At 39.7% G+C, this 144,179-nt stretch overlaps 3 protein-coding genes and 1 pseudogene across 6 annotated transcripts; 2 read left to right on the forward strand and 2 right to left on the reverse strand.

Moving 5' to 3' along the window:
• The first annotated feature begins 1,200 nt into the window (after window positions 1-1,200).
• Window positions 1,201-38,829, forward strand: PBK (PDZ binding kinase). Its single transcript, XM_036854333.1, has 8 exons — window positions 1,201-1,346; window positions 6,389-6,466; window positions 11,178-11,271; window positions 15,705-15,847; window positions 16,528-16,697; window positions 26,522-26,651; window positions 36,887-37,063; window positions 37,699-38,829. The coding sequence occupies exons 2-8, from the start codon at window positions 6,409-6,411 to the stop codon at window positions 37,896-37,898; spliced, it is 972 nt and encodes a 323-aa protein (XP_036710228.1). The 5' UTR covers window positions 1,201-1,346; window positions 6,389-6,408; the 3' UTR covers window positions 37,899-38,829.
• LOC118896900 lies at window positions 10,193-10,836 on the reverse strand (annotated as a pseudogene).
• Window positions 38,830-50,451: 11,622 nt separating the features above from the next.
• Window positions 50,452-77,276, reverse strand: ESCO2 (establishment of sister chromatid cohesion N-acetyltransferase 2). Its single transcript, XM_036854354.1, has 11 exons — window positions 77,201-77,276; window positions 75,998-76,066; window positions 74,388-75,219; window positions 71,135-71,228; window positions 65,529-65,586; window positions 62,657-62,783; window positions 61,424-61,555; window positions 60,327-60,416; window positions 59,486-59,629; window positions 55,001-55,176; window positions 50,452-51,894 (listed from the first exon to the last, which is right to left on the reverse strand). Exons 2-11 carry the CDS (start codon window positions 76,048-76,050, stop codon window positions 51,762-51,764), a joined length of 1,839 nt encoding a protein of 612 aa, XP_036710249.1. The 5' UTR covers window positions 76,051-76,066; window positions 77,201-77,276; the 3' UTR covers window positions 50,452-51,761.
• Window positions 77,277-78,734: 1,458 nt separating this feature from the next.
• On the forward strand, window positions 78,735-117,736 carry CCDC25 (coiled-coil domain containing 25). Of its 4 annotated transcripts, none has more exons than XM_036855214.1 (9): window positions 78,735-78,841; window positions 81,806-81,853; window positions 87,345-87,384; window positions 92,091-92,142; window positions 97,968-98,043; window positions 102,361-102,464; window positions 102,662-102,864; window positions 111,807-111,852; window positions 116,357-117,736. In XM_036855214.1, the coding sequence occupies exons 1-9, from the start codon at window positions 78,814-78,816 to the stop codon at window positions 116,384-116,386; spliced, it is 627 nt and encodes a 208-aa protein (XP_036711109.1). In that variant the 5' UTR covers window positions 78,735-78,813; the 3' UTR covers window positions 116,387-117,736. The 4 variants fall into 4 exon arrangements, with proteins under 4 accessions (XP_036711109.1, XP_036711108.1, XP_036711111.1 ...); XM_036855213.1 differs by lacking the exon at window positions 116,357-117,736 and adding an exon at window positions 115,340-115,865 and having other exon boundaries at window positions 78,743-78,841; XM_036855216.1 differs by lacking the exon at window positions 92,091-92,142 and having other exon boundaries at window positions 78,768-78,841.
• Window positions 117,737-144,179: the final 26,443 nt, after the last annotated feature.

The following is a 144,179-nucleotide window of genomic DNA, read 5'->3' on the forward strand; positions in this document are numbered from 1 at the left end:
TGCCTCATCTTACACCTGTGTCAATATCCTCATCTCCCTAGAGTTACTTTGCACAGGCAGCAGTTAATTAAGAAGCTCTAAGCCTCTGGCTTTAGGCAGGACTTTATTAGCCATAAGAATAGAAAACAGAGGGCTTGTAAAAATGTAGAGCTTAATAAAAGGCATAAAAAATTATAGGTATTTTTTAAAAAAAGACGATGAGGTCTATACTATGCCTCTGCAAAAAAAAATTAGAATGAGAATAGAGGGAAGGTGCAATGAGACCATCTCTGCTTAGGAGAGGGGGCCAAAAATGGGAAGGCCCTGGAGGTGGAGGGGTGTGTATGTGCGTGTAAGACGGAAGACATTTTGAACACATTTGTTAAAGAGGAAGTCCAAGTTTAACATGGGTTCAAGTCCTGGCTCAACCATTCATTAGCTATGTGACTTTAGGCAAATTACTTAACCTCTCTGCGCCATAGTTTCCTCATTTGAAATAAAAATGTGGTTTACGATCATAGTAACCTACATCATAGTCTGTTTTGTATTGTGTTGTGTGTGTGTTTCTTTCTTAGGGTACTTACCCACCCTTCCCCCATTCCCCCACCGCATAGATTCTAAGCTCCTCCTGAGCAGGAGGGGTTTCTGTGACTTAATCGTCTTGTGTGTCTCTTTTAGTGACTACTATAGTATATCCTCTACAGTGGGCATTCAATACACACCTGGCATATAGTAGGTGCTCTCTAAATATTTGTTGTGAAATGAATGTGATTATAAGAGTTAGCAAAATTTCTGAATATCTATTTTTCGTCTCAGCCAAAAATGATTGCTACTCGAGGCTAATCAGTTTTTAGGTACAGTGTTTAGAGGCCAAATAAATCTGTAATAAAAATGCATGTAATAACCATTACACATTCTGGGCGCAGTGTTCGTAACTGGGGAAGAAGTTCAGCCTAAATACAGGCATATGTTTTCTTTTTAACTAGAGTTGTCCGTCTGAAGGGCTGACAGTGACTGTAAAAATCAGTTTGTCCTTTGCTGCGCTTCTCTTCCTTTAATTTGGCTTCAGATCATCCCAATTAGGTAGTAAAAGGGATCGCTAAGCAAAATGCAAAGAGCAAAAAAAAAAGCAACGGCGAATGCGGCTTGGTGTGTCCTTCGCGCCACCCCGTAGTTCTCGGCAGACGTAAGGGCGGTGCGCGCGCTTTTGAAAGCCGGGCGGGTTCCCATCGCAACGACAGTTGCTGACTGTTTGTGTTGGCAGGTGGGACGTGCAGGCGGTCGCGGCTTGTTGTCGGGGGCCACTCGGGACCAATTTTCAAGACAGCCTTGGCTTGGACATCTCGTCGTCCCACCGCGCGGCTCCGGTAAGGGGAGCTTTTGCGGGTCCTTTCCGCGCGTGGGCCTGGCCGGGGGTCGCCCCACCCCGAGCCGAGGCCTCTGCGTTTGCTTTCCTGACAGCTGGGGGCCTGGAAGGCAGGTGGAAGACGTTGGGAATATGGCGTTGAACTGGGAATTATCTTAGGAATCATTTTGGCGACCCGAGTGCGCATCTGCATCATGGGGTTAGGTGGGGATTTCAAGAAAGAAATTGCCCTTTTCTCGAATCAGAGCTTGACAGTTGTACTTCGTATGGAAACTCCGTAGGAGAAGACGGTGGTTAGACAGATATGGGAAGCCCTGCTCTAGCAAGCTGCCATTGTTTTACAAAGGGATACCGTGAGCCCCGGAGCGGGTGGAAGAAGGATTTTAACAGCCTGCGTCTGTAAGCTCCTGGGTCCGGTGATTAACAGTGGGTGTCTTTACATCCGGGAATCCTGCTGAGGGTGTCAGGTGTAAAGGACCTTAGAAATAATGTGATCAGAACTTCCCCGTTCTTTTTCATTCTACTTTTTTCGTCTATTTTGTTTCTCTTTTCTCAGTTATCTTTACTTTTTCTCCCGTTCTTTATTTTCCCCCCTCCTTTTTCTGCTGCCTAGCTACACTTTAGCTTTGCCAGTAGTATCCAGTATTTGTTTAGTCCTAGGTCCAAAAGTTACTGACATCTGATCCAGTAGACCTGTTGATTAGCTTGCTGTCCACTTTTTTTTAAATTATATATTTATTTATGTATTTATTTATGGCTGCATTGGGTCGTCGTTGCTGCACGTGGGCTTTCTCTAGTTGCGGCGAGCGGGGGCTACTCTTTGTTGTGGTGCGGGGGCTTCTCATTGCGGTGGCTTCTCTTGTTGTGGATCACCGGCTCTAGGTGCGCGGGCTTCAGTAGTTGTGGCACGTGGGCTCAGTGGTTGTGGCTCGCGGGCTCTAGAGCCCAGGCTCACTAGTTGTGGTGCACAGGCTTAATTGCTCAGCAGCATGTGGGATCTTCCTGGACCAGGGCTCGAACCCATGTCCCCTGCATTGGCAGGCGGATTCTTAACCACTGCGCCACCAGGGAAGTCCCAGCTTGCTGTCCACTTTTTAGTATTGCTTCTCAAACAGTACTTGACTTTTTAAAAATACCGTAGGTGTTCGACAAACTATGAAATTCTGCTAACAGTTGTATTACTCTCATTTCTAATGTATCATCTAAAATGTTTATAATTTTATGCTTCCTAAGAACTTTTTGATTTAGATTAGTATGGTAATTTAGCAGTTAATGTATATATATATATATAATGTGTACATACAATATACACAGAATCTGAAACAGAGTTAGGGCCAGTAGCCAGAAGCCATTTATCAGTAGAGTAAGGCCTAAACTGTGTAGTAGTGAAAAAAGTTGCCTCAGACATCTGTGGAATGGATAGGATATATTTAGGTGCAAGTAGGTTGGAGTGGAAGGTGGGACTGAGTCCTAGAGTGTCCTAGAATGTAATGAAATGTTAAAAGGCTTCTGTTTAAACTTAGGTTTTAAAAATTTTTTTAAATTATTTATTTATTTTATTTTTGGCTGCGTTGGGTCTTCATTCCAGCGTGCAGGCTCTCTCTAGTTGCGGCGAGCGGGGACTACTCATTGCGGTGGCTTCTCTTGTTGTGGAGCATGGGCTCTAGGCGCACAGGCTTCAGTAGTTGCGGCACGCGGGCTTCAGTAGTTGTGTCTCGCGGGCTCTAGAGCGCAGGCTCAGTAGTTGTGGCTCACGAGCTTAGTTGCCCTGCAGCATGTGGGATCTCCCCAGACCGGGGCTCGAACCTGTGTCCCCTGCATTGGCAGGCGGATTCTTAACCACTGCACCACCAGGGAAGTCCAACTTAGGTGTTTTTAATTGAAGGGAGGTTTTATTTTTAACACTCATGCTGCTTCTAACTATTGTTACCAACTCGGGTCCTTGAACTCTTTTATCAATAGAAATTGATAAGAGGCCAGATAAGGAATTCAGACAAGGCTTTATTGGGACTCATGGTGTAGCATGAGGGAGCAAAAACAAGTAACAGGTGCCCTTGCTTGCTCCCTGAGGAGGGTGGGCTGGGTCCTTAAATAGGGTGAGGGAAGGGGTGGGTTGGTGGGTCAAGCCCGAGTAGTGGCTTAGGTGGTCTGCCCACCCCCTTGGCGGTGCTGTGTGCAGGGATCATGCACAGTACCCCGCTTCTGCTCTTGGCACCTCAGAAGTGGCCGTTGGTTTGTGGCCTTTTGGTATCTTATTGGTCATAATTGCCCCAGGTGCAAGTGCAAGCACTCCGGTAAAAGATCCGAGGTCCCAGTCTATCTCAATATCAAATCTGCCTTATGCTGAGGGGGGAAAGGCAATGAGACATAGAAGGCAGTAAGATTTCCAGGATACCATTCTTGCCGGCCTTATTTGCATCCTGCTTTTCTGGCCCCTTCTCAGGCTACTTTGTTTGTTTTTCATTTCTCAAGTTGAGATTCCTCAGAGCTCTCAGTTTTCTATCTATACGTACTTCCCAGGTGATTTTATCCAGTCTCTTGGCTTTAATACCATATACATGCTGATATCCCACAAATACACATCTTCAGCTTGGATTCCAGACCGATATCCAGCTGTGTGTTTCACATTTCTACTTGGACGTCAGACTCAGGCATTCAGAATTGGTTTTCTGATCTCAGTAGTGGCACCTCTGTTCTTTCAGTTGCTCAGTCTGAAAACCTGGAGCTGTCTTTGACTTTTCTCTCATTCCTAACAACAAACCAAACATTAGGAAATCCTACTGGTTCCAGATTCAGAACAGCCAGAACCCAACCGTTTCTCACCATCTCTACTGCTAACTATCATGATCCAAGACACCATTATCTCTCCTGATTATTGAAATAGCCATCTTATTGGTCCGATTGCCTCTGCCCTTGTTCTCTTCAGTTAATAAACACAAGCCATAGTGATCCTGGTGAAACATAAGATGGAGTATATCACTTCACCTCCTCTGCTCAAAACCCTCTAATAGCTTCCCGTTTCTCCCTAAAAGCTGAAATCCTTATTGTGACTAAAGCTCTCCAAATAAAAGCCAGAGATGTTATGGCCACGATGCTGTACTTGATCTGCCGTCCTCCATCCCCAAACTTTGACTTCGTTTCCTTCTCCCTCTTGCCAGCTCTGCCCACTTGGCTTTTCCTTGAACATTTCTGCCTCAGGACCTTTGGGTTCATTACTTCCTCTGTCCGGCAGACTTCCCCTAGGTATTTGCTTGGGCTAGCTCCCTCACTTCCTTCAAATGACACCTCCTCAAAGAGACCTCCCTTGACTACCCTAACACAGATTTCAAGCCCTTTTGTCTTCCTTCACTTGGTGTATGTTTCCCCTGACTATATATCATCATCTTATATATTTATCTTACTGTTTGTTTGGGTCATGTTCTCTGCTGTGTCTCCAGTATCTAGAACAGTACCTGGTGCATGGTACATGCTACATAAGTATAAGTTGACTGAATGAATGAAGATTAGCTTCCCACAGGTAGAGAGAAGTCTTAGAAACTCATTGAGATGCTCCCTCACAACTTCCTGTGAGGAAAGATGGAGATGCAAAAAGGGGAATCAGAATCTCACGGGGGAAATTATTTCCAAGGTAGAAATACCTCCTGAACCCACTCTGTTAAAAATAGTTTATCCTTTCCCAAAGATGTGAAACTTGTTCCAGAAAAACTTGTTCCTTCCTTTTAGTTGGACGTCACTTGATTAAATTAGTATATTTGGCATGAAAAGGGGATTGTTGGTGTTCTAAATTCAGGCAAATCTGAAGACAGTGGTGATTGTAGCTACATTTTAAAAAATGAATAGGCTTCATATTAATAGACAAAGCAGGGCCTTTGTGCGATTTTTTTTTTTTATTAGCACAGAGTTTTTAAAGATGCTATCTATTAAGGGATATTAAGGGCTCTGTGCAACATTTAAGCAAATGTTCTCTCTGCCTCCCAGTTTTTTACAGACAATCCAAACAAGCTTATAGACATGTAGGAACAGTTTGCTTTATAGTAAATCTAATATGGAACCTAACTTTTTTTAAAAAGAAAAATGAATTTAAATTTTTTAATAAAAAAGATTTTTTTAAGAAATATGTTACAGAAGAAATAAAAAGCTTGGATTAACTTGCTTGTGTATGCAGTATGTACACTTTATTTTCAAAAACAATTTTAAAATAATAGCTTATTAAGATACAATTCACATATCATAAAATTCACTCTTTGAAAGTATACAGTTCAGTGGTTTTTGGAATAGAATTGAATATATTAAACCACTACCTAATTTTAGAACATTTTCGTCACCCCAAAAAAGAAAGCACACATCTACTAGCAGTCACTCCACATTCTCTCTTCCCCTCAGCCCATAGCAACTACTAATTTATCTTCTGTCTATGGAGTTGCCTTTTCTGGACATTTTGTATAACAGCAATCATATATGTGGCCTCTTGTGTCTGGCTTCTTTCACTTAGCATAATGTTTTCAAGTTTCTTTCATGTTGTAGTGTATATTAGTACTACATTCCTTTTTATGACTGAATAATATTCCATATTAGACTATGTACTCTGTTGAATAATATTCTGTTGTGTGTATTGTATACCACATTTTGTTTATCCATTCATCATCTGATAGCTATTTCTGTCTCCTCTTTTTGGCTATTATGAATAATGCTGCTTACATAGACAATCTCTTAAAAGGATATAAAAGACCTGTTAATAACTACCCCCGGGAAGTGTGGGAGGGTACTAGGTGATTTTTTTTTTTTAACCGTGTGCATATATTATTTTTTAACTAAAACAAAAAACTCACTATCAGTAATAGCATGACCTTGGGTATGTAATTGTACTTCTCTGGGTTTCAGTTTTCTCATTGTAAATAAAATCAGACTAAATATTTGTCATGGTCTTTTTCAGTTCTCAAATTTTATGTAAATGAGTGATAGTATTACAGGAATTTTTTCTTCATGAATGAAAGATGTATTCTTTATAACTGCAGTGTAACTTTCTCTTTATTTTCATCATAGGACCTTGAGTGATTATTACAATGGAAGAAACCAGTAATTTCAAGACACCAAGCAGATTATCTGAAAAAAAGAAATCTGGTAAGATATAAACCTTTCTTCTTTGTTATTGCTATCAGAAATGTCTTTGTATTATTATAGTTTGATCCTTTAATTATTATCTATCACACATGAACAATTTTAGCATAAGTCGTCTTTATAATGTTTATCTTAAGAAATAAGACTTCTTTTATAGGCCAGAGTTTGGTCATCTATGAGTTAATTTTATTGACATTCTAACAGATTTGTAGGTTCTCCCTGGTGAAGAACCAACTTAACTTGGACCATTAAGGAACTGCTTTACCTTTCTGCCTCTCATACATGGAAAGGTATTTTCCAAGGCAATTCAATGGACAAAGGGTAAATCTTTTCAATAAATAAAAACAATTGGATATCCATATGCAAATCAACCCTTAGCTCACATCATATGCAAAAATGGCCAAAATTATAAAATTTCTAGAAGATAACATAGGAGAAAATGTTTTGTGCTCTAAGTATATAGATTTTTGTATATTGACTTTGTGCCCTGCAACCATACTAAACTCACTTATTCTATTAGCTTTTTTGTAGATTGCTTAGGATATTGTACATAGTTGTTAATGTAGATGAATAAAGGCAGTTTTACTTTTTTTTCCTGGTCTGTGTTACTTTATTTCTCTTTTCTTTCCTTATGGCACTGGCTCCAGTATATTTTTGAATAAAGAGGTATGAGAAGACATACTTGCCTTGTTCCTAATGAAGTATCATGTTAGATGTAGGTTTCTCCCAGATGCCCTTAATCAGGTTGAGGAATTTTCCTTTTATTCCTGGTTATTATCACGAATGGGTATTGAACTTTGTCAAGTGCTTTTTCAGTATCTGTTAAGATAAAGTTTTCCTTTTTAAACTGTTCATGTGGTAAATTATGTTAATTTTTAAATCTCAAACCAACCTTTCATTCCTGAGGTAAAGCCAATTTGGCCATAATGTATTTTATGTATTGCTTGATTCAATTTGCTAATATTTTCTATGTTCATGAGAGATATTGACTGTATGGAGTGTCTGTCTAGTTTTGGTATCAGGGTATTTTATATTCATAAAGAAAGATGGGAAGTGTTTCCTTCTTTTTCTTGAAGAGTATTTGTAGAAATGACAGTATTTCTTAACTGGTAGAATTTACCAGGAAAACCATGTGGGCCTGGAGTTTTCTTAGTTGAAAGATTTTAACTGTGACTTCACAGTTAATAGATGTAGGGCTATACAGGTTATCTATTTCTTCCTATGTAAGCTTTGTTAGTATTTTTTCAAGGAGTTTGTCTATTCTAAGTTGTCAAAGTTATTGGCATAAAGTTATTTGTGATATACTCTTATTACCCTTCTAATGTTGGTAGGATTTGTAGTGCTATCTCTTTTTTCATTTCTGGTACTGGTGTTTTACATTTTCTTTCTTGATCAGTCTGACTAGAGGTTTATCTATCTTGGTGAATGTTTCATGCCCTTGAAAAGATATTTTCTGCTGTTGTTGGGTGCAGTGTTCCATAAGTGTCAATTAGGTCAAGCCGGTTGACTTGTTTATGTTGTTTTGTTCAAATCTTCTGTACCCTTACTGATTTTTCTGTTTACTTATTCTATTACTGAGAGAGGAGTGTCTCCAACTACAATTGTGGATTTGTCTTTTTTTCAATCCTATCAGTTGTTGCTTTACGTATTTTGAAACTTGTTATTAGGTACCATATACATTTAGGATGGTTATTGTTGTACTCTCTGTTCATAGTCCACTTTATGTGGTATCAATAGAGCCACCCAGTTTTATTTTGATTAGTGTTTTGATGGTACATGTTTTCCAACCTTTTACTTTTAACATATTTATATCTTTATATTTAAAGTGAGTTTATTATAGACAGCATGTAGTTATGTGTTGTTTTGTTTTTATCCATTCTGACAACTTCTGTCTTTAATTGGAATGTTTAGGCACTAGCAACATGTGGCAATTTAAATTTAGGTTCAAATGAAATAAAATTAAATTACAAATTTAGTTCCTCAGTTTTACTAGCCACATTTCAAGTGCTCAGTAACCACATGTGACTAGTGGCTCCCTTCCTGGGCAACACAGATATAGAACATTTTCATCAAGACAGAAAGTTCTATTGGACAACACTGTTCGGACCATTTACATTTAATGTAATTCTGTATGGTTGGATTTAAACCTACTATTTTGCTCTTGTCCCATAGCTCACAGATGATTTTTAAATTTTTTTCCTAATCTTTTTCTCAGTGCTTCATTTTTGGTAGTTTCTGTTGCTTCGTCTTAAAATTTAGTTACTTTTTCTAATGCTTCTCTAAGGTGGTGTTCTTATTCATTGTATTTTTCATTCCTTGAAGTTCCATTTGGATCTTTTTTTACATCTTTTTCTTTCCTTGTTATGCTCACATTTTCCTTTACATTATTGAGCATATTTTGGAGATTATATCTTAAGGTTCTTATCTGCTAATTCTACATCACTGCCATTTTGTGGTATGTTTCTATTGGTTTATTTTTCTCCTGGGATGGGCCATATTTTCTTGCTTCTTTCATGCCTGGTAATTTTTTATGGCTGCCGGACGTTTAATATTGTTGAGTGCTGGATTTTGTTATTCCTTTGAGGGGTGTGTGGTTTTGTTATGGTCCAGTTAGGTTACCTGCACATTAGCTTGTTTCTTTTGAGGCTTGCTTGTAAGCTTTGTTCTAAACTTTTTCCATGGGCTAAAATGTAGCTGTACCAGTAAGTGTGACTCTTTAGAGGACTTTACTCAATACTCTGTGAGAGTTACCATGCTCTGGCTGATGGTAATTGAACTATTCCTAGACCTGTATAATCTCTGGTAATTGTTTAACCTATTATTTGCGTTTGGTGCTTTCCTCAGCTTTTGGGGGTTCTGTCCATTGTATGTGCAGGTAAGTACTTAGCCAAACGCTCAAAGAGAGACCTCTTTTCAGATCTCTGGAGCTTTTTCTCCCACTTTTTGGCTCCCTCTTTAGTTCTCTATTCCACAAATTCTAGCTACTTAAATCTTGTTGACCTCTAATCTCCATCTCCTCAATTTTACAAGGCCTCCGCTGTGTTTCTTTGCACTGCAGCCTGGAAACTGCCTTTAAGCAGTAAGTTAGGTCAATGATAGGACTCACCTCATTTGTTTCTCTTCTCTCAGAGTTTATAGTCCTGCTCTGCCAATTGTCAAGTATCTGAAAACCATTATATCTTGTCAAACTTTCTAGTTGTTCATGGCAAGATGGCAATTCCAGGAGCAGTTAATTGTTCATTAGCAAAAGTAGGACTCCTCTATCTCATCTTTTTTAATGACTGTATAATACTCTGTAATATAGATATACTATAATTATGACTCTAATGATGAATACTTAGGCTTTTTTGTCTTTTTGCAACCACAAAAGCACATCCCGATATTCACTTGTATATGCATGCATATATGATAGTAAATAGTTTAGGCTTTGTGGGCCACATAGGAACCCTGTTGTTATATTCTTCTTTTTTTTATGATTTTTGCCTGAATCAATCATTACTATGATGGCTGAAAATGATATTAAAAAGTTTATTTTATTGTCCTCGAAATCTGCTAAACTCTGGATCCAGGCTAAGTCAGTAGGGCTGCGTGGTGCCTTATATCTGTCGCTGCTTCCTCAAGTCCTGTTTACCGTCTCCGAAAGGCTCAGCTCCTGGAGAAGCTGGAGGTGTGTTTAGAAGGGTATGTTCCCAGGAAGAGAGAGAGATTTGGAGTCCAGACTGATGACAATCAAGTACACTGAATCTGTCTCTGTTTCCCCTGTTCTGGCTTCAGAAAAATAAGACAGTCACTAGTGAGATTGGTGCCATTCTGTGTAGTTACTTTCTATACTTTGAATTTTCTCAACTCAGAGATCTTGTCCCTGGTTTTGTCTTTGTTCTAAGGCCTCCTCAATTTCTCTTTTTTTCTGGACATGGAATCTAGATCTTCGATTTTGAAACCAGAATTGAACTCTTGACTCTAGAACCCTGGTTTCTTTAGCAAGTTGCTCTCTGGAATCAATCCCACGATAACGGTTGTCCATAAATGCCTTGATGAGGGTGTGTAATTGAGAGGAGTGTAGCTGATATGACACTGTCTGTCTTTTCTACTTTGCATCTTCTTTCAGGGTGATCTTGGTCTTGGCTTGATTCTAAGTCCTACTCAGGTTCTGATCTTTTCTGGAATCAGTTCCTAGCTCTTCGATTCTGAAACCAAATCTGTATTCTAGACTCTTCAGTGTTATTAAAGGCAAGTCTTCGTTTGGTAGCATAACCTGGATAAGTTTTTTGGTTGAAAGCATTGATGAGGATTTTCAGTTGATCTGTGAATTTGGTGCAGCTGTGTCTACACTTCGTTGCCATGGTGTTGTTTGGAGAGTTGTCTTGGGCCATGTTGGAAGAGAGTCATGAAGTCTAAGGATTTGGCCAAGAGACCTTCTTTATCTATTTTTAAACAACGCTTTTAAAATGTAAAAATCGATTCTTAGCTTGTGGGCCATACAAAATCAGGCCGTTTACTGACCGCTGCTTTAGTGTTACTGTCAGTTCAAGCTCTAAAAGTAGACTTGGTCAAAGGGTATCCATTTAAAATTAGGATAGATAGTGTCAAATTGCTTTCCAAGACTTTGCCAGTTAATACTCTTTAAGAATAATATATTGAGAATGTTAGGATGCATTTGTAGAGGTCTTTTCAAATACTAATTTTATCTTTTATTTCTCTTTCTGACGTTTAGCATCGTGTTTAACTCCATGCATAAATATTCCTGCCTCTCCGTTTATGCAGAAGCTTGGCTTTGGTACTGGGGTAAATGTCTACCTCATGAAAAGGTGAGTATAAGATTTCAGATGAATGTTTTTACATGGAACCATAGTTCCACTGTACTTGGAGACAAAAAGGAATATGAAAATTCAAATATTTAGATTTGGGGTATGTTCATAACTTTGTCAGAGCTCTGCCTGGTATACTTTTCTCCTAGCTTCCTCCTGATGGATTATTAAAGGAGAAGTAATTTACTTTGTAATTTTTCCTTGGCTTGTTTAAGAAGGGAAGAGGACAGAGGAGAGGGGTTCCTGTGTGATACCAGTGTTGGGGGATATCAGTGATTATTAATCCCTTCTATCTGGAGAGTTGCCTTCTCAAGATATTCTCTTCTAAAGAAGTAAAAGTTTTTTTATTTCTTATGTCATCATTGTTAAGTAAGAAGGACAGATACGTGATTTGGAAGTAGGAAAATCGTATTAAAAGAAAAATGAAATAGAATAAGGGCTAATAGCTAATAATATTACACATGACAACAAACACATTTTATTAAAAGTTGTTTGTTTTATTCATTACTCTGTTTACTAGTTTCATGTTTAAGTGGCAAACAATTAAGCTATTATGTATTGCTTAATGTGTTCTCGGAATCAGCCTGACTAGTCCAACCCAGCACGTCATTAGCTTCTCTAGGTTTATATTGTTTCCGAATAGAAATACTGTAATAAAAAGCTAATGAATTGAGAATAGCATGGCAGTTATATATTAGTGGGTATTCTTGAAGCATTTTTGCAGTTTAAACGCCCCCTTTGTGTGTTTGTATGCTATAAGTTTTGTGAACTTTCATTTTTTAATGTCTAAAACTCTTGTCTAAGTTATTTTGAAAGAAAAAATTTCTCACAGGTTCATGGCTAGTCTCATTTTTCTCCCTTTTAAAAAATATTTTAAAAAAGTGAAGTGTGTTGTTAACAAAGTTATACTGTATGTGACTTAATTAGGAAGCTTCAGGTGACTGAAAATAGCAGTTCCTGCCTGAGCCTCCGAGTCTTCAGGGTGGCCCTGTTAGCTTGGGATTTTCCTTTACCGGTAGCCTAGAGACTTCCTTTGCTTCTCTGGTGAACTGAATCCTCTGTTTTTCTGTATCTCATGTCTTAGTATTTCTTGGTTTACATCTCATTTTGGTTGAGGACATTTGGTAGCACCCATGAAAAGATGCACAGAAGATACATTTTTGAGAATTTGCATTTCTAAAAGCATTCTCATTTTACCCTCATACTTGAATGGCCTTTTTTGATTTTCTGGGTTATAATTCTCATTCAGAAGTACTTTTCCTCCAGAATTTTGAGGACATTGTTCAAGTGTTGCTGTTGAGAATTCTGAAGCCCTTCTGACTGATTCTTTTTATGTACCTGTTCTATGTTATCTGTTCCTCCCACTGTAATTTCACAATGACATGCATGGGTGTGGGCCTCTTGGAAACTGAAAATTCCTGTTCTTAAATTTTTTAGAAATTATTTTTTTAAATTACTTTGCTGATCATTTTACCCGTTTTTCTTTTTTTTTAAAATTAATTAATTAATTAATGGCTGCGTTGGGTCTTCATTGCTGCGTGCAGGCTTTCTCTAGTTGCGGCGAGCGGGGGCTACTCTTCGTTGCGGTGCACGGGCTTCTCATTGCGATGGTTTCTCGTTGTGGAGCATGGGCTCTAGGCACGCGGGCTTCAGTAGTTGTGGCATGTGGGCTCAGTATGTGGTGCGCAGGCTCAGTAGTTGTGGCTCACAGGCTCTAAAGTGCAGGCTCAGTAGTTGTGGCCACGGGCTCAGTTGCTCCACAGCATGTGGGGTCTTCCCAGACCAGGGCTCGAACCTGCATCCCCTGCACCGGCAGGCGGATTCTTAACCACTGCACCACTAGGGAAGTCCCATCACCCCTGTTTTTCTGTTCTCTGTCTTGGAACTCCTATTATTTGGATGTTGGATTTACTGGACTGATCTCTGATCTACCTTTATTTTATTTATTTTTTTGGTCTGTTTTTCTATTTTCTCTTTCTCTTTTTGTTCTATTTTCTGGGAGATTTCCCCAACTTCATCTTCTGATACTTCCATTGAGTTTTTCATTTTTGTCTATCTTGTTTTTAACTAATTATCTGAAAATTTTCCTTTTTAAGATGGCATCCTTAGTCTTGTGGGGATGCTAGACATGTTGTATATCTTGATCTGGATGTTGATAACACAGGTATATACACGTGTGAAAACTCACTGAGCATTTAGGGTGCATGTGGTCGTGAATTACTCTGTTCCTGTATGGTTCACAGATTCTCAACTATGTCAGTCAACCTTAGGCTAAAGACCCTCTGCTTTTTCCCCCTTTCAAAGCCAGTCTTCCATCTTCAGAAGCTGGGGGATAGAGGATGGGCAACTGCCTGCTGATACAGAATCGAGGATCGTATCTAGGAATGCACCTGCTTTTAAAACAACTTTCAAGAAGTTCATTGGGCCTGTTAAGTCAGTAACTTTCAACTGCTTTTCAAGCTTCCGAGACTTTGTTGCTGTTGTCTCCTCTTCATTATTTCCATCCATGTCAGTCGGTGTATGTCTTAAAATATTCTTTTGTTTTTATTTTAGAGGTGCCTGAGAGGGATCAAAATTATATGTTTATGTTCAGGCTATCATTTTAATTCAGAAGTCTACATTTTTTACTGTCAAATTTGCATTGCTAGATAAAACCCAACATAGTTGTGATGTATTATTATCTTTTAATAAATGGATGGATTCATTTTAGTATTTGTTTAGAATATTTGCATCTCTGATACAAGTGAAATTAGCTTGTGATTTTTCCTTTTCCTTTCCTTTTTCCTTGTGATTTTCCTTGTCCCTGTTTGATTTTTTTATTAAGGTTATATTCGACTCATAGTCCCTTTTCATTCTATTCCCTGGAACAGTTTGTATGGGATTGAATAATGTGTTCCTTTAAAATTTAGTAAACTCACCTATAAAATTATCTAGGTTTTGTGTTTCTTGAGGGAAAATTTTAAACTCTTGATTACATGTCTTCTTTTATCAATTTTCTTAGATTTTTTAAACAAATTTGTCCATTTTGTCTTTTAAATATATTGGCCTTAAAAGTTTTAGTATTTATTCACTTATATATTTTTAAATCTCTGCTGAATATGTCCCCATTTTTGTTTGCAATATTATTTGTGTCTCCTTTTGTTGTTTTCCTTGTGCAGTCTCAACAGAAATTTGCTTGTTTTATTAGTATTTTAGTGAACCAACTTTTAACTTGGCTAAGTTGTATTCAGATTTTGTAAATACATTCTTGTCATTCTGTAGGTTAGGATATGTTATGGAAAAGGTGAAGATGGACTTGCTCACTGAATTCGAAATAATCGAGAGCTATGGGGTACCCCCTGAAACTTGAAAAATATATTTTTCATATTAAAATGAGATGGAAGAGGTATCCCGAAATGCTATTGTTATCTAAAACTGGAGGTTTAAGAATAATTTAGATAAACTTATGCATGATAGATATATATGAATTAAGAAATCTAGTGATCCTTTGAATACACGTTTTTTGATTCTAAACAGAGGTCCTGCAATCATAGAGCTGTGCTCATGAGGTAGTACAGAGCTAAATGGGCTCTTGGTTCAATCTATTGTTTTACCTTCTTATGGTTGAACTTTTAATCTTTAACTTTTGAGGCTCTTTGACTAGCTTTTGTGCCCATATGCTGCATACACTTTGTCCTTTGTAATTTGCCATACTCATAAACGCCTACCTTACCAGGTGAACAAACCTTTCCCTGACTTCGTTTTACCTGTTTGTTTATTTAGGCCTCAAAACATTTATACCTTAAATATTCTTAAAACAGCTGAATCTTCCTAGAAAATAGAAATTTACATTTTTTTCTTATTTTTATGTTTATTATTATCTCCCTAAACACATGTATATGGTGAGAGGTATATAAGATGAACTGCTAAGTCTGTTAGAGGCACAATATTTGTTGGTGAAGAACAGTCTGTTATTCTTTGCACGGTTATATATGAGCCAAATGTATATCTTCTTTAGATTGTTTCTTAGACATTAGTGTTTATTACTTTAACATTCTGTAACTCATATTTAGTACATATAGTTAAATGCTTTTTGAGTAGTTGGTAGTTTGACATGCTTGAATGAAAAAATTAGAAAATACTATAGTAATTTTGAAGTTTAAAATTTATAACATTTCATCTTTTTCCTTTTAGTTTTCTCTTTTTAACCCTTCCCTTCCAGTAATAGATATTAGACTTCTCTTGTAATCAATAGATTTATCAGATATAAGTACCCAATTAAAGAGGATGTATAACAGAAGTGTTGATAGTCTAAAATATTTTAACTATTTTTTTTAAAAAAAACAACAAATTATTATTAAGTCCTTTTCAAAATTTGGAAGTTCTTATTAGTCATTTGAAATGTATTATGGTTATTAATCTTTCTGTACATTTTTGATTAATTATTTTTTAAGATCTCCAAGAGGTTTGTCTCATTCTCCTTGGGCTGTGAAAAAGATTAATCCTAGATGTAATGATGATTATCAGAGTGTGTATCAAAAGAGACTAACTGATGAAGCTAAGATTTTGAAAAGCCTTAATCATCCAAACATTATAGGTAAGTTTAGATTTATTTGGTAACAGTATCTGGTATAGTATTCTGTTTATCCAGAAATGGTTTATATAATATCTTAACTGGTTTCACTAATAAAAATGAAGAGGGTAGTGATGGAGTTTGGCAAGAATCAAATTAATGTGAACATTCTAAAATAAAATTTAGTGGGAATTCCCTGGTGGTCCAGTGGTTAGGACCCTGTGCTTCCACTGCAAGGGGCACTGGTTCAATCCCTGGTCGGGGAACTAAAATCCTGCAAGCCGCGCAGCTTGGCCAAAAAAAAAAAAATTGGTATGTATTTTTAGATGCTTAAGTATATATTTAAAACTTCATGGGAGTACATATAGTCATTTATGGTGCTGGTACTATGGAGAATTCGGGAATGTAATATGATATTCATTTACATAATTTCCTTATTTTCATTTTTAATGTAAGTAGGGCTGGTGAAACCATTATATTTAGGAAGGCATTGAGTATTAAAAAATACCTCAATTTGCGATACTACTGGCAAACACTGAAGACATTTTAAATTAGATCTACTGAATGAGTTTTGTAAATAATAGCTATTTCATTTTATATTTGACAGTGTTAATGCAGATCTGTATTCGGTCACATTACTGTAAAAAACTTAAATACTGTTGTTCTTCCCTATTCCAGTAAGAAAATGTCATGTTTTCTTTAAGGTTACCGTGCTTTCACTAAAGCTAGCGATGGTAGTCTCTGTCTTGCTATGGAATACGGAGGTGAAAAGTCTCTGAATGACTTAATAGAAGAACGAAATAGAGATAGCCGAGATCCTTTTCCAGCAGCCATAATTTTAAAAGTTGCTTTGAATATGGCAAGAGGGTTAAAGGTAACTATGCTATTATATCTATATATATATTTTTTTAAGATTTATTTATTATCTATTTATTTATTTTTGGCTGCGTCGGGTCTTAGTTGTGGCACACGAGATCTTTGTTGAGGCATGTGGGATCTTTCATTGCAGCGGGTGGCCTTCTCTCTAGTTGTGGCATGCGGGTTTTCTCTTCTCTAGTTGTGGCATGTGGGCTCCGGGGCACGTGGGCTCTGTAGGTTGCGGCACGCGGGCTCTCTAGTTGAGGCGTGAGCTCAGTAGTTGTGGTGTGCTGACCTAGTTTCCCTGCAGCATGTGAGATCTTAGTTCCCTGACCAGGGATTGAACCTGCGTCCCCTGCATTGTAAGGCGGATTCTTCACCACTGGACGACCAGGGGAATCCCATGCTATTATATTTTAAATGACTTTTGTGGGACCTGAAGAAACGAAATACTTTATTTATTTATTATTTAAAATGTTGTGTTTAATTTCTGCTGTACATCAAAGTGACTCAGTTATACTTATATATTCTTTTTCATATTCTTTTTCATTATGGTTTATCATAGGATATTGAATATAGTTCCCTGTGCTATACAGTAGAACCTTGTTATTTATCCATCCTATGTATAATAGTTTGCAGCTGCTAATCCCAAACTCCCAATCCTTCCCTCCCCTACCCAGCCTCCCCCTTGGCAACCACAAGTCTGCTCTCTATATTTGTGAGTCTGTGTCTACTTTGTAAATAAGTTCATTTGTGTAATATTTTAGATTCCACATATAAGGGATAATTGTATGGTATTTGTCTTTCTCTTTCTGACTTACCTAGTATGATAATCTCTAGGTCCATCCATGTTGCTACAAATGGCATTATTTCATTCTTTTTAATGGCTGAGTAATATTCCACTGTGTGTGTGTGTGTGTGTGTGTGTGTGTGTGTGTGTGTGAGTGTGTGTGTGTGTGTGTATACACATCTTCTTTATCCATTCATCTGTTGATGAACAGATACTAATATACCTAATTACAAGGTGGAATTTTTTTCCCAAAGAGGGAGTTGCTTTAAGTAAAGTCTTTTTTTTTTTTTTTTTTTTTTTTGTTTTTTTTTTTTTGTTGTTGTTTTTTTTTGTTTTTTTTTTTGTTTTTTTATTCACACACACACACACTGTATTTTATTTTTACAAGACATAAATAGACTGACACCAAGCATTGTACATGGATGACCACAACAAAAGCAACAATGATTGCAATTACCAAACATGAAACACACTCATACTATGTCATAATATTGACATTCAGTCCAGTAATCCTCCACTGTAACAGCTCCTTTACTTTGCAGTGAAAATTGATTTGTATATTCTTTGCCTCTGAGTCCTTGTGGGATTTTTTTTTTTTTAAATTCAGACAGAAAGTCACAAAAATTATACTCATCCTCATCAGTTCACTCAGTCCCATGTAATTAATTTGTTTTTCATCTTGATCTTTTGTTAGCACTTTTATGAGTTCATCAGTTTTTCATTAGAGTTCTGAAAATGCTTATTCATTCAGTTTAGCAGTACAGTCAGTTACCAGAAACCTGTACTTGTCAGAGTCTTTTCCATGAATTTCTTGAAGATGAAACCCTTTTATAGGAACATATTTGCAAAATCATCAGAGTACACCCAGAACTGTCTGTAAATGACAAAAGACTTAAAAATGACCACGGTTAAAGATTTGATGAAAGTTCATAATAATGCAGTTGACAAGAAAATTAGTTATTTCTGAGATATACATTTTAAAGTAATAACTAGGATTATTACTTATAACATTATACCAGAACATATAAGATTTTTAGAAATTTCATGTAATGTCTGAAACATTTATATTAACATATTTCCATACATATTTCCATACAAATACAAATATAAGATTTTTAGAAATTTCATGTAATGTCTGAAACATTTATATTAACATATTTCCATACATATTTCCATACAAATACAAATATAAGATTTTTAGAAATTTCATGTAATGTCTGAAACATTTATATTAACATATTTCCATACAAATAACCCAATGAAAGTTTAGTATTAGTTGTTTTGTTTGTTTTTTTATACTGCAGGTTCTTATTAGGCATCAGTTTCATACACATCAGTGTATACATGTCAATCCCAATTGCCCAATCCAGCACACCACCATCCCCACCTCACCGCAGTTTTCCCCCCTTGGTGTCCATATGACCATTCTCTACATTTGTGTCTCAACTTCTGCCCTGCAAACTGGCTCATCTGTACCATTTTTCTAGGTTCCGCATACATGCATTAATATACGATATTTGTTTTTCTCTTTCTGACTTACTTCACTCTGTATGACAGTCTCTAGATCCATCCATGTCTCAACAAATGACTCAATTTCGTTCCTTTTTATGGCTGAGTAATATTCCATTGTATATATGTACCACAACTTCTTTATCCATTCGTCTGTTGATGGGCATTTAGGTTGCTTCCATGACCTGGCTATTGTAAATAGTGCTGCAATGAACATTCGGGTGCATGTGTCTTTTTGAATTACGGTTTTCTCTGGGTATATGCCCAGTAGTGGGATTGCTGGGTCATATGGTAATTCTATTTTTAGTTTTTTAAGGAACCTCCATACTGCTCTCCATAGTGGCTGTATCAATTTACATTCCCACCAACAGTGCAAGAGGGTTCCCTTTTCTCCACACCCTCTCCAGCATTTGTTGTTTGTAGATTTTCTGATGATGCCCATTCTAACAGGAGTGAGGTGATACCTCATTGTAGTTTTGATTTGCATTTCTCTAATAATTAGTGATGTTGAGCATCTTTTCATGTGCTTCGTGGCCATCTGTATGTCTTCTTTGGAGAAATGTCTATTTAGGTCTTCTGCCCATTTTTGGATTGGGGTGTTTGTTTCTTTGATATTGAGCTGAATGAGCTGTTTATATATTTTGGAGATTAATCCTTTGTCCGTTGATTCATTTGCAAATATTTTCTCCCATTCTGAGGGTTGTCTTTTCGTCTTGTTTATGGTTTCCTTTGCTGTGCAAAAGCTTTGAAGTTTCATTAGGTCCCATTTGTTTATTTTTGTTTTTATTTCCATTACTCTAGGAGGTGGATCAAAAAAGATCTTGCTGTGATTTATGTCAAAGAGTGTTCTTCCTATGTTTTCCTCTAAGAGTTTTATAGTGTCCAGTCTTATATTTAGGTCTCTAATCCATTTTGAGTTTATTTTTGTGTATGGTGTTAGGGAGTATTCTAATTTCATTCTTTTACATGTAGCTGTCCAGTTTTCCCAGCACCACTTATTGAAGAGACTGTCTTTTCTCCATTGTATATCTTTGCCTCCTTTGTCATAGATTAGTTGACCATAGGTGCGTGGGTTAATCTCTGGGCTTTCTATCTTGTTCCATTGATCTATGTTTCTGTTTTTGTGCCAGTACCATACTGTCTTGATTACTGTAGCTTTGTAGTATAGTCTGAAGTCTGGGAGTCTGATTCCTCCAGCTCCATTTTTTTCCCTCAAGACTGCTTTGGCTATTCGGGGTCTTTTGTGTCTCCATACAAATTTTAAGATGATTTGTTCTAGCTCCGTAAAAAATGCCATTGGTAATTTGATAGGGATTGCATTGAATCTGTAGATTGCTTTGGGTAGTATACTCATTTTCACAATGTTGATTCTTCCAATCCAAGAACATGGTATATTTCTCCATCTGTTGGTATCATCTTTAATTTCTTTCATCAGTGTCTTATAGTTTTCTGCATACAGGTCTTTCGTCTCCCTAGGTAGGTTTATTCCTAGGTATTTTATTCTTTTTGTTGCAATGGTAAATGGGAGTGTTTCCATAATTTCTCTTTCAGATTTTTCATCATTAGTGTATAGGAATGCAAGAGATTTCTGTGCATTAATTTTGTATCCTGCAACTTTACCATATTCATTAATCAGCTCTAGCAGTTTTCTGGTGGCAGTTTTAGGATTCTCTATGTATAGTATCATGTCATCCGCAAACAGTGACAGTTTTACTTCTTCTTTTCCAATTTGTATTCCTTTTATTTCTTTTTCTTCTCTGATTGCCGTGGCTAGGACTTCCAGAACTATGTTGAATAATAGTGGTGAGAGTGGACATCCTTGTCTCGTTCCTGATCTTAGAGGAAATGCTTTCAGTTTTTCACCATTGAGAATGATGTTTGCTGTGGGTTTGTCATATATGGCCTTTATTATGTTGAGGTAGGTTCCCTCTATGCCCACTTTCTGGAGAGTTTTTATCAGAAATGGGTGTTGAATTTTGTCAAAAGCTTTTTCTGCATCTATTGAGATGATCATATGGTTTTTATTCTTCAATTTGTTAATATGGTGTATCACATTGATTGATTTGCGTATATTGAAGAATCCTTGCATCCCTGGGATAAATCCCACTTGATCGTGGTGTATGATCCTTTTAATGTGTTGCTGGATTCTGTTTGCTAGTATTTTGTTGAGGATTTTTGCATCTATATTCATCAGTGATATTGGTCTGTAATTTTCTTTTTTTGTAGTGTCTTTGTCTGGTTTTGGTATCAGGGTGATGGTGGCCTCATAGAATGAGTTTGGGAGTGTTCCTTCCTCTGCAATTTTTTGGAAGAGTTTGAGAAGGATGGGTGTTAGCTCTTCTCTAAATGTTTGATAGAATTCACCTGTGAAGCCATCTGGTCCTGGACTTTTGTTTGTTGGAAGATTTTTAATCACAGTTTCAATTTCATTACTTGTGATTGGTCTGTTCATATTTTCTGTTTCTTCCTGATTCAGTCTGGGAAGGTTATACCTTTCTAAGAATTTGTCCATTTCTTCCAGGTTGTCCATTTTATTGGCATAAAGTTGCTTGTAGTAGTCTCTTAGGATGCTTTGTATTTCTGTGGTGTCTGTTGTAACTTCTCCTTTTTCATTTCTGATTTTATTGATTTGAGTCCTCTCCCTCTTTTTCTTGATGAGTCTGGCTAATGGCTTATCAATTTTGTTTATCTTCTCAAAGAACCAACTTTTAGTTTTATTGATCTTTGCTATTGTTTTCTTTGTTTCTATTTCATTTATTTCTGCTCTGATCTTTATGATTTCTTTCCTTCTGCTAACTTTGGGTTTTGTTTGTTCTTCTTTCTCTAGTTTCTTTAGGTGTAAGGTTAGATTGTTTACTTGAGATTTTTCTTGTTTCTTTAGGTAGGCTTGTATAGCTATAAACTTCCCTCTTAGAACCGCTTTTGCTGCATCCCATAGGTTTTGGGTCGTCGTGTTTTCATTGTCATTTGTCTCTAGGTATTTTTTGATTTCCTCTTTGATTTCTTCAGTGATCTCTTGGTTATTTAGTAACGTATTGTTTAGCCTCCATGTGTTTGTCCTTTTTACGTTTTTTTCCCTGTAATTCATTTCTAATCTCATAGCGTTGTGGTCAGAAAAGATGCTTGATATGATTTCAATTTTCTTAAATTTACTGAGGCTTGATTTGTGACCCAAGATGTGATCTATCCTGGAGAATGTTCCGTGCGCACTTGAGAAGAACGTGTAATCTGCTGTTTTTGGATGGAATGTCCTATATATATCAATTAAATCTATCTGGTCTATTGTGTCATTTAAAGCTTCTGTTTCCTTATTTATTTTCATTTTGGATGATCTGTCCATTGGTGTAAGTGAGGTGTTAAAGTCCCCCACTATTATTGTGTTACTGTCGATTTCCTCTTTTATAGCTGTTAGCAGTTGCCTTATGTATTGAGGTGCTCCTATGTTGGGTGCATATATATTTATAATTGTTATATCTTCTTCTTGGATTGATCCCTGGATCATTATGTAGTGTCCTTCCTTGTCTCTTGTAACATTCTTTATTTTAAAGTCTATTTTATCTGATATGAGTATAGCTACTCCAGCTTTCTTTTGATTTCCATTTGCATGGAATATCTTTTTCCATCCCCTCACTTTCAGTCTGTATGTGTCCCTAGGTCTAAAGTGGGTCTCTTGTAGACAGCATATATATGGGTCTTGTTTTTGAATCCATTCAGCCAGTCTATGTCTTTTGGTTGGGGCATTTAATCCATTCACGTTTAAGGTAATTACCGATATGTATGTTCCTATGACCATTTTCTTAATTGTTTTGGATTTGTCTTTGTAGGTCCTTTTCTTCTCTTGTGTTTCCCACTTAGAGAAGTTCCTTTAGCATTTGTTGTAGAGCTGGTTTGGTGGTGCTGAATTCTCTTAGCTTTTGCTTGTCTGCAAAGCTTTTGATTTCTCCATCAAATCTAAATGAGATCCTTGCCGGGTAGAGTAATCTTGGTTGTAGGTTCTTCCCTTTCATCACTTTAAGTATATCATGCCACTCCCTTCTGGCTTGCAGAGTTTCTGCTGAGAAATCAGCTGTTAACCTTATGGGAGTTCCCTTGTATGTTATTTGTCGTTTTTCCCTTGCTGCTTTCAATAATTTTTCTTTGTCTTTAATTTTTGCCACTTTGATTACTATGTGTCTCGGCGTGTTTCTCCTTGGGTTTATTCTGTATGGGACTCTCTGCGCTTCCTGGACTTGGGTGGCTATTTCCTTTCCCATGTTAGGGAAGTTTTCGACTATAATCTCTTCAAATATTTTCTCTGGTCCTTTCTCTCTCTCTTCTCCTTCTGGGACCCCTATAATGCGAATGTTGTTGCGTTTAATGTTGTCCCAGAGGTCTCTTAGGCTGTCTTCATTTCTTTTCATTCTTTTTTCTTTAGTCTGTTCTGCAACAGTGAATTCCACCATTCTGTCTTCCAGGTCACTTATCCGTTCTTCTGCCTCAGTTATTCTGCTATTGATTCCTTCTAGTGTAGTTTTCATTTCAGTTATTGTATTGGTGATCTCTGTTTGTTTGTTCTTTAATTCTTCTAGGTCTTTGTTAATCATTTCTTGCATCTTCTCAATCTTTGCCTCCATTCTTATTCCGAGGTCCTGGATCATCTTCACTATCATTATTCTGAATTCTTTTTCTGGAAGGTTGCCTATCTCCACTTCATTTAGTTGTTTTTCTGGGGTTTTTTCTTGTTCCTTCATCTGGTGCATAGCCCTCTGCCTTTTCATCTTCTCTATCTTTCTGTAACTGTGGTTTTTGGTCCACAGGCTGCAGGATCGTAGTTTTTCTTGCTTCTGTTGTCTGCCCTCTGGTGGTTGAGGCTATCTAAGAGGCTTGATGGGAGGCTCTGGTGGTGGGTAGAGCTGACTGTTGCTGTGGCGGTCAGAGCTCAGTAAAACCTTAATCCACTTGACTGTTGATGGGTGGGGCTGGGTTCCCTCCCTGTTGCTGTGGCGGTCAGAGCTCAGTAAAACCTTAATCCACTTGACTGTTGATGGGTGGGGCTGGGTTCCCTCCCTGTTGGTTGTTTTGCCTGAGGCAACCCAACACTGGAGCCTACCGGTGCTCTTTGGTGGGGTCAATGGCAGACTCTGGGAGGGCTCACGCCAAGGAGAACTTCCCAGAGCCTCTGCTGCCAGTGTCCTTATCCCCACGGTGAAACAGAGCCACCACTCGCCTCTGCAGGAGACCCCCCAACACCAGCAGGTAGGTCCGGTTCAGTCTCCCCCAGGGTCACTGCTCCTTCCCCTGGGTCCCGATGCACACATTACTTTGTGTGTGCCCTCCAAGAGTGGGGTCTCTGTTTCCCCCAGTCCTGTCAAAGTCCTGCAATCAATTCCCTCTAGGCTTCAAAGTCTGATTCTCTAGGAATTCCTCCTCCCGTTGCCGGACCCCCAGGTTGGGAAGCCTGACGTGGGGCTCAGAACCTTCACTCCAGTGGGTGGAATTCTGTGGTATAAGTGTTCGCCAGTCTGTGAGTCACCCACCCAGCAGTTATGGGATTTGATTTTACTCTGATTGCGCCCCTCCTACCGTCTCACTGTGGCTTCTCCTCTGTCCTTGGACGCGGGGTATCCTCCTTGGTGAAGTCCAGGGTCTTCCTGTCAATGATTGTCCAGCAGCCAGTGGTGGTTCTGGTGCTCTCGCAAGAGGGAGTGAGAGCACGTCCTTCTACTCCGCCATCTTGGTTAATCTCTTAGCCTTTTTTTTTAAATTCCCACGGATAGATTCACATAAAGCACTGCCCCCCCCATAAATGAGATCATTGATTTGCAATTTGCCTTTTTTTCCCTAGCAAATGTAAATTGTGAGCATTTTCCCAGCTATACATTTATAACTTTTTTTCAGTAAAGTCTTTATAGAATCTCTCACATTGAAGAGTGCACTGTTTATTTATTTTGATCAGCAAAGTATTGTTAGAGGCCTTCACACCTTCACATAGCCTTAAATAACCCAAGTCAGGAAGTTTTGCTTATAGAGATTGCGTGTTAGATTTAGTTAAATGGACTAATATATTTAAAACAAATTTAGTCATTATTCCTGGGGGTGTACTCTAACCCTCTGTTGCTATAAACAAGCCTTTCAAAGATTTTTTTGTGGGATACTAAGTTTTGGACATGGTGAATATACATCTATAGGTCAAGTGAAAAAAGTGCTCTCGGGCTTCCCTGGTGGCGCAGTGGTTGAGAATCTGCCTGCCAATGCAGGGGACACGGGTTCGAGCCCTGGTCTGGGAAGATCCCACATGCCGCGGAGCGACTAAGCCCGTGAGCCACAATTGCTGAGCCTGCGCGTCTGGAGCCTGTGCTCCGCAACGGGAGAGGCCACGATAGTGAGAGGCCCGCGCACCGCGATGAAGAGTGGCCCCCACTTGCCGCAACTAGAGAAAGCCCTCACACAGAAACGAAGACCCAACACAGCCATAAATAAATAAATAAATAAATAAAATTAAAAAAAAAAAAAAAAAAAGTGCTCTCAATGTTATGCAAACAAATTATTGTGCCTTTGAGTAGACATACTGTAAGAAATAAGTAAGAGATAAAAAGAATTCTGTATCCTAAATAACTTAAGTAATTGTGGCTCCAGAAAATTGTTGGGTGACTCAAAAAACAGATTATGTAATGATACTGATGTCAGAGTTTCATGTTAAGAATTCAAATAAAGTTGTTTCATGAAATGTGAAACTGGAAAAAGGCAATATTTCTAAATATATATTTTAATATGTGTATAGAAAAACTGATTTTAAATAGGTAGGATGAACTAAATTAATAATTTGAATTATTTAATAAATAATTATTTTAAATGTGCATAATGGAATTAATAAATTACATTATAAATATATTTGAGCATATTCAATTTATGGTCAGCAACATTTAAATTAAGCACAGTAAGTGTTCCAAGTTAAATACCAAGAATTGTTTCTGCGTCATTTTCAGGCCCAGCTCACAGTAGATGCCCAAATGCTGATGAATGAAAAAATAAGTTTTGCAGGACGTTTTTGATTATGGATGAATATCATCACTTGTCAATTCTAAGAAAGAGTTAATGTGTAAAACAAAATATAGTCTTAGATTACATTACTCCTTCATCTTCTGCTTGTGAATTATTTGTAGCATTATCTCAACAATTTGTTTGAGGAAACCCTGTGTCATTGTGAAGATTACAAAATTATTTCTAAAAATTACTAACCTCAAGTAAAATTGTAGTATATTTTGAAATCTGCAGTAGCATCTTTGATGTAAAAGTATGTGAGGTGGGTTTGAAAATTAAAAGTTAGCTTATCTATAAATAGACATCAGTTTCCAAAGAATCGTTCAGATTTCTGGTCAGTATAGCAGACCAAGATAGCTTGGGATGGTCCCTTCTCTAGCTTCGAATAATTTGAAATGATGGACAGATATAAGCCTGTAGGTTAGGAAGGGCATTCAAGTTGTTATTTTTGTTTGAGAGTTATATTTTTTTAATTAGTTTGTATTTTTTGCTCAGATGTGTTAAATTTTCCACTATTTTAGTATTTGCACCAAGACAAGAAACTGCTTCATGGAGATATAAAGTCTTCAAATGTTGTTATTAAAGGTGATTTTGAAACAATTAAAATTTGTGATGTAGGAGTCTCTCTACCATTGGATGAAAATATGACCGGTAAGTAGAATTCTAATTTTTTTTTAAAATAAATTTATTTATTTATTTATTTATTATTTTTTTTAAACATCTTTATTGGAGTATAATTGCTTTACAATGGTGTGTTAGTTTCTGCTTTATAACAAAGTGAATCAGTTATACAAATACATATGTTCCCATATCTCTTCCCTCTTGCATCTCCCTCCCTCCCACCCACCCACCCACCCTCCCTCCCTATCTCACCCCTCTAGGTGGTCACAAAGCACCGAGCTGATCTCCCTGTGCTATGAGGCTGCTTCCCACTAGCTATCTATTTTATTTTGGCTGTGTTCGGTCTTTGTTGCTGCATGTGGGCTTTCTCTAGTTGTGGCGAGCAGGGGCTACTCTTCGTTGCTGTGTGCAGGCTTCTCATTGCGATGGCTTCTCTTGTTGCGGAGCACAGGCTCTAGGCGCGGGGGCTTCAGTAGTTGTGGCACAGGGGCTCAGTTGCTCTGCGGCATGTGGGATCTTCCCGGAGCAGGGTTTGAACCCATGTCCCCTGCGTTGGCAGGCGGATTCCTAACCACTGCGCCACCAGGGAAGTCCCAAGAATTCTAATTTTTAAAATTGCTTTTATACAGTATTTAAATTTCTAATTTTTACATATTTAAAAAGGTAATAAGTTCACATTCTTCAAAAATCAAAAACTATGAATAAAAAGTGTACAGTAAAAAAAAAATCCCTTCTTTTATGTCTCTCTTCTACTCAGCCTCTAGCCCCCTTTCTTGCCACACACACAATATAAATTATTGGTTTCTCATTAGTATATATTTTAATTGAAGAAATGTGGGGAACTATTTCTAACCTTGATTGGGATTTTTAAGTGGTAAAAGATCTGGGAATAGAAAACAAAATTTTTATAAGGTTTTGTAAAGGAATTCATTTAGCATCAGCATAGTGACAAGATTTGGGAAACTGCTAGAAGAAACTGGAGTGGGAGTAGGAAAGAAGGGTGCTAATTAATGCCTGTCTTCTGCTTTTTGCCCCTTGGCCCACCGCACCTCATTCTTCTCTCTTTATTGTGAATACTGACCATTATCTTCTCAGGGAATTTAAGATATGTTCTTTCTTTTTTTTTTTTTTTAAATACCTTCTTTGAATATTGTTTTCCATTATGGTTTATCATAGGATATTGAATATAGTTCCCTGTGCTATACAGCAGGACCTTGTTGTTTATCCATCCTCTATATAAAAGCTTACATCTGCTAACCCCAACCTCCCACTCCATCCCTCCCCCAAGCCCCTCCCCCTTGGCAACCACCAGTCTGTTCTCTATGTCCGTGATTCTGTTTCATAGATAGGTTCATTTGTCTCATTTTAGATTCCACATATAAGTGATATCATATGGTATTTGTCTTTCTCTTTCTGACTTACTTAGTATGATAATCTCTAGTTGCATCCATGTTGCTGCAAATGACATTATTTCATTCTTTTTCATGGCTGAGTAGTATTCCACTGTATATATGTACCATGTCTTCTTTTTCCATTCATCTGTTGATGGACATTTAGGTTGTTTCCATGTCTTGGCTATTGTGAATAGTGCTGCTCTGAACATAGGGATGCATGTATCTTTTTGAATTATAGTTTTGTCTGGATATATGCCCAGAAGTGGGATTGCTGGATCTTAATGGTAATTCTATTTTTAGTTTCCTGAGGAACCACCATACTGTTTTCCACAGTGGCTGCACCAACTTACATTCCCACCAACAGTGTAGGAGGATTCCATTTTCTCCACACCCTCTCCAGCATTTATTTGTACACTTTTTAATGATGGCCATTCTGACCAGCGTGAGGTGGTACCTCATTGCAGTTTTGATTTGCACTTCTCTAATAATTACCAATGTTGAGCATCTTTTCATGTACCTATTGGCCATCTGTATTTCTTCTTTGGAGTAATGTCTATTTAGGTCCTCTGCCCATTTTTCTATTGAGTTGTTTGTTTTATTGTTGTTGAGTTGTATGAGCTGTTTGTATATTTTGGAATCCCTTGTCATTCACATCGTTTGCAAATATTTTCTCCCATTCTGTAGGTTGTCTTTTTGTTTTGTTTATGGTTTCCTTTGCTGTACAAAAGCTTGTACATTTGATTAGGTCCCATTTATTTTTGTTTTTATTTCTGTTGCCTTGGGAGACTGACCTAAGAAAACATTGCTACGATTTATGTCATAGAATGTCTTGCCTATGATGTCTTTTAGGAGTTTTATAGTGTCTTGTCTTATGTTTAAGTCTTTAAGCCATTTTGAGTTTATTTTTGTGAATGGTGAGTGGGTGTGACAAGGTGCAGCTGTACAGCTTCCCCAGTACCACTTGCTGAAGAGACTGTAGGGAATTTAAGATATGTTCTTGATGAGAAACAAAAACAAAAAGGCAAAAGCCTTAAAGAGAAAGCCTCTGCTTTCAACATTTATTTAATAAGTAATATTTAAATTTACCTCTTTATATAAATATAAGGTAGAGGGAAGGCTAATGATACTGTTTCGAACTTATGTACATCTTAATTTCTAGTTAAAGTCTACAAGTTGAATTGAAGGAAAAAGCCAAGATAAATAGATTGACTTTATAATGATGTCTGTAATCATTAATAAAGACAGAACTGGCATGAACCCTTAGGCTAAATAACTGGTACAAGGTTGAAACTTCAGCAAATAAAAGGAGAAATTGTCAAAAAGAATAAAAATAAGATTTTTTAGCATAATTTTCTCAATCCTTAATAGATCTAATAGACAAAACTAAGATGTAGAAGATCTGAGTAAATAATACATTCAATCTCTATGCATTAGAATATTTATCAAAATTGACCATATACTAGTTAGGTTACAAAAGAAAATCTCAGATTACAAAAAGTAGAAATAGACTAAAGGTTAACATTCATTATCCTCAGTGCTGTAAATATAGAAATTGGTAGTACAGTTGGAAACAAAAATTCAGGAATTTAATATAATTGTATATAGTTCTTGGCCAAAAGAAGTGAAATTCCAGTTACACGCTATTTAGAAAATAATGAGAATGTAAGAACGAATCAAAACCTATTTGATATGGTCAAAAGTACTCAAAGGAAAACATTTTCATTATTTAACCTTTATGAAATTGAGTATTCAACTGAAATCAGAAAAAAAAATGAAGCCCTAAAAGAACGGAGAAATTAATGAATGAGAAAATCTATAAATTCTATAATATCCCAATAAGATCTATGTTATTTTAGAACATTTCAAAGAGATGTAAAGTTTATCCTTGAGGATACGTGTTCAAACACAGCCAGGAAAATTCTGTGAAAGAGTGTTGAGTAGGAATTTTCCTGACCAGATGTTAAGTATTATAAAGCTATAGTAATTAAAGCCGTGATACTCATGCCAAACTAGGCAGAAAATTTTAACATGAGAGTCAAGAGATAGTTCCCAAATATATAAAATTTGTTACATGATAAAGGTGACATTTTTGTATTAGTGAGAAAGAGGTAGTTGAGTCAGTAAATGATGGTGTCTGGTCATTTTAGAGAAAGTTGTTTTCTATCCTCACACTCTAATCCCTGTAGATCAAAGATAAAAAAAAAAAAGTAGCAGAAAAAAATTGTTGGTAAATATTTCCTTAACGTTGGGCTTAAGAAGGACACCAGAGGTAGAAACCATTTTTAAAAAAAAAGTCATGACTACTGAAAATTCTTTGAAAAATTTCTGTATGTTAGTATGAGCAACAGTATAGGTTAATATACTCTCATACACTACGTGGAAGTTGCAATTGGTGTATCATTCAGGTTAAGATAAGTTTTGCTGTGGCAACATAGACCCTCAAAAACCTCAGTGCCTTAAACCAAGGCTTATTATTCAAGCTACATGTCCATTAGGGCTGTGTTCCATGTCATTCTCACGTTAGGACCTAAGCTGCTAGGACATCCACTATATGGAATACTGCCATCATTGTGTGGAAGGCAAAAATAACTCTAGAGCTGCACTGTCCACTACAGTAGCCACTAGCTATGTATGGCTGTTTAAATTAATTAATATTTAAAATTTTTAAAAATTCATTTTCTCAGCCACTTTAGGCACATTTCAAGTACTCAGTAGCTACGTGTGGTTAGTGGCTACCATATTGGATGATGCAGATAACAGAACATTTTTATCATCACAGAAAGTTCTGTTGGACAGTGCCACCCTAGAAAGTCTTACACTAACAATGAAGTGCTCCAGCTTAGAAATGACACAGGTCACTTCTTTCACACGTCACTGACTAGAGCTAGTCGAACGGCTTCACCCAGCCATGACAGGCCAGAAAGTGTGGTCCTTCTGTGTGTGTAGAAAGTGGAGAGAAGAACTGCTTGATGTACAGCACTAGTAACTATCACAGTGGTGTAGCCTTTTCAGAGGGCAGCTGGAAATACGTATTTTTCTAAAAAACAAAATCCTTAAAAATGTTTATGCCCTTCGATCCTGTAATTTCATTTCCAAGAACACATTCCAAAGAAATAATTGGGCAGTGCAAGTATTTTTTTACAATAACCTGGTATATTAATTCCTGGAAAAGTCAAAAACTAGAACTAGGCTTATAGAAGAAATAGAGTTGAAACAGAAGAATCAAAACCCATGCAACCTTGAAAACAAAGCAATACCCAAAACAGTAACAATCCTAGTAAAAATACTAACACCTTATATCTTCACTGGCACCCAGTATCATTCAGTGTTGTGTAGCCACGAACCCTGGGTTTGTGCTTCCTTGAAGGTAAATATGAGGGTGTTTATTTTCAATAGATACTTTTCATTAAAATTAAAAATTTGATCTGGCTTTTTCAATAAAAAAGTATCATATCACTTGCATGTGGAATCTAAACAATAAACTAGTGAATATCACAAAAAAAGAAACAGACTCACAGATATAGAGAACAAACTAGTGGTTACCAGTGGTGAGAAGGAAGGGAGGAGAGGCAAGATAAGGGTAGGGAATTAAGAGGTACAGACTACTGTGTATAAAATAAATAAGCTACAAGGATATGTTGTACACACAGGAAGTATAGCCAATATTTTATAGTAACTATAAATGGAATATAACCTTTAAATATTGTGAATCACTATGTTGTGTACCTGAAATTTATATAATATTGTACATCAACTATACCTCAATAAAAAATTATAATAATAACAAAAAAGTATTTTTAAGCTTGGGGGAAATGTCTTGGCAGCTCTTTTACCTGCACTCTCAGCTTCACCAGATAGTTTAGTGTTATAGTCAGCACAGCAGTTCTTAAAGCAGTGCTCTGAGGGAAGGCGTTTCTGCGGGCTAAGGCTTTTTCTTTGTGAGGAAGTTTACTCCTAATCACTTAAAAGATAACATTAACATACTGGGAAAAAAAAATCACATAATTAATCTTTTTTACTAGTTGTGTATGAGCTAATTTGTGTTAGAAAAGTACACATTGTACCAGAACAGATTTTGCAAGAATGTCCATCAATAAGGAAGGGATGGTGTTATTTATTGTACCAGCACACAATAGAATACCATATATCCATTAAAATTATATAGGTTTACATTTGTTGGCATGGAAATATATCTAAATATGTTAAGCGAGATGAACGGATGATAAAATAGCACCTAAAATATGTATTTACATACACATTAAGAGAAGTTTAAAAAATACTAAATTTTTTTAAAGTTTTGTGTTTTAATAGGTAACATAGTCACATATTTCACAACTATAATATACACAGGGTGTTTTGTAAAAAGCCCAAATCTTAACAGTGGTAAATTCCAGGTTGATTATTTATTTAGCAAATATTTTTAATACTAAGTACAGTCAGGCATTGTGCTAGGAACCATAAATATAGAGGAAAAAAGGATAGACACAGTCCTTACCCTTTTAGGGCTCATAATCTAGATGGAAAGCAGTTCTTGAATAACTAATACTAAAGTATAATGACTGTTATGATGTAAGGAATTTTGTAAACATGACAGTGCCACTTAACTCAGCCTAGATGTTGAGAAAGGCCTCCCTAAATAATTAATGTTTAAGCTGAGAGTTGAAGGATGAGTAGAACCTCCAGTTTCATCAGTTTTCAATTTGGGTCCATGAGAACTGAAAAAGGTAATGTCCGCTTAAACTCTTTGAAAGTAATAAAGGGCAATAAAATATTTAAGTTGTTTCTGTGTTGACAAGAAGGAATGACTGAACCATTGACTTATGATCTCATCAAACTTTTGTCAGAAAAATTTATCTTCACAGAGAAGTAAACTTAATTAGTAACATGTGGGGGAACCACTTCTATTATGTTTAAAGTCTAAGCACAGACTTGGAGAAATGTAGTAAGTGGACATATAGGAAGTACACTTGTGGTTGGCTAGAGTCTCCAATTGGAACTGATATATTAGACCCAGCCTTCTAGAAAGCTACTCTTCAGCATGGCGGATCCCTGTAGGAATTTGACCTGTTTAGAATGGGGTATGAATCCTTCCTTATTGCCACAGAGTCACCGCCCATGGGGACCATGTCTGTAGACTCTTTACCCGGTCATGCATTCCATTAGGGCCTCTTAGATGTGAGGTGATACGGGGGAAAACTTCAAGCAGCTTATACTGGACATGACTGCCTTCCAAACTTTATCTCCTAAAGCTGGGTTAAGTAAAAAGGCTGTCACATATTTTGTTCTGGCCACCCAATGCTGGGTACTGTTCTAGTCTGGCATCGTTGTTTTCACTTCATCTTCAGATAGAGCCCGCTTACTTCTTAGGCAGATTTCCTCAAAATGCTGAATGAATGCATGAGTGCTTGTTGACTGGAATCTTCAGTTTCCTGACTTCTGTATCTTCATTTTTTCCTTCTTGGTCTGCCCCTTTAGTTCTCTAAATGTTAGTTTCCTTCTTTCTCCCCTTTCTTTGTAAATTTCTTGAGACCCTCAAGGCAGACTTTCCTTTAGTTCTGAAGAGAAGCTTCTTTCATTAAACAGGCTTCCTGTGTTTTTTTTTCTACTTCCTGTCTGAAAGTGAATTATATTAATTCAGTTTGTTTTCACTCTAACCTTATTTGTGAGGAAATGGAGATTATAGCAATCAAGTACTGAAAAATTCCATTTTTAGTACCATATACTCTGAAGTGAATGTTCTGTTTGTAAGTGTTTGAGTTTATCCTAGTCATAGCAGAAGTAAAGATTTTTAAATATGAAAAGGAACATGTATAAAATTATGGAAGAAATTATAGAGTATCTTTGTTGACTACAATGGAATTAAGTTAGAAACCAGTAACAATAAGATGTCTAGGAAAACCCCAAGTATTTGGAAATTCAAATAACCTATGTGTCAAAGAAAATGACAAGGGAAATTAGAAAATATTTTGAATTGAATAAAAAGGAAAGCAGTACATATCAAAATGTCTGAGATATAGCTAAAGCAGGGCTTAGAGGGAAATTTGTAGCTGTGTACGTGATTATAGTAGAAAAAAGAAGGGATCTGAATGAATAATTTATGTGCCATCTTAAGCTAGAAAAAGAAGAACAAAACAGGTCCAAAGTAAGTCAAAGGAAAGAAATAATAAATATATGAGCAGAAATCAATGAAATAAAAAATAAACATGAGAAAATATTAATAAAGCCAAAAGCTGGTTCTCTGAAAGATAATAAAATTGACAGATCCTTAGCTGGATTGATCAAGAAAAAATACAAATCTCCAACATCAGGAATGAAAGAAAGGTTATCACTATAGATCCTGCGCACATTTAAAGATTAATAGGCCATTACAGACAACTTTATGCCAACAAATTTGACAACTTAAATGAAGAGAACAATTTCCTTGAGAAATACAATTTACCAAAATTGGTATAGGAAGTAATAGGAAGTCCAAGTAGCCCTATATCTATTAAACATTCCCCCAGAGAAAGCCCAACACCCAGATGTTTTCACTGCTGATTTCTATCAAACATTCAAGGAAGAAATGACACCGATTTTACATAAATTTTTCAGAAAATAGAGGAGTAGGACCACTGACCAATTTGTTCTGAGGCCAGCATAACTCTGATATCAAAACCTGACATAATACTCATGAAAAAAGAAAATCAGCGACTCACAAACATAGGTGCAAAAATCCTTGACAAAATATTAGCAAATTGAATCTAACAGTATATAAAAAGGATAGTACATCTGACCAACAAGAGTTTATCCCAGGAAAGAAAAGTTATTTTAATATTCAGAGGTTTATGCTAGCCACCATATTAACAAATTTGAAAACTGTTTTGAGATTTGAAAACATCTCAATTGAAGCAGAAAAAGCATTTAACAAAATCCAACTTCCGTTCATGATAAAAATTGCTAACTAGACATAGAAGGGAACTTAGCCTCAGAAAGGGTACCTAACAAAAAAACCAACGGGCAGCATCGTACTTACAGAACAAGGCTTATGTGCCTGCTCTCACCAGGGTTAAACACTGTCTTATAGTCCTACCGTTAAAATAAGGCAAGAAAAAAGTAAAAGGCATCAAGATTGAGGAGGAAATGAAATTGTTCATATTTTGTTTAGGTAGAAAAACTCAAGGAATCTACAGAATAACTACTACAACCAATAAATGCAGTTAGCTATTATATTTCTATATATTCAAAATAAATAATGAAAAAAAAGAAAAATTTAAGATTTCTATTTACAAATATAGCTGTCCTCCAGTATCCACAGGTTTGCTTTCCAGTTTCAGTTACCTGCAGTTCAAAAATATTAAATAGAAAATTCCAGAAATAAATAATTCATAAGTTTTAAATTGCTCGCTGTTCTGAGTAACATGATGAAATCCTGCCATCCCACCTGGGAAGTGAATCATCTCTTTGTCCAGCATATCCTGCCCGTTAGTCACTCTGTAGCCATCTCGGTTATCAGATGACTGTTGCCAGTGTGGCAGTGCTCGAGTTCAAGTGAACCTTATTTTACTTAATAATGGCCCCAAAGTGAGAGAGTAGTGGTGCTGGGAATTCAGATGCGCCGAAGAGAGGCCATAAAGCGCTTCTTTTAAGTGAAAAGGTGAACGTTCTCCACTTAATAAAGAAAGAAAAAAAATCATATGCCGAGGTTGCTGAGATCTACAGTAAGGACGAATCTTCTGTCCATGTAATTGTGAAGAAGGAAAAAGAAGTTTATCCTAGTTTTGCTGTTACGCCTCAGACTGCAAAAGTTATGGCCATAGTGTGTGATAAGTGCATAGTTAAGAAGAAAAAGGCATCAAATTTGTACAATAAGATAATTTTGAGACAGGAGAGACCACATTCACATAACTTTTATGACAGTTCATTGTTATAATTGTTCTATTTTATTATGTTGTTGTTAATCTCTTGTAGTGCCTAATTTATGAATTAAGCTTTATCATAGGTGTGTATGTATAGGAAAAAAAATAGTATAGATATGGTTCGGTACTATCCATAGTTTTCAGGCATCCACTGGGGATCTTGGAATGTATCCCCCAGGTATAAGGGGAGACTGCTATACCAAAAAGCATAAAATATTCAAGAATAAATTTAGCAAAAAGTCCAATACCTCTTTATTGAACACCATAAAGCTTCACTGAGAGAATTAAATAAGATGTTAAGTAAATGGAGAGATCATGATTGTGGATTGACAGACACAATACTGTTTAGATGTTAATTCTTCCCAAACTGATCTAGAGATTCAGTCCAATCCCAATCAAAATTCTAGTTGGCCTTTTCATTGAAATTGACAAGTTGACTCTTAACATTTAAATGGAAATGTGAGTGGACCTATGTCATTCCTGGGCAGAGAAGCTTTAAGAGCCACTATGTGATTCCACTCTCCCTTTTCCCTGATTTAGCAATCATAAAAGCAAAGAAGTGGTAATTCTCTCAGCTGAAAGACAGCATAGTTTGAAAAATAAAGAAACTGAGGCACAGAGATTGTGATCTGCTCAAGGTCACACAGCTTGCACATGTCTTTGAACCCGGGCAAGGCAATCTGGCTCCAGAGTCTGTACTCCAGACATCCACAATCTATGTTCCTACCCCTTTCTAAGAGAATTGCTGTTTCTCTACACCCTTGCCAACTGACTAGCTTTTTGAATATTTAGCAATCTGAGAGGGAAAGACTCTTTTTACAAGGTTAAGTGTATTTTTCATGTTTACTGGCTGTATTTATTAACCTTTAAAAACCTGTTAACTAACTTGCTCATTGTTCTTTGGGTTGTTTGCCTTTCTTAGTGGTTTCTGGTGCTTGCCCTTATGACCATCTTGCCTGTATTTTACTTGTTTCAGTGACTGACCCTGAGGCCTGTTATATTGGCACCGAGCCCTGGAAACCTAAGGAAGCTCTGGAGGAGAATGGTATTATTACTGACAAGGCAGACATATTTGCCTTTGGCCTTACTCTGTGGGAAATGATGACTTTATCTATTCCACACATTAGTCTTCCAGATGATGATGATGATGAAGGTATAACTGCATATTTTTAACATAAATCCCAATCTCTTCAGTTTGAACTAAAGAATAGCTTATAAAATTATATTTTCTTTATTAAGTTAAAATTTAAAAGAGCAATTAGTTTGATTTAGTGGCACAAGATGTAGGTTATATTAATACTGATGATTAATTTGGTACCATCCTGGTTTAATCTCATACAAATGAGACGTAGAGTAAATGAGAATAGGGAGGTAAATTGAGAAAATCCAGAGGAGCAAAAAGTTACCTTAAAAACTCCTCTTGCCTGAGAAAATGATTGGAAAGTTACAACAGTAAGAGGGTTGGGGTCAATAACCTTTAAATCCTTGACAGGGACCTCCCTGGAGGTCCAGTGGTTAAGACTCCGTGCTTCCACTGCAGGGGGCACAGGTTAGATTCCTGGTCGGGGAACTAAGATCCCACATGCCACGTGTGCGGCCAAAAAAAAAAAAATTCCCTGACAGTAGCTAATCTACACCATGGCAGGACAATTGAAGAGACTGCCTGTGTACAATGAAAAGCATATTGGATGATGAATTCTTATTTCAGGAGAGTGAATTTGAGCAGTCGCTAAGCTTTTCCATGATTTAAAGTGATTTTGTTTCAATCTCCAACTCCTTCACGAGCAGATAAAACTTTTGATGAAAGTGACTTTGATGATGAAGCATACTATGCAGCCTTGGGAACGAGGCCTCCTGTTAATATGGAAGAACTGGACGAATCGTACCAGAAAGTAATCGAGCTCTTCTCTGTATGCACTCATGAAGACCCGAAAGATCGCCCTTCTGCTGCGCACGTCGTTGACGCTTTGGAAATGGATGTCCTGTGATCACCTCATGCTCATGACTGCCGGAGCCTCAAGTATAGCTTGTGTGTATAGCTGTTCTGTTTACCATAATACATTTATATAGTTATTATGATGGCCCATAATTATTAGACTTTTCAGAAGTGGCCATTTTAGGACCATAGATAGCACCTTTTTAACATTTGAACGACTATTTCTATTATAAAGGTATTTCGTGTATGCTTATGCTAATAAGCATTTGAGATTGTAGAAGGTTTTCTATAAAGTTTAAGAAACTAGCTACTCAAGTATTTGAACTTGTTTATACAGATTTAAAATAAATTGCTGTAAACTCTAACATTAATTTGGATTGAGTGACTGTTACTTTTCTTAATGATCTTTTTCAGATATTCTCTATTTTAATGGATCTATTAAAATTAGCACTTTGTGTATTACAAAATAGGTCTACATTTGCTTATCTTTTAAAACATTAAACCTTTTGCTGGCCTTTCTTGGCTGATGTGCTTATTAAATAAGGTCACTGAGACCAGAGACCTGGGATATGGCTCAAAAGAGTAGCTCCTTGGATATTTCTAAACATTTTTGGTTGAGGCTTTTCTTGCTCTCTTGGCTCCAGCCATATCTTTGGGTTTTGCTTTAATTTATTAAATGTATTTTCTGTACTGATATCTTTAAAATTTTTTTAATTTACTAGTCTGTACTTAAGCATATCACAGTATTGGTGTAAAAATAATAAAACTCTAATAGAACAATACAGAGTAAAGGACACTTTAGTTACCAGAAGGTTTATTATCTTATTTGGTACTCCATTGATTTGAATGTTGTCATTAAACTTACTGAGTGAAAGTGAGTAGGCTTCTTTCTCTTTCTTGGCCTTATTTTGTTAATCTGTAAAATGAGGGTGATTTGAATCATTAGTTTCTATCTGTGAGCCACAGGTCCCTGAGATTTTTCAGTTATTGAATTGTGCTTGTGAATCTAGGTGGTATGCGTAGACTAAAAATTACTGTCACATGGGGGATCTTAGATTAAGAACCACTGCTCTCTGAGATTTAAACAATTCTGGAATTCAATGGAGGGTTCCTTTTAGCATGAGACTGTACCAAGCAGTACTATACAGATCATTAATGGCTTATCTTCTATCAAAATAACATTAAAGTGCCAAGAAAGTAAATGGAAAACCGACTGATTTATGGAAAAATTTTACTTATGTACACTTTTGCATCCTGACATCAGTTATCCTGACTAACTTATATGTTGTGTTGCTTCTCACTAGGTCTGCCAAGCTGACAAAGGAGTTGCTCTCTCTTAGCCTGTTCTCATGAACTGCAACGTTCTTTTTAATACATAAACAAATACTTTTCCTTGAATAATTGTTTCCGGTTCCTATAGTTGGAATATCTAAATGGAAACAAACTAACATCCAAGGACTGGGGGTGCAAATCCATAGCACTTGTCTGTGGCAGACGTTACCAAGTGATCCCAGCCTGCTTTTCCCTCTGAGTCTGGATAGGGCCTTGAGACCCTCAGCACAAGGTTGCAGAGATTTTACTACCAATGGCAAGAAAACTTTTACAATTCTTGTTCTGGAACTTGCTCTTGAAGTCTCTTCTTAAGTTACCTTCTTTTTTTGGTCATTTGCTTCATTCTCAGGAAAAATTTACGTGTGACTGGGCTGAGGATATAGCAGTACTAATCTTTTTGCTGAATTAATTATAATTGGCAAATCAAAACAGACTTCTCTGAAGTACCTTTCTCACCTCCCAGACAGAGGCCTCCAGGAACCTGTTTGTACCTCTATAAAACGGAGATAATAAGCACTTGCTTAAGAAATGTAGAGGACTGTTCTTTCATGCCTCATGGTACCTACTTAATCTACAATTTGTTGATTAAAATAAAATTAGAGCTGACTTTTAAATAACAAAAATACTATATATAAAAACTTGTGGCATGCAGCTGAAGTTGTCCTTAGAGAGATTTATAGTCTTAAATGCTATATTAGGAAAGAAAGGCTGAAAAATCAGCTAAGAATCTAGGAAAAACAAAGTAAGGCTCCCTTCCAATGGAAAGAAATGAGCAAAAATTTTAAAACAAAACCTATCATAGAAAATAGAAAACAAACATATAGTAGGATCAACAATGCCAAAAGTTGGGTCTTTGAAAATATAAATAAAATTGATAAGCCCTAGCAAGACTTATACAGAGAGCAAAAAAGACATGTCATAAATTAAAAAGGAAACATCACTGCAGATCCTGTAGATATCCAGCCTCATTCATGAACACATGAAAATTCGCAAACAAAATATTAGTAAACCAAAACCAGTAACATAAAAAGGAAAAACTTCATCAAGACCAAGTTGGGTCTATTTCAGGAAGGCTAGGTTGATTTAACATTTAAAGAACAATGTAATCCCCATATTAGCACAAGAAAAATCAAAAGATGGAATAAAAATGTTGATAGAATCCAACATCTCTTCAAGATGTTTAAAAGCATCTTAGAAAACTGGGACTAGAGAGGAACTTCCTTAATGTAAGAAAGGGTGTCCATATCTAGCAAGGAAGCTATAGTAAACATCATTTTATAGTAGCTATGGATTGAAAGTTTGTGTTCCACTGAAAGTCATATATTGAAGCCTAATCCCCACTGTGATGGTATCTGGAAGTGGGGCCTTTGGAAGGTGATTAGGCCATGAGGGTGACCCTCATGAATGGGAATCGTGCCCTTAGAGATGTGAAATAAAATTCATATTTTATGGCAAGACAAAAATTTAAACATAAAAAAAATGTCCTCTGCCCTTTGGCCTCCTCTGTCCCCTCCACTGTGCACTGTGTACCTGCATTATGCATCGACCAAACCTCCCCCATCAGCAGAAATACCTGCTCAACCATAAAGAGCAATATTCTCCCAGCATCAACAAGACAACTCCTTAAAAGATAACATTCCTTCCTGATGTTGTAAGGGGCCACGAGGACACTTAGATCTGGATTTTGTAAACTGTCAATAATATTTAATGTAGAGACCTCTGTCTGAAAAAACTTTTATAACTGTGTTTTGACTTGTAACAGATGGTACAGTTCTTGGAGCTTTCTGAGATGCTGTTCCCGGGGTTATAATCCTCAATTTGGGTCCAGTAAAGTTTTCCATTTCTTTCTTAGATCGGCTGATTAACTTTGTCTTCATGCCTGGCATAGCTGGCAGGATATCAGAGATACCCATCAGAGGGCACCTGGAGTCTACCCAGTACCAGCGTTCGGTACCAGCATGGGCCCATTGAGCCCCACAGACTTCTCGGTACTCCTCAGGTGTTCCAGTGAGTTCTCCTGATATCTGGATTTTATTGTTTGAGTGAGGATCCTGAAAATTTTATTTGAACTGTTTCACTTAAGCCTTGGGCCTTACGGGGCACCAGTGCATTTCCTAGGCAGGACACAGAGGCTCTGGGCAAGAGGCCCAGGGAAACATAGGTGGCTGGGTTTTTGTTAAATTTGACTTAAATCGAAAAAAATGAGTTGATATATGGTCTGAACAAAACTTTTGCTAGTGAAATGAGAGACTGAATTAGTCAAATCTGAAGAATAAGGAAGACCCACTACAACCATTAAATAAATACTGCTCATCCGGGGGACGTGACAGGATGACAATCTAGTGCTCTGAGCACACATGGCAGTTTTAGACTGTCACAGGGAGAAACCAAGCCACATAAAAGAAGTCAAACTGACCCAAGGGTAACTCCCTGGGGTGCTAGACTCAGAAGCACAGTGTCCTCAGAAAGTTGTTCAAATTATATCTCATATCTCATATCTGAATTAGGCTACCAAATTTATAGTGGGAATTGTGCCTCAATGGCCAAACAGGTCCCATGCAAACAGCCACCTATGGGAATACCAGCTGGGTTTATGTATGCTTGCAAGTGCTCAAATGGGAGCTAAAGGAAATTGGGCCCTGAAATGGCCAAGTTGGGGTTCTGCTGGCACTCCAAAACAATTTTGAGTGCACAGTTAAAGCCAGCAGTCTTCTGGATCTGTGCCTGCAGGGTCTACTGGAAACAACAGTGGTAAGTGTTTTTCTCTTTTCTAAAATTAGATTAGCAGGGAAATATTTGTTAGGCTAGCTCCTTGGATCTTTTGAATTGGAGAAACTTCTAAATTGTTAAAATTTTAGAGAGCTCTCATCTTAAACGATTTCAGTTATTTTAAACTATTTTAATTGGTATGTGGAAGTCCCCAAAGGCTTCAAAATTCCAAAATGTCCTCATTGAAAGATTCGTTGTATAAAGCTGATGAAAGATTAATGATATAAAAGGTACCTAAGGGACTTCCCTGGTGGCTCAGTGGTTAAGAATCCACCTGCCAATGCAGGGGACACGGGTTTGAGCCCTGGTCCGGGAAGATCCCACATGCTGCGGAGCAACTAAGCCCGTGTGCCACAACTACTGAGCCTGCTCTCTAGAGCCCGTGAGACAACTACTGAGGCCCGTGTGCCACAACTCCTGAAGCCCACACGCCTAGAGCCCATGCTCTGCAACAAGAGAAGCCACCGCAATGAGAAGTCTGCGCACCACAACGAAGAGTAGCCCCTATTCACTGCAACTAGAGAAAGCCTGTGTGCAGCAATGAAGACCCAACGCAGCCAAAAATAAATAATAAATTTATTTTTAAAAAAAGACTCCATGCTTCCACTGCAGGGGCACAGGTTCGATTCCTGGTCTGAGAACTAAGATCCCACATGCTGCGCAGTGCGGTCGGGGGGCGGGGGGGAAAAAAGGTACGTAAAACTTTATTGCTCCTCTTTATCCTTCTTTGAGTACTCATTCTAGAAATCTGTCTGAATTGCCTTTCCACTCTGAAGACAGTATTAAATGGTTATCTTTAGAAATGGGACCACCTGGTAAACCCTAATGGAAAAGAATAGGAAAAAGAATGTATATGTAAAAAAAAAAAAAATCGGACCACCTGAGGCTGTAGGCAGTCTCTTCAGATAGAAAGCTGAACTGAGGGCCATAGTTAAAGAATTTCTTAAACCCAGGGAGGATCCTCAACTGTTTGTAAATGGATTACCAAAATAGGAGGCCACAGGTCTGACTAAACTGACCATAGCTGATGTTCAGAGCCTGACAGGAATTTTATTTTGGGGGGTGCAGGTGCTTCTCCCCTAAGCTAAATGAGGGAAAGTAAAACATCCCAACATAGGTGAATGGGTATGTCAGTCCTTTGCTATCACTGAGGTGGCCACTCAGTTCTTTGAGGAATTAAAAGCAACTGTACTTGTTTTACAAATCTAGTCTTTACAGGACCAGAGGTGTGGCTCCAGAAATAATCTAAAAGTGGTAAATCTTTTTACCACTCCCCAAATCTCCCCTATTTATCTTAAGAGGCTTGTAAGTATTGAAAATAAAATTTTTTTTTCTGGCCTTAAGGGAACAAAGTCATCCAAGGAGGAACTTGCCTTTCTCCTCCTATATCTTTGAGATGCAAATATTCTACCTGGTTTTCTCCAGGAACCCTTATGTCCGCCATCTTTTCAAAATGCAAAGTTCAGGAAAGAGGGATAGGTAACTTGGGACTTGAATAGTCAAGGACAAATAGAAATCTTGTATCGTCTCCATAAATATTAGTAAAAGTGTTTAGCCATCTAGACAGGTGACCTTGGTTTGTTCCATCAGCCAGAAACCCACCAATTTGAAACCTACCTCTTTTGTAACTGATGGGTTTTATATTGTTGCACCTGACTCCTGGCTGAAATTTTGGAATGGCAACTATGAGGTCTGTGTGTTTGTGCATATCTGTATATGTGTGTTGTAGATGTGTGGTATTGCCAAAATTAATTTGTAAAAGAACTCTATTTAATTGGCTTAAAGGAAATTAAGCACTTATATACTCAGAAATATAAAAGAAACTGGCCAGAATGAATTTCAGGGTCACGTGATCTGGGAAATAGTACTGAATCGATATCTGGTATTGAAGCTAGCTTAAGCTTGTTGGTTTTGTTGCCCAACTCAGTTTGGCTGTTTGCGCTCAAAAACCAATACTCGAGAGACAAGGGTTGGTTGGAAAAGAAAGGTTGCTTTATTCAGGAGGCAGCAACCTGGGGAGAAGGTGGACTCCTGTCCAAAAACCAACTTCTAAGACTGCTCCACCATGAAAGTTTTTAAAGGGGGAATCATTTGGGGAAGGGGTCAGAATCTTCATTATCATCCACTGTGTGCAGACTCTTCTGATTGGTTGGTGGTGAGGTAACAGGGCAGTGTTCCAGGAATCTTGTGTTCAGCCTGAAGTTACCATCCTCTACCTGGGTGGTGCCTTAGTTCTTACAGAAGAACTCAAAGGTATATTATTACGTATATTCCTTGAGTAGAAGCCAGGACCCTGCACTATTGTTTCTTGACTGCTCCTCCTTTGTTTCTGCATTTCCTCCCTTTTCTCATAAGCAACTATTTGAATCTGCCCTTTGGAACTCAAGGAAGGTCACAGAGGCTGAATGAAGCCTATTTCCTACAAACAAGAAACAGGGGTCATGGAAAGGATTTGTACCTGGGAAGGCTCCACAGGATCCTGCTGGGTTTCAGTTTCATTAATATAGACATGTCTTTCAAGTCATCAACATTAAGTATAACACTTTTATTTGTACCTAGGTTGACTAGAAATCAAGACCGTATTCCTGTTACAAAGTTTGTCAACAAGAAAAATAACAATATGATGAATTTTTTTTAAACGTATTTATTTTATTTATTTATGTTTGGCTGCATTGGGTCTTCGCCACTGCATGTGGGCTTTCTCTAGTTGCGGCAAGCAGGGACCACTCTTCACTGCGGTGTGCGAGCTTCTCATTCTGGTGGCTTTATCTTGTTGCGGAGCACGGGCTCTAGGCATGTGGGCTCAGTAGTTGTGGCTCGTGGGCTCTAGAGCGCAGGCTCAGTAATTGTGGCTCAAGGGTCCAGTTGCTCCATGGCATGTGGGATCCTCCCGGACCAGGGCTCGAACTCGTGTCCCCTGCATTGGCAGGCGGATTCTTAACCACTGCGGCCACCAGGGAAATCCCAATGATGAAATTTTTAAGTAAATAAAATAAGGTAAATGAGATAAGAGCTTTTAGGTAAACTCTTTAGGAATAATTGTGTTTTGGGAATATCTCCTTTAAGGATAGTATATCCAGATTTTGGTTATTTGAAACTAAACTAAGTTAAACTATGAGAATTCATTCACTCTCTGGGTCATTTCAAATAGGATAAAATACTGGAACATTAACTGCTGGGCAGGTCTAAGATTACCTACTTTTGTCTTCTTATGAGAGGGAAACTAAAGATGTTTGGGTTTGTTTAACACATATCTTGCATAAGTTTTCCAATCAGGAAGTGCTGGTATGACAAAGAGTTCACAATTACTTACTTCTTGGTTTTCGCTATAGATTAAGGTTTTAAGGTTACGATTTATAAGGGAAATATTTCAGTATGCAAGGAAGATGGGAAGCATGTTTTCAGTAAAAGAAGGTATGAGGAATGGAGATGCATTTTGTTAAAGGAAAAAAGGATGGTTTTGGTCCTAGAGCTGGCTGTTTCTGAATGAAAAAGAAAGTGAAGGACAGAGTAATATGGATGCAGAAAGTTATGGAAGTGAAACAGGAGGGAAGAGGGCAGGGCACAACCTTTAAAAGAATGACATAGCTTGAGGACACAACATAAACTGATTAGAACCACATAGGTCCAAGATGGCAGAGTCAACTTCCACTAGACCTTGAGCCTCAGTATATGCTCATTGTAACACATCAGCAAGCTAAATGACACACCCACAGGCACCATGACAGTTCCACGGCTGACCATAAAGGTCAAGAAGTGGGCCGTGGTCCAACTCCTGGAAATTCCCACCCCTTCCCCCAAATAGCTGAAATACTCCTCCCACTCATTAGCCTATGAAATTACCCACCCCTATAAAAACTGACAACCCCATACCCTGGGGTTGCTCTCGCCTTCTGAGATGGCCCACACTCTGTGGAGTGTTTCTCTCTAAATAAATCCACTTCTTACCTATCACTGTGTCTCTCACTGAATTCTTTCTGCGATGAGACATCAAGAACCTGAGCTTCATTAAGTCCTGAGACCAGGTGTGTGATCTCAGTTAAAAGACCGTGGGTTCAAATCCCAATCTGGGTTTTGGCTGTGAATGGGTATTGTTTCACAGTGATGTATGATCCTATTTGGCCAGGTGTTTTGAAGCTTTTTGGTATTTTTGACAAAATTCCCAAAGATAAATTCTAAACGAAGTTCGTTTGAACTCTAGCTAATTTTGAGGTTTTCCAAAGGGTCCCTGGAACACCTAAAAGTATTTTTCTCTCCATCTCAGGGAGAGGAATAAACAAATTAGGCTTATTTGGTATGTTACATTAAGTGTTGTCAAATGAGTGGTGATAAAACTTCTTAGGTTGTATTGTATGGGTAAATGTTATTAATACAGATATTCTAGAAATTAATATGGTACTCCTAAACTTCTGGTATGTCCTGGTAAGTGATATCAGTCATAATTCTAGTTATTATCTTAAATTGTTGTATGTCACAGAGGTACCCCAGTTTATTTGTCAGCTGCATTGTAATCAGGTCTTTAACCTTGACTTTTCAATGAAAGTTTTTTGTCATTTATAGACAGTTATTTTACTCCAGTGTTTTTGCAAAAATGCTTCATCTTCAAGAAGATTCATAGAAAGGACTTTTTGACAAGTACAGGTTTCTGATAACTTTCAGATCATACTGCTGAACTGGGTAAGAAATTAAAGAATTCTACTGGAAAACCTGATGGCTTCATAAAACTGTTAACAGAAGATTAAGATCAAGGAAGTCACATAGGACTGAGTGAACTTATGATGAGTATGGTTATAATTTTTGGTTTTTATCTGAAATATTACTGGTTTTTAATCTGTGTTTTCCAGATATACGGAAGCCTTTAAATTACACTTCTGTTGGTAGATTTGGAATTTTTACCTTTTCTCTCTACCTGATCCCTTCAGAATTTGGAAACTGTTAGGTTTCCAGCAGCTTTATCTGGTAAATAAGGAAGACCACCTCCTAATGGATGCAGGAATCTCGAGAAATTTGGGGGGATCTCGAGAAGAGAGAAATTTGCCCAAATCTCTATCGCCCAAATCTATAGATCTCACAGACAGAATCTATGACACACCCTTGGTGTGGCGTTGTTGGCCTTGAGAACTTTTTAAAAAAGTTCAATCTGAGATTCCTTGTGAAAAATTTCTTATCTGGGTAGTAGTTATGAAGGTGTTTGTGATAACTCATTGAACTGTACATTTTTAAAAATAAACTTTTAAAGAAGTCTTAGGTTTACAGAAAAGTTGCAAAGACAATTCCTATAAACCCCACACCTAGTTTCCCCTATTGTCAAAATCTTAACATTGGTATATTTATCACAATTACTAAACAATATTGATACATTACTATTAACAAGTCCATACTTTATTCAGATTTATTTTTTACAAATATTGATTATAGTTCCCTGTGCTATACAGTAGGTCCTTGGTTATCTATTCTATATATAGTAGTGTGTATATGCTAATCCCAACGCCTCATTTATCCCCATCCCCACCCCTTTCCCCTTTGGTAACCGTAAGTTTGTTTTCTATGTCTGTGAGTCTATTTCTGTTTTGTAAATAAGTTCATTTGTATTGTATTTTAGATTCCACATGTAAGTGACATCATATGGTACTTGTCTTCCTCTGTCTGACTTACTTGTTTTCCTCTGACTTACTTCACTTAGTACGATAATCACTAGGTCCATCCATGTTGCTGAAAATGACATTATTTCTTTTATGGCTGAGTAGTATTCCATTGTATATATACACACCACATCTTTATCCATTCATCTGTCGATGGACATTAAGTTGCTTCCATCTCTTGGCTATTGTAGAGAGTGCTGCAATGAATATTGGGGTGCATGTGTCTTTTTGAATTAGTTTTCTCCGGATATATGCCCAGGAATGGGATTGCAGGATTATTTGGTACCTCTGTTTTTAGTTTTTTAAGGAACCTCCATACAGCTTTCCAGAGTGGCTGTACTAACTTACATTCCCGCCAGCAGTGTAGGAGGGTTCCCTTTTCTCCACACCCTCTCCAGCATTTATTGTTTGTACTCTGATGATGGCCACAGACCAGTTGGTGAGGCTTACCTAGCGGCTTGTACAGGCTTCCTGGTGGGAGGGGCCGGTGCCTGCCCGCCGGTGGCTGAAGCTGGGTGTTGTTCCCCTGGTGAGCTGGGACCTGTCTCGGGGGGAGCTGCCTGCAGGAGGCTGTGTGCTCATTAGTCCTCAGGCAGCCTGTGCGCCGACGCTGGGGCTGTGTGTCGGGGGGGAGCCGTCCGCGGGAGGCTGTGTGCTCGTTAGTCCTCAGGCAGCCTGTGTGCCGACGCTGGGGCTGTGTGTCGGGGGGGAGCCGTCCGCGGGAGGCTGTGAGCTCGTTAGTCCTCAGGCAGCCTGTGTGCCGACGCTGGGGCTGTGACTCCCCCCAGTTAGTTTGGCCTGAGGCTCCCAGCACTGGAGCCTGCAGGCCGTTGTGCGGGGTCAGGTCTTGTTGCTAGTGAGTCAATATGGCAGCCACCACGTGTGTCCCCAAGGTTGGCTGTTCCCCCATATGTCTGCCACCAGTGTCTATGTCCCCAGCATGAGCTGCAGCCGCCTCCGCCCCCACCCAGGAGACTCTCCGAGACCAGCAGGTAGGTCTGGCCCAGGCTCCTATCAAATTACTGCTTTTACCCCGGTCCTGGTGTGCCTGAGATTTTGTTTGCACCCTTTAAACGTGAAGCCTCTATTTCCCCCAGTCCCATAGGGCTCCTGCAGTTAAGCCCTCCTGGCCTTCAAAGCCACCTGCTCTGGAGGCTTGTCTTCCCAGTGCCGGATCCCTGGGCTGGGTAGCTTGACGTGGGGCTCAAAACTGCCACGTCTGTGGGAACACCTTGCTATATTATTCTTCTCCATCTTGTGCGTCGCCCACCCACGGGGTATGCGGTTTGATTGTACTGTGAGTCTGCCCCTCCTACCCAACTTGTTGTGGTTCCTTCTTTATGTCTTTAGTTTTAGATCTTTTCTGGTAGGTTCCAGTTTTTTTCATTGATGGTTTCTTCACTGATGGCCAACAGGCACGTGAAAAGATGCTCAACATTGCTGATTATCAGAGAAATGCAAATCAGAACTACAATGAGATATCACCTCACCGTTCAGAGCGGCCATCATCAAAAAGTCTACGAATAATAAATGCTGGAGAGGGTGTGGAGGAAAGGGAACCCTCCTGCACTGCAGGTGGGGATGTAAATTGGCGCAGCCACTGTGGAGAACAGTGTGGAGCATCCTTAAAAAACTGAAAGTAGATTTACCACATGATCCAGCAGTCGCATGCCTGGGCATATATCCGGAAAAGACAAAAACTCTAATTCAAAAAGATGCATGCACCCTAATGTTCATTGCAGTACTACTTACAATAGCCAAGACATGGAAGCAACCTAAATGTCCATCAGCAGATGAATGGATAAAGAAGATGTGGTACATCTCAGCCATAAAAAAAAGAATGAAGTAATCCCATTTGCAGCAACATGGATGGACCTAGAGATTATCATACTAAGTGAAGTAAGTCAGACAATGACAAATATCATATCATTTATATGTGGAATCTAAAAAATGATACAAATGAACAAATGTTACAAAACAGAAACAGACTTACATAGAATACAAATTTATAGTTACCAAAGGGGAAAGGTGGGGGGATAAATTAGAAATGTGGGATTAACATATACATATTCCTATATATAAAATAAACAACAAGGACCTAATGTATAGCGCAGGGAACTATATTCAATATCTTGTAATAGTCTATAATGGAAAAAAACCTGAAAAAGAATATGTGACTGAATATATATATATATGTATAAACTGAATCACTTTGCTATATACCTGAAACACTGTAAATCAACTATACTTAAGTAAAATAAATAAAATGGAAAAAAAAAGGTTTAAGAAAAAGTAATGAGAAATGGTCAACATGTAGATTATTTTAGAATTTTTTTCATATTGCAGAGACCAGTGATACTTTTGTGTGGCAAAAATAAATAGAAATTATATTTTAGAAACAGACCTCTAATCAAAATAAAATTATAAAAAAATAAAGTTGGGAGGCCAGAAGGGGGAGCTCTTGCTCTATGAAGATAGCAGAGCACAAGAGGAAGCCGACCTTTTCTTGCCTGGCTAGAGCTCAGCCAATGATAAGTGCTGGACTCTTGGTTTACTATTGCCCTCTCCACTTCCTCTTCCTCTCTGTAAAAGAGTTCCCTCCATTTTTTGCTGAGGACTTGAACATGGTCAACGTGGTTACAGACCCTGAATTGTAATTCTTTGCTAATCTCGAATAAACCCATTTTTGATGGAGAAATAACTGGCAGTCTATTTGTTTTATGTCAACAGCTGCTATAAATATCCGTGTGCAGGTTTTTGTGTGGATATAGTTTTCAATGATTGTTTTTCATAAAGAGCATGTACTATTTTTATAACCACAAACTGTAATTTAAAATGAAAATCAGTACATTCAACTGAATAAGAGAATATTGAAAAGAACTTTAATTGATTCATCATAAAGGCATTGAGCAAAATAATGTTAATAAAATTTTTTAAAATAAAATATTTAAGACAATTTTTAAACACAGCAGTGCAGAAAATAGCATTAAAATGTTTGTAAAATTACACACATTTTAACACTTCCACAGTCTTTGTGGAACCCAGGCTTTTAAATTTTTGAACCATTAAAGGCAAATAAAAGAATGTAGAGGAACAGATTCTACATAGAGTTACAACCTGGACACTACTTCCCTAGAGTCTTATTGCCAGAGAGAAGTTATGACATGAGTTTTTTAGAATAAAAAAAAAAAAACCTGAATAATTCTTTGCTTTTCAAAGTAAGTATCCAAGAATTATACCAGAAAAATGTGTGCCTATTTAGGTGTATTTACATAATGTCATCATGTTCTGTGGCCCATCAGCCTAGATATATTTATTTACTAACCTTGGTTCTGTTAGTATACATTTAAAATGTAATCATATGAATCATCTAATCCAACTGGGTATCCATTTTGTTAGACATCAATCACCAGCAGTAAGTTCACTAAAGAAAAGTAACACAATTAGCATTTTCAAACACCAAAAATTAATGAAATGACAATAGTGCAATTACTAAGTTTAATTAAATCTGATGACAAGTGTGTTTTGATTAATGATTTTTAAAAAGATAAAAATATTAAGCTCTAGAATTCTGTTCTATACAAAAGGATATGGAAATCTTATGCTTTATCATGTTTCCCTGGTACAAATTAGAAACTCAAAATACTTTAAATATACTCAAACTGAGTTGCTACAGCCAAATGCCTATAAAGTGAGAATTTTGTGTACGAATTCAGGAATTACCTTTTAAAAAATGGGGATGGAAATTATTTGCTTGTCTTTAAATTTTCCTCTTTGCTTCTGATCAGGCACAAGATAATTCTGGCCCCAAAGTGTGCTTTATAAATGATAAGTGGTCACATTTCTGTGGAAAACCACCTTGCTTTGTCAATGTTCTTACATAGAAGGCAAGTATTTTCCAGCTATAGCTACTAAGTTTCATAATTAAGGATTCAGAGTGCTAGTCAGTATACATCATCCAAAGACTTTTCCTTTCTTTGTATCCCTAGATAATTTTCAATGAATTTACCCCTGACTTTTCAATTCATAAGGAACAAAACTGAGGCAGGTTTCTGTATATGTGTGTGTGTCTTAGTATTTTTATTTTGATATTTGTTAAATAGTTTGTATTTTATGATAATGGGCTGTCTGAACTCATCCATATAGTAACTGTTCTATAGTTGAAATTGGCTTTAAGTATTAAAATTGTATACAAGGAAATTAGGGGTGTTGCAGTACTTGGTTGCAAATAACTTGCCATCTGGTGTTGGGTCAGAAAATGCTATTTCATTCGTGCTGAGAAAACAGCCAAACATGAAGCAATTTCTAAAAAAGAGAAAAAGATAATTTAACAATGGAAACAACTTAAAATTTTGATTAAACGTAAGCACAATTATATCAATATTTTAAAGCAATCCAATTAAAAAATTTCAATCTCTTTACGTATTCTTGATTAAAACCAACATTATTTTATTAAGTGGTAAAATGACTCCATGCCTTGTATTTTACAGGTGGAAGTCTAATGATATCATTTCACAGATGAGAACACTAAGGCCCAGAAAAAGTTCTGCTGAGGCAAAGGGAGACACACAATCCATCCGGTTGACTCTAGGTGATCCGTGATAGTAAGCAACGAATATGAGATACTATTGCTAATTAAAAGCCACAGATAGTTATAACAACAAAAAAATAATTATTTTAACCAATAACTATATTCTTTTCAACTACATCACACACTCAGAGCTTTAAGAAGACAAAAACTAATCTGCATTTTGACTACAACTCTCCTTGATCCAGCTCAACTATGATTAAAAGAAAATGAAATAGCTGAAAGAATTCAACAAAACTGAGGGATAGTCTATGAAATAACTGGCCTGTACTCTTCAAATTCTTCAGTCATGAAATACAAAGAAAGGCTAAGAAACTGTTCCAGGTTAAGGAAGATGAATACTAAAGAGATATTATGACTAAATGCAATATGTAATCCCAAACAGGAAAAAAAATGCTATGAAGGGCATTTGAGACCAATGACAAAATTGAAATATCGACTATACATTAGATAGCATAGCATTATATTGGGATATTAAATACCCCAAATTTGATATCTGATCTGTCCTTATATAAGAGAATATCCTTGTTATTAAGAAATATATACCAGGTTATATACTGGTATTCTCCATACCAAATTTATGTATCTCAACATAAAATATAGAAAATAGAGGCATTTCACAATTAACTATGAAATAAAATCTTTACAGACACCAACTTCTCTCACTGCTCCCCTTTGTAAGGTATGCTGGGGGACTAGGATTGAGGCCTAGGGCTGCAGCCCTGCTGTGGTCTTGGTGTTCTTTCTTAAAAAGTGTATGGAACCCAAAGGCTAGAATAGTGCTACTCAAAGTGTGGTCCTTGGTTTTGTCAAAGTGGAGTCATTGGTTTGTAATCTGTTATCTTAAAGACAGAGGTTGAGAGAGTAAGTGTTGTGAAACTCATCTATCTAACCTAGATTAGGTAATTAACAAGCAAGAAAGAAGCAAACTCATTTGTCCCATTATTAACTGAGTACCAACATACAGTGTTAGTACAGAGTGTGCATACTGTAGTTTTAAAATGGAGAATTCATATACCAAAGACTCACCATTTAGAAATACACAGTTCAGTGGTTTTAGTATATTCAAAAATGGCACAAAATTCAAGAACATTTCATCACCCAAAGAAACCCTGTAGCCATTAGCAGTCACTCTCCATTCACCCTTCCCTCAGTCCCTGGAAACTGCTAGTCTACTTTCTATCTGTGGATCTGCCTATTCTGGATGTTTTCTATAAACAGAATCATATAATAATATGGGGTATTTTGTGGGTGGCTTTTTTTAGTTAGCATAATATTTTCAAGGTTCATCCATGTTGTAGCGTGTATCAGAACTTCATTCCTTTTTGTGGCTGAATATCCTATTGTAGTATTGTATGGATATACCACATTGTGTTTATCCATTAATCATGAATTTGGTTGTTTACATTTTTTTTGGCTATCATGAATAATGCTGCTATGAACCTTCATGTATAAGTTTTTGTGTGGACAGATGCTTCCATTTCTCTTGAGTATACTTGTAGGAGCAGAATTGCTGGGTCATATGGTAACAGTTTAATTTCTTGACAAACTGCCAGACTAGATTCCACAGCAGCTGTAGCATTTTACATTCCTACCAGCAGCATACAAGGATTAGTTTCCTCCACATCCTCACCAACACTTGTTATTTTCCCTTTGTTTTCGTTTAGTCATCCAAGTGGCTGTGAAGTGGTATCTCATGATGGTTTTGATTTGTGATTTCCTTTATAGCTAAGGATGTTGAGCATAGCTTCACATGCTTATCAGCCATTTGTATTTCTGCTTTGGAAGAAAATAGAATACATTGAAATCCTTTGCCTGTTTTTAAATTGGGTTGTCTTTTTGTGTGTTGTAAGGGTTCTTTTATATATGTTGGATATACTAGACTCTTATTAGATACATGATTTGCAAATATTTTCTCTCATTCTGTGGGCTGTCTTGCTAATTTACTTTTACATTTAGTTACACTTGTGAGTTACAGCAAGTCTTTATTAATCACCTAGTCACACACGGTCAATAAACATGTACAATTTCTAAAATTCTTTTTTTAAAAAATATTTATTTTTTATGTACAATTTCTAAAATTCTTTTTTTAAAAATATTTATTTATTTATTTATTTAGGCTGCCATTGGGTCTTAGTTGCAGCATGTGGGCTCTTCATTGAGGTGCGTGGGTTTTCTCTCTCTAGTTGTAGTGTGCAGGTTTTCTCTCTCTAGTTGTGGCACGCGGGCTCCAGAGCACATGGGCTCTGTAGTTTGCAGCACGCGGGCTCTCTAGTTGAGGCGCGTGAGCTCAATAGTTGTGGTGCACAGGCTTAGTTGCCCCATGGCATGTGGGATCTTAGTTCCCTGACCAGGGATCAAACCCACGTCCCCTGCATTGGAAGGCAGATTCTTTACCACTGGACCACCAGGGAAGTCCCTAAAATTCTTTTTTTTAAACTTATATTTTGTTTTTATAGATTTATTTAAATGTAATTTTACATCTGTTGAATCTAATAAAAATTTGGGCTTCCATTTTTCCATTTGTTTGTTTCCTAGCAATTTATCTTTATTTTGTTAATGTGTTGGTCTGTAACAAAATCCAGTCTTTGACCACAGGTAGTTTGAAAAGCACTGGGCTAGAATGTTTCAGACTTGGAATGTTGTGCCCGAAACTGAGTATATCTAGTTCTTTTTTTTTTTTCAGTGCCAGCATTGCCTTAGCCTGACTTTGGTAGTATTTATATAGGAGCGTCTTACCAACATCATTCCCTTTGGCTCATGAGCCGGGAAAGGTTCTGGGAAAGCTAATCTGGGTCTAATCCATTTTATTTGATTTCTTACCTGAGAGTATCTACCAGTCGTCTTGCAATGCGCTTTCTTCTCTTCAGTCTGAAGACCCAGATTCTACTTATCCCACAGATTGCAGGTTCTGGTACATCTGAACATTGCCAAGCCCTATGACATTCTTTAGAGCTTGGGGATTCTGGACCAGTTGGTTCAGACAGGACACGGAAGGCCTGCAATGATACACGGAAGCATCTAGAGCTAACAATACAGCTGAGTTCACATTTCTTTTTAAAAACCATTCTTTAAACAAAATTTAAGTATCTAAAATTAATCTTATCCTACCTTCACAAAAATGTTAAAATTCTTTGCTCTTTCTTGAATTCTTGCCCATTTATAGTCACACAACACTTAAAAATTACTAGTGGTGTTGAGATAGTCCCACATCCTAGTGTATTATACCATTGTGAAACTTAGTGTTGATTTAAAAAAATTATAAAAGCCTCTTACTTCTAATAAAGTACATAAACTTCGCCCATTCTCTCCATCCTAAAATGTACATTTGATATTCTAAAAAACTAGTAACACTAAAGAAGGTTTTTGCATATAAACTATGAAATTTGCTATTTAAATTTTTCTTTAAACTTCTTATTTTGAATAATTATAGATTCAGAGGAAGTTGACAAATAGTACAAAGAGGACATGTATCCTTCACCTAATTTCCCCCAATAGTTACATCTTCCATAACTATAGTACAACACCAAAAGCAAGAAATTAACATGGGTACAATGTGTGTGTATAGTTCCATGACAATTCAACATACCTGAACACTGATTTAACCATCACCACAATCAAAATACAGAGCTACTGCATCATCACGAAGCTCTTCCTCTTGTTACCTCCTTATAATCACACCCATTTCCCTGCCCCCCACCATCCCTAAACCCTGGCAACCACAATCTGTTCTCTATCTCTAAAATTCTGATATTCTGAGGATATCATACAAATGGACTCATACGGAATGTGACCCTTTGAGAATGGCTTTTTTTTTGAATTTTATTTATTTTTTTATACAGCAGGTTCTTATTAGTTATCTATTTTATACATATTAGTGTATATATGTCAATCCCAATCTCCCAATTCATCCTACCCGCCACTTTCCCCACTTGGTGTCCATACGTTTGTTCTCTACGTCTGTGTCTCTATTTCTGGAGAATGGCTCTTTTTCACTCAGCACAATGCCCTTGATACCTGTCCAAGTTGTTGCACATATCCACATTTTGTTCCTTTTTATCGCTAAGTAATATTCCATTGTATGGATGTACCAGTTTCTTTAATCACTCACCTACTGAAGGACACTTTGCTTGTTTCCAGGTTTTGGCTATTACAAATAAAGCTGCTATAAACATTCAGGTGTGGGTTTTTGTGTAGACATAAGTTTTCATTTCCAGGATAAATGCCCAAGAGTATGATTGCTGGGTCATATGGTAAATGTATGATTAGTTTTTTAAGAAACTGCCAAACTTTTTCCAGAGTGGCTGTAACATTTTACATTCCCTCCAACAATGTATGAGAAATCTAGTTTCCCTGCATCCACACCAGCATTTGCTATTGTCACTATTTTCTATTGTAGCTGTTCTGATAGGTGGATATTAAGTTTTAACTCCCACTGAGAAAACTCTGCTTCTGAAATGAGAATGAATAGAAGAGTATATGTATGAGTTAGCTGGCTATACAGATCTTCCTCAACTTATGATGGGATTACATCCCGGTAAATGTAGATTGTGGGCTTCCCTGGTGGCGCAGTGGTTAAGAATCCGCCTGCCAATGCAGAGGACATGAGTTCAAGCCCTGGTCTGGGAAGATCCCACATGCTGCGGGGCAACTACGCCCGTGCGCCACGACTACTGAGCCTGCGCTCTAGAGCCCACAAGCCACAACTACTGAAGCCTGTGCGTCTAGAGCCCGTGCTCTGCAACAAGACAAGCCAACACAATGAGAAGCCTGCACACCGCAACGAAGAGTAGTCCCCGCTCGCCGCAACCAGAGAAAAGCCCACACACAGCAACGAAGACCTAACACAGCCAAAAACAATTAAATAAATAAATTTATTAAAAAAAAGAAAAAGATCAAAGAAAGAAAAGGCCAAGTTGATCACTTTTACAGCCCATAGTACAAACCAACTGCTCTTCTCTCTCTACTGTCTGATAAACACACAAGAGACTATATATGTATATGTGTGGGTGTGTGGGTGTGTGCATATATATATATATGAGATGAAAAGCAGAAAAAAGGAAAATAAGAAAGATGGTAGAAATGAGGGGAAAAAAGGGAAGGCATGTATAAAAAGGAGTAAGATACAAAGCTACAGTAATGAAGACAATATGGTACTGGCACAAAAACAGAAATATAGATCAATGAAACAGGATAGAAAGCCCAGAGATAAACCCACGCACCTATGGTCAACTAATCTTTGACCAGGAGGAGAGGCAAGCATATACAATGGAGAAAAGACAGTCTCTTCAATAAGTGGTGCTGGGAAAACTGGACAGCTACATGTAAAAGAATGTAATTAGAACATTCCCTAACACCATATACAAAAATAAACTCAAAATGGATTAAAGACCTAAATGTAAGACTGGACACTATAAAACTCTTACAGGAAAACATAGGAAGAACACTCTTTGACATAAATCACAGCAAGATCTTTTTTGACCCACCTCCTAGAGTAATGGAAGTAAAAACAAAAATAAACAAATGGGGCCTAATGAAACTTAAAAGTTTTTGCATAGCAAAGGAAACTATAAACAAGACAAAAAGACAACCCTCAGAATGGGAGAAAATATTTGCAAACGAATCAACAGACAATGGATTAATCTCCAAAATATATAAACAGCTCATTCAGCTCAATATTAAAGAAACAAACAACCCAATTAAAAAATGGGCAGAAGACCTAAATAGACATTTCTCCAAAGAAGACATACAGATGGCCACGAAGCACATGAAAAGATGCTCAACATCACTAATTATTAGAGAAATGCAAATCAAAACTACAATGAGGTATCACCTCATACCAGTTAGAATGGGCATCATCAGAAAATGTACAAACAACAAATGCTGGAAAGGGTGTGGAGAAAAGGGAACCCTCTTGCACTGCTGGTGGGAATGTAAATTGATACAGCCACTATGGAGAACAGTATTGGACGTTCCTTAGAAAACTAAAAATAGAACTACCACATGACCCAGCAATCCCACTACTGGGCATATCCCCAGAGAAAACCATAATTCAAAAAGACACATGCACCCCAACGTTCACTGCAGCACTATTTACAACAGCCAGGTCATGGAAGCAACCTAAATGCCCATCGACAGACGAATGGATAAAGAAGATGTGGTACATATATACAATGGAATATTACTCAGCCATAAAAGGGAACGAAATTGGGTCATTTGTAGAGACGTGGATGGACCTAGAGGCTGTCATACAGAGTGAAGTAAGTCAGAAAGAGAAAAACAAATATCGTATATTAACGCATATATGTGAAATCTAGAAAAATGGTACAGAGGAACCGGTTTGCAAGGCAGAAATAGAGACACAGATGTAGAGAACAAACGTATGGACACCAAGGGGGGAAAGCGGGGGTCGGGGGAGGTTGGTGGTGTGATGAATTGGGAGATTGGGATTGACGTATATACACTAATATGTATAAAATAGATAACTAATAAGAACCTACTGTATAAAATAAATAAATAAAATTCAAATAATAAAATAAAATAAAAAGGACTAAGAGCATCGTTTCAAGATGTACTGAGACAGATAAGTATTTTTAAAAGGAAGGAGACATAAGTGTGGGACATTATAAAGTCAGGTTTAAAGAACACATTTGAACTATAAGTCTTCCTAGCTAAAGATTACCCTGTAAGCTCCTTGAAAGGCAAAAACTATATATCTCTATTGTAGAACAAGGGTTGGTAACCTTTTTCTGTATGGGTTCAAATTGTAAATACTTTAGGCTCTTTGGGCCACGTGGTCTCTTTTGCACTGACTCAACCCTGCCTTTGTAGCACAAAAGCAACCACAGATTAATATGGAAATGAATGAGCATGGTTGTGTGTCAATAAAACTTTACAAAAACAGGTGGAGGGCCACACTTGGCCCATGGGCTATTGTTTGCTCCTCTGCCAGAACACTGCCAATTAGTATCCAAAGTAGATTCTAATTAAGGCACAAGTAAGGACTATGTTGCCAAATATACTTACCTGCACTAAGCCACATGTTCAATAACTGAGCTTATTTAAAATACTATACTTTATAGTCCAGGTATATAAAAGACAACATGAACTTAAGACTGACTTAGCCTGCTTATATAAGGCAAAATACCAGATATAATAGAAAAACATGACTTCAATTATCTATATGGTCAAGGATATTTTAGAAGGAAAAATTCATTAATGGTAGCATTCTTAAATGCTTGAGACTTCTCCCAACTACTTTATTTTGCTCACAAATTATACCAGCAATTTATTAGACATATATGATACCTGTTTGATGGGCTCTGCAATTAAACACCCAACTACTTTCTTTTCATCAGAAATAAAGAGAAAAGTTTTGGTTTTGTTTGGACATCTGGGAACAACTTGCTGGAAGCCCAATTCATAATCGACAAGTTCTTGGACATCTTCAACCTAATGATGTTAAAAACCAAAAGATGTGAATTTGTTTTAAAAAGTATAATAGAAAATATACATATTTATATACACAAAAAGTATGATTACCATGTTTTGCCTCTTTTATCTCTACTTCCTAAATTTACACAATCCCAAAATTATTTCACTATTGATGCGTGTCTCTACCACTTTGGAAACAGGGTTTTAAGAAACTATTTTAAAGATTGCTTACAGCAGACAGAAATTCAGACCCTTGGGAGGGATAAGGAGTAGGACAATTTTATTTCAGCTTTATTCATTGTTCACTGGGGCTAAACATCCAGCCCAAGAAACAAACGCAACACCAACATAAGAATTAGACTCTGGAGCCATTAATTTCTCATTATTAAAAAGTTTAGTTTCTCTCTCACAAATTGAAGATGTAGGTAAAAGATAAGCTATAGAGCCTTATCTGTCTTCTTTAATCTCTCCACCTGACGCTCCTTTGTCTTGTAACTGTAAGTTTAATTTTGTATGACGTACTATGAAAGTCTTCCTTATAACTGTACCAAAGTACAGCGGATTATCTATAAGCAAAGGTATTTTACAGTTCAACATAGGTTGATTTCTTGGTAGAGAATGGGGAGAGTAGGAGGAAAACGAAGATTGAGAAAGTAACACTATAAATCAACTACATTTCAATTAAAAAAAGAAAAGAAAAACTAACGTTCCACACCTTTCTGATAGCATAACTTGGATCATGTGACAGGACCAACACAATTTTCCCATCCCAAAATTCTGCTACGACACGTTCTTTTTTCCAGCCCTGCCAAAGGAAAAAAAAAGTCACAGTTTAATCTGAAGAGGAAAAAAAATTAAATAATATGGTCTGGAGAGAACAAAAAGATGGACAATGAATGATACAAAAAAGATAAAACCCAACTACAGGAATGTGGTAAGGGAAATAAAAGATGTCTAAAACAAAGTGTCTGCCCTCCAGGGGTTGACACCCTATCAGGAGACATGTAAACAATCTATTATAAAATAAGTTGAAGTCAAATAAGAGCCCTTCATAGGAATATAGAGAAAAAAACAATGAATTATCAGGGGTGTGAAGGTGGGGGAGGGGTGGGATAAGCAGAGGGGTTTTTTTTTGGGTCGCACCAGCGGCAAGTAGGGTCTTAGTTCCCTGACCAGGGATCGAACCTGCACCCCCTGCACTGGCAGCGCAGAGTCTTAACCGCTCGACTGCCAGGGAAGTCACCAAGCAGAGTTTTAATAAATAAGGCTAAAAATATTATGAAGGCATGAACTACAGCAATAAAAATAGGGAGAAAAGGGAGTGCATTTGAGTAGCAGGTGTAGTCATAAAGATAAGGCCAACGATAGGATGTATTTGGAGTGGGAAGGTGCTTGATGAAGAGGTGGGACCTCTCTTCTCAGTAAAGAAAAAGTCTGGAGAAGTCGTAGAAAAGCCGGTTTTCTAAGGTTATCTATAAAGAAGAAACCAAAGTGAGGAAAGGAGAAACTCCTCAAGTCTTTGAGTTTTGTATCTTGACTGCTCAGCTCTGAAAGCTAGAGGTAAGGATGCAGGGTGTTCACTCAACCTAGAACAATAGCTTCTCTTATATTAGGACAGGAGGTTTGAAGTGGCACTTTTATTAAAACTTAACTTTTAAATACCATCAGTCTCAAATATTAAGGACAACAAAATTGCAGATGATGAAATATTTTTGGACACATAGATCTTTCCATATTTAGGCAAAAGAAATGTACCTTTTAAAGCAGCTTCACTCTTTAGAACAAATGGAAACGACTATTTTTTTTACTTACTGCGTATTTGATTCCCTCCAGAAATCTGTGGTGGTGCTGAACATGCTGCAGTTCATCCTCGGGGCTGGAAGCAGTGTAGATCATGCCACAAGACCTACACATGGTGGCTCCAAAATGTTTCTGACCAGCGTCCTACAATTGGAAGAGAAAAAAAAAAAAGCCTATCTAAACACATCACAGTTAGCTCTACATTTAGTTCATGTAAATTTGTCCATTCATTCAAATTTGTCCTCATTTTTTTTTTTATGCTGGCACAGATGAAATACTAAATGAAAGTCTGGTTACTCTATCTTCTCTCTCCACATAAACAAAATGGAATGAGAAGAGCCCTAAACGTGCAATAGTGATGAAAGAAGTGAAACTGCCTCTTTGGACAGTGGGAAAAAAATCAAGATTCTTTAGCTGTACCCATAGTTCTAAGAAGCAATAAGATTAAATCATAAATATTATAGCTAAGATGAACAATGGAACTTCCTTATTAAGCTCTTATACGAGAGGCCTAAAAAAGCCTCATTTCAAAGAGGTAGAGCAAAAATTTCAGGACTTATACATTCATTATATAGTATTTTTTCCTTAAGTGGTTAGGAGTCTAAAAAGTCTTTTCCCCAAGAGTTGATAAAAAATAAGTATAATACATAGTAAAAGTTCAGGAAAAGCGCAGATAAATTAGTGAATATAGAGAATTCAGGGATATTCAATGTCAAGGCTTATTAATTCCCATTCTATCTCATAAGGCATTGCTTAATGCTACCGAAAAATACCAAATTTTGAATTGTCTATATAGGCGTTTGCAAACTTTCTACCAAGGGCCAGAAAATAAACATTTTAGGCTTTGCAGGACATACATATTCTTTTTTTCCAACCCTTTAAAAATGTAAAAGCCATTTTTAGCTCATAGGCCATGGTCCAGATTTGGCCCACAGCCATAGTCTGCCAAACCCAGGTCTAACGCAATGTTGCTATTCTCATTAAGTCTTTTATAGATCAACAATAATTTTCCTTATCCAGAGGCAACTCATTCATCAGCATTCTACTAAGTTGCTAGGACTGCCCAACACCATCAGTTCAAAAATGTACTTGACTAGCTTTAAATGCTGCCACTACAGCAAAGGCAGCATTTACAAACTCAGAATATCTATAACCCCTGGTAACTATGCTTAGACAACATGTCAGACTTCAGGTTCTATATGTGAGAGCCATGTACAGGAGGAGCTTTGTTTTAAATTTACTCACAATGACGAGCTGGTCTTTTGTTTCTTTATTTGCATCTCTGGTATTAGTATTTTTCTGTATATTGATTTGTTTCAAGAAGTTAGTAGATGTGACAGATCCCACAGAAGACTGTTCTTCAACTAGAGATCTTGAAGTAGAAAGTTGGTAAGTATTATTTAATAATTTAAAAATATTTGACAAATTATAATGAAAAGAAAAGAAATGTATATAACATTTGCAGAGGACTTTGCAATTTTTAGGGCTTTCTATTGACATAACTTGATGAAGTAATAGGGCTAGAAACAATGAGAAACCTGAGGCCCACTCAGACAGGATCGGTAAACTACTCAAGGTAAAGTAACTAGTGAAGAATGGCAGAAAGACTCAAATCCCTGTCTTCTAACTCCACATCCAAGGGATTTCATCTACAGTATCAGCTGCATATATGCAGGATTTCTTTGTAAGTCGACGTCACCCTTAAAATTTAATCTTTTCTTGCTTTATCAAACCTTAGGACAATATTTACCCATGTAGGCATAAAGAAACTCCTGGAATACCACAGCAGATAAGTAGACTCTAATACTGAATCTCACAGACCCACAGGAAGTCAGTCATCAGCACATTATGATCCAACAACTTTTTACTGGGGCAGTGAGTGAGGCTAATACACTCGCTAGTCCGCATGCCTAAAGCAGCACCCTACTATTCTCAAATTCTTAGAGAAAAAAAAAATTGGCTGGATAGATGTTGTTGAGGCAACCTTTTCACATTAGGAGAGAACGCTGGGACTGGCTTATAGAGATTGCAAACAGGAGCCCTTCGGCCAAAACCAGCTAGCAAATGTTTTGATCAACTCGCACAGAGTTTAAAACTTTGGATTAGCTACCAATATTTTAAAATCTAGAGATTCCACTTAAAAATGTGTATTTCCAACATTGCAAGAACACTGTAAGATCATTAGACCTCTGTTTCATCGAAGAATCTACTAGTTGGAGCTACACAGCACATGCTCTTTTAGGTGGGGCATGCTTCTCCAGTTGGCTCCAGTCTCTGCCCAGCCTGGCTGGCTCTGTAGGCACTGAGTTTGTAACCCTTGCCTTATAATGAAATGACCTTTTTCCAAGGATCAAAGAAATAGAAATCTCTAGAGAGTAGAGGCAAGGGAAAAAACCAAGTACCCAAAGCAAGGGGTTCAAACAGAAACTGATACTGACAAATGAAAAAACACTGGAAAAAAACCCTGTCTAACGCTTTATGCTAACCCAAGGTGTCTTGCTAGCAACTGACTAGAAAATGGCTTTCAAACTGACTTGACAAACCTATGGTGAGAAATATATTTCACATCATGACCAATACAGATACATATATATAACTGAAAAAAAAAGGATTCACTAAATACACTTACTACGTGAGAGATGCATTATTCCATTCAAAAAAAATGCTAGATGTGATGCCCTTAAACTGATTTGATAAACTACTAATGCCTGTAATATAAAAAACACTTGTCTAGGTCGCTGACCCCCTCCACCCCTTATACAACGTTTGCTAAGTACCACAGCTCTTGCCATCTCTGCATGCGTGACCGCAGTCTCTTTATTTCTATCCTAGCAATTTTAACAGTTTATTATACGTATTTGTTTAAATGCCTGTCCTCTTCTAACCATAACTTCCTTGATAGCAGGACCATGTGTTATTTACCTTCACATCTCTAAAACTCGGTGTACTTCAGTACCACATGGTACTCTATAAATGTTTGCCAAACGTGAGACTACAAATCCAAAGAATCTGTAAACTACCTAAAGTAAAACTCACAGATTAAACCACAAGAAATTGATGATATCTGATTTTTTAGGTCCTACATAATGAGCAAATTTCAAATGATTCAACCAACAGTCTCCTAATAGCTCCTTATGCTAGGTTAAATTAGTTTATATGCTGTTATTAGCTAATTGTGGTAGGTTTCAATCCTCAATAAATAGTCATGAAAGAAGACAGATGAGAAAAGGGAAGGGTGAAAAAAACTAGGAATATGGCCTTTGAAGGGGAAAAGTTGCCCAACCAACCCAATCTCCAAGGCAATTTAGGGTAAGATGCCCTAAGAGTAGGAGAACTTACCTAGGAAGTACCTTGCTCAATACCTTTAGTTGTTTATCATCAAATAGGGAGAAAAGAACCAAAGCTGCTTAGCGAGATGAGACGTTCAGACTATAAGAAACTTCTTTTTCAGAGCTTTTCCACTTATGCTCACATGTACCCATGCCTCCCGCACTTCCAGTTTTAGTTTTGACCAGGATAGTGGTAGCTTCAGCTGGGATTTATAGCAGCATTAAGCTGCTGCAAGTTACTTACTCCTCTGGCCAGAGTCTCCTCCTCTATAAGATGGGGTAATGATGGTACCTACACCATGAGGTTGTAAACGCCCATTAAACATGAACTATTATCCATATGTCGTCACACAGGGGAGGCAATACAGCCTAATGGGCTTTGGTTAAAATACGGATTCTAGTCCTGGCCCTGCCAACGATAATAGCTGTGCAACCGTGGCTGAATTACAAACGGTTTTCTCAGCTGAAAATGGTAATAATAGCATCAACCTTCTAGGTTGTTGTGGGGATAAGTGAAATAATGGATATAAACTACTTATTATGGGTCAGGTACTATATAAAAACGTAGCAATTATTGCTATTCAAGTCCACAAAGGTCTTTTCCTTCTCTCAACTCTTCAAGTTTTTATGAAGTTTCTATGAGAGGATCTGATTTCATCTCCTATTCTCAATATCTCTTTAATGGGGAAGAAAAACAATGTTCTCCAAATTAAATAGTGTAAGAAAGAAAAAGAGACCCAGTGGTCTCACAGTTAAACCTTGAACATTAAAATAAGAGTGACACTTACCTTTTTGTGTTGACTGAAGACACGGTGAAGATGGGATAGACAAGGGTCTCAGGAGAAACTTGTAGGCAAAAAGGTGACAATAATTTGTATCACAGAATAAACTTAAAGCTTTAAAGCATAAGAGTATAAAGGTTAATAAGACCAAAATACTCACATTACTTGATTTCAAGACTTAACAGTAATCAGGACAGTATGGTATTGACAAAGGGATAGACAAATAGATCAATGGAACAAAATAGAGAGCCCGGAAACACCCATGCAGATACAGTCAACTGATTTTTGACAAAGAGACATAAGTTAATGCAATGGAGAAAAGACAGTCATCAAATGGTGCTGGAACAATTTGACATCTACATGCAAAAAAATGACAACACTCACATAAAAATTAACTCAAAACAGATCACAGATCTAAATGCAAAATGTAGAACTATAAAACTTCTAGAAGAAAAATCCACATGAACTTGGGTTTGGTAATATTTTTTTACATACAACACCAAAAGCACAATACATGAAAGAAAAATTAAATGAGTCAGACTTTATCAAATTTAAGTGTTTTGCTCTGCAAAAACTGTTAAGAGAATAAAAAGACAAGCCACAGACTAGGGAGTAGATACTTTCAATCATATTTCTGATCAAAGATTTGTATCCAGAATATAAAAAGAAGTCTTAAAACTCAATAATAATAAGAGAAGTCCAATTAAGAATGGGCAAAAGATCTGAACAGACCCTTCTCCAAAGACATACAGATGGCAAATAAACACATGAAAAGATGTTCTGCATAATTTGTCATTAGGGAAATGCAGATTAAAAGCACAATGAGCTATTACTACACACCTATTAGAATGGGTAACATCCAAAAAACTGACAATAACAAATGCTGGAGGGAATGGGGAGTAACAGGAACTCCCATTCATTGCAGGTGGGAATGCAAAATGGCACAGTTGCTATGGAACATTTTGGCAGTTTTTTTATAATGTTTAACATAGATTTGCCACATAACCCAGCAATCATGCTTGTAGGTATTAACCCAAGTGTTATGAAATCTTATGTCCACAAAATAACATGTACACAAATGTTTATAGCAGCTTTATTCATAATTGCTAAAAACTGAAAGCAACCAAGATGTCCTTTAATGGAGGAATGGATAAACAGACTATGTATGGTAATTCCATAGTTCAGCAGAAAAAAGGGAATGAACTATTAATATATGCAACAACACACATGAATCTTAAACGCATTTTACTAAGTGAAAGAAGTCAGACCCAAAAGTCTACCTATTGCACGACTGCATTTGTGTGACATTTTTACCGGAAAAGGTAAAACCATGGGGACAGAAAACAGATTAACGGTTGCCAGGGGGATGAAGAAGGGTAGAATAGGTGACTACGAAGGATACACACAAGGGAAATTTTAGGATGAGAGACCTGTTCTGTAGGGTACTGGAGGGGTTGATTCATGGCTCTATGCACTTGCAAAATCCATAGAATTATATATAACAGAGAGTAAAATTGAATGTATGTATTAAAAAAAAATCAACCATGATGTTGAGGGATCCCAAGATGGAATGCAGACTGTGACAAATGAATCTAACTGCATTAGAACTGCATGGAGAACTGCACTGAAGGAGACAGTGGAAGAAAGGAAAGATGACCTAAGTAACTTTACAAAACAACATTCTGACTAGAAATTGGAAGGCTAAAGACAAAAGGACTGTACTTAAATGGTACAGGCTGGTAAATGTGTTTCCCACAGGAGTATGAATTAATTCTGAAACTGTGTTGCAGGTATATTGGGCCGGAACTTAATTACGTAGGCGCCCAGTGGCTGGGAGGAGCCAGGTTCTCACTATCTGAGAGAAGTTACAGATAAGCAAAAAAGGAAGGGACGGATAAACCCTGTGGGACTGGATTAGTCGGAGACATCAAGTTTGAACTTATGTTTCTTTAGCATATGTACAGATGGAGAGATGCACAAACAATTATAGATGTGTGCATATACATGGATTAGGATACATACATATATTGATATTTTCTAGCTCTGTCTGCTGAGAGGGCCTAGGAGCCACGACACTCCAGTAGCAACAAGCACACCAAGTCCAGAACTTGGTTTCTAAATTATATTCGCCAACAGAAGGAACTAGGGCTCCTTGGAGAAGTGGCCAAGTCTAGGACTGCGTCAAAGCAAACGCAAGATGAGCCGGGAGCATCTTGTAGTGACAGAAAGTAAGAAGGAAGTGCTCAAAAAGCAAAAGAAGGGGACAGGTCAAAGAGAACTGACCTGAAAATATCTCCCAATGGTCAAAGCTGGAACAATATGAGCAACAGAATATATAAATAATGTAGTATTAAATTTTAACCCAAAATATAAAATATTCATGAGTGCATACTGATGAATATCCAGGAGTCCATTTATTTATTTAAAGATTGAATAAATAGGGACTCCCCTGGTAGTCCAATGGTAAAGAATCCATCTTCCAATGCAGGGGATAAGGGTTCAATCCCTGGTCGAGGAGCTAAGATTCCACATGCCGCGGGGCAACTAAGCCCGCATGCCGCAACTACTGAGCCTGTGCGCCTCAACTAGAGAGCCCTCATGCCAGAAACTACAGAGCCCACACACTCTGGAGCCTGTGCGCCACAACTAGAGAGACAAAACCCACACACCACAACTAGAGAGAAGCCCGCACGCCACAACAAAGAGCCCGTGCACTGCAACAAAAGATTCTACATGCCGTGATGAAGATTCCGCGTGCTATAACTAAGACCCGACGCAGCCAAAAAAATAAAATAAAGACAACTCTTCCTTACAGAAGGAATCCAAATTGGGCTTCCCTGGTGGTGCAGTGGTTAAGAATCCGCCTGCCAATGCAGGGGGACACGGGTTCGAGCCCTGGTCCAGGAGATCCCACATGCTGCAGAGCAACTAAGCCTGTGCACCACAACTACTGAGCCTGCGCGCTAGAGCCCGCGAGCCACAACTACTGAAGCCCACGCGCCTAGAGCCCATGCTCTGCAACAAGAGAAGCCGCTGCAATGAGGAGCCCGTGCACCGCAATGAAGAGCAGCCCCTGCTCGCCGCAGCTAGAGAAAGCCCACGCACAGCAACGAAGACCTAATGCAGCCATAAATAAATAAATAAATAAATAAAACTGAATCTAGAAAAAAATAAAAAATAAAGGATTATTTTTAAAAATAAAATAAGGGAACATTGATTAAAAAAAAAAAAAAGAAGGAATCCAAATAATATATGAAAAATCTTCCTCTCTAGGAGATGAAACTCAATCCCCACCCCTCCCTGAAAGGGCAGGCCAGACTTAGTGACTTACTTCCAAAGAACAGAGTTTGGGAAAGGAAAAAGGGTAACTTTTACAGTGGAGAAATAGGGCAAACCTGACCTTCACTAAGTGACAGAGGTTAACATCATCTGTAATGTCATGTGGACATCAGCACCCAATACGATGTGGTGAGAAGGGCAGTTCACCTCAGTGGCATTCTTCCCCCAAACCCATAACCCCAGTCTAATGATGAGGAAAACATCAGACAAACCCAGGTTCAGGAACATCCAGATAAGATATCTGGTCAGGACTCCTTAAGAATGTCAAGGTCATGAAAAACATGGAAACAAAGAAAAGACTGAGAAAATATCACAGACCAGAGGAGACTAGGGAGACATGACAGCTAAATGCGATATGATCCCCAGGGTGGATCCTAGAACAGAAAGGGGACATTAATGGAAAAATTGATCAAATCCAAATACAGTCTAGAGCTTAGTTAATAGGAACATACCAATGATCTAGGTTTCTTAGTTTTGACAAAGGTACCACAGTAATTTAAGATGCTAACAAAGGGGGAAAGAGGGTAATACAGGAACTCTCTGTATTATCTTTACAACTTTTCTGTAAATCTAAAATTACTACAAAATAAAAAGCTTATTAAAAAAAAGAAAAAAGGTGTGAGTTCCCTGGTGGTTAGGACTCGGAGCTTTCACTGCCCAGGTGTAACCCCTGGGCCAGGAACTGAGATCCCACAAGCTGCATGGCATGGCCAAAAAAAAAAAAAAAAAGTAAAAGAAAGAAAAAAGTTAAATAGTAGTTGATTAGAGAAAAATAGTACATTGAAAGTATGCTATTTAGTAAAAGAGCAAACTTTTAACTTTGCACTGAAAAATAATTAGAGCTCATTCTCTAGAAACAAGGCCAAGACAGTTGAGAATCTGACCTGCTATGGATAAGTTACTTAACCTTAAGTCTGTTTCCTCATCTGTAAAATGGGCATATAAACTTATTTCCTAGGGTTGTTGTAAGAATTAAATGATAAATTAGTTATTAAGTAATAAGGTTTTATCATTTGTTTACTACCTTTATGAATTTTGCCATATGCTTGTACCATCTGTTCTTTTGTTTGTTTGTTTGGTCACGCAGAGTGGCATGCAGAATCTTAGTTCCCCAACCAGAGATCGAACCTGTGCCCCCTGCAGTGGAAGCACGGAGTCTTAACCACTGGACCGCCAGGGAAGTCCCTTGTACCATCTGTATTATATTTTATTTATTAAATATTTTTCCTTAAATGGACTTAGACAGTGTACTAAAATAAGTTTATTTTTAAAGAACATTTTATAACTATTGTAAATGAAAAGCCGTTATTATTTCTCTGCTCCAGGTTCTGTCACATCAGGGATAGCATGACCCATGGAAAACACAAAGCACACTAAACATTTCGCACTGCCTGGTGCATACTCGGCAGCTAATAAGTACTAGTTATGAACACTATATCTCAGAATAACCACTATGAATCATCATTCTGTATATCCTTATGTCATTAGATCCTCTTAAGGGCTATTTTGCTTTTAGTTTTATCTTTGTTTTCTTGCTGTGAGCTACAGTTTCTCACTATAGTCTGCATATCTGCTTCTAGAATTTTAATTTATTTCCAAATTTATAGATATAATGAACAAGTTAAAGTTACAAAGAATCTGGCTGGTAAGTAGAATGTTAATCAACCTCTTTATATATTCATAGTTTAGTAAATACTGTTTAAGTGAACAGTGACACCATAAGTTAACAATAGGATTTCAGGACTAAGAGAAATTTAAAAATTAAGACTAACCCCTTACTTCAGAGATCTCTTCCCTAGATCACACAGTTAATTAGTGGCAGACCTAGACAAAACCCCAAGGTTCCTGATGCCCAATTCAGTGCCCTTTTATGGCCTTTTAAATTCTGCTTACAACTGGGCTTTGATCATAGATATATAACAAATTGTTTTCACTCCCTCCTACTATTTGGGGTAAAAGGTAGGTAGGGTATGTATGATAAGAACACCTGGCCCTAGAGAGCTTAAGTAACTTGGCCACATCTCACAGACCAATTAATCATCAGTATTTTGTCTTAAGTTCCAGCCTAAGGTCTCTTTGTCTCCTCCATAAAATGCACTGCACTGCTTATCATAGAAAACAGTGTTACCAAGATAAACACAAAGATACAGGTCACAGATACTGAATATTTAAAAAAAACAAAATATTATTGTATATAATTTCATATTGACACATGTAATGAAGCATTATTACAAGCAAATAAACTCATTTTGAGAAGAAAACTTTTCTCTTACCTGCCTTGTTCTCACTGAAAGACTCCTCTGAAGAAAAACTCTTATTTTCATCGGTTTTACATTCCCTTGAAGAAATGACTCTATCTGATGCATCCTGAAAATAATGAATAAGTAAAATTAAGGAAACCTATAATTCTTAATCATTTTCTATTTAGTGAATGAATCCCAATAGATCTGCTTCTAAAACAGAGTATGTAGTTTATTATGAATTATATTTCATAATGACCTTAAATTCTCAATTTGCAGTCTATTTTAAGGAAAATTCCCTTTATATCTACTAAATGTAATATTTCAAAAGACAGAGTGTGCATATTTAAGTCTATAATTTGTCATCCTGTCAAAAATGTATTATTTCCTGACAAAGATGACAGAATGAAGATTATAGAACATCCCTTCTACAAAAATGAATTGAACAACAACAAAAAAATTAGTGAAAACAGAAAAAATTTCCCCAGCAGCTGCCAAGCTGAAAAGGAACAACCTTTTGTCACACGCTTTAAAATCAGGGAGCCAAGGAAAGAAAAAGAACATTCTGGAGTAGTTGGAGAGGCTTCTAAACTCCCACTTTTTGGGCAGTAGCAGGGACTAACACTACTTGTTTGGTGAGACTCAGAATATATAGCTTGGGGGAAAAGGAAAAAACTTTTGATTAAAGAGGAACTCATTCAACATCATAACATCTCAGAAGAGGTGAGACAACCCATCAGTGTGCCACTTCTCAGGGGTCCATAAGGAGTTGGGGAAAGGTTATGCACCCTCTAATGAAAATAGGATTCACCCTCATCTAGCAGAGATGAATACTAGTAGTGGGTATTTAACAAAACTTTAGGTAGAGAACAGAGCCCAGTTCCACAAATTTAAGATGCACAAAAGCCCAGCTTCTCAAACTACTAAAAACTAGGCAGAACCCAAAACCTAACCCCTTAAAATGAAGCTCAGAAAAAAAAGTCAGAAGAGTATTGCAGAGAAATCATCATGTCACTGTAACAAGACTGTCTCTTCATTATCAAATGGATGTGGAGAATACTAATCAGGACCCCTCCCCTACACGCACTTTGCTTCATTGGATTGAGAAATAATTTTAGCTTGAGTTATGCCCTAGATTTTTAAAAACTGAGTTATATTTATATACAGTGACATGCACAGATACAAAGTAGAGTTTGATGAATTTTTCATAAACTTATATATAATGTAACTCAAACCCAAAACCCCTATCAAGATATAGGGTTATTTTTTTTTTTTTGGGGTCAGAAATAAGATGAAGAATTAGTAGAATTGCTGTTATGGCTTAGGCAAGCAAGAACATGCTCCATTTAACAATATACTTGGCAATACTTGATAGAAATGCTTACAAGGGCAGCAGGTAAATGAAATTAGCAGCAAAACTGGACTGATCTAGATATGTATCCATACGTTGATTTAGTGGAAGGAAATGAAGAGCCCATACCTGTCAAATGGTAGCCTGATACTCTGTTCTGGGAGATTACTGCCATGCAGGAATGTGGGCTTAGCTTTGCCAGAGTTCAATTTTTCATGAAACCCCAGAAATCTGTTACCTTACATTTAAAAAAAAATGCTGGCTCTAAACATTATGTAGGCCAAGCAAACATCCATGGGCTGGACTTGGTCCACTGGCCACCAATTATAATCTTTGCCATTGAGATCTGAAATGTAGGCGACTACAAGAGGTAGGAACTGGGGTTGAATTTGGGAGGAGGCAATGAGAACAATAAGAGGAGGTGAGGAGGGAAATGACTGCAGAGAGAGTTTGAATTGCTCAGCAGTGTATGAGCCTCAGAGTGTATCTGAAAGCCTACAGCTGCAAGGGTTGTGATGAACATAAACAAGTCACCACAGACATGGAAGTCGCCAAACTGGGAGCCCTTCTTAAGGCCTGTTGCCTCAACTACTTTCTGCACTTGGCTACATGGAAAAAAACCACCTTTCTCTCCCTACTGACAAGAGGTCAACAATAGAAGGTATAGACCTGCACTGTCTATTATGGTAGCCACCAGCCACAAGCAGCTAATGAGAACTTGCTACACGGCTAGTCCCAACTGATACATGCTGCCAGTGGAAATAAACATGGATTTCAAGGACTTGGTACAAAAAAAAAAAGAATGTAAAATATCTCATTAATAACTTTTTATATTGATGACATAGAAATAGTAACATTTAAAATACATTGGGTTAAACTTTTTAGAAACTATCTTAATGTGGCCACTAGAAGATTTTAAATTACGTGTATTGGTATTCTATCAGACAGCACTAGTCTAGGCCAGCTGTGACAAATAGGAGCACAATCAAAAAAGCACAGAATGGCACCCATGAAAACATACTATGTAAAATAAACAAAAACCCAACTATACATTCACAGTGATCATCTCCAAGTAGTGGGATTACAGAAGACACATATTTTTTTAAAATTAATTAATTAATTAATTAATTTTTGGCTGTGTCGGGTCTTCATTTCTGCACAAGGGCAATACATATTTTTTATATTCTCTGTATTCTCTAAATTTTCTAGAATAAGCCAGCACTTTAAATAATGAGCTGAAACAAACAAAAATATGCTCATTCTCTGGAAATCTACTACCTGAATTTTGTTATTTCTACTTTCTAAAAACACTGACTACCAAGTAAAAGTCAAGTTTCTCTGGACCACAGTCATGAGGGAACTTAATGAGATGTAAACCTTAATGCCAAGAAAATGTTGGTGGGCTTCCGTAAGCCAAAAAAGGGAGGAAAAGCCCATCTTTCTACCCTGTCTCTAAATTCTTTATAGTGATGACACTATTTGGCTTCATAAAAGCAGTCCTACAGACTGTAAAGAAAACAAAATTTTGGGCTTCCCTGGTGGCACAGTGGTTAAGAATCTGCCTGCCAATGCAGGGGACACGGGTTTGAGCCCTGGTCCGGGAAGACCCCACATGCCGTGGAGCAACTAAGCCCGTGCACAACTACTGTGCTCTAGAACCCGCGAGCCACAACTACTGAAGCCCACGCACCTAGAGCCCGTGCTCCACAAGAGAAGCCACCGCCATGAGAAGCCCGCGCACCGCAACGAAGAGTAGCCCCGCTCACCACAACTAGAGAAAGCCCACGTGCAGCAAGGAAGGCCCAACGCAGCCAAAAACAAAATAAATTTATAAAAAAAGAAAACAAATTTTGTTCAAAGTTACATATATACAATGTATACTGAAGCTCTGTTATATAACCAGCTTAGTTTTAAAAGTGATATATTTACATTTACCTTTATTAATTTCTCTTCATTTTTACTTCTTTCACTCAGCAGCTCAGTGTTCAGTTCTTTTTCTACTAACAAACACTTTGGCACTTGCCTTGTCTCAAAACTTCTTTCATTGACAGTTTCCACATCAGACTCTTCAATAACTTCTGATTTATTCTTTTGGGTGAGTCCCAGTAATGGCTTATCTTCCAGGGGCAATTTTCTCAGAGAGGGTTTTTTCCTACTAACAAAAAAAGCCGCTCCTCCCTGGAGGGTAACTTGTGGTTTGACCTTTTGGCTTAGAACGCGAGGAGCATTCAGATTATTTTCAGCTGAGTAACAATTATTCTCTTTCTCCACAATTGGCTTATAGGCCACTCGATTTTGCTTGGAATTTTTAGAATTCTTTGACACAGGCTTGATGCACTTATATCCTGGTTGACACTTAGCAGTTAAACTCTTCTGTGGTTTTTTGTTCATCTTCTTGGAGCAGGCTGGTTTTCCCTGCATTTTTTCTGTCACACTGGGATATGATCTATCTTCATTATTAGTTTTTAGACAAATGGATCTACTCTCTTTTATCAGCTTTCTCTCCAGTGGATTGAGGTACCACTTATCTTTGTTGTAAAAGGATATGGTAGACACAGCAGATTTAAATGGTGAACCTTGATTTGCAGATGGCAATCTATTTTTAGTCGTTTTGAGTGGACTTGAAATGAAATGGCCTTGTTGAGAGCAATGAATCTTTTCTTCATTTTTATCACTGCTTTGGCAAATGTGCTTTTTATTAGGTGATGGAAATATATTTTCAGTAAAGTCCGAAATTAATTTCTTTGATGGAATTTCTGATAATAGGCTATGAAAAGAAACACAGTCCATTGATAAATATTGTTATTTTGCTTCCATTTCTATGTCAATTTACTGCTAAGCAATAAACAACTCTACCTGTAAGGCATATTAAAAATGCATCTTCTCCACCAAACATCCATCCATATACATTAGTAGTTTAACAGCAGAATTCTCAAATTCTGTCTCTACCAAACAAAGCATTTGAATATTTTTCAAAACTAAGATTCCAATGTTTGTGAAAACAAACACTGTTTACAAAGAAGCTTTGAGATGCATGTATATGTATGTGTGTGTGTGTGTGTGTGTGTTTTAAAACCTATTTCTAAGTTTTGGCCATATACCTGCTATAATTTCCCTAAAATGATTAATTTTATGTAATAAACTGACCACTTAGGGCTGTTCTATAATATATATCTCTGGTACGACATACATAGAGTATAGAGCTTTAAAGGATTGCTTACGGATGAGTATCTACTATATGCAAAACAGTATGTTAAATATTACATAAGAGAGCAGAAAGGAGCAAGGTAATAAAAGATCTGACCCACATTTCCAAGCCATAGGAAACAGCCCTTTCTCTGATTCCCTCCAAAGGCCTTAAAGAATTAATTATGAAAGCTTACAGTATTTCCAGACTAGAATTAGAATATAAAGTATTACTGTAGCCACAAGAAGTAGGTGAATGGAAGAATGGAAATATTTAGAGACAAAAGAGAGGAGATAAAAAATGCAAGATGGTGGATTTTTCTTTTTTTAACAGTTTCGACTCATAGGATGAGACTCACTTATCACAGTTCAAAGAATGCTGCTTCCTTTTCCTTGGAGTTAAAGTTGACATCTTCTTAACTGAACTCCTAAAAGCAACAGAACAATATAATAACCAAATTAATCCAATGTGTATAAAAATCAATAAATCAAAATTATACTTTATAAGTCTGAAAGAGTTCTCAGATGGGTAATGGTCCATAAAGATCCAAAAAAGGGGGGGTGGGTTTAAAAAGCAAATCACTTTAATAAAGGTTTAAACCATGAAGGTAAAAAAAAAAAAAAAGGAAAAGGAAAAACACTACATCACAGTAGCAACTAATTCAGCAGGGACAGTACAATTTAATTAACTAATTAAGCAGGAATAGTACATGTTTCAAGCCGGAAAATGATCCTACCAAGGAGGAAGGATTTTACCCCATTTCAGGACACACTTTCCCCTCAATTAGCCTGATGAATCCATACCAAGTTTAATCACTTTATATTCTGGGCAGCTGTCCTTGCCATTGCCCTCACCCCTACCCCTCCCGCTGTTAGATGCTCTTGCCCTAGGCTTCCATTCCATCCTGCACCTCCTTGGTATCCGTAGCACATTTTCTTGTTAGTTTGACTATCTTTCTCAACAGCCTGCATGTTCAAAGAAGGCAGAGACCGTCTCTAGCTTTTTCATCAGAAGCAAGAAAACGGGGAGGCATAATCCTCTCTCATTTTTTTAGTCGAGGAGCCGCTTGTTTCCTTATTTACAAAATACTCTGACCTCCTAAGGCTGCGGGTAAACACAATCACACATGTTAACTCTCGGGCAGATGGTATGTTGCTCAATAAGCGTTTTCCCTTCCCCTTCCTTCGGATCAAGTATATTTAAAAAAAAAAAACACAAGCGTGACTTCAAACAAACAGAAAAACCTGGGTGTCTGGGAATTAGTGTCGAGCTGCGGCTTAAGGGAAGACCTTTCTGGGGCTGAATGAGGAAAGGTAGGAGAGAAAAGCGCCTCTGTCCCCAAACGCTGTCAGGGCAAAAAGACGAGAAAACTCTGCGTCAGAAAGATGGAAACCCGGTGACCTGAAGTGCGGACACCCGCTCGCTGGCTTCGGTCTCCAGCCGCGAACGCGCCAAGCACCGAGCACAAGCTCTTTTTCCTTGACATTCACCTCCACGTTCCACAGAACCTCCCGGTCTCCTGGCTCTTCCACCCCACGCCTCGACCCTCCGCATGACTTACCTGCTCCTCGGACAGGCGACCTCTCCTCAGCAGAGCCACGGATCCCCACTGTATTCAAATTCTCGCGCGCCAGTCCAGGCGGAAGTAGGTGAGTTCCGATTGGCCGCTTCCCAGCGCGTCCAGGGGCTGGCTCGGTGATTGGTTGTGCACTAGCGTTTGCCCCGCCCACCCGAAAGGCGGTCTCCAAGATTCTCCCGCCCTTGCGAGGCTAAAAGCTCCCTTCTCACCGAAACCAAGTCTTCCACAATCCCTTGAGGCGCGCCGGGCTCCATTCCGGAGGCCCTATCTAAGATGCATTCTGGGAATTGTAGTTTTTGGCAGAATAAAGGCGCCCTCTGGAACTCCAGGCACATTCTAAGGTCACTTAGTGTAAGATGTTTTTGTAAAGTAGCCTAAGATTTCGAGGCAGTTATTTTTCACATTTGAAGCTTTACTGTGAGTTTACTTTTTTTTTTTTGACTAGTAATACGTTAGGTTTCCAGCTCATTTTTTCATTTTTCAAGTTAAATTAAAAATTCATGACAGTAACATCTATGCGCCAGGCATTCTTGCACGTTTGATGTGTTTTATTTCATTTACTCTTCACCACAGTCTATGAGATATGAATCATCATTCCCATTTCACAGAGAATAAAACTGAGGGCCTGAAAACAATGACTATTTATAAGACAGAGCTAGGTTCTTCTTTTGCAAAGTCCAAAGATTCCTAAAGCACTCACTGATTATTAGCTACTGTTGTTATCTTTGTGTACCAGCTCCTGGTACAGTCTCTGGCACTTTTTTAGCTCTAAATAAATTTAGTTAAAGTGATGCGCTTAACTTCATAGAATGAAGTCGGTCAGATGAAGTTAAGAGAAATAGGTCAAAACTAAGTGCTGTGGGAACTTTCCTTGAGTCAGATCATTCCCACTTTACATCTGGAAGATATCTGAGGTTCAGAGGTTTGCCCAGTCTCACAGGTAATAATAGATGGCAGATCTTACGCAGAGAGGCATATTGCCTCCGGGGAATATCACAATTTACTCACTATATTCTAAACATTTTATGCCCATTAACTTATTTAACCCTGGCAAAATAGCCTGTGAATTAGCAGCTCTATTCATCTTCATTTTACACCTAAGGTTAAGTCAAAATTTAATGAGCTACTACTAAGTGCCAAGTACCGTAACTGGCTCAGTGAACGCCTAGCTGTGAAGAAGGCAAAAGGTTTCTACTCAGGCAGGCCAGATGCGGGTAAAAGGAGGCAGATAAGACCAAGAGCTAAGCCTCAAGATTTGACCGCTCACGGGGTGGAGGTTCTGAAAATAAAGTCAGTGAATGACATTTTTCTCTTAGGAAGACGGGAGTTTCCCCGCAGTTTTCCAGTCACCTATTGTCCTGACTCCATCCTCTTTCCCCTCAACCCCCTAGTAAACTGAGCTCCCAGCGAGCCGACGGGGGAACCCGCCAGGATTGAAGACGGCGCTGGCAGCCGGCGTTATGACGCTGCCCGACGTCCGCCGGAAGTGCGCGGAGGAGTTCCGGGGGACGCGGCCTCCGCGCTTCCGGTGTCTTGAGCTTCCGGAGCTGAGTGCCGCTGCTCGGCGCTGGAGTCGCCGTGCCGCCGCCGGGATCATGGTGTTCTACTTCACCAGCAGAAACGGTGAGTGGGCGCCGAGACCTCCCGGGTCCCTGCTCGACCGCGGGGCTCCGAAGCCGAGACCCCCAGGTCGCCGCTGAGCCTGGTCCTTGAGCGCCTCCTCGGCAGTGGGTGCCTCTTCCCGCGTTCTCATGGTCCCCCCACCGTGTCTGTCCCAGTTCCCCGCGTGCGCCCCCTCGTCAGGGCCTTCGGGCGCGTAGAGGCACCATCCCCCTTGCTGTCTTTGCCTCCGGGAGTTGTTCTTTTCCCTCAATCAGAAAGACCTGTCGCTACCTGGAATTGGACAGTTTGTGGACTTTTTCGCACCCCTATCCTAAGTCTTCCCTTCCCCACCTTCCCCCGTAACCTTTAATCTTGCTGAGCCCTGGTAATTACCCGCATAGAGAAAGAAAGGAGACATCTGCCAACAACTCTGCCTTATAGGAAGTGCGCCTTAGCCTTCTAGGAAAGGGTTATAGGGCCTGGATGTTACAGAAAGCCATAAAAAGACTCTGGAATGGCGATAAAGCCACTCACTGGGCAGAGTTGATGTCCCAGATCTTGAAAAGTGACATGATAATGTTTCTGATTTGTCTTTGGCAGGCAAGGAAAGGGTGTGTTTAGTTCCCAGGAAATACTGTGTCTTCATTTCTCTGCTTATGTTGTTCCCTTTGCCTATAATCAGCCCCCCAGTTAGCTGCTTCTCCCCTGAGACAGCCCTCGCCCATCTTTTCCAGATGCCTTTCCCGCCTTGTCGCCACCCCAGGACTGCTTAGATATAACTCTTCGGGGATCCCCTTAACACCCATGTATGCCTTTGGCATTGCACTTGTCATATGATATTAAACTCTGTCTGCTTGAGATAGAGTGTAAGCCCCTTGAGGGCAGGGAGGGGATCTCCTGGTTTCTCTAGTGTAGTGCCTGGCTCGAAATAGTTACTCAATAAATACTTATTGAATAAATGAATGGTATTTTTTGACTTCTAGCACACTCTATTCTGTTGCTACTGTCTCTGCCTACTTGTTAAAGGTGAGATTTAAGTGAAACTAGCTGCGCAGTTTTGTGTGGATTTGAATAGAGTGGTACTTGCTCTTTAGAGATGAGAATGCTGAAGCCCAGGGAAGTTGTAACTCACAGACCCCCTCCCCTGCTACTCCATCATACTATCACATCTCATTTTTCTCAGTAGTTTAGGCTTCCACGGTGTACCATAAGCTATTTCTCTGTCTCTATAGGCTTAGTTTAAAATTACTAGAAACAAAATTCAAACTAGCCTGAAAAATCATTATAGGCCCCTAATAGCATTTTCATCCTCCCTCTGTCCTGTCCTGCCCCTCCAGATAACTGGAGTGTCTCTTTGTAGCTTCTCATGAGAGTCCCTGACAACATAGTTACCTGTACAAGTCCAGCAATGGAATGAAAACTACAGGCAGGCCATATAGGTACTAAATGTATTTTATGCTGGCTGCTTTATTCTCCTTAAAGTGATTCTAAATTCCTTGAACGCTAGTCATACACACGCAGGTGCCCTTAATAGAACAGAGTGCTTCAGTTGATTTGTGGATCATATTTTTCTCATTGGCTTCCATTATAACATCAGAATTGCTTCCTGTCAGAAAAACATTTGGTCTCTAAGTCTAATAAATCTGCACTTGTGCAGCTTTTAAAATTGCAAAGTTAATGGAAAAATTATAACTTCCAGTAAGATAGTAGTAAAACTTTATATATCCTAGTACAGAAAACAACTTGAACATACAGAATCTGCAGGAAATGACTTCGTATAGATAGCTAAGCTTTTCAAGCAACTGATGGTTTACTGCAAAAAAACTTTTTTAAAAAATGGGTTGAAAATCTCAATAGGAAGTTTTTGCCTTCCCTTTTAAAATTAGTATCTCTAACTAAAATCTGCTTAGTTTTATTCTTTCATGCTCTCATAATAGAATAATGAAACATTAGCCTTGCTATATTTCCAGTGTCAAACTTAAGCCCCTCTGATTTATGGACCCACAAATTACCTGTGCATGGCTCATTAACTTCACTTGTACTTTTAGTACCTTTTACTAGCATCTGTCTCAAGATAGGTTGTTCTATAAATTATGAGATTATCACAGTGCCTCTAAAGTTGGCCTGGTTGCTACACCTGTATCAGGTATCTTCAAGATAACTAGTTCCCATACTAATCAACCTTAATATTTGGGTGAGAGTAACAAAAATACTAGAATAATTCAGTATAATAATGATCAAATGTCATTTCTAAGGTAAACCATACCCAGAATATTCTTTTTGATTTAGGGTAGTGGTTCCTAATGCTGACTTCACGTTAGAATCACTGTAAAAAGAGATCTTTTGCAAAACCCCAATCCCCAGAGATTTGGATTTGGTTGGTCTTAGGTGGAGCTGGGGCAAAATTAGGTGATTCTAATGTGTAAACAGGGTTCAGAGCCACTGATTAGAAGAAGCTTGAGAGCCAGTGTTTCCCCTGAATGTGATAGGGAGCTTCTTATAATTTGCAGCACACCTAGGACATAACTAAATCAAATTATGAAAAATAAAACTTGCCTAAGTATAGGAACCTATTTTTAAATGGTTGAGGTGAAGAGTTTCAGTCGTTGTTTTTTTAAAACTGTTTTGAAGAAGGCAAAAGTATAGGACTGAACTGGAATTGCGTTGAACTAAATCCTGAGAAAGTAGGAAAGTAGCCATTTTTAATGAGGGTTGGTAAACCTTCTCCAGATGGTCAGTATTTTAGAGTTTGTAAGCCACGTACGGTCTCTCTAGCTTATTCTTCTTCATTTTGCTTTTTTCAACCCTTTAAATATGTAAAAATCATTCTTAGCTCAAGGGCTGTCTAAAAACAGGGCTGGATTTGGCCTACCGGCCATGAATGTTTTGCCAACCCCTAATAAGCACTTGTCACTTGTTTTTCCCATCAGACAGTTGTGTCGGTGTTGAAGTTATCTAACTATTCTTATTTTTGTTTTGTCTTAGTTAACTCATCTGCTTACACTATTTACATGGGAAAGGATAAATATGAAAGTAAGTTTTCAAAAGCATTTGATTTTGAAATTTCCAGCAGGTAAGTGTTAATTGCCTTTTCTCCCAATGGTTTGTTGGATATGAGTTTTCAAGTAACTACTAACTAACCAGTTATAAGGAATTCCAAAGGATTAACTTCCTTAGAATTTCATTATATCAGATAATAGTTGAGCTAATTGGACCACCTGTGGCTGATTAGAATCTTTACAAAGAGTTTTGTGGTATCGTTTGATTTAGGGGTGACAGGAATTAGAGGTTAACTTGTGCTGGTTTTCATTAAATAAAAATAATCTGTGGCTTGGACTTTGAAAAGATCATTTTCTGTACATTTTTACCTTGTTTAAGAAACATATCTTGGTTGTTTTGAGGCAGAAGATGGTTCTTTTTGAGTTGAAATGTTAACAGTGCTTTCTTGACCACTCTCAGAATGAAACACGTTATCTCATACTGTGCACATTCCTATGACTAAATGATATAAACACTCACCTAACTAAAACAAAAATTTACCAGAAAATACCCATACTATTTTCTGTGCCCTCTATTTTCTGTTTTATCTCATTTTTAAAAAGCTAGTCTTAACCTGCTAAATTAATTTTATGACTCACTAATGAATTTGATATAAAGTTTACAAGAAAAACACTGATTTAGGGATCGCCTTTTTGACTGCACGAGTGGCGGGGGGCGCCAAAAGGGAACTGTAGTTTTCTTGATCAAGAGAGCAGGGAGGAGGACTTCCCTGGTGCACAGTGGTTAAGAATCTGCCAGCCAGTGCAGGGGACACGGGTTCGAGCCCTGGTCCAGGAAGATCCCACATGCCGCGGAGCAACTAAGCCCGTGCGCCACAACTACTGAGCCTGCACTCTAGACCCCGCGAGCCACAACTACTGAGCTTGCATGCCTAGAGCCCGTGCTCTGCAACAAGAGAAGCCACCACAATGAGAAGCCCGTGCACCGCAATGAAGAGTAGCCCCCGCTCTCTGCAACTAGAGAAAGCCTGCGCGCAGCGATGAAGACACGACACAGCCAAAAATAAAAATAAATAAATTTATTTTAAAAAAAGAGAGAGAGAGCAGGGAGGTGACAGCACTGACCCTCACGGTGTGGGACACTGAGGTGAGGGAGGAAAGAACTGCAACAAGGGAGCTTGGAGAAAGTGACAGAATTCCTCTTCTTCAAGCTTGAAAAGCACAGCTACTCTTCTCTTGAGGGTAGCATCATGTTCTGGAAAAGACAGCTCTGAAGTCTGGCCAGTCTGGGTTAAAATCCCACCTCTTCAGCAAACTAGCCATAGTTACTTAACCCCTTTGAACCTCAGGGTTCTTAGATGTAAGAAGAGAATCCTGGGATGGTATCGGCCTTGCAGGGCTGTGAAGGTTAAATGAAAGAGTCTGGGGAGAGTGCCTGGCCCACGGTGGGCGCTCAGTAACTGGTGGTTCTCTCTGGAGCTCTGGAGCTCCCCGAAGCCGCCTCCTTTCTCCCGTGGGAATACTCCAGGCCTGGGTGACTCTGCCTCAGTAGTCTGAGAGCTGCCTGATTCACTTCAGTTACTTTTCTTTAACCCTCAGGTTTTGCTTTTTTTTTTTTTTTTTTTCCTTTTCTAGAACCATCGGTGTCTGTTCTAGGTGCAGTTTGTAACTGACAGTTTAAACTTGATCCTTTAAAAGAGACAAGTATAACATTCTTCAGTATGAGACACTTGCTTAATGAAATAAGGCCCCAAATTAAAAGATGTCAAAGAACAGTGATAAGTTATATATAACTTAGATATAACTATGCATATAGTTTTATAAAAACATATATAGTTGTATGTATAGTTACACATGCTAAGTATATGTAGTTGGTGTATATACACATACATTACATAAAATATATATAATGTTATAAATATGATAATGTGATATAGTTATATAACTATATAATTATAAATCAGATCTATATAACAGTTTCAAACCCTGCTATAACCATAAGCAGAATCAGTATAAGCAAGACTGTCACATCCTAGCCAAGAGAAAAAACCAATAGCATAAAATAACTAATTTTTAAATGGTTTTTTCCTTATAATGAATTTATGCCATTGACTCTGGTTGTGACTTAATGGAGAAGCTGTCTGCAGTATATTAATACTTGAGTTTTATATTTCTCCTAGTAACCGGTGAATTGTCATGGATAACTTTTCTCATAGCGTCCTCCTGATGAACATAGCGGGGGAGGGGATACTGTCTCCCTATATTACATTGAACAGTAAGGCACAGTTATAGGAGTCCTAGTTATCTACAGTAGATATGGATCCAAACCTGACCAAATCTACTTTCCCTTCTACCACACGAAGGGTGTGAACCCAAGACTCAGGTTCCTGAGAGGCACCTAAAGCCGAGGTCGTGCGGGTTTTGCACTGTGCAGCCCTGGCGGGGCGGGGACGGCTTTACGTATGTCTTACAGCGAAGGGCCGCTTTGATTCCGGTGCACACTGATGGGCTACCCTTGCTGCTGACGCAGGCAGCTGTGCCAGGGACATTCCCACCGTGTCTCTTTTCCCTTCCCTTGTAGTTTCCTGTTCGCTGGGGCTGGTCTGTGTGAGGCCATGTGCCAGCCTCTGAGTATCCAAAGAGGAAGACTGAGTCTGTGTTTTCACAGTGTTCATTTAGGTGGAGGCACATACAAAAACCAAATAGCGGTCAGTTTTGCTGTGAATATAAAACTGCTCTAAAAAATAAAGTCTATTAAACAAAAGTATGGGCAAAATGAAGTAATATTAATAGCAAACACTGTAGAAGTAGAGGGGGCAGAGAGTAAATGTGGTTAGGGAGAGCTGAGAAGCTTCGTGGAAGAGTGGGTTAGGATGGGCTAGAGTGAATCCTTTAAACCTCCGTTGTAGGGATTTCTCTCTACAGATACAAATCTAGATACAGAGTTTATGTCTGCAGATGTATATTTAGATTCTGTCTAGAGCCCACTGGAGTGGTGGTTTGCTGTCACTAAAGTATATGCAGGAAAAAAAATCTGTATGTAGAATACTTTTCCCCAGGCACTCTTAGAGTCATCCAACTCTCTTAGTCTGCTTTGTAAGAACGGTATTACATTTTTAAGTTGCCTGTTCTCGAGCGCTCCTAGCACATCACGTTTACTTCTAATAGCCTTGATGACTTCAGGCTAAGGGCTGGATGGAACATAAATGAATTTTAAGTTGAATGAGTCCTTTCTCTAAAAAGCTTTCAAGTGTGTTCTTTTTATTAGCCAGCAGGTGTCACCAGGGAGCCAAACATTGCCCAAATGAGGAAAAGAGGTTTTTATAATTCCCTTTTTCTGATTTTTCTGATTACTTGTCGGCTATTTGCTCAGCTTCTTACTTAAGCTGGTAGAAAATCCTTCAGAAAACTCAGGGTGTCTGCAGTTGCTTAGTGTACCCTCATCCAAGAGGGTACTCTATCATCTTTTTGCTTTTCTGGAAAATAAATACCTCATTCAAGTTAGATAGATTATACTTGAGTACATTTTAAATCATCATATGTGAATCACTTTACCTTACAATTTTTAACTTTAGGTTTCATAATTTAAGTAATGCTTGTGTATTACTAATTATTAATATGGCTATTAGAGGTATATATTGAGATAACCTTTCTGTAGAGATATATATTATTAGCCTTAAAAATATACATACGTAGGAGTTCCCTGGTGGTCTAGTGGTTAGGATTTGGCGCTTTCACTGCCGTGGCCCAGGTTCAGTCCCTGGTCGGGGAACTGAGATCTTGCAAGCCATGTGGTGTAGCCAAAAACAAAAAACAAAACAAAACAAAAAAACATATATATGCATATGTTTTGAACGAATACTTCACCTTTTAGAAATACACCTTAAGGAAATAATCGGGAGTATGGACATTTTTATTTAAAAAGTATTTACTGAAGCATTTATAATTAGAAGCAATCCAAATGTCAACAACAGAAAAGTTTATCCATATGATAGAATCAAGTAGTCATTTTTTCCAAAGAACTTCTAAAATTTTTATTTTTATCTAACAAATATATAGTTTAAAAGTTCAAGTAATAACAGAATGCTTATAGTAAAAAACATCAGTTCTCTACCCCATCCTTTTCAATACCCACGTTCTACCCTCAGAGACAGTTACTTTGACTTTTACCTATTTCTTCTATTTTTATTTTCATATGTGACAGAATTTTAGGTGTTTTTATTTTCTTTATATTTCTGGTGTTTGTTTTGTTCCCTAATTTTCTACAATTTTATAATTGAGAAGCTTTTTTTTTTTAAGATGTAAAATGCAGTCCACTGGTTTTAAAGTTGTAGCAAAACCATTTTAACATATAAGTATTGTTATAGTGAATCAGTTTTCTAAGACATTATCTAACATCTCAGTTGCTCTGATTTGCCAGTGTTAGTTTTATCTTCAAATAGAAATATCTTTGAACTTTAGATTATAAGTGTTATATAAAATTATAATGATTATAATTGTCCAATTGTAAAAACTATTAAAAAAAATGTTCTGGTATTTTCAAGCATCAAAGCCTCTTTGAATTACTCTTTATTAAGGGAGAGAAAAAGTTTTGTGGAAAAGATTGGTTTTTTTTTTTCCCTTCCCAACTTACGATAAACTTTGGCATATTTCATTTAACCTTCTCTTTATTTTTTTATTTTTTATTTTTTTATCAGAAAATAATCCTACCACTCTCTGAAAAAGTTGCCATCATATTTTTTTTTTAGCAGTTTTTTTTTAAAATTTATTTATTTATTTTTGGCTGTGTTGGGTCTTCGTTTCTGTGCGACTGCTTTCTCTAGTTGCGGCAAGTGGGGGCCGCTCTTCATCGTGGTGCGTGGGCCTCTCACTATCGTGGCCTCTTGTTGCGGAGCACAGGCTCCAGACACGCAGGCTCAGTAATTTGTGGCTCACGGGCTTAGTTACTCCGTGGCATGTGGGATCTTCCCAGACCAGGGCTTGAACCCGTGTCCCCTGCATTGGCAGGGAGATTCTCAACCACTGCACCACCAGGGAAGCCCCTAACCTTCTCTTTAAAACATGTTTTTAGTTTTGTTTTATTTAAAAATTTAAAAATTATTTTTATTGAAGTATAGTTGATTTAAAATATTATATTAGGGAATTCCCTGGCGGTCCAGTGGTTAGGACCTAGCGCTTTCACTGCCAGGGCCCAGGTTCAATCCCTGGTCGGGGAACTAAGATCCCTCAAGCTGTGCAGCATGGCCAAAAAATAAATAAATAAAAGAACCAAAGAATACTTTTAAAACTGAATTAAAATTTAAAAAAAAATAAAATATTGTATTAGTTTCAGTGTACAACATACTGATTCAGTATTTTTATAGATTGTACTCCATTTAAAGTTATTACAAAATAATGGCTGTACTTCTCTGTGCTGTACAGTGTATCCTTGTTGCTTATTTATTTTATACATAGTAGTTTGTATCCCTTCAGACCTTCATTTCTCTTTTCTTTCCTTTTCTTTGTTCTCTTCTGTCTCTCTGCAGATGAAGATCTGATAAAGTATGGCTGGCCTGAAGATATTTGGTAAGTAGCAATTTTGGTTCTGCTTCTTATGGATCGTTATTTACTTTCTTAGACTTGACCAACCACCTGACTCCTACGATTAAAACTAGAACTCATGCTTTGCGTTTTGTCTGTGAATGTTCAGTGGTAAATAGCTGCCAGCCAGCTCCCTTCGTTTATAATTACCACGTTAACCGGGAATGAGGTCTTAGGGCTAGATCTCGGGCCTCACTGCAAAGGTCTCAGGAACATAGGCTTGCTTTACCTCCTGTGTGTCTCCTCGTAGTAGGTTACCGAGACCACTGCACTTAACACACTCCGAGCACTCTTTTTGAGTGGATGGACGCAGGCTTCACAAGAAGCAGTGAAGAAAATAGACGCGAGCTTCCACGTCGGTGGAGTAGGTAGAGCGTCTGACCAGATCCAGCGTTAAGGAAAACACAGACTGGCTTCCCATTGTCTTCTCAACAGAGAGTTTGACCCTGGCTTGATCCAGCCCCTATCCCTTCTTTCTAAAAGAATTTATGGAAATCTCAAAAATTATAATATATTCTTTCTTAGCCTCCTTCCAAGATAATTTTATTTTGCTGCTTGCCAAACCCATTCTAAAAAAGCAACAAGACAAATGCAGAAAAAAGTACCTTCATTTTAGTTGCATTCTTTTCTTTTTCTAACTGCCTTGGGATGCCATATGGGCTTTTCTACAACTCAAACCCAAAACCTGTGAGGAGTTCATGGATTCCTGCTACTTTCTTTTTCTTTCATGTAATGCTCTCATACTCAGTTTGCTTTCTTTTTCTAGCTGCAGCTTCCACCACTCCCTCTGACCCTTGTGATGTCTCTCTCCTGGAGCCTAATTCTACCTACTATAGAGCGGGATATGGTCTCTACAACTCCTAACACCCCCCTACCAAATGCCGTCCCTGAGGAGAAGCACTTGGATCCCGTTGGCTTTAATGATAGTAGTAATGGACGTTTACCGAACACATAACTGTAGGCCAGATCCTGTGGAGTGTTTACCTCCACTAATACATTTCACTTCACTACAACCCTGGGAAGTAGTTACCAATATCATGCCCATTTTTTCAGATGAGGAAACTCAGGCTAAGGGAAACTGAACAGATCCACTCGGGTCGTTGCTGGCCCCCAGCCAGCTCGAGTTCTAGATCCCTGTTTCTGCCTTCCCTCAGGCTATTTGGGCCCAGATCCTTCACTTAATTTCCTATAGTGACAGAGCTTAGGCTGCCACTTTTTAGAAGAGTTGACTGACTTTCAGTAAGATGTGCAGCATGGGGCATCTGGTAGGAAGGATGTTGCCCGGAGACTAACTTCAGCTACTCCCTAGATGTAGCCGCTCTCGGAACCCCGGGCCTACCTGCGGGAGCCCACTGAAGGGCGCCTCTCTGGCTCCAGCCTCCCTCATTGTGAAAGAGCCGCCTCCTGACCCCGTGGAAGGACTTCCTGTCTGTTTGCCCTCTCTGAAGTCCGCACTCCAGGAACCAAGAGGCACTAGAAACCTGAGGAAGTTTAAAGGTTTTTTTATCAGCCCCCTGTTCCAGCACAGCGGCCCATCTTCTGAACTCAAATACGTCATCAAGGTAGACACTGCTTGGTGCCCCCATACCTCAGGTGGGCAGGTTGCACTGCTCAGGGCTTCTGCACTGGGTGCTGCTTACCTTCCTAGGACCCTTGACTATAAGCTCTGCTCCCCTGCCTCCCCCGCCCACCCCAGGACAGTGATCCATCGGGTTTGTTTACCACTCTGTCCCACTACCTAGCGTAGGACCTGGCACATAGTAAGTGTTCAGTAGATGTGGACTTTCTAATTGACTAGCTCTCTGCCTGTCTGGAAATGATCTCTGCTGGACATTTCTTCACAGTAACTGCATTCTGGTCATCTCCATTTTGAGTACCTGTCACCTTTGGCTGGATTATTTCAGTTGTCCTTAAGGCCCCAAAGATCTCCAGATCTGTCACACAAGAGATAAGGATGATCACACCTGTTATGCAGTTACCTGCTGTAAGGTTTGGGGCAGAAATACCTGCATAGGAAAGGTTACATACTCAGATGCACCATGAAAGTCAGTTCACTACAGCCTTTTACTTGACATTTAAAAAAAAATTAAGTGGAAGAGAAATTTCCAATTTACAACCTACACCTCATGTATTATGACTTGGGATTTTCGTTTCGTTAAGGTAGACTTCTGGAAGGCACTTACCAGACTGGTGTCCATAGCTGCCTGATAGCCATTTCGACACTCTTTAATCTTGAGATTTAATGTCTGTTGTCGGAAGTGATTGACTTTTACTTCCAGAAGCTATTCTAGGTCAGATGTGAGCTGGCATAGCCCTAAATTTCAAGACCTGTTACAGTTAATAAACTGTCAATCCTGGAAACATTCCTGGGTGTGCAAAGAATGAGTCAGTTGATCTACATTCCAGGGCAGATTTTCAACCTGGAACTTAACCTCTGGGAATGTCAACATCTAAGTTTATACCAGGAAACCTCCTAAGGTGCTTTTAAGCAAAGAATTTTTCTAGGCTTAAATGAGAATGGAACTAAATTCATTTTAAACAAAGGAAAATACAGAGTGTGCGTTCACTGCTTCCAAACCCCCTAATGAGTGGTATTTCTAGAGACCCCACTTTAAGGAGTTAAACGACCCAGCTTGGGGTCCCGTGCATCTCTACATTCTCAGGTCAGGGATGCTCATGTTTCTAGTCTCTGCGTTCAATAAAGAGTAATAGTGATTAAGCAGGGAGAGGAAGGTAACAAGGAAGAGAGGGAACTAGGGAACTAGTGGGCATAATTTAAACTTGGAGTGAGCATTTTGGGAGGTTTGGAAGGTTTTTTAAGGAAACTCACTCAAAATAGTTTGTTTACAGAACTGACTTTTTTGTTCGTTTTACATTTCAACCAAAGCGCCGTTGGGACATGCATTCCCTTTGCACTTTGTAGAGGTGTACCTACAAGCCTGAAGTTGGTGTAGATCAGCAGTGATATTCCTGGGTGTGTTTTAGTACTTTGACTGCCTATGTATGAACCCAGTGTGTATATACATGGAATTACTTGTGTATGTCTTTTGATAAAATTCCACATCAGAGACCTTTAAGGAAAATCAGAATACAATCAAGCTACTATGGGTATGTAGGAAAGAGTTGTTGTAAATAGAGAACTTAAAACAAATTGGAATGGGAGAAGTTTTCTCAATTGAGCCTGCTTACTAATGGGGTATTTTCCTAAGATTCTGAAACAGAGTAGTGAGGTATAATTTCCAGATTTTCAAAAAACACATTTTCTGGCTGGAAAATGCCAAGCTGAAGATGATAATCAGTAGGAATCTCTTACGTGGGAATGCAAATAAGTAAATGAACCAGCAGAAGAAAAATAAATCAAACTAAGATGTTATATTCATTTCTGGCTATCACTAATGGTTAGGAATAAAACCTAGAGCCATCATAGACTGCCAAAAATGTGTAAAAATTTTCTTTATCCAAAGTGACTAGCAAGATGCTTGACCTTTTTAAAGAGGGCATGAGAAACAGCAAACCTTGACCTTTATATAGAATCACACTGCCTACATCTTGGACCAGGTATGAGTGTGTAACCATCTACAGCTCTAAAAAATCCATTAATGCTAAGAAAATGTCTAAAGAAATACGTAATGGGACGTGACGTTGCCTCCTTAGGATTTTACTGAACATTCCTCAGTCTGTAAAGGAAAGGACTAAGGAAGAGATGAGTAAAGTTAACAGAAATCACGAAGTGACAGTCGTGTGTTACCATTGTTTGCTAGCATTCTGGAGGCCTCTCTGGGTGTTGGAAAGAGCGGTCAACTTCATTTGGTGAATTGTAAATATGAAAAACTTAAAATCCCCAAATGTTGGACTAGGTGAAAAAAGAAGTAAGTTTTAAAAGATTTAATTAAATTGGTGAATGATAGAGCCTTAATGAAAGGTAAATTTAGGATACTGGGGTGAGAGGGTATTCTGAATATTTTTAGGACAGCGTCATAAAGGGCAATCACCATGCTTTCCCAGGAGACGCGTATTAGTGTCATTGTCAGAGGTAAGGCTGGATGAATTGTTGGTCTGACCCATTTGGTGATGTGGTCTGCTTACTGCTTCAGTCCTCACCTGACTCTTCCATCTCTGTGATTGACATTCTCTTTGGATTGTTTTGCCATCGCTTGAAACTCAGGATTTCCCAAACCAAACCTGTCATCTTTTTGCCAAACTGGCTCCCTCTCCAACTGTAAGATGTTACTGTCGGTGGTCCTGTGAGTCTCCCAGGCTTGCAACCCTGGAGTCTTGCTGACTTCTTTCATTCCCTTCTCTTCTCACCTAAAATTCCTTCCCCGTGTTTGCTCTGAGTCCCGTGGTTCACCTTGGGACCCACCAAGTCTCAGTTCATCAGTGAAGCCTTGGGTCACTGATAGCTCTTTCTCGCTTCAAAAATCACCCTTCCCTGGGCTTTTAACATTCATCGCCTCCTGTACTCATCTTGGTACTTAGTCTCACACAGCTGCAGAACTTTCCGTGTTCTTCTCACGTCTCCCAGTGGATAGTGAGCTCTCTGGAGGCGGTGACTGTTTTCTGCCCCCATAGTGCTCAGTGTGCAGTCGGCACTGAATTAATATTTTTGGATTGGAATGCTTTAAATGCAGGTGGCCTGAGGAGATGGTTATCTTGTACCTCTTGCTAAAAGTGGTTTTCATTCTTTGTAGGTTTCATGTGGACAAACTCTCTTCGGCTCATGTATACCTTCGATTACATAAGGTAACTGGATTTAAACATGGATTCGTGACTTTTTCTGTAGTGATGAGCATCCTATCTTGTCCTCTGTCCTTTTTTTTTGGGCAAATAAATTGTTTAGAGTAATAAATATGTACAAAAGTCTACAAATTAGCAAATGAAGAGATGTCTTCCCCCAACCCAGGAAACCACTAAGGGCAATTCTGGTGATTTTTGAGGCTTGGAAGGGGACACAGCACATATTTCCCAGATAGAAGCACTGCCTTGTCCTGCCAGCTGAGGTGTGCTGTGTGTCACCTCTGCTCTGTCTCCCTGTCATTTCAGTTGACACTACTGGACTTTGTCTTCTTCTAGGAAGATCATGTTGTAGTTCCTTTTTCTCAGACTCATGTGATTCTCCTGCCTCACCAAGGGCATATGTTCCTAGTTATCAGGGGCTGCTTTGGGAGGTTTAAAACAGCATTATCCTGGTAAAGGGAAAAGATTTAATGTTCCCTAGTCACGTAAAACCACTGTTTTTCCAATCTGTCTTTATATCCATCTATTGTATTTTGTGTAGTTGAATCATAGGGTATGGATAATTGTTATGTGTATTTTTTAAAATATTTATTTTGGAATGATTTTAGATTTACAGAAAAGTTGCAAAGGTAGTACAAGTTCCTATATACCCCATGTCCAGTTTTCCCCATTGTTAACATCTTAACATTACCATGGTAAATTTGTCTGAACTGAGAAGCCAGAACTGATGCATCACTATTAACTAACCTCTGGACTCTATTTGGATTTCTCCAGTTTTTCCATTAATGTCCTTTTTCTGTTCCAGGATCTGGTCCAGCGTCACACATTGCATTTTAGTTGTCATGTCTGCCTAGTCTCTGGTCTGTGACAGTTTGTCACTCTTTCCCTGTTTGTCATGACCTTGACAGTTTGAGAAGTACTGATCAGGTCATGACTAGACTGGAGTTACGGGTTTGGGGGAACAATAGCACAGAGGTGAAGTGCTCTTATCCCATCATGTCAGGGGTATATGCATTAATAGGACTTGCACTGATGGTGTTAACCTTGATCTCCTGGCCAGGGTAATGTTTGTCAGGGTTTTTCACTAGAGAGTTGCTCTTCTCCCCACATACTTTATTATTTGGAAGCAAGTCACTAAGTCCAGCCTGTACTCAAGGGGGAGAACTCCATGTCCTGGCGCGGGGAGTACCTGCATATATTGTTTGGAATTCTTCTGTAAGGAATTCATCTCTTCTCTCCCATGTATTTAATTCAGTCATTTACTTATATCAGTATGGACTCACACATTTACTTTTTACTTTGGGTTGTAATCCAGTACTGTGTCATTTTGTTGCTAAAATTGTCCCTGCTTTGACTCTTCCAGCTTGGCTCTTGTGTTCCTTTGACATGCTCCTGTCATTTTACTTTCTGAGCACTTTCTTACTTTCTGACACTCAAGATGCTCCAGGCTCATCTTGTGTTTTCCCTGCTCCAGCTCTAGGATCAGCCGTTTCTCTGAGGAACTTTGGTTTCTTTTATTGGGAAATGGTATTTAGAAATCAAGATCTGGGCTCTGGGTGTGCTCATTGCTGCTAGAGTATCATTGCTTCTAGGCCCTCTCATGTGACAGAGCTAGGAAATAGGTGTATGTGTACTAACCCGTGTGAGTAATTCGTATGCATAATTTTTTCTGTATCTGCAGTAAGCTAAACATGACTGGTGTCTCTGATGAACCCGTTACTACAGCGGCCTGTCTCACATTCCTTCCTTGCTTAGCTATTACTTCCTTCTCAGACAGTGGGAAGCCTGGCTCCCACCATCCACCATCATTTGCTTATTTGAATCCAGTATATATGGAAGTGGTTTCAGATTTGTTAGCCTGTATCCCCATAAGAAACAACTTTATCAACTAAAGTACAGTGCAGTTACAGTTTCCATTCAAAATGCTGTTTTTCAAAGTTACTTGTCAGCTGCTCCCCGCCCTCCCCACCTCATGCCTTTCAGTGATGTCTGTCACACACTTAGGTTCTTCTGTCTCAGTCTGCATTCCACCTTGGCTTCCCCTGGTTGATTGTATTACTTTTTTTTTTTAAACACATTTTTATTGGAGTATAATTGCTTCACAATGCTGTGTTAGTTTCTGTTGTACAACAAAATGTATCAGCCATATGCGTACACATATCCCCATATCCCCTCATCCCCTCCCTCTTGAGCTGCCCTCCCGCCCTCGCTATCCCACCCCTCTAGGTGGTCACAAAGCACCGAGCTGATCTCCCTTTGCTATGCGGCTGCTTCCCACTAGCTATCTGTTTTACATTTGGTAGTGTATATATGTCCATGCCACTCTCTCACTTCATCCCAGCTTACCCTTCCCCCTCCCCGTATCCTCAAGTCCATTTTCTGCATCTGCGTCTTTATTCCTGTCCTGCCCCTAGCTTCTTCAGAACCATTTTTTTTTTTTTTAGAGTCCATATATATGTGTTAGCATACGGTATTTGTTTTTCTCTTTCTGACTTCACTCTGTATGACAGACTCTAGGTCCATCCACCTCACTGCAAATAAGTCAATTTCGTTTCTTTTTATGGCTGAGTAATATTCCATTCTATATATGTGCCACATCTTCTTTATCCATTCATCTGTCGATGGACATTTAGGTTTTTTCCATGTCCTGGCTATTGTAAATAGTGCTGCATTGAACACTGGTACATGTCTCTTTTTGAATTATGGTTTTCTCAAAATGGATTAAAGACCTAAATGTAAGACCAGACACTGTAAAACTCTTAGAGGAAAACATAGGAAAAGCACTCTTTGACATAAACCACAACAAGATCTTTTTTGACCCACCTCCTAGAGTAATGAAAATAAAAACAAAAATAGACAAATGGGACCTAATTAAACTTAAAAGCTTTTGCTTTTAAGCAAAGGAAACCATAAACAAGACAAAAAGACAACCCTCAGAATGGGAGAAAATATTTGCAAATGAAACAACGGACAAAGGATTAATCTCCAAAATATATAAACAGCTCATGGAGCTCGATACCAAAAAGATTGTATTACTTTTAAAGTGACAGTTTACAGACTTTTTCACGTTACTGCATTATTTTCATATTTATTGTTTTGACTGTCTGCTTTGAGTTGATACTATGCCACAGTTAATTTGAAAGCTCCCTTGTCAGAATATAAGTTGTTTACAGTTTTCAGCATTATGAATCCCCAACAAGAAATATTTTTTTAATGAACTACTTTCTATTTTTCTTTTCTTTTCTTTTTTTTTTTTTAGAGTAGTTCTCAGAAATGAAATTACTGGGTCAAAAGATATAAACATTTTGATAACTCCTTTTATGCCAGATTGCCCTTTGAAAATATTATGCTGGTTTAAAATGCTACCTGATATATATAGGTTTTCCAAAAACTTTTTGGGGTTTTATAACTTCCGAAAAATAGCAACCATTTGACCATTTTAATAAATACAAGATGCTACTTCATTATGCTTATAATATTTACTCCTCAATTTACTAACAAGGTAAAACGTTCTACCACATCTTTACTTATTCTATTTATATTTTTGAGAACTGTGTTGTAAAAAAAAAAGAAGATTGTGAACTCTTTGCTGGAACAAAATTCTGAATTTTCCTAGGCAACTTCTTGCCATTTTGGAACTATTTTAAGTCTAGAGAAAATAAAGTATGGTGTTCCCAACTTTCCTTTTGGTTCAGATTAAATTTTTTCCTTTGGGTTCTGCTGCATCAGAAAATGGAAATAACGGTGGGTAGTCCCAAGTTCACATTGCCACCAGTTAGAACTTGTTTGAACAGGAGTTTGATTTCATTTTCTTTTGGAAGCACATAATGTGCTAGATAAAAATATGTGCTCCTTGCGGAACTTTTACCTGGTTGATCTCCTGCAGTAAACGACATAGCCCTTTGTACTTGGTAGGTACCAAGTAAGTGTTGGAGATGCAGTGAGACTAAGTATAAGTAGTTCAGAACCCAAACTCTGGAGCCAGACTGCCAGCTTTGTATCCTGACCTTGCTGCTTACTAGCTGTGCGACTCTGAGCAAGTTATTCAGCTGTGCCCGTTTCCTCATCTGTAAAAGGGAGCTAACAGCCCCTGTCTTACTGGGTTGTTGTGAGAATTAAATGAGCTAGCATAACTGAAGCATTTAGAATAATGCTTGGCACATGCTAAGCGCTATGTGTGTTCATTCTTTCTTTGTCAAGTTCAGGTGAATTCAACCCAAGCCTTGAAGATCATGGATATTCAACAAGTGTTTTTTCCTAGGCTTATTTGAATTTTGAAAACCTATAGAAAAATCTCACTTATCAAGAGGTCGCTTATCTCATTAACACAGATGGCACAAAGCCCACAGTCAAAATTCTGGCCTTTACATATGGGAGTACCTTACACTCTCCATGCAGAGTTTGTTTACTCTGACTTTATGCATAATGCTAAGCTGAATTATTTTATTTTATTTGGTCTGCTCATATTATATTAGAAGTAGCAAAACAAGAAGAGGCTATTGCTTCAGGAATAGCAAGAAGGGATGTTGCGACATAGCCTGATATAGCAAGGACCAAGAAGCTGTACGTTTCCACAGAAACTCCATAAGCACCACACTCTGGGGCCAGTTGTTAGAGCGTGGCTTTAGTTAGTCCTGGGTTCATCTCTCAGCTCTGTCACTTACTAGATATTGGGGAGCTTGGCCTAGTTGCTTAACCTCTCTAAGCTTCATTTTCTTCATTGGCAAAGTGAACGTAGTACTATCCATTTCATATGGCCATTTATTTAGTGTACCTAGCACTCAGAAAGCAGATATTCAAAAAGTGGTAGCTGTTGTTTCGTTTTTTAATTATTTATTTGACTTATTTAGTATAGGGTCAGTCAGCTTCTGTGTATTTTAGATGCCCCTGAAGGCATCACTATCACTATATTATAGCCTAGTGTAATGGTTGATATTCATGATGATGACATTGTGTTATCAAGATGGTAAATTCCGAATCCTCTATTTAAGTGGTCAGGGAATCTCACAGGATGAGATATGGCGTTAAAGTAGTGACAAACTTAAATCACGTATTTTTTGGTCAAAATTTAGGTAATTGAGATTCCCATTTTGAAACATTTAAAATAAGGAAAAAAACAGAAACATAATGGAATAAACTTAATTTATCTCAAATATTTAGGTAGATAAAACATTTCATTCCCAGACAGAAGTGCTTCAGTAATCCCATGCCTAATAGCCAAGTGCTGAGTTGATTTCCACTAGCTCTTGCCTCAGATATTTTTGTTCTTTTGGAATGGCTTTGCTTATTCAGCTTTGACTTTGATACGGTATCTGTAAAGAGAATGAATCAGTATTTTTTCTCTTTTATGGTAGAAGGTTATATCTAACACACCAGGAGCTTGGTTCCTGACTAATTCCAAGGGTAGATGACCTACCAGATCATGGAGACCCAAAACTATAAGATGTCTCTTGAGAGGGAGTTTGTAGGGACCTCAGCTAAGAAGACTTCCCATTGCCAAAAGTAGGCACCATTTCTCCACAAGGTTTCTAAAAGTAAGAAAGAGAAGAGGGAAAAATTACTCAGACATAAATACAGTTAATATTTTAGTGGTTTTCTTTCATACCCTGTTTTTTTCCCCACTTAATTAAGTCAAGATTTTCCATATTACTGCCTTCTCTTAAAGTAAACATTTCCACAATAGACTTCATTTTTCAGTGTTTTGAAATACAGTTGAAGAGCCCCTGCTTTTAATAAAATTGTGCCTAGTAAGGTAGCAAAGCCCTATAAAAGTGCTGCAGTATTGATCAGTAACAAGGTAGTGGACCATTTGGTTTATTCTTGTGTTTCAGGGGGAGAAAATAGAAGACATTCCAAAGGAAGTACTAATGGACTGTGCCCATCTTGTGAAGGCCAATAGCATTCAAGGTCAGTTTTCCTAGAGGTGTTTTCAGAATTAACACTGCTTTCTCTGTGTCTGAAATGGATTACATCTTAGAGAACATATTACTGACTTTGGCTTGAGTCAAGGGAATGACATGTAATATGCCTTTCCCCTGTTTTGTTCTTTAAGGTGGCAGTTGCACTACCTGTCAGAGAACTGAAAGCCAACCTCCCTGCCCCTCTAATTTTCATGGCCCCATCTCAAGTCTTTTTTACCCTGTTTTCTTTACCTTGAATAGAAAATTGTCTAGGGCTTCCCTGGTGGCGCAGTGGTTAAGAACCCGCCTGCCAATGCAGGGAACACGGGTTTGAGCCCTGGTCTGGGAAGATCCCACATGCCGTGGAGCAACTAAGCCCGTGCACCACAACTACGGAGGCTGCGCTCTAGAGTCCACGTGCCACAACTACTGAAGCCCGTGCACCTAGAGCCCATGCTCCACAACAAGAGAAGCCACTGCAGTTAGAAGCCTGCACACAGCAACAGACCCAGTGCAACCAAAAATAAATAATTTTAAAAAAGAAAAGAAACTTGTCTAGACCTGCCTACCCCTAAGGTTACTTGTAGAAAGACTTTTGGAAATTGCATTATGTTAATTGCCAAGCAAGAGATGTGTCTCATGGCTTTATTTGTAATGTTTGATGTGTTTGTTTCCATTATTTGTTACTAGATTCTAGAACCCAAGTCTCCCAATTACTCTTTCCTACTTTTTCTTTCTTTCCTTCTCTCCTTCCATACTTTCTTCTCCCTGTAAATTGTGAAGGTATCAAGTCTGTTGATCTTGTTATCTCCCAGAGAACCTTAAATAATATGTCTAGGGTGATGCATTAGAATCAGTAGTTTTACAGTGCTCTCCAGGTGATTCTAATGTGCAAAGAGTGTTGAGACAATTGGCCTCCATGTTTTAAGTAGGACCTGTAGTATTGGCCTTGGTGCTGGTTTAGTTCTACTGTACAAGATTTAATTTGTCAAGTCAGTATAGGTCAAGAAGGACAGTTAATGGAGTGGAGGTGGCAGTTATAAAGGGGAGCTGGGTGATGGTATTCTGCTAGGAATGAGCTAGTAGACTGGATTTTAGTTGTAGGACATGGACCTAGATAAGGTAGAGGTAAGTTTGGTTTGATATAAAGTTGAGGGGTGATCCAGAGGGTTCGGAAAAAATATGGTTTGCATAGAAGATAAGCATGGGGCAGACACAGAGCTGACAGCAGGTACCCGGAGCTGGTGATTATAGGAGAAGAGCTGGGCAGTGTGCTCCCTCCCCCATCACTTAGTCCGCGTTTTCCTGCATCTCACTCGGCAGCTTTACTGAATCAGGTGCTTAGTCAAAGAAACTGGAAGTCTTGTCTTACAGAGCCATTCATTTTCAACTCCACAAATCATTAAATTGCAGTTAGTTTTAGGACGTTCCATTTTTATGAGTAGAAGAAGAGCTCCTCAGATTTCCAGTTAAAATCTTTGGTTATGGAAAGAAAAATAATGAAAATTGAAACTACGTCATTATCCTCCTTCCTTGTGTGTTGCAACCTCTTTAATGTGTTTTCGTGCCCCTGGCTAGCAGATGTGAATTTATTAAAAGAGCTTTGGACTCATTATTCTTGGCCGGGCCTCTTTCTTCTTAATCCCTTTATAGTTTACCAGTTCTAAAGAAAACAGAAAAGAGGAAGAGTCATTGAATCACTGAATCACTCTTCTCTCCTCTTCAGCCTTCCACAGGGATAGCTCACTCATAAGGAGCTAAGCCCAAGCATCTCACTCTCAGGAGTCAATAGCAGAGGATGCTGAGGAGTGAAGAAGATTGTCTTTGCTGTCAGATTTGCTAAGTACACTACATTTGCGTCACTGTGTTATTAAAATATTTCCGTCCCTGGTTGACCACCTTCAGCGCTGTTTGTCATCAGAGAATCTGGTCAGCCTCTTCTTTATTCATTTTATAATCTCTTGCCAGATTAAACTTTCTAAAAGCTTAGACACTTTTCTGCGACACCCTTCACCTTGTCTCTACAGTTAAACCCAAACTTCCTAAGCTGGCATTTAAGCATCTCTGATCTGAACACAGACTTTGTTCCCCTTCATGTATTTCATACTCCAGCCAAAGCAAATATTTGCTGTTTTCCTACTTTGTGCCTTTGCTTGTATTGTTCCCTCTGCCCTCAATGTTACACTCCTGCTCAGTCATCACATGTCTAGATTCGAGCTAAGGTTCAAGGGCTACGCTGTAGTTATAGTAATAGTAATAACAGCTGGCATTGAATGTTAATTACATGCCTGGCACTGTGCCAAGAACATTACAGATTGTTCATTTATCAACTCTACTGAATTAAGATATTACTTTCATTTTATAGATGAGGAGGCTGAATTTAAGAAATTAAGAATTAAGGAACTTAACCTCTCCCACGGAGCCTTTTCCTTCCTCCAGCTTTGAGTGACCACTGCCCTCTCTGAACTCCCTTAACTCTACCTGTATCTTTCCGACATCACTTGATGACTTCTAATTTTCATTGAAATTACTTATGTACTTATCTGCCTTCCTTTAATCTTCAAAGGCAGGATCCATTATCTGATCCATGTTTGTATCTCCCACAGTGCCTTGCACATGGAGATTTTTTTTTTTTTGACTTAATTTTGAAAAAAATTTCAAACCTACAGAAAAGTTGCAAGAAAATTTAGAATCAACAGTTTTTCCGTATTTGTTTGCCTTCTCCCTGTAATTCACTCAATGGTTTTTTAGCTGAACCATTTGAAAGAAAATCACAGGCATCGTGACCGTTCAGCATGTCCTAAGAAGTACATTGTCTTAAGTAACTGCATTACAGTGATCAAATTCAGGAAATTTCACATGGGTAGAATACTGTTATACAGAGTGCATGTGTAAGTTTTGTCAGTTGTCCCACTACCGTCACTTTATAGCATTTTGGGTTTTTTTTGATCCAGGATCATACATTCTATTCACTTGTCACGTATCGCTGGTCTCCTTTAATCTGGACACTTCTTTGTCTTTCAAGACGTTGACACTTGTAGAGTGGAGACCACTTTGGGTTGGTCCGATGCTTCCTGTTCAGTAGGACCACGTTACGCGTTTTGCGGCAGGAGTACTGCGTAGGTGCGGCCTTGTGCGTTACGGTCAGGAGGCACGTGCTGCCAGTTTGCCTCATTTTTGGCGACGTTAACTGATCGCTTAGGTAAGGTCGTGTTCACCAGATTTCCCCAGTGTACGTGGTCATTTAATAAACATTGAAATGTATTGCCATCTAATTTGGAAGGGCCTTAGAGAGCACTGGACCAGTGATTAGACTGATTCTCAGAGCCGCCTGGGAGGCTGTCAGGGGTGGAGGGGAAACGCGAAGTGGGGGTGGTTGGGGGGGAGGAGGAGTGAGCAGGATACCTGGCACCCCTTTCCTCCGGAGCATCTCTGCTTTGATTACTTTGTTATGTTTTCTTTGGTAAAAGAGGTTCCACGGCTAAAGAAACAAAAACCAAAAAGCTCTACTAAACTGGTCCAGTTTCCTCATGTTTCAGATGAGATGCCAGGAGCCATGGGGATTTTCCCAAAGCGACACAGCTGGTTTGTGGTAGTGCAGGGTAGAATCCGGTGTCTCGAATCACTTTATCTTGCTGCTTAACCTTTATTAGATCAAGGGCTCCTTTGAGAATCTGAGGAAACCTGTTTGGTCCTTTTCTCTTTAAAAACACATACAATAGGGCTTCCCTGGTGGCGCAGTGGTTGAGAATCTGCCTGCCAATGCAGGGGACACGGGTTCGAGCCCTGGTCTGGGAAGATCCCACATGCCACGGAGCAACTGGGCCCGTGAGCCACAATTACTGAGCCTGCGCGTCCGGAGCCTGTGCTCCGCAACAAGAGAGGCCGCGATGGTGAGAGGCCCGCGCACCGCGATGAAGAGTGGTCCCCACTTGCCGCAACTAGAGAAAGCCCTCACACAGAAACGAAGACTCAACACAGTCATAAATAAATAAATAAAAGAGCGTGAATTTCTAAAAAAAAAAAAAACACATACAATAAAATTTGCATTCAATTTTAGAGAGTCTCAAAGATCCCTGAAGCTGATCTCTTGACCCTGCTTTTCATCAGACTACTTTAGCTTGAATTGTTTGTCGGCTTTCCCATTTGCCTTTGTGGGTGGCTTCTTTTTAAAAAAAAAAAGTATTTTGTGGTTTGAAACACTTGGTGGCTTGTTCATTCTCAGCCTTTTCCTTTGTTGGATTATGGTGACTTCATTGTGGGTGAGGGGACGCATTGCTCAGCGTCCTCCTGCCCGCATGTTGAGGACAGTCTCTCTTGGCAGGCTGCAAGATGAACAACGTCAACGTGGTCTATACCCCGTGGTCTAACCTGAAGAAAACGGCCGACATGGATGTGGGACAGATAGGCTTTCACAGGCAGAAGGACGTAAGTGTGAGCATCACAGGGTGGCAGAGCCCTGGCGCTGAGTGGGTGTCTGTCTCTGCTGTTGAGGGCTCAGCATGATGTCTCTTTCCTAAAGGGAATCAAGCTGGGTTGCTAAGCTGCTGGAAAGCCCTGCCCTGTTCTGGGGGGGGGGGGGAACATAAAGATGCAGTATTTTTTTTCCCTCCATCTCCCTCAAGGTGAAAATTGTGACAGTAGAGAAGAAAGTGAATGAGATCCTGAACCGATTGGAAAAGACCAAAATGGAGCGGTTCCCAGACCTAGAGGCAGAGAAAGAATGCAGAGACCGCGAAGAGAGGAATGAGAAGAAAGCCCAGATTCAGGAAATGAAAAGGAAAGAAAAAGAAGAGATGAAAAAGAAGAGGGAGATGGACGAACTTAGGTATGTTGGAGCTAAGGCACTGACGTTGACCTTGGAGAGTCTTCACTGCTGATTTAATTAGGGATTAACCCTTAAGAATGGTACAGTTGGCCCTGTGTATCCACGGATCCAGTCAACCATGGATCAAAAATGTTTGGGGGTGGAAGAAATTCCAGAAAGGTCCAAAAAGCAACACTTGAATTTCCCTTGTGCTGACAACTATTGACATGGCATTTACCTTTATGACTATTTACATAGCATTTACAGTGTGTCAGATAAGTAATCTACAGATGATTTAAAGTATATGGGAGGATGTATGTAGGTTATATGCAAATACTATGCCATTTTTATAAGGACTTGAGCATCTGCAGGTTTTGGTATCTGAGGGGGGTCCTGGAACCAATCCCCCATGGATTCCGAGGGACAAGTGTATTCTGGTATTCTGGTAGATGAAGGGACATATAACAAGCTCCAAGCCTTAAATGAGTTAGAATAAGGCATTTATGCTAATGTGTTGGTCAGATGAATTGCCCTTTTATAGGGGCAGGATATGAGAGTGTACGAAATAAAATAGCTAATTTTAATCTTAGATAAACCATTACAGGTTATCTTTAGAGTTTGGTTTGTAAACATCTTCAGGGAAAGAAGAGATACTATATTGAGTGTTTTACATTAGCTATGGTATTTGAATGAAATTGTCTCAGCTCTAAAGGCCAGTGCTAGTAACTCTTAAAAGCTGTTTTTAAAACCTCTTTTTTATAGATTTCGAAAGTTTAAAGTAATTAATGTGGAGAGGCCTGCTCCAAAACACAGCATTTTTAAACAATAAATAGTAGTTAAAACACATCTTGGATCCTGAAATTCTAGTGTATAAGGCCATGAAAGTACTGATTATATTAGTTTTCTATTGTTACTATAACAAATTACCACAAATTTAGTGGCTTAAAATGACATAGATTTATCATCTTACAGTTCTTCATGTTAGAAGTTCAAAATAGTTCTCACTGGGCTAGAATCAAGGTGTCTGCGGGGCTGTGTTTCTTTCTGGAGCTCTAGGAGAGAATCTGTTTACCTTCCAGCTCCTAGAGGCCGCCCACACTCCTGGGCTTGTGACTCCTTGCTCATCTTCAAGGCCAGCAACAGTGCATCTCTCTGCCCCTTCATAGTCACAGCCCCCTCTCTGACCGCAGCCTTCTCTACCTCTAAGGACTGATGTGATGACATTGGGCCCACCCAGATACTGCGTGATAATCTCCCCATCTAAGATCTTTTTTTTTTTAAATTCTAATTTTATTTTAAAATGATAAAAATTTATTCAGTTTTGTAAATTGAACATCAAACCTCTTTTAAATTAAATTTAAATAAGTGAATCGGACACAAATGGAGAGAAATCACAGGAACTCTATTAACAGAAAGGGAATGAATTCTGGAATCTATTGATTTTTAGAAAAATAGTGCCGAGTAGTAGCTGGACAGCATTCCGGGCACTTTCATTTCAGCATCTTCCGAGAAGTCCTTGCAAATGTCATTTATCTCAATGCTCGCAGGTTCACAAGAACTTCTAGAGATGAACTACTTTTCTCTTCCTGCTTGTATTACACAATGAACCATTGTACTTTCATCATCTTACCTTATCCACTCTCTTTTTCCATTCCTCATTATTATTCACCAAGTCAGATTCCATGCCTTTTCAGAGACTGCCAAGTTATCAGCTCCATTCTCACTGTGTCAAGCAGTCTTCATGACAATTTATAGTCCTCTCCTCTTTATTACAGCTCTAAATTTACATAGGGTGAAGTCTAAAGAAGATATGAGCTTTGTTTTTTGTATAGTTTTATGTTTTTTGGGTTTTTTTAACCTCTTTATTGGAGTATAATTGCTTTACAATGGTGTGTTAGTTTCTGCTTTATAACAAAGTGAATCAGCTATACATATACATATATCCCCATATCTCTTCCCTCTTGCGTCTCGCTCCCTTCCACCCTCCCTATCCCACCCCTCCCCATCTAAGATCTTTAATTAAAGTCCCTTCTGCCATGTGAGGTAACATATTCGCAGGTTCTGGAGATTAGGACGTAGACATTTGGGTAAGATCATCATTCTGCCTACTATACTGACTCTCTATAGATGCATAGTACTATACCTGAAGGGGCCTCAGTTTTTCTTCGAGAAAGAAGGAAATTAATCCTGCCACTTCCAGTCACAGAATTCCTAGATTTTTTTCCACTATTTTCCATAGATTTCATTTGTGATAAGTATACCAAAAAAAAAAAAGTTATTGATTCCTTTGGGAAGGGTATAGGATCAATGTGAGCTGTCTTGCCCTGTCCTGACCTAGTTTCCTTGGAATACCCTGGATTATTAGAAAGATCATTGGGCCAGAATGGAGGCTTTATGATCAAGCACTGGTATTTATTTGTTATCCATATGCACGCGTCCCTGTTGGGGGTTCTGCTAAAACAGGGTGAGTGACTTCAATTACAATACAGTATTCAAATGGAGAACTCTGGAAGTGTTACCCCAAGTTATAAGCTGCCAGCATGAGACAGACTGATGCAGAGATTTAAACGTTCAGTTTGACGTAGAATCGTGAGTCCATTTTGTGTTGTGAGTGAAAGACAAATTACCAACACCATTACTTTCGAGAAATGTGTGGAATTTTGAGTGATACAGGATTTAGACTAGTTTATTCTTTTTGTTTTTAGTGTGGAGTGGAGAAAAAATTGAAAACTTGCCTTTTTGTGCCTCTTAAAACTCTGCCATAATGTTGTTTAGAGACATAATATTATGTGCTAGAAATATAATGTCACTTAATTTACTTACAACATTTTTTTTAGACTTGTAGGCTCTTTATTTTTTTATTTTAATTTTTTTAATATTTATTTATTTCGCTGCGTCGGATCTTAGTTGTGGCCCTCGGGATCTTTGTTGCAGCATGTGCGCTCTTAGCTGTGGCATGCATGTGGGATCTCGTTCCCCGACCAGGGATCCAACCCAGGCCCCCTGCACTGGGAGCGCAGCGTCTTACCCACTGGACCGCCAGGGAAGTCCCTTACTCATAACATTCAATAAGAAAGATTAGCTAACATTTTTGGACACTTGTCATCTGCCCAACACTGTATTGTGCTTTACTGCATTATCTCATTTAATCCTAACAATAGCCATGTGAGGCAAATGTTTTTATCATCTGCGTTTTGTAGAAGAGGAAACTGAGACTGAGGAGCAGTTAAGTAACTCGCTCAGAGGCACGTAGCTCGTCTCAGTCTGATTCTCAAGCTCACACACACTGTTACCACTCTCTTCTGCCCTCTGTCCAGTCTATTCCGCAGCTTCTGTGAAACTCCAGCAAAAAGCTCTAAGCTTCGGACTTGTTCTATAACCTGTTTTTATACATTTGCAGTGCTAGCATCACTTTAATGTCTGTCTTTGACTCTTCCACCCGAGGGATCAAATGCTATGCCTACAAAATCTTCTCATTCTGAAGTCTTTCACTTGCCTTTCTGACAAGGAAAATACCATTAAATTTCACCAACAGTTGATTCTTTTGTTTGGACCATCTGGTAAGGAATGTCCAATTTAATTGCTGTGATAGCTGAAGGAAATTGACTTTCGAGTCTTCAGGGGATTCTACAGATAAACTGAGAAGATAGTCTCATCCTGGACACTATCCCCGGTGCTTCCAGATGATTTCAGGGAAGAAATCCTTAACAGCCTCACACCCAGAAGATATCCAGCTTCTTTCCAATTCTAAAGCCATTATTTAGACTCTAGACTCCTTTCTTCAACTTTCTGAACAGGAATGGCAGTAGGCTTTTCATTTCTAATTTCTACCAGGAGAAAAAAAATGGATGGAATTGTCATTGTATGGTCCAGGTTCTTTGAGCGCTAGTCAGGAGTGTATCCATTAGCCTCAGGTTCAGAACAGAACAAAGCCCACAACACAGAAGGCACCAACTTCCTTCTCAGATGAAAAGAGCAGCAGCCCCTGGAGACAGAACTCCATCTTGTTCTTGCAAATGAGTGCTTTACCCTTGTCCTCGGTGTGCAGAAATTCCAGTGGTCTGATAATGTAGACAGGTCTACATAAAGGTCATCCTTTTAGGTAGTTTTTTAAAGAAATATTTAGGTTGTTTGGGAGGATGCCAGAGTGTGGAGGCTAAATGGTAGCAGTATATTAACATCTTTTATTAACCATTTTATTCATTCACACAATAATGAAAAGTTCCCCTTATTTAGGCTTCACATATTAATTCTCACTTACCCATCTTGTTCGTTAGCTCTTTAGACAGCTTTTTAGCTCACACTTGCCCTGGCAGCCTAGGATCTCATGGGATTTTAGTTCAGAGAATCTTTGTGTAGCGTTAGGTGTAGGGAGGAAGCCTCACGTGGCATGTTCTTTCCGTACCTGCTACACTGTAAGCCATACATAGAGTAAGAGGGTGTAGCAGAAGAGGGTCTACATCGGTTTTGAAAGTACAGGTGCTGTGGAAGAGTGTCCGTGTCTCCCTGCAGTGTGTCGTAGTTAGTTTCATCTCAGCAGTTGGATTCATGGTTACAGCCTGCTTACCTGCTGTGTTTATTTATTTTTTTAATACATCTTTATTGGAGTAAATTTGCTTCACAATGCTGTGCTAGTTTCTGTTGTACAGCAAAGTGAATCAGCTATATGTATACATATATCCCCATATCCCCTCCCGCTTGCGCCTCACTCCCACCCTCCCTATCCCACCCCTCTAAGTCGTTGCAAAGCACCAAGCTGATCTCCCTGTGCTATGCATCTGCTTCCCACTAGCTATCTGTTTTACATTTGGTAAGTGTATATATGTCACTGCTACTCTCTCACTTCCTCCCAGCTTCCCCTTCCCTCCTGCCCCCTGCCCCCATATCCTCAAGTCCATTCTCTATGTCTGCATCTTTATTCCTGCCCTGCCACTAGGTTCATCAGTACCATTTTTTTTTTAGATTCCATATATATGCGCTAGCATACGGTATTTGTTTTTCTCTTTCTGACTTACGTCACTCTGTATGACAGACTCTAGGTCCATCCACCTCACTACAAATAACTCAATTTCGTTTCTTTTTATGGCTGAGTAATATTCCATTGTATATATGTGCCACATCTTTATCCATTCATCTGTCGATGGACATTTAGGTTGCTTCCATGTCCTGGCTATTGTAAATAGTGCTGCAATGAACATTGTGGTACATGTCTCTTTTCGAATTATGGTTTTCTCAGGGTATAATCTTGTATTCACTTACTTGACTTTTGTCATACTGTAACAAACATTTATTAACATCAAAATCAAGCTCACCATGTGAACATTGAAACCGGAAGAAATAAGCAAGTCAATAACAGATCAGAAAAGACCAAGGGTAGGGCCTAAGTTTACCTGAGACGGGGATATTTAAAAGTTGGGAGTCTCAGAGATCAGAATTGGAACCTGACGTTCAGGTGATTGAAGTCAGGAAAGTACAAGACCCAGGTAAGATGGCAAGTCACAGGTACGCATGTCGTGCGTCTGAGAATTGGCATGAACTTGATTTGGGGGCAGAGATTACTTTAGCAAGGAGATTAATGTGTGAAAGGTTATAGCTGATCAGTGGCAAAGCAGGAAATTCAAACTCAAGTCTGTAATTCTGAAGTCCACACTTCTACTGTTAGCTTGCTGCCTGTGAGGCAAAGAATGCCCAGGTTGGCAAGACCTGAGTCAAGGTGATTCAAAGGCAAATAAAAGAATGAAAAATTAGGTACATTAGAGAGTGACTTAAAAGGTTTTGTTTAGTCCAGAATTTCATGCTGTAAGTGCTAAGGAACCACTGTAGGTTTCCTGGGATATTAGGAAGAAGAAAACTTGTCGGAAGGGTTTATTGGCAACGTGTCAAGGAGGTAATGGTGAGACCAGTGATTGAAAGGATGGTATGGTCAGGTGTAGAAGTGGCTGCTTTCACTGTACCTCCTGTTGTTTCTCTCTCACGCACTACTGCTGCTGCCTTCCATAAATAATGCTGTGTTGTGCCATAGGTCTTTGTTTTAATGATAAACTCCTTCAAAGAGGCACTTCTACATTCCTGTATCTCCTTGATTGTGACCCTGTGCTTTGCACATGCAGTGAGTGACTCGTCAGTACATTACGGATGAATAAGTAACTGAGATTAGCTTCCCTTGATACAGTGATGCTTGAGCTAAGCATCACTGTATCACTGATCCAAACTATTTGCTAGTTAAAAGGGCAGGGGCAGTGGAAAGAGTACCGGAAGCAGAAGGAACTGTCTGTGCAAAGACCACATCACAGGACTAAAAGCCGACCCAAACGTCTGGAGCAGCAGGGGTGAGGGAGCCCGGGGATCAAGGGCTAGTCCAGCAGGGCCTTGTTGGTCATGTGTGTCTTCAGGCTGAGGGTTTTGTGAGGTTATTGGAGAGTGTTAAGCCACGGGTAGTGTGAAAAGGTTTGTGTTTTGGAAAGGTCCTGTGACTGACCTGATTGGAAAGGGTGCCAGGTAGGGGTGTGGCTAGGCCAGTAGCTGTCCACATGACAGAGTTAGTCGCTTGGGCTGTGGTGGTGATGTGGAGGTGGAGAGAACTGGACCAGTGAGAAATAGTTCCCTGGATAAAATTACAGGATTTGAAAATAGATTGGATTCAGAGGAGGGGCAGGGAAAAGAATGACTGCGGGGATTCTGGCTTGTGAAATGGAATGGATAGCGATGCTGTTCTCTGAGCTAGGAAATGCTGGAAAGGAAGCAAACTGTTTTTGGTTGGGGGGAAGACCATGAGTTGGGTATGGACCTAGGAATCTGAAAGTATCTTTGAGGCATCCCCCGAAAAAGTCAGACAGGCAGTTGGATTAATGGGATGGAGCTCAGAGGAGGCTTGTGGCCTAAAGAAGGGTAATTTGTGTGTTGCTTTCATATGAGTGGGAATTCGGACCCTGTGGTTCCTGAACCTGGCTCGTAGATGCCCTCAGCTGGGCGCTTGAAGATATTTTAATCTTCACAGGTGATTCTAAGATACAGCTGGAAGTGAGGTTCTCTGCTCTTAACTACTTCTTTATCAGCATGGCTTTCTCTTTCTGCTCATGCAGCTTATTGATCCTATCTGTCCATTTATACCTTATCGATGCCACTGACTCTTACAAGCATCATTGCTGTCTCTCTCTGCGTGTCTCTCAGCTCATTGTCTCTGTCCGTGACAAGTCTCCTTCCCTCTGGTCCTCATTTTCCAGTTTCTACAGTTCATATTTACTTGTTTGTCCCGCCATCGCTTCAAGTGTGACATTGTCCTAAACCAAGTACATCTTCTTTGCAACATTTTCCCATTTCTCTCAGTTGTAACATTATTTCCTTCAGATCACCCATGCTAGAAACCTTGGTGCCATCGTTGATTCCTCTCAGATTTATCCCTTCTTACCAGCACAGCCGTTAACCCCTTGCGTTCATGCCCTCGAGGTGGGATATTGCGGTGGACTGGAGCACGATGGCCTGAGTATAAGCTTGGGAGTCAGATCTGGGTTCAAAACCTCTCTCCCCACTTCTTCGCTGTGACACCTTGGACAGCTTCTGTGACTCCTGTGTGTACAGTGGGCCTGCTGCTATCCCTTGCCTTACGAGGTGGTTGTGGGGATGAGCAGTAATTTATGAAGCACATAGTACAGGTCCTAGCAAGTAAAGGGTCCTTGGTAAATGGTAAGTACCGTTGTCATTAACTGGTCTCCTTGCCTTAATTGCCCTTCTCCCTCTCTTCTCTCTGCTACAGATTACTCTATTTTTTTAAATTTATGTTTTAAAAATATATTTATTTATTTATTTGGTTGCACCGGGTCTTAGTTGTGGCAGGCAGACTACTTAGTTGCGGCAGGTGGGCTCCTTAGTTGCGGCACATGAGCTCCTTAGTTGCGGCTCACGGGCTCCTTAGTTGTGGCTTGCCGGCTCCTCAGTGGTAGCTCGCCGGCTCCTTAGTTGTGGCATGCAAACTCTTAGCTGCGGCCTGCATGTGGGATCTAGTTCCCTGACCAGGGGTCGAACCCAGGCCCCCTGCATTGGGGGTGTGGAGTCTTAACCACTGCACCACCAGGGAAGTCCCCGGATTACACTTTTTAAAACACTGGTATTACGTGGTCTTAACTTTCCTTTGTCTCTTTATGTATTTTTACTAGAACTTTTTATGTAGCCACTACTGAATAGGTCTTATTTCCTTTCCTGATAAGCTTTTTGGGGTTAGGTTTTGTCTTATTCATCATTTTCTCATTTCTTCCCATTCCGTTTTCTCCCCGGGCTTAGCGCAGGGTCTTATACATCATGGATATTTAATAAATACTTGTCGAATCTCATCTCCACTCCACGTGTACTGCGGCTTCCTGCTGGTCACACTGCTGTGACTCACAGGGTTAGGACAAGGTAACTTAGCCCCACACATCCGGCCTGATTTCCCACTACTTTGCTTTCAGACTCCACTTGAGTTGGTTTGAAATGTCATTGTAAGTACCATCTCTTTGCCTTTGCTCATGCCGATCTCTGCATCTGCCCTCCTCGGTCATCCTCCCTGCTTGTCAGGCTCAGTTTGGGTTACACGTCACCTGAGAAGAGTACGCCGACAGCTCTTTCCACACTAATGTGTTTCTTCTTTTGAATTCCTGTAGATCTGTAGTCTGAACAGTGTACTTCAGCTCTGAATCATGTCTGCTCTTGACTATAGATGAAGTTCCTCATCTGAATAATGCCACCACCTCACCGTTATTGTGGAAGTGACATGATATGAGTGAGCAAGCGTGTTTGTAAACTATAAAGTGTAGTGCACATGTTATTTATTGTCAGAGATATTTATCCTTTATATGTTGCAATCTCCTTGAGCTCAGCAGGGATTATATTTTCTTCGAAAGGCCCTCAGCATTGCTAGATACCTGGTAAAGGTTCATGAGATACTTGGCAGCCAAATAACCTTACTTTAAATGTGTCTTTTCTTCTAGGAGCTACTCGTCACTAATGAAAGTTGAGAATATGTCTTCAAATCAGGTATGTTCAAGTTCTTTGCTCTAATGTTGTGCCTTGAAATAATTCACTAAGTTTTTAATGACTGAGTTTCTGGCCAGTGTTGGTTCACATGTCGCAGATGGCTTGACGTGGTTTGGCAACAGTCCTACACTCAGGTGGATTCTATTAGACATTGACCCCCACCCCCCTTCCCTGCGGACTTTGTCTTGTGTTTGTTTTTAAGTAGGTCACCTCGTGGAAAGAGGTTGTTACACCTTGTCTGTTGTGAAGTGCAGGTCTGTTAGTATTTATAGGACTTTCCCATTCCCCATTCCCCTCTTTTCTAGTTGCAGGCATGCAAAAGTGCCTTTATCTATTACTGTTCTATGTTAATGTGACCGTAGATTCTGTATTGTAATTGAGCGAGGACAAAATTATCACCTTCAGTTAAATGAAACAAAAGATCTTATTTGTAGACTAAACAGCAGCATTGGTTGTCTTCATGTTCCTCAGGACCTGCAGTAAAGGGGAACGGTGATCCACGTTATAGCACGGCAAGGATCGTCTTAGCATCAGCACTTGGTTGATTGGAACTGTGGCAGGGACTTAGTGTCCACAAGTGCTGTCTTTCCCAAAATTTATTTTGAAGTGTCTGGAGATAGTACAATTTAGCTATTATTAAACAGTCTTTGCGGAAAATTGAAATTAGGTGGATATATTTGCTATGTTGAATGTTTATAGTATAGTGTATGATGCTTTAGATCTGTGTTGTCCAGTGCACTGGGCACTCATTGCTTGTGGCTATTTAAATTACATTTAATTTGATTTAATTTAAAAATTCAGTTTCTCAGTCACACTAGCCATGTGTGGCTAGTGGCTATGATATTGGACAGTGTAGAAATAGAACATTTCCGTCACAGCAAAAAATACTATTAAACAGAACTGCTCTAGATGCTTGGAAATAACAGAATTTAAGGTCCCTTAAGGGTCACCTAGCCAAACCCCATATTCAGTGCATGAATTATAATTGTTAATACGATTTTATATCTTGTTCATATCTATATGTCCTTCTAAAAATGGATAAGAACAATATTTTTACTCCTGTCTCTTTGAAAAACTAAATTTATGAGGCTCCTTTATGAGTCAGAGACGTATCTTCATAATTTATTCCTGAAAAATTCCAGAGTAGCATTATGTAATTAAATAGAACCTTGAATTTGAAGTTTAGACACTTAAATTGTCATTTACTGATTGGATAAGACTAATAAAGTTATTTAACCTCTCAGAAGGAGTATTTATCAGCAATAAAAGGAGACATATTACTTCCTGAGGCTGTTCTGAAATTTAAACAAGGTCATGTGTGTGAAAGTTCTTCTTTGACTTAGACACTCAGTATAAACGGTCATTACTATTTCTTATCCTTCTAGTCCTTAGTTGTTATTTACACACAGAGTATCAGTGTCAAAAGATGAGATGTATTTAATCCCTTCTGGAAACTATTCTTAGAAAACAGTTTAACAGTTGAGCAGAAGTCTTTAACATAACCCAAATCTAATGTCTTTGTTGTGATTGTTGTTGCTATTGAAGTTTCCTGTAATTTAGAGACAACTTTTCAGCAGAAATCTGGCATGTATATTATGTTATGACCTTAGGCATTTTCATCATAGATTTTCAAATTTTGAATGTTGTTTTGGAATTAAGAAATAAACGCGCGCGCGCACACACACACACACACACACACACACACACACACACACACACACACACACACACACACACACACACACACACACACACACACACACACACACACACACACACACACACACGAATATACATATGTATACAAACACCAGCATATAGCTACGGATGTTAAAAGTTCCAGGATTAGGAAGTCAGATTTGTAGACCAAAGGATTATTAACCCTTCTGCCTTTCCTCTCTCCCCCATTGCTGCAACCTCTGTTCCTGAGGCCCAGGTTGGAATCGGGTTCAAATTTCTGAGGAAGTTTTGCATTAGGTGTTTCCATTCTCTCTCTCTCACACAGTGGTAGGACTCACACAGCTTTTCCCCATACATCGAAAGAATGGGCTTTCATTCTCCTTGTAACCGTCTTCTGTTAAGGGGACGCAGACCTTTTTTTGATCCACTTTGGCAGCATGATCAGTTGATTTTCAGTCAAAGGCTGGTGTTTACATAAGATATGACTTAATTTTTAATTTAGCTTATATAAGCTCATCAGGAAAAATATTAGTCTTCCACTCTGAGGTTGGTTTTAATTTTGAGTTTTTGCTCTCCTGTGTAGAATAATTCTCTTCAATCTATAATTTCTTTCTAATCTTTCTAAATTAGGCATCAGGAACCATCAGCAGTTAACTTTTGACATTTTATTTGCTTATCACTTTTTAAGTGGATGACAAGAAACCTATTTTGCTACGCTGAAAAACATATTGACTTTTTTTTTTAAAGATGAGTGTTTTAGGACTTCCCTGGTGGCGCAGTGGTTAAGAATCCGCCTGCCAATGCAGGGGACACGGGTTCGAGCCCTGGTCCGGGAAGATCCCACATGCTGTGGAGCAACTAAGCCCGTGTGCCACAACTACTGAGCCTGTGCTCTAGAGCCCATGAGCCACAACTACTGAGCCCGTGTGCCACAACTACTGAAGCCCGTGCGCCTAGAGCCCGTGCTCCGCAACAAGAGAAGCCACTGTAATGAAAAGCCCGCGCGCTGCAACGAAGAGTAGCCCCTGCTCGCCGCAACTAGAGAAAGCCCGTGCACAGCAACAAAGACCCAACACAGCCAAAAATAAAATAAATAAATTTATTTAAAAAAGAAAAAAAGATGAGTGTTTTATTTATTTTTTTTTAAATAAATTTATTTATTTATTTATTTATTTATTTTTGGCTGTGTTGGGTCTTCATTTCTGTGCAAGGGCTTTCTCCAGTTGCGGCGAGCAGGGGCCACTCTTCATCACGGTGCGCGGGCCTCTCACTGTCGCGGCCTCTCTTGTTGCGGAGCACAGGCTCCAGATGCGCAGGCTCAGCAGTTGTGGCTCACAGGCTTAGTTGCTCCGTGGCATGTGGGATCTTCCCAGACCAGGGCTCGAACCCGTGTCCCCTGCATTGGCAGGCAGATTCTTAACCACTGCGCCACCAGGGAAGCCCAACATATTGACTCTTAAAGGGAATCTAAAATACAAAAATTGTCCAAATCAAGTCTTGGATCACAGCTATATATTTCAAAGTTACTTTAATCCCAAAACACAGATCCCCAGACACATGGGAGCTCTGCAGATCTAACGCACAGCCTTTATAGGGAGTAATTCACTTGGATTGGCCCTGAGCCACATTATCTTAGTGAGTTTTGGGGACACAAACACCCTCAGTGTTTGGCATCTAAAGCTGACCTTCAGAGTTGCAGGCTGACTCTTTCAACATCCCTAATGCTGTTATTTCAGTTTAGAACTTTCGGGCAGTCAGAGTTCTGGTGCGTGGATAGACTACAAACATTAGTTTTCTTTTTGTACAGTTATCCAAGGCATTTTTACTGTGGCCTCAGTTTGTTGTGCTAATTGAAGAGAAGCACAGAGACGCCTGCTGAATGAAACTAGAGATCAAACCAGACTTCACAGAAATCAGTGTTTTCTACCTGTTCCTCCTATTTCCCTGCCCATCTTTAATACGCGTTATTAAGGAGAAAAGCATATAGCATACCTATAAGCGTAAGTCCTCTCCCTCTCTAACAAGTCAGGTATATAAGCAGCGGGAAAGAGAGAGAAGTCAAAACAGTGTTGTGTTCAAGTTATGACATTTTCAAGCAGATGTCCCAGAACTCACATTATTAGTGAATGTTGGCATCCAGAGCAGTTTTCTTAGGATGTGCAGTAGCTCAGAAAGGAGTTTGGGGCTCTACTTTTGTACTTGATCTTCAGGACTTGTTTACACTGTATACCACCATCATGTAAGATTTTTTTCATCAAAAGCTTGGCAAGCCAGCTAACTTGATAACTAGCCTGTAGTTTCCTGGTGACTTTTTCAGTTAAAAAAAAAAAAAAGAAAAGAAGCCATCTTGTGAAGTAACAAATACGTGATAACCCTGAGGCTCAAAGTAATGGAATTTAGGTCAAAAATATTTTTGCATATTTGCAGCTTTGTTGGCATTAAAACATTGAGGCAGTATTTGTTTGGTTTCATTTTATGGTATATTTGTTGAAGGAAAAGTTACACTTTCTTTCTGTCACTCTTGCTACATCCTATACTAAGTCACTGGGCCTTACTTCATAATTTGGGAATCATTGGTCTCTTATTGCTGGGCAATCCAGGCCATGTAATGACACCTTAGAGAATATAGCCGCTAATCTAGCTATTCTAAACAACTAGCAATTAAAGACAGAGAAGAAATCAGTGAATTTAATTATTTTACTTTTTACTCTGAATTCTGCAGTTCGGCATAAGGAGGCTTGTTACTTAATACTAACTGTAAATTTTTTAAATCAAGTTATTTATTTCAAAGGCTTTTATGGTTTCACTGTTTTGTTTCCTACAGGACGGCAATGATTCAGATGAATTCATGTGAATGGAGAAAAGGACCTTTTAAAGATGTGAATTTAGGGACAGTTGCAGAAGTTTTGATTTCATCTGTGTTCTGAGTCATAAACAACAACCAACCAAAATAATATTCTACAAATATTACCAACTTTGGAGTTAAAAAAAATTGTTCCCTTTTCTGCTCTCAGAAAAGGAGCAGATAAATACACACACATCCACCCCCCCCACCACACACACAATATAGTTGGACTTGAAAACAGCATATAACTTTAGGAAAGTGAAAATGTTTTTGCCAGAGCATGTCCTGGTACCTCATGAAGGTTGGCTGCCCTTGTTCTTGGAATGTTCCCCTCACCCTCGATTTCCTGATTAGGGAAAAAAAAAGCATGGGTTTTGAAGGTGATAGTGATATTTTCAGAAGGTTGCTGGCTTCAATGGTCATGTCCCGTTGTGCCATCTGAGTCTGTTAGCAGAGCTGCCCTCAGCTCTCAGCTTGTCCAAGCTTCCATGTGCTACATCTTTCCTTTTCCCATTGAGAGCCTCCATCCAGGTACCATCAGACTTAAATAAATAGTCGGTGTTAATCAAGGTTGGGCCTTATGGCTGTTTTTACCTGAGCACCAAGTAACCCCAGCTGCGTATATTAAACTCCAGGCTCCAGAGTCATTTCTCAGCACTGAGGGGAGAAATAGGAAGGGATGCTCTGTAAATCATTTTGAAGATGTAGGTTACCTGATTTTTGTCTTGGGATGTAGCATAAAGCACAAGTCTACTTGGCAGTTATGGTTTTAGAAAGAATTAAGCATTTCACTAACCAGCCAAGTAGTTTATTTACCTTGAAATAATATTTATTTTGAGTTAGAACCCCAGAGTTCAGATTTCTCAATTGTAGACTCAGTAACTTAATACGTAGCAGTCCTACCCATCTGCACCACCTGCCCTCCAGGATGATTCTGAATAGAAGATATATTTTTATTACAGCCTGCAAGGCAACCCGTGTGGCAAGAGACAAGACAAGACAATGAAAGGGGAAGGCACAAAGCCTGCAGATCAGAAGGCATGCAGATGCACATTTTAACCACACACAGAGTCTGCAGCTGTATTCTAACCCAGCAAAAATATCTCCTCCAACAGATATTCCACCTGTAACAGCACTTTGGCGTGGCGGGTAAAACCACAAGACTTCAGGGTTTCTGTTTATCCCAAGTTGGTGTATGGGGTTGAACTGGAAGATTTCCTGAGACATAACTCGGCCAAATTGTGAGAAGGGGTGTGGGAGATGACTCCAGAAATTTGTGATTGTGTGTGTATATATGTCCAGTCATTTTCAGCCTGGAGTTGTGAGTTGGAAATGTAATAATAAAGACTCATTTTTTTATTTGGGAGGACACTGATATATAAATTCTTAGAATTAGCTTGTTATTTCCTTCCCCAAACTAGTTTTGAGGGTGATCGGGCTGTGAAAACCTCATCTATTATATAGGCTTAAACTGGCAGGTTCTATGGGGTAATCTTCCTGCCTCACTGATAAATGTGTCTCTCCCCCAGATGCCCACTGGGTCAGAGTGGATGACCTTTCTCAGACACACTCTGGATTGAGTGTAAATTAGTAACCGTGCTTCTTCAATCAGGTGGCCCTCCTGCCTGGTTACTGTAGGCAAACTGCTGCGAATGTCTAAAATGGGGAGACTGCTTCTAACATCGCCTTTGTCACCTCAGCTCTCTGCTGCTTAAGAAGGACTCCTCTCTACCGCACATTATAACATATACAGGGAGAGCTTTTGAAGAATACATCTATTTTTACTTTAGTGTGGGAGATCCTGGGGTCCACATCGTACACATGTCCTAACTCTCAGCTGACACTGGTTTCAAATGTCAAGGCCTCTCTTCTGAATCCCCGGCGCTCAGACCTTTCTAGCTGCTCTGTGGTGGTCTCCTCCTACCTCTGCCTGTGCGATGGGTAGGTTTTTTTCCCCAGCTCCCGCGGTCCCAGAGGAAGCATCGTCCTTTTCTTTTGAGGACATTGGTTCAGTGCCAACAGGTCAAACTGTCGGCACTGAAGTCATCTCATTTCTTGCTATTGGCATGTTTCCTCAGCTTTCTGTAGGAAAATTCCAAATTGTTGGCAGTTTTATGAGCTGTGTCCTTGATCAAATCATGCATAAAGAGGATTTCTCTTTCCAGCTCTGCCTTCGGTTTCCCCACTCTGATCTGCATGTAGGTGAGGTTCACATTATCATTTAATTTACTTCACAAACTCTGTTGTATTCCTGTAGCTTGAGAATTTATTTCTTATCCACCTTTGTTGACATAGGGTCATGATCTTTGGGCAAGGGAAGTTTGTCACAGTGCTTGTGGTGGAACAGACTAGGATGTTTACCAAAATACGGATGGTTTTGACCTTAGCAAAGTAGGCACTAAGCTGTAGTTGAACCCCTTCAGTATCTCTTTGTTGTGCTGTTTTTAACATTTTCTGAAGCCCAGATTTTGGTGAACCTTTTAACTCTTCAGTGCCAGTGGTTTCCCCCACTTGGGAAGGAAGGTATGAGCCACACATACAGCAAGATTAGAGAAGGAGAGTTCAGCTCTAGCCTCTTGTTTAAGAGCGAAGCTCCTCTTCCCACATTTGCATCCGTCAGAGACGGGAAGCTCTCGTCTTCCAAGCTGGAACAGGTTATGGGAAAAACTGAGCAGGATGGAGAAATGGAACACTTTCCAGTTTTTCCCGAGCTGTGGTATTGAAGCCGCTTTTCTCTGATTTGAAGTACAGCGTTGTGAATAATGAATCCCATACTCAGAATGATCATAGTAGAGTGGGCAACCTTTGGATTTTAAAGTAGACTGTGAAAATATCCAGCTGTACTCAAAAGTGTAAAATTAGAAACTTAAATTCCAAGCTAAATGTCCGTCTTGACCCATCTGACTCCAGCAAGTATGTGACAGCTGGGAAATGAGGACAGCACGGCTGGTGCTTCAGCAGGCTCACGTTCAAGTTGGGCTTCGTGAGAGCTCTTCTCTGCCAGGTGCACGTGGGCCCAGCACAGGGCAAGAGACTCGTGTGCGTTATATCATTTCACAAACGAAATGGATGATGCCAGCCACGTATTCATCATGTTCTGGATGAATGATATGTAAAATAGAATAAAAGCTGATAGTTTGAGAAGAACCAAGTGTGTGTGTGGGATTTCACTTTTACTTTTCTCCTCCATGACACAGTCTCACTGATGGGATGTGTAATTATTTTAGGCAAGTAGGAAGAAGGAGGTTCTCGGCTACCTGAGATGATGCCCTTCGAACAGTCAGTTTTGCCCTTTAGCAGGAAGAAGAGAGCCAATTAGAGTAAAGGGAAGATGGCCCAAGAATTCCAGGAAGAGAACTGAAGAACTCGGAGCCTGAGGGCCGTGATCTTTGAGCCCTAGAATTTGATGTCTACAACTCGTTCCCCGCCCCCCTAGAGTTCCTAGGGGTCTGCCTGAGACCCTGACCCTGGAATGAGGTGCAAAACATGCAGACTTGCTGGAATGGTATCACTGATCAATGTCGTATCTCTGGGCCAGCGTTCTGTTTATACAGTCACCCCTTCTGTGGCAGTGCTTATTCTAACGTTACCCAGTGTGTTGGCAGGAGGTATCAGGATAGAAGGAACCACAGAAACAGTCAGGCTTCGCTCCCAGCTATAAAAAGCATGTTTGACTTCTTAAATGTTTATTAGAGGATGCTGGGTTCTGTTTGTCACTAGGCAAGGCAATACCTGCACCCTTTTGATTTTAACTGCCTTAGCTACTTGAATCCTGGGGTTTAAGGTTTTGAGTAAATCAACCTATCTGGGGAATGTAGGTTGAAACCAGACTTTTCATATAGAAAAATGTAGAGATCCGTGTATATTCTTGGTGGACTCAGGAGTACACTGAAAATACAAATAGCTATCTAACGCCATGTGTTAACCATGGCTTACCATTAGAATATACGTACCTCCATTTTCTCACAATTGATTGCTTTGTTTTGTCTTGCTGATTTCATGGTGTCAATTATTGGAGGAACTCCAAGCTCTCCACCTTAGTGGTTATGACTGCAGTTCTGTACTGTGCCAGATGAAATAAGAAACAGGTCTCTGTGTTGGCATGCGCCAGTGGGCTCTGACTAGGCATTTTCTGCTTCTGTTGACAGCCAAGGAACAGAGGCCAGGGGAAATGAACGCTCACCCTAGAATCCCATGTAGCTTTTGCTAGTTCCCAGCCCTGGTGAGTGGGTGTCAGTGTTAAAGGCTAAAATAAAAAGGAATTCTCCAAAGTCAGTATTGTTTTTCAGTCCCACATCAACCCCATCCTGTAACCACTGCATTAAAAATATAAGATTAATGGCCTGACATTTCACATCCTGCCTAGATGAAGGCTTAGCTGCCTGCGTTCTTGCTGGTATTTTGGTTTCTGCCTCAGCAGTTTGCCTTGTAGAGAGAAGGTCAACATTTGCTTATGATTTCTGGGATATGCTTATGAGAACGGGATCTTCCAGGTGTTGAGGGCTATTCTGTGGCTCTTGAACTGTTTTAGCTCTTAGTCAGATTCAGGGTCAACAGGTTAAAATTGCAGATTGAGAAATGTAAAGAGAAAAATACAGTTCGAGGCAATGGCCTTTTATCCGTCTCAGCCTTGCCAGAATTATCTTCAGTTGTGAAGCCCCTCGCTTCGTTATAATAATCCCTTCAAAACTCTGAAATTTTTGTTCTTTGGTTAATGTACTCTGCACCCAGTGAGGCTTACATAACTTATTTCCAAACTAGAGTTGCTTTAAGAAGAGTCTTAGGAAAAGGATGGAAGGTCTGAAATAGTCAAGGCTTAAATTTAGCCCCAGGAAAAGCTGTACTGGTGCCTATGGTTGGAAAATGTGTCCTTTTTCAATAAGAAGGGAGGGGGCACCCTGTGTTCCTGCCCGCCTCCCGCCCCTCGGCGATGCCCCTCGAGGTCCTGCTCCGGCCGTGGCGGAAAGCGTTCCGCTGCCATGTTTAAGTCCCGTGATCGATTAGGGCTTTATTGTCGTTAAGACCTTGGTGAACAGGACAATACGCTGATCACCAGGACTTTTTTCCTCCCTCACATCTGTCCAGACAACTGCTCGTATATCAGGGATTAAAGAGGATAAAGGAAACACACAAACCTTCCCTCACTCCAGCATGTCGACTCCTCCCTCCAAGCACCAGTGAACTCCGCTGGATCTCCGGGGATTCTGAGTTGGGAAGAATGTTTAAAATATTTCCCTTTATATGATTAGAAATTCAGCGTTTAAAAGGTAGAAAAGGGCACAGGTATTTTAGGGCAGTGAAACTACTCTGGATGATACTCTGATGGTGGATACATGTCATTATACGTTTGTCCAAACTCATAGAATGTCCAACACCTAGTGAACCCAACTGCGAACTGTGGACTCTGGGTGATAATGACGCGTCATGTAGGTTCATCAGCTGTAATGGACGTACCATTCGTGAGGGGTGTTGATGGTGGGGAGGCTGTGTGCATGTGAGGGGGGCAGGGGGTACGTGGGAACTCTCTGTACCTTCCACTCAATTTTGCAGTGAACCTAACACTGTTCTAAAAAATAAAGTCTACTTAAAAGAAAATAGGGGTAGAGTGATAAATGTTCCCAGTTCCCCTTCTTGGAGGCTACCAGTAGCACCAGTTTTTTATTAAAGGCAGGATGTCTAGATCTGGACTCAGCTGAGCTCGGGGATTCGGCCTGCTTCTCAGCCCGGATGTACCAGCAGCTCAGCGAAGGGGGAGTATGGGGGGACTGCTCTATGCTTTTGCCTCCTGGGGCACTGAATCCAAGAGAAAATGCCCAGCCCCTTCCCAGAGTCACCCCTCGCTGGGGCTTAGGGGAAGGTCAGGAGTTCAGAAATGGAGAGGAACGAGAGGACGAGGACGAGTGGTGTGTTGGTGTCCCCATCCACGAAACAACCTCTGCCTGGACACGGAGGTACAGGGCGGGTTCTCTCTCAGTAAACTCCCGAGTTCCAATTAAAATCTGAGCGCAGTGGAGAACGAACAAAGGAAAAGGAAGAAAACTGCTTACTTTCATCTCAGTTTGTGCTTGGGGGTGGGGAGGGGGTGGGAGCAGGACTGGCCTCAGGCAACTCGGGATGTCAGCACCCCAGCCCCCCTTTGGTTCTGTCTCCCGCCCCCAGCTTGCTACCTTGGCTACCCTGCATCCCAGCGCCTCTTCTTACTATGGCGGAAAGGACGGGAGAGAAGATCTAGTGTGGGTGAGGATATGCCCAGTATCGTGAAGGAGAGGGAGCTGTACACCATTTTCACCCTAGATTTTACCTTTAGGAGTGTGCATTTTAGGATGTAACTCAGCTCCTTTACTATGTGACTTAACGACAAGTCAGTTGTCCCCTCTGGGCCTCCGGTTGCCCACTGGAGAGAGGAATAGGACTAGAGGAAGGGTTATAAATCCCAGTGCTACGGGGGGCAGGCCGGTGACGGGAATGAGGGCCGGTGAGGCGAGGTGGGCAAGCGTGTGCGCACCACGTGTGGGTAGCTCTTCTAAAGGGGGCAGCTGCCGCTGAGCTCCAGCTGCGAATTGCTCCAGGGAAATCAAGTTCCATAAGACAAGCCAATGCATAACATTCATTGAAGGAGCTGAACTTGACAGGACAGGGGAAAAAGAAGAGCGTTTTAATTTCACCTTCCACAATGGTCTGCTTTCCCTACCCTTGGATGACATCTTGGATGAATAGGTCAGATTCCATGACTTTCTGGCCGCTTCCCAGGATAGGAACAGTTACATTTTTAAATTACAGTTTCCTTTTATGTATTAAAAATTCCAGTCTTATATAGAATGGATAAACAACAAGGTCCTACTGTATAGCACAGGGAACTATGTTCGATATCCTGTGATAAACCATAATGGAAAAGAATAGGAAAAAGAAAATATGTATGTATAACTGAGTCACTTTGCTGAACAGCAGTAATTAACACAACGTTGTAATTCAACTATATTTCAATAAAAAATAAATTTAAAAAAAATTCCAGTATCATTTAAATCCAAACTTTAACCACAAATAGGATTCCAAACTTCAACCCACCTTCTAGTTCAGGTCTGATTCTTCACTCTGCCTCTTCCAGCTCTCCCTGGGCTCCCCTTGCCCCCCAGCAGCTGGCTCCTCTAGGGGCGGGGCACAGGCTAGAAAGGTAGGTTTAAGGAGGGTTACCACTTGGTCCTCCTTTACAAGAGCCAATGGGAGGGGTCCTTTGGGATAAACACTATTGTAATCTGGCTATTGGTGTGTCTTGCAGGTAGAATGTGGATATACTCAACTACTTACTGCTCTCAGTTTTGAGACTTCACGAATATCCAATAGCAAATTACATTACAAATCTGGTTTTTAAGTCAAATTTCCAAATGTGTATATGGTAGCTCAAAATTATTCAGCGCTGCTAGATCCAACCAGACCTGTCCATGGGCTGCCTGTCACCCACGGGCTATCAGTTTGAGGGCTCTGGGTTAGAAGAGTTCTGAGGTCTCTTGCAGTCCTCATCATCTGTGAATTTATGCTTTTCCTAGATTTAGTAAGAACCACTGGAAGTCCTCCAAGCTTTTCCCCTTATAGGAAGGGTCCCTCCCCCCTAGGAATTCTGGGTGGCAGAGGTCTCCTGGAAATGTTTTATCCTGAGTAGACACCTCCAGCATTCTGAAGAAGCAGGAGACGAAGGGAAGGGCCAGAAGGTGGCAGGAGAGAACAGCATGAGTCAGCTTCCGTCCGGTTGTAGTTCCGGGTGTCCCTCTGAGCCCGTATTGCATTCTTGCAGTTGGATGGGAGGTTGACACGGGACCTCAGGGACCCCTCCAGCACCGAGAATCTTGAAGCACATCAGGAAAAGAGATGCTTCTGTTGGTGGGGGTGGGGTCTCAAAGCTCTTGGCCATTGAAATCTCAGAAATGTGGGGTAGAAGGTGCCCGAACCTTCTAAACCAATGCCATGTATCCATCTAAAAAGAAGCTGGGGGAATTCCCTGGTGGTCCAATAGTTAAGACTCCACACTTCCACTGCAGGGGACGCGGGTTCGATCCCTGTTTGAGATGCCGCATGCCACGTGGTGCAGCCAAAAAAAAAAAAAAAAGTTGTCAAAACATAAGGCTTATATTTGAGAACAAATCTCTCTTGTTTCAGAATCAGCCTCTCGCTTTCCTTCCCAGGCATAATGCACAAGTTGCACTGAATCATGGAATTTCATAGAACCGTAGCCTGTGGAGGTTGGAAGGGACCTGAAAGATTATTTAAACCAATTGTACTCTTCTGTGTCCTTTCCAACCACCCGTAACAGAGCTCCTCCACTCTTGGCGTGAATGCATCCAGAGACGGGAAGCTCATGAATTTTTAAAGCCATTTGACTATTAGAAAGTTACTTGATTGAGCCAAAGTCAGCCTCACAGTAACATACCCATCGTTCTGTCTTCTGCAGCTACCCTGGGCAAGTTGAATTCCTCTTCCATGTAACAGCCTTGAAAGGTTTGATGACAGCTGTCAACTGCCAACTGTGATTCCTCCTAAACTCCCATTAGCAGGAAAAGCAGGCATCTGAGGACAGATGATGGTGCCTCATATCACCTGAGTCAAGTCCCCTCCTCCCAGGGAAAGAGCAGCTCCCCAACTGTGCATGGTCTCTGGCCATGCCCCCAGTGGCTCGTACAGAGCAGGGTAAAGACCATTCTCCACGCCTAGCCTAGATCACCTGACTCTTTGACTTACATTATCAGCTAAGTCCCCTAAGTCTTTTCCACACATCATGTTGATTAGACTGTTGGAACTTTGGGGGAGTTTTTTGGACCAGAGAGCTTCAGATTTATTCCTTTCAATTTTTTTTTTTTTTTTTTTTTTACTGTAAAATGTAACAAACACTCAAAAGAATGCATGGAAAGATATATTCATTTTCAAGGATAATAATAATATAAATACTGTGTTCCATTGCCCAAGCTAAGAAATTAGAACAGTAGCCCCCCACAGACCCTTAGTTCCTGTCCCTAGTCACATCCCTTCCTTCCCTCTCAACTCTCCTGGCTTCTGTGATTATCATTCCCTTGCTTTTCTTCGTGGCTTTTATCCCCTACACGCGTTTCCCAAAACAATACACTGTTAAGTTCTGCCTATTTTGAACTTTATATAAAGGGAATCTTATTGTGATTTTTTTCTATGACTTGCTTCTTTCACTCAATATCATGTGTTTAATTAATTTTCCCTATTAAAGATATCTTGTTAGAGTTGAGTTAATTCTGGTTTTAATGATCTCCTCTAACCCTTTATAAATATTATCTACATATTTGTAAGTATTCCTTCTATATTATCATCCAAAAAATTTTGGGCAATGTTGAATGGGTAAGTCTCAGGGTAGTACCTTCAGCAAACTTCTAGAAACATCCCTTCTGACTGAGATTAATGGATTATTTAGCACTCTTTGGGCACAGTCACCCAGTAACTAATTCTCCTAGTTTTACTTTAATTCAGACGATATTTTCCTACTTGCTCACATGATTATCAAAAAACACCTTGCTACTATATATAAAATAGATAAACAACAAGGACCTACTATATAGCACAGGGAACTATATTCTGGAAAAGACTCTGAAAAAGAATATATATATGTATAGCTGAATCACTTTGCTGTACACCTGAAACTAACACAACATTGTAAATCAACTATATTTTAATATTAAACCCCCCCCCACAAAACCTTGCTTGAAATCCAGATAAACTATATTTATGGCATTTTCCTGATCTACCTGTCCAGCAGACTTGTCAAAATGAGGCTTAGAGAACGTGTATTGGCTCCAAGTAATTGCTCTACTGTTTTTTAAAGAGCAAAAAGCAGCCTTTTGGTTTCCATGATTTTGTCGGAGATTGAGGGCAAGCTCACCAAGCCTATAGTTGTGGGAAATTGCCTTCGACCTTTGAAAAATCAGACCTATGTTTTCTGACCTGTTGCTTTCCATGATTTCTCAAAGTTCTCAAACAGCATTGAGAGACCCCCACTTCACAAGTTTTTGCTACCTGGAGTGTCCTTGATCTGGACCAGGAAGTTAGGACTTGGAGAGAATCAGAGGCAACTAATCCCCTAAGACAAGGAAGGCATTTTACTGCAAAGATGGGAAGAGGACAAAGCTCTTAAAGATTGGCTTCCAGAAAGTGGTAGGCGAAGTAATTTTAAGAAATTGGCAATAGGCGCGGTATTAAGAATTTGAGAGCAAAAGGCCAAGGTTGAGATAGTCCCTGGAGTAATGAAAAGCGTGCTATTATGGGAAAAGGGATCAGATTGCCGAAGAAGTGGCAGAGTTAGAATGATTTTGTAGTCGGTCCATTTAGCATGGAATGATAACTTTCTCCACCAGCCAACTCCCAGCCAAGGAACAGGAGAGGAGAGAGAAGACAGGACAGTCCGGGGCAGAGGGGTAAACTGAGAAGAGTTGAGGCCATTGGCAAGGGCAGCATCCAAAGGGCTGAGGGGCTCCAGCCCTCAGGGGAAGGAAATCAGACGGCATGAGAGCGGAGTGCGTGGGGGAGACGGGACAGGTGATGTGACTGGGGGTCTGCGGAGAGGTGAGTGGGTTACGGTTATGGTAGGAAAGGGAAGCCACTGAGCGTGAGGCCGGGAGGGTGGACACAGAGTAGGGTGACGACGTGGCCTGGGGAAGGGGTGCCGCGTGCTGCTGAAGATGGACCCGGCCGGGGGTGATGTCAGGGTGGGAGCAGGCTCATGGGGGCATCCCCAGGCAGGCGAGCGCCACGGACCAGGTCAGGGCGCCAGGCCCACGTTAGGTGCCAGAGCCACTGGAGTTGAAGAGGAAAGTGCCAGAAACAGGTGAACTTCAAAGGAGGAGCAGGGGATGGTGATGGGTTCGTGGCCTGGAGTTCTCAGCAGGGAACGAGGGAGAGCTCCCTATATGGCCACAGAGTGCGATGGCAGTGGGAGATGACCCCATGGGACAGGGGAGAGCCACTTTGGCTAAGGAGGAGGGTGAAGGAGGGAAAGGGTTTGAGAGTGAATGAAAATTCGCGGTGACAAAGCTGGAAGGTCGGGGCTTTGTGACAGCAGTTCCAGGAGTCAGCCTTTCAGGAGGGGGGTGGAGGCCGGTTGGTGAGTTGCAGGATGTAGCAGGGGAGCTAGTGAATGGTTTTTCAAAGAGAGCTCTGTGGATAATAGGGATGAAGGCACCAATAGTTGGGAGGCCTGGGACTTCCCTGGTGGTCCAGTGGTTAACACTTCGCCTTCCAATACAGGGTGTGCGTGTTCGATCCCTGGTCGGGGAGCTAAGATCCCTCATGGCCAAAAAACCAAAACATAAAACAGAAACAATATTGTAATAAATTCAATAAAGACTTTAAAAATGGTCCACCTCAAAAAAAAAATCTTTAAAAAAGAGTTGGCAGGCCTCTGTGAGGGCCAGGAGTGACCTTGCTGAAGCCTCAAACTACCCCATGGGGTAGTTCATGAATACGAGCTCCCTTTTAGAGCTGTGAAGCCCAGGGTAGATGTGAACAAAAACAATGGGTGCCCTGCACCCAGGGCCTGCCTGTGTCTTTATTCAATTTCACTACCAAAGAGCACCTGCCCCAATGGGAGGAGGTCATCACCAGGGCAGGTCACCCATTCAGCACAGTTCCTGCCAGCTTTCCCAGGGCAGACGAAATGTCTAAGACTTTTAAAAGCATGGATGGGCTACCAAATTTAAATAGAAACCAGCACACAAATACGTGTTCAACTACTGTCTACAAATGTAATAGTAGTCTGCCATCCTTATGCTTAGATTTAGCATAGAAACATTTCATTTCAAACTTCTAAGTTAGCAATGCGCATTGATTATTGAGAAATTGTACTCACTTGTAAACTATTTGAATTAATCAAAGCCAAAGAACCGCTGACTCATCCCTGAATTAAGGTTGAGCTCCAGAGTCCTGAGTATTCCTGGCAAGACACCCAGTCTCACTGACTTTTGTCTCATCAGAGGCCACAACTAATCCCAATTGTCTTTCATCAGTCATTGCCAAAGGTCAGAACTGACCACCAAACTCCAGGGCCTTTATGAGCAATTAAGCCAGCCCTATCCCCATCCTTGCTTTATTTTTTAATTTATTTTTTGCTTTTTTTTTTTTTTTTTAATCTCTTGCTTTATTTTTCTCCACAGCACTTATCACCATCTGCCACACTATCTATTTTTTGTATCTGTTTCTTGGGCCCCAGCCCACATAGGCTCCATAAGGGCAGGGGTTTTTGTTAACTCTGTACCCCAATATCTAGAACAGTGCCTGACTCAGAGTGGGCATGCGATGCCTATTTGCTGAATGAATGACACTTCCCAAAGTGAAGTTTAAAAACAGCTTCCAAATTTTATAGCAAATCCAAATATATATTTAATGGGTTTATGTTTAATTAAATACATTTTACTGCATTTAGGAAATTTCCTGGATGTCCAGTGGTTAGGGCTCTGCGCTTCCACTGCAGGGGGGCATGGGTTCAATCCTTGGTTGGGGAACTAAGATCCCATAAGCCACGTGGCATGGCCAAAAAAAAAATTTATTGCATTTAATGTAAGATGGGCTGGAGCTTCCCAAAACGGTAACAGGGGCTTGGATAGTTTTTAAATGGCCTTGTTCATGAAGCTGGGAAGTACCTTAGAGACCAGCCAGAACAGAGATATGCCCTGATTTGATTATCCAGGGCAGAGGCTGGACTGAATCAGGGTCCTAGGCCTGTACTCCTTCTGCAGTCCACCCCCACTCCCAAGGTGGGTGGAGCATGTGGTGAGTGTCTTAGCGGGCTTGCCATGAAACCAATGATGCTTAAGGTGTAGGGTCACCTCACTTGCACAGACCCCCTTCCAAGGTCTGCGTCTAATTTTGCATTTGTAATGTTACGCACCTTTTCCTAAAGAGGGCCTCCTGGCAAATGGTATCAGTTTCAGGCTGCCCCAAACTGGGAGCTACCCAGTCGTAGGCACAAACAGAATGGCCTACCCTCACCCTCCCTGCCACCCCATACACACATCCATACATGACTGACCTGCCTCCCAGGCCCAGCAGGCCCCAAACTTGGAGAACAAGACAAGATTCCCAACCAGGGCTTAGGAACGACCTGCAACGACCTGATTGGAGAGGTTGAAAATGGGCCTGTTTTGGGGGAGAAATCCCTCCTCTTTCCAGAATGGTGGGGGGCGGGGGTGTGTGTGTGTGTGATGATCTTTGGCCTTGCTGGAGAGATCCAGGAAGGGGCAGGACCTGACTAGGGCTGGGATTGAGACAGGAGGGAAGTGGGCAGGGCACAACCTTTGAAAGAATGACATATGAATAAACTGTTGAGAACCGAATAGGCTCAAGGTGGCGGGAGATTTGACTTCCAGTAGACCTTGAGCCTCATTATACGCTATCGTAGTACATTAGCATATGCTAAGTGACACACCCAAGGGCGCCCGTGACAATTCCAAGGCCTACCATAAAAGGCCAAAAAGTGGGCGGTGGCCCAATTCCTGGAAATTCCTATCCCTTCTTTAAGGTAGTTGGAATAATCCTCCCACTTGTTAGCCTATGAAATTACCCAGCCCATAAAAACTAACCACCCCATATTTCAGGGCCACTGTCACCTTCTAAGATGACCCACACTCTGCCTATGGAGCGTATATACCTCTCTCGATAGATCTACTTCTTATCACTTTACCTCTCCCTGAATTCCTTCTGCGACAAGATGTAAAGAACCTGAGCTTCATTACGTCCTGAGACCAGGTGTGCAATTTCGGCTGGGAGATTGTGAGTTTGAGTCCCAGTCTGGGGTGTGCAGTTTCAGAATGGTGGGGGAGAGAACAGGGTCCTGCCCAGGGTGCCTATTCCCTCCATACACACCCCAGAAAAGGGTCTGGGAAGACCTGAGCCTAAAGCTCCCATGAAGGACAAAGGGGAAACCTGGGCCCGGAGAGCGTGTGCACGGCTCTGGCTCCACCCAGCTCCTGCTACTTCTCATCCTTCAGCCTCACTGGACTCTTCTGCTGCCTTGGGCAAGGCTGGAGACTGGGCCTCCAGCATCAGGACCGTCTGGCCCTTCTTGATTCTCAATTGACAGAGAGGGTTAGGTGTCCTTCCTTACCCAGCTGAAGCTCAGCCTTTGAGCACCAAGTGTCTCCTGTCACCTCCATAACCTCCCCAGCTGCTGCTCTCTCCTGGGGAAGAGCCCTGTCCCCTCCCTTCTTTGACCTGGCCAACTCCTGCTTATCCTTGAGGACTTAGCTCAAATATCTCCAGGAAGCCATCTTTACGCTGAGTCACCTGCTTTTTCTCTCTATTCCCTGGTTCTTTGCAGTGACCTGTATGTTTCCACTTCTCAAAGTAAATCGTAAGCAATTACTCGTTCCCAGAGAGTAAGGACTGTGTCTTTTATCTCTTTCCTCCCAAGACGTTTTGATGGCAGAAATCCTAAATAAGTGAGGAGGGTTGGCTATTTAAAGGCAGCTGGGAATGGAGACAATTAGCTTGTAATTGACTACATTTGCTTCTCCAATTGCAAAGAGAAGCTATTTCACCTGCAAGAAGAAATGCACATTGTTCCATTCTGGGAGATTTTTAGGACATGGAGTTTTTGAAGACAGAAACAGGGGAATAAACAACAGACATTTACTAAGCACCTCCTATATATAGTGCCAGATGTAGTGTTGTTTAATCCTTAAGACCCCTTCGCTATTATGCACATTAAACAGATGAGGAAACTGAGACCTTCAGAAGTAAAGTGCTTTGCTCAGCATCACCCAGCCTAGGCCTCATCTCCATTCTGAGAAGTATCATCATTACCCCTCCCGTCTCTCCCTGTGTGGATAGGATCAAGCTTGCTGCTGTCTCTGTCTTCAAAAACTCCACGTCCTGAAAATCTCCCAGAATGGAACAACCTGCATTTCTTCTTGCAGGTGAAGTAGCTTTTCTTCGCATTAAAACACTTTCTAAGGTATGACATTCCAAACATAACGATCTTCTATTATCTTCTATTTATGTCCTGACACTGTTGGATGTCTGAGCTTAGCTGATTTAGAGGGAGGGAAAGTGATTATACTTTCACTTTCCAAAGAAGAACATAGGAATTTTTTTCTGTTTCTGAAGTTAGTTATAAGACTACGGACACGTTACTTCAAAGAAGGGGAGAGAAGATAAGGGCGTAAGATTTTTGCTTTTATACAGTCATCTAGGTGTTTTGAAATTCTAATTAGTCCTGAAGGAGAGTGGAGAGACGTGGAGTTTCCAGCCGGCACCCCCAGTCTTTCTGTCTTCAGCTGGTGAAAAGCTGAAGCTTACATATCTGGTATTGCATCTTTTGTGGCGTAAATGAATCATTCCACTGTTCTCTATACTTTTCCCAAGAAATACTCCCCCACTCCCCTGGGGGTCTAGAGTTTTACCATTGATCCAACTTAAGTTTTGAAAACAGTAGAGCTGGAATGGGAGTTCCTGAAACTTCTGGTCTCTAGGTCTCTGTTAGGAGTCACAGGACTCCCAAATTCATTTGAAATCCATTCTTTGCCCAGGAAAGGTCTTTAGTGCTGGTCTAACGTTTTGGGGAACGTTTTTCTCAGTCCAAATGAATTCAATAAATGTTCGTGGGACATCTGACCTTTCCAGGCACCGCCTAAGGATTTGGGAAGTAGATGACTTTTCCCAAAGACACTCCTGAAGTTGACAAGTGACTAGATGAAAAAGCGCCCTGAGAGCCCAGAGGAGGGGGCCATTTAGTAGCCTGGGGCAGGGAAGTTTCCACAAGAAGGCGGCATTTGATCTGGGATTCAAAGGATCGCTTCAAACATACCAGGTTGTGGAGGAGTATTCTGGGCAGAGGGTCTGCCGTAGAAACAAGGCCATAGAGGCGGAGGACCTTGCAATCAGATAATACATGAGTCAAGGGCTTGGCCCCGCGTTGAGTACTTGGTGCCCATCAATGTCTGTGGTCATAATAGAACCTGAGGGAGGGTCTGGGGAGGCAGGACTGAGGGGTGTGACTGGTGAGGAGAATAACAAGGAAGACTTGAGACAGACAGACAGACAGGCAGACGCAACCAAGTGCCACGATAAGGTTCAGGCAGTGGAGGGACATGGTCAGAGCTGTGTTTTATACTTCTTAAATTTGGTTTATTTCTCGAGTAGTTAATACTATCGCATGGTTTGAAATAAAAATTATGTTAAAAGATCTACATTGAAAAGTCTTATCCTCTTGCCTGACTGCATCTATTCTTTCACCCATGCCCAGCTGCCCCAGGTTACCCCTTTTATTAGTTGTTTATTTATGGGGGGGGGTATCATTCTAGTGTTTATCTATATATCCATCTACATCCCTATACCTGTATCTGTGTCTACATCTCTATGGAGCTCTGTAATTTTATCTTGGACCACTTTCAACCTTGCAGAAAGGTTGCAACAGTACTACGGAGAACGCACATGTACCTCTTCATCTCCGTTTATTTTTTTATCTATTTATCTTCTATCTATCTATCTATCTATCTATCTATCTACCTATCTATCTGTCTTTCTACCTACCTACCTACCTACCTATCTATCAAACCGTGAATTCACACTGATACTTCCATTTCAATCCAAACTACAGGATTTATTCTTGCATTCCGCATTTTCACATTTACACCTACTTTCTCTGTCAGTGAGAAGCCTGACTCCCATGACCATCGATTTATTTACTTATTTGCTCAATCTTATGCATATAGGCAGCCACTGGGTTTTCCCTGCCGTCTGCTCTAAATACCAGTTTAGTGTGACTCACCATTACTGGCCATCTCAGCCAGTGTACACAAACACTCACGTAAATGTTTTTATATTTCTGTTTAAGGAATTGGCTCACACAGTTGTGAGGGTCGGTTGGCAAGTCTGGAGTCTGCAGGGCAGTCTGGCAGGCTGGAGGTCCAGGCAAGAGTGGAAGTTGCGATCCGGAGTCAGAAGGAGACAAGTTGGTGGAGGGGGTGGGGTGAGGGAGACGTGAGACTACCTGGCCGGATGGTGTTGCTAGGAATGTAATACGTTTCCTATTGTTTGTGAGGTTTGGGCTAATTTGGGGAGAGTGTGTGTATGGAGTGGGGGTGAGGGAGCAGGACCCTAGAATGGAATTGGTTGGGAAGCTGCTTTACTTACCATTCACCTTATCGTGCCTGTCTACTATTATCTTTTGAACCATTAGAACCAAATTATGTCATAAAGTAAATAAGACGGGCTTATCTTGTTCCCAAAGGCGGTATGGAGCTCCCCCAAATCAGGATGTCAAGAAGGACATTAAGGGGACAGAAAACAAAAAATACAAGTGACCGTTAAACATATAAAGAGCTGATCAACTTTACTCATAATAGAAGAAATGCACATTTAAGCTGCACAGAGGAATCATTTCTATTCTACAGAAAAAAAGCCAGAAGTTTGACCACATTTTTAAATTCTAATAATTCTAGAAGACAAAGGGTAGAATGTACAAAAAGGCAGATCTTATCTCAACCCCTGAGTTAGATTTTGGATCCCAGCAGACTTTGCATCAAGCACACTAGAATGTGGTGGGCTGGCTGGGAGAGGAAAAGCTGCTCACTTAGTGTCCTTTCTGTGCCCTGCATGGGTGTCTGTTCCTGCGTCTCTCTGTCAGTGCTACTCTTTCTCCCCCACCTTGCTACCTTATTCATTTATCAATATATTGATAAATATTTATTGATCACCTACTGTGTGCCAAGCACCATTTTAAGTGTTGGAGATACTCCTGCGACTAAAACTGAGAACGATTCCTGCCTGGCCTCGTGGAGCTTCTAGTCAAATTGATTCTTCTCTCTCTCTCTCTTTCTCCCTCGTAAATGCTGTTTCCTCATGGTTTCTGCTTCCTCAAACTTTGGTTTATCAGGCCCCTTCACGGCCCTATGTCCTCATGAGTCTCTCAACATCCTGATGGATGTTAGTGTTATCCCTAATCTTCTACTATTGCAAATAGTGCTGCATTGAACAGCCTTGAACACGTTATCTTTTCATATTTATGCCAGTGTGTCTTTGGGATAGATCCCTAGAAATGGGGTTTGCTGAGTCAAATGTTTTTACTTACAGACTTACATGCTAACCCTACAGTAAGTGATAAATATTACATGGTAGTAAAGTATCAAATGTATGTTGGTAGATATTGCCAAGCTCCTCTCCAAAGAGGTTATGTGGTTTTTGTGGCTTTTCAGTCCTTTTCTATGACCCTCTCCTAACTTTCTGGACCTCTCCCCTCTATCCTCCACCTGTCCTGAACTAGTCTCCTTCAGAGTGTTCTTTCTGCCAAAAATTATTACCAACTCAAATCTCTTTTCTCCCTCTAGTTATCCCGAAAATACAAAAGCAAAATGAAACATAATACACAACTGCATTTTGAGTTGGAGGCTTAACCACACTGAGAGTAATTATTTTAAATGACCTAAACATAGTAATTTGACTGTACACCCTTAGTGGGGAATACCTTAGGATAAAAAGAACTCTGAAAGATCTTAAACTCTTTTCACCAATCATATTGTTTGCAATAGTATTGGTTTTGTTAGTCTGAAACTATTAAACATGTAGTAAGGTAGAGTAAATAATCATCTTGATGTGGTTAGGAATCAAGATCTTTGGCTTAAGAGAAAAAAGATAAAAATATGAAATCGAAGAAATTAAGTAAAATTATATACTCCTAAATTTGGATTGGAAATATATATACTCCAGAAGTTTTTCCTCTCTGTTAAAAACAAACAAAAAAATGTAGCTATTCTTTCTTTCTCATCCTCTACCTCTTTCCTTTATTTGTCTTCTTTTCTCTTGTTCAACAATTCATCCCTAAAGCCATGAGGTGCAGCTGAGGAAGAGGTTCACGCTTGGGGGGTCAGGATAGGGGAGCCCTGGGGTGCAGAGGGTGTCCCTGCGGAAGGGTGGGCTGCCAGCTTGTGGTCAGAGCCAACTGGGACGAGGATGGTGTCTGTGTGGAGGAACAGCCTGACGCTGGGTGTTGGAGCGTGGGCGGATGAGGAGGGTGCCCATGGGGACAGTCAGTGGTGCAGCCTGGAGCGGGTGTCAGAGCCCCAGTAGGGTGGGGAGAGGGCTTGTCATAGGAGAGGAAGTGGCAGCAGCTATGGGACGCTGTGGGGAATTGGCCAAATGAGTAAATATGTTATGGATAATGGGAGTGATTGCCTAACCCCCTGGAGAAAGATGTTACAAATACAGAAGAAGAGAAAGCAGAATGGACCCTGTAGTGTTGGATTGGAATTGAACTCATTACTTCCCACAAATAGATATAGATATAGAGACAAATATAGATGTGTGTGTATGTGTACAAATTTAATCTCCCCGAGCTATGTCCACTGATAGAAGTCCTGAGGATGAAGATGCCCCATAAAGCAATAAGCCCATTTAGCATCGTGATCTTGGTTTCTAAGTATTATTCTACAATAAAGGAAACTGTGTTCTTTGGAGAAATGACTTATTTCACAGCTGGGACAGGCAAAGTACAAGATGAGCCTGGAATACAATGGGTACAAGTCAGAGAGACACAGAAGCTAGTCTGAAGGGGCACCTACTGGCCATATCTGGGACAATTTGTGCATCAAAGTCAACAGTGATCACAATAGATAATAACCCATGGAATAAAATAGGGAATCTAGAGTCCATATTGATATAAATATGTAAATGAAAGAATTGAAAGTTTGGCAAAGAATAGGGTATTTACATAGTTTCAAAGTACTTTTCCAAGAAATACTTAGTAATCACAAAGACGAAAAGAATTATTTTACAATGGAGAAGCCTAGCAGCTACCACCTTAATCAAGCGATCAAAATGAACATCATTTGTAATCCAACAAACTGAAATTGTGTGTCACCTAATAAGATGCAATGAGAACCCAGCCTCACTTCCATGCTGTTTTTGCTCTGGATGCACAACCTGAATCTAATCATGAGGAAACATTAGACGGACACAAACTGTAGGACATTCCACAAAACAGCTGCCCTATAATTTTCAAAAATTCCAAAGGCATGAATTTTGGGGAAAGACGGGGAACTGTTCTAGACTGAAGGAGACTAAAGAAACACGACAGCTAAATGCAATGCGTAATTCTAAACTGGATCTTTTTGTTGTAAAGGACATTACTGTAACCATTGTAAAACAACTTGAATGTGGTATGAACACGGCATGGTAGTAAAGTATCAACGTGCATTTCCTCATTTTGATGGTTGTACTGTGCATATGGAGGAAAATGTTTTTGTTTGTTGGAAATACCAACAAAAGGTATTTGAGGGTTATGGGACATTCGTGGTAACAATTTACTCTCAAAAGGTTTTTGCTGGCGGGTGGGGAGTTCTTTGTACTTCACTTGCAACTTTTTCATAAGTTTGATTTGTTTTCAAAAAACTAAAACAAGATAGCACATATATAATAAATGCATATATATGTATATGTGTGTGTGTATATATATATATATATATATATATATATATATATTTCCTAGTTCTACCCATTAAAGAGACTCAGAAGCCATGATCCACCAGTAGCAGTGAGTGCCTCCTGTGTGCAGATTATGAATTCTAAATACCATTTTCCACCAGCAGGAATCAGAGTTCCTAAAAGAGTGTTGGGTTACAGATCCAAGACAGGAAATATACAAGATAAGCCAAGAACATTTTATCATTCCTGAAAGCAAGGAAACTATCAAAGATTACTGAAGTTGGGGCAGAAGGATTCAGGAACTAAGCTGGGGAGGCCCAAAATGGGACCATTTGAACACGAGTAAGAGTAAAAAGTGCAATGGACTGAAACACATCAAAATTGTTAAAACCCATGGGTTCATGATAATAATAGGAATAATAAAAAGAACTCACAGATCATTTTTGGGTGATATAGTGGGGGAACCAATTCATTCTGAAAACATAAAAGGAAGGGGATCAAGAATTCCATCTGCCTTTCTTATAGGAACTATACCTCCAGGTAATCATTATTTGAGGAGAAAAAATTCTCTCTGAAAGAATCCAGCTGGTAAGTGAAGATGCAGTATTAGAGTCACCGCTCTGCGAAGCCCTTATGAGCTGATGGACCTAGATAATGCTCATCAGTGTTCGCTCACGTCACAGCAAGAGAGGCCGGGAGACATTACGTATCTCCTAATGGCACAACATCACCTCCGAAGTATTCTTGCTTAAAAATCGCACCTTGCATCTATAGATCTATCAGTTTACAAGAAATAGCTGGAGCAGAGGAATGAGTTTTAAAAATATGACCAGCATAATCCATAATGTGGGAAACCCTATAGGAAAAGTGACCTGGCTTCTTCAACAAATACAGTTTACACGGAAAAAGAAGGAGCAGAAACCTATAGATTCAAAGAGACTTAGGAGACATGTCGATCAAATGTTACAGGCACATTTGGGGGAAATTTGAACACTGACTGAATATTTGATGATATTATGGATTTGCTTCAAAACAATCCATTTGTGGGGATGAAAGAAGTGTGGCCATGAGTCAAGTTTTTTAAAAGGTCTGGATGATCAGATCTGAGCAGTAGTTCATTGCTCTCTACTTTTGTTATGCTTTAAATTTTCACTATAAATATTTCTAAATGTCACTAAACTCCATGTACCTATTGGTTTCTGCCTAGGTTGTTCTGGCTCTGGTCCCTCCCCTAGCCTGCCGCCTACCACATCCAAGGAGAGCAGGAGGTCCTCTGTGTCAATAGTGTCTCCTTTAACAGAAAACCTTCCTCTCCCTCCATCCGATGATAAGTGAGCAGAAACAAGAGAAGAGGTTGATGAGGTGGATAGTGTAGGGTCTTGAACTTAGAGCCTCCAATAACAAACATAAGGGGGGGGAGGGATAAATTGGGAATTTGGGATTAACATATACATGCTACTATATATAAAATAGATAAACAACAAGGACCTACTGTATAGCACAGGAAACTATATTCAGTACCTTGTAATAACCTATAATGGAAAAGAATCTGAAAAAGAATATATATATGTAACTGAATATATATCTATATATGTATAACGGAATCACTTTGCTGTATACCTGAAACACTGTAAATCAACTATACTTCAATAAAAACAATTAAAAATAAATAAATAAATAAATATAGCGTTAACTGCCCCCCGCCCCCGCCAAAAAAAATGTAAAGAGTGCTTGTGAGGCTCAAATCTCTGAAAAATTACATATAAAAGAGCCTGTATGTAGAAAATGATATGCAAATGTAAGGCGAGATTGTTTTTATTTTCAATTCCTTCTCCTAAACAGAATTTTTCTTGGCCCCATGCTATAGAAATATAGGAACAGGAGGATGGGAGAATTGTTCAGGCCTAAGAGAAGGCTCTCTTCAGTTTTCTGCAACCACACACCACTGAATTTGCTGACCTGGGGATCCTGGCATCTGTGTCCTCGGGTGGAGCTGCCTGGACCAGCCCATCAACCACCGGCAGGGAGAGAGACCTGGAGGGAGGAGAGGAAGGAGGGGCGGGGGGTGGGATCTGGTCCCAGCGATGAAGTACGTGAATCCGAGTTGGCTGAAGCCAGGCATCGGCGCTAGGTTGGCCGTGCTGTTGACGCAGCTGGACTGTGTGGCTCTAGCCCCGCGCCGACATCCCACCCCTCGAGGCGCACTTTGGAGGGCATCTTGGGAAGCCGAGCGGCTGCCCACCTGACAAAAGGGCTCCACTGCTCCTCTGGGTCTGGGGGAATCTGAGGGCGGGCGGGTGAGTCTGAGCTGGCCTCCGTGGGACTCGAAGCACCCCCTGCCCCAGCACTGAATCTCAGCACTGTCCAAAGAGGTACATGGTTGGAGCTTCTTGGACCCAATGGGGTACCGTGAAGAGAAAACCAGGGTGGCATGGCTGCCCAAGTGGGTGTGTGGAGGCCACAGCATGTGGGCAGGAGGCCAGGCCCTTGTCCAGTCCTGCTCCGTCCTGGCCTGGCCACTTATCCCGCTTCCCTGGGCCCCAGTCACTCTAGGTCTTGAATAGGGTCCAGAAACCTTTTGTAAAATCTTCTCAGGTGACTCTGATGATCACACAGGTTAGAAACCATGAACTCATCCAAATGGTCAATAATCTTCTGACTTTGGTTTTTGGAGTCTGTTCCTGCCAGATCTTCTGCTTTTCTCTGAACTGTGTTCATTTAATTAAAAAAAAAATGTGTGTATATATATGTGTGTGTGTGTGTGTATATATATATATATATATATATACACACACACACACACATATATATATACATATATACACACACTCACAAACATATATATATATGCACACACACACATATATATACATATGTACACACACTCACAAACATATATATACACGCACACACACATATATATATACATATATACACACACTCACAAACATATATATATACACACACATATATATACATATATACACACACTCACATATATATATATACACACACACACATATATATATACACATATATACACACACTCACAAACATATATATATAACGCACACACACATATATACATACATATATACACACACTCACAAACATATATATATATATACACACACAACACATATATATACATATATACACACACTCACAAACATATATATATACACACACACACATATATATACATATGTACACACACTCACAAACATATATATATATATATATATGGATGGATAGGAAGTGTTCATTCAAGGGGGGAAGAAAGGAAAACTGACATTTCTTGAGGAGTCTGTTCTGTGCTGGGTACTTTACCAACGTCATCTCTGTGTTGCCTGCACAGAAGACAACTGTAGACTATAGACGTACTTTCAAGCAACTTGCCTTTCTCCCTTTTCCTGACTCTGAAATGCAAGGGCTACTCTGCTAGGGATCTCCTCACATTCTAAGAGGGGGAAATGAGAATGGGAACTCACATCTATTTTTTAGTCTTCTATTAACATTTAATTTTTTAAGCTAAAACAATGTATAAAAGGAATATCTGTATGTGTTTTTTTAAGTCCGTAATGAAAAATAGTGAGAGTTTACCTCTCGCCACATTCCAAAAATTGTCCCCCTACCCATCGCCCAGACAACCACTTTCACCCACTTCTTTTGGTAGTTATCCCTATAATATAAAAATTATATGCTAACACTGCATTTTTCTCAATGTATCAGTTTTAGGCATAGTGTATTTACTGACTTTTCTGTTATGATAATATGTGAAGTATTAGCTTTCTCATTACCACCTCCACCTGTTGTCTCCCCATCCTCTCCATATGGTTGAATCACTATTTTTTTTTAATTTTTAAAAATTAATTAATTAATTAATTTTATTTTTGGCTGTGTTGGGTCTTCATTGCTGCGTGCAGGCTTCTTATTGTGGTGGCTTCTCTTGTTGTGGAGCATGGGCTCTAGGCACTCAGGCTTCAGTAGTTGTGACACACGGCTTATTTGCTCAGTGGCATGTGGGATCTTCCTGGACTAGGGCTCAAACCCATGTCCCCTGCATTGGCAGGCGGATTCTTAACCACTGCGCCACCAGGAAAGCCCTGCCATTTAAAAATTTTATATCTGTAATCAGGATTTACATCATTAAGACTTATATAAATATTGTTATGACAAAAGTCAAGTGGCACACTATGAATGCATTCTCTTTCCTGTATAGTTTTTCATTTTTCCTGGAGTTATTAATTGCTCTTCTTTTTATTTGCATAATTTTCTGTACTTCTTTTGAGGAGCTTCATCATGAAATCTACAATATCATTTTTGTTATCAAGTCTATGTTTTTTCTAGAGAGCTCCTTTTGAGAGTCCTTCATTCTTCTCCTAAGTCTGCTCTAGAGTATCCTCTGAGAATTCTCACCACTCCTCTGAGTTGCAACCCCATTTCTGGGAATCTGTGACTGTTTCTATTTGAGTTTATTTTTTTGTTTTTTTGGTACCTATTCTCCCATAGTTTCCCAAGGCACTGTGGACGGAACTGAATTTTCTGAATCTTTGCATGTTTGGAAAACATTTCTCTTCTGCTCTCACACTTGGCTGATCGATTAACTGGGTACAGAAACGTAGACTGAAAATAATTTTATGTCATAGTTTTAAGATACATTTGCTCGGGAGAAATCCTGATACTTCCTTTTTAGCCCTGAATCTCACCCCCACTATTTGGTGCCTGGAGCCCCCAAGTCCATAACCTCTTCTGTTCTCTTTCTCCTAAGAATAAACCCTGCCTCCTGCCTAAGGAGTAAGAATCTGGCTGCTAGTATTCTGAAGGTAGATAGGTTTCCTACTTATGTCCTCATTTTCCTCCCATGCCTCACCCTACCCTCCTCCCTTCCTGGTGCCTTCACATTCTGAGCCTCTTCAGGGTCTACAGCATGGATTGGCTCTTTTCTCATAGATACCATTCTCAACTCGCACATTTCTCCTCCTTGGTGCTAAAATCGTTACCACTCCTCCCAGCATCGAAGCCTCCTCTTCTCCTGCGAGATCCATTCAGTCTCCAAGTTCCACTGCTTCTTCCTCTCATCACCTCTCACACTCACCTGCTCTCCCTTCTCTGCCTTCACTTCACCTCCACAGTCAGACCCCTGTTGTCTCGTGCCTGGTTCATGCCAACATCCTTCATCTCACAATCTCTTTAAGCGCTTGTGTATTTCTCTCCTTCAATCAATTCTGCATCCCGTGGCCACACAAAGCTGATCATCTCACTCCCCTCCATTAAAGTGCAGACTTAGGATAAAATCTCAGCTTGAGCATGAATACTCAGCCTCCACTGCTCTCTTCAACCTCTCCCTCCTGGATCTTCTTCCCACTGCACATGCCCTCTCCAGCCATACTGAATTACTTCTGTTCCTCTGTTAAGCCATGCTCCCGCTTAATGCCAAGCCCATGCCCATGTTGCTTTTTTGCTTTCCTTTTTCTTTTCAAGAACTCCTACTTACCCTGCCAGTCTCAGCTTAGATGTCATTTCCTCTGGATAGGTTTTCCTGGCCCCAAGACTAGTAGCTGCTCCTCTATACATCCCTAGGGTAATGCCACTTGTCTTCATTAAGCTACCAGCTCCTCCTCCTGAGCAGGGACCATAGTTTGATGACTATTGCTTCCCCAGTGCCTAGCACAGTGCCTGACATGTAGTAGATACTCAATAAATACTTGTTGAATAAATGATTGGATTCCCATGTTCAGATGCAGAAAGTGAGGTGGGAGAGGCCAAACGAATTATTCAAGGTCATCCAGCAGGGATCTGCACAGAGGTCCCTTTGGCTTCAAAGCCTATTGGATGATGGGCACCTCGTCTTTCAAGTGCACTTGCTTTCCTAGTCCCAGACCTCTGACTCAGAGATGTCAGCCTTGGCACCCCTGGGGATTAAATTTCCAGGGCCCTCTGGGGTGGTTTACTGTCGGCACTGATCTCCAGCATCTCCTGCCTGGGTCTACCAAGGTCCTGCAGAGGTCCCTGCCAGCCAAGTGCCTGTGATAAAAGACAGCAGCCCCAGAGGGAGGCAGGTGGGGACCTCCGATTCAGTTCCAGGCTCCTTAGACCCACCCCCCTTCCCCCTCCCCTCCTCATCCCCCTCAACGCTCATTTTCTCTGGCCCAGGTACCCGGAGAAACTCAGACTGTGAGGATTTTCATCGGGGATGCAGTGGTGCCCTCACTAACTGTTCCCTTAACAAGCAGAGGAGTGAGTTCCATTTTGGCCCAATTCAGAGGACAATGCCCTCTGGGGACCAGTCTGGGCTGAAAGTTCAGATTATTTTGCAGCTTTTGAAGGAAACATCCACTCCAAAAACATGATGTCACCAAAGAAGACTTGATTACCCTGTGGGGTGCTGGCAGCAAAGACACCCCTCTCCCATCTCCAGCACGTCCTCCCTCAGGGGAGAGACAAGAACACTCATTTCAAAGCAGGAATGGTGCTTCTGAGGGGAGTTGGCCAGGTGTCTTGTGTGTGTGTGTGTGAGAGAGAGAGAGAGAGAGAGAGAGACCCAGAAACCAGAGATGGGAAACAAAGCCTATGCAGGAGTTCTGAAAGGCTTTGATGAGCTATCTCTGCAGCTCTAGGCACAGCTAGTTCAGGAAGCTTCCCTCTAGCCCAGCTCAGCCTAGGGTCTTTACTATTGGCCTGGAAAGTGAAGGGGGCTCTGGCTAATATTTATTCTGCTCGCCTAATGCATTCCTCTTTGAGAGGCCAGCACTGAGCCCCGGGAGTCTGTAAGGTGAACATGTTCCTTTTTCCTTTCCTCTGCTTCCTCTTCTCATCTCCTTTTCACGTTAAGCTAATAACATCTAACCTTTATTTATCCATGATGAGAGGCCAGCCCCTCATTTATCTAAACACCTTATGGGTAGTGTGTCATTTCATAAAAATTTTTTCCTTGAAGTGTTTTACAAGAGTAATCTTGCTTGTTGTAAAAAGAAAAAAAAAAAAAAAATAGAAAGTACAGGTGAGCTGAAACCAAGCAAAAAACAACAACAAAAAGTTAAAGTCCCCCCATACCATAATCACATCTTTGACATTGTGATGTACATTCTCCCAGATTTCGCTCTAAGAATGGACCCTTCCAAATCTACTAGGAGATTCTTTAGAAGTCAGGAGTCCTGGGTCTGCAGTTGAAGCTCGGCCTTGAGCAAATCACAGCCCCTCGGCCTCCCGTCTGGGGCTCGGTGTCCCCGGGCTGCACCTGCATCGCAGGAAGAGGCCTGCCCCTGCCAGCTGGTAGCACGCCCAGGTCAAGAGACCAGATTTTTTTTCTCTCAAGAAAGCCCCAGCCCGTTGCCTTTTGCCACCATCCCGAGAATCAGACCCGGATTCTGGGCGTGGC

This window comes from Balaenoptera musculus, chromosome 6, assembly GCF_009873245.2.
Source record: "Balaenoptera musculus isolate JJ_BM4_2016_0621 chromosome 6, mBalMus1.pri.v3, whole genome shotgun sequence".
NCBI classification, from domain to species: Eukaryota; Metazoa; Chordata; class Mammalia; order Artiodactyla; family Balaenopteridae; genus Balaenoptera; species Balaenoptera musculus.

Bases quoted from the DNA above. Each gene is read 5' to 3' on its own strand.
- PBK (XM_036854333.1), top strand. From the start codon at position 6,409: ATGGAAGAAACCAGTAATTTCAAGACACCAAGCAGATTATCTGAAAAA. The intron at 26,652-36,886 runs GTAAGTAGAATT...TACTTGTTTCAG, and splicing joins ATTGGATGAAAATATGACCG to TGACTGACCCTGAGGCCTGT. The intron at 37,064-37,698 runs GTATAACTGCAT...CTTCACGAGCAG, and splicing joins AGATGATGATGATGATGAAG to ATAAAACTTTTGATGAAAGT.
- CCDC25 (XM_036855213.1), top strand. From the start codon at position 78,814: ATGGTGTTCTACTTCACCAGCAGAAACG. The intron at 81,854-87,344 runs GTAAGTTTTCAA...GTCTCTCTGCAG, and splicing joins GGGAAAGGATAAATATGAAA to ATGAAGATCTGATAAAGTAT. The intron at 87,385-92,090 runs GTAAGTAGCAAT...CATTCTTTGTAG, and splicing joins GGCTGGCCTGAAGATATTTG to GTTTCATGTGGACAAACTCT.
- ESCO2 (XM_036854354.1), bottom strand. From the start codon at position 76,050: ATGTCAACTTTAACTCCAAGGAAAAGGAAGCAGCATTCTTTGAACTGT. The intron at 61,556-62,656 runs GTGAGTAAATTT...TTCCAATTGTAG, and splicing joins CAAAAGACCAGCTCGTCATT to GACGCTGGTCAGAAACATTT. The intron at 59,630-60,326 runs GTGTGGAACGTT...TAACATCATTAG, and splicing joins CAAGTTATGCTATCAGAAAG to GTTGAAGATGTCCAAGAACT.